The following is a 144,179-nucleotide window of genomic DNA, read 5'->3' on the forward strand; positions in this document are numbered from 1 at the left end:
AGCTATCAAATTATCTGAGTAATCAATGTCATCTCTTTCTAAAATCAGTTGTAGAGCCCTAATCTTGTCCTCTGGTTTGTCTGGTGTGGCACCCTCACAGGAAAGATGAAACAACTCACTCAGACTTTTCTCAGAAACACGAACTCGTACTTCTTGGACCTCAGACACCAGCCCTTCCGGATTGACCCGTAGAAAAACATAGAACTCACGAACTAAACCCAGGTAGGTCTTTAAATCTAGGGACCAAAGATACTCCCATCCTTGCCGTCGAATCCAACCACTCAATCGGATCCCTTCTTGATCCAAAAATTTAGAATGAATCCTTCTACCCATGGTAACCGGTCTTCCTGCATACTTAGCAAGTTGGACTGAAGGGAAAGGAGGTGGAGGAGGCTCTGCACGTGTCTCACCTTGTAAAGGCACTGTCGAAGACTCTGTAGGACACCCTTTGATAACAGTTGGGTGTGATACTCTCCCGGATCTCTTAGCTACGGGTCGCTTGGGTCCCTTTTTCACCAAATTCTTTCTTAGATCTTGATCTAACGGCTTGGAGGAGCAATCTACCACTGTGTGGAAGTGATTGAAAGGTATTGGAAAGCAAGAAATTTGGTTTGAGAGAGGGTACAATGAACAGTGATGCCCTAAAGATGATTTCGGCCGTCCTTTAAAAAGAGGGTCCCGCCATTGGGTCGACCCCAAGTTTTGCTTGGGTCGACTCAAGGAGGGGTCGACCCCACTCTAGGCTCGGGTCAGCCTCGGTTTAGGCTTCCATTTTTTTTTTTTAAATTCTTCCTTCTTTTTGATCCTTACCAAATCTTTATGAGACATTGATATATGTGTAAGAAATCTATAAATGAATAACTTTACCAATATTTCATGGGATTTACAAAATGGAGGAGCGTATCATGAATCAACTTTTTTCTTTTTTTTATTCAAAGGGATCACATATGCCTAATTCTTTCCTAAGTATGCAAAATCTATCTTCACTTAAAGGTTTTGTAAATATATCAGCTAATTATTTCTCGGTACACACATGCTCAATATATACATTTCCATTTTGCACATGATCTCTAATGAAGTGATACCTAATTTCAATGTGTTTTGCCTTAGAGTGCTGAACCGAATTTTTAGTGAGATTGATGGCACTAGTGTTATCACATTTTATAAAATTTTTGTCAAGTTTGATTACATAGTCCTCTAGTTGTTGCTTGAGCCATAGTACTTAGGCACAACAACTTCCGACAGCGATATATTCGCCCTCAGCCGTTGACAATGCTACTTAATTTTGCTTTTTACTAAACCATGATACTAAGTTATTTTCTAAGAATTGATATGTTCCACTAGTGCTTTTCCTATCTAACTTGCATCCAACAAAATCCGCATCAGAGTAAGCAAGCAAATCAAGACAAGAATCTTTAGAATACCATAACCCTATATTTGTGGTTCCTCTTAGATATCTAAGAATTCTTTTGACAACACTTAGATGTGATTCCTTAGGGTCTGATTGGTATCTAGCACATATTCCTACACTAAACACTATGTCAGGCCTACTAGCAGTGAGGTAAAGCAAAGATCTAATTAAGCCTCTATAATATTTCATATATATACTTTTTTCTTTTTCATCTTTGTCTAGCTTACTGGTGGGGTTCATTGGAGTGCCCATTTTCTTGTGATTTTTATTCTCAAACTTGTTTAGTATTTCCTTTGTATACTTAGTTTGATGAATGAAGATCCCTTTCTTAGTTTGCTTGATTTGTAATCCGAGAAAGAAATTAAGTTCTCCCATTATACTCATCTCGAACTCTCCTTACATTAATTCAGCAAACTTTTTACAAAGACTGTCATTAGTGGCACCGAATATGATATCATCTACATATATTTGTACCACTAGCAGATTTTTGTCTTTTCTCTTAAGAAAAAATATTTTATCTATATTTTTTCTACTAAAATTATTATTTAACAGAAATTTGCTTAGTCGGTCATACCAAGCCATAGGTGCTTATTTTAATCCGTATAGCGCCTTGTGTAATCTAAACACATGATTAGAAAATTCATGACTTTCAAAACCAGGGAGTTGCTCTACATACACTTTCTCTTCTATATAACCATTTAAGTAGACACTTTTTATATCCATTTGATATAGTTTGAAATTCATAAAGTATGCAAATGCTAGAAGTAGTCTAATAGCTTCTAATCTAGCTACGAGAGCAAATGTTTCTTCAAAATCTATCCCTTCTTCTTGATTGTATCCCTTGACTATAAGTCTAGCTTTATTTCTTATAACTACTCCATTTTCATCTAACTTATTTCTAAAGATCCATTTTGTTCCAATTACAGAATTATATTTTGGTCTTTCAGTTAATGTCCATATATTACTCCTTTTAAATTGATTTAATTCTTCTTGCATAGTATTAATCCAATTTATGTCATGCTCAGCTTCTTTATAAGTTTTAGGTTCTATTTGTGAAACAAAAGCAAAATAATCATTCAAATTTCTAAGAGAGGATTGAGTTCTTACCCCTTGTGATGGATCACCAATAATTAAATCTTTGGGATGTCCATGTACGTATCTCCATTCCTTTGGCAAGTTTGAGATTGTGGTGGAACTTGATCATCTTTCTTTTCTTTTTCATCTTTCTTTTCTTGATTTGGCACGTCATTAAGATTCAGCTTTTCAAACTCAATAATTCTTGCATCATTATCAAGAATACTTTCTCTCCTAGGGGACTCACTATCAGACTCATCAAAAATAACATTTATTGACTCTTCAACTACAAGAGTTCTCTTGTTGAAGACTCTGTATGCCCTGCTAAAAGTTGAGTATCCTAAGAAGATACCCTTATCTGACTTGGCATCAAATTTGCTTAAATCCTCCTTGCCATTGTTCAAAATAAAACATTGACATCCAAATACTTTAAAATATTTAGCAGTTGGTTTCTTATTCTTCCAAAGTTCATAGGGAGTTTTTTTTATAATCAGACAATTTAAAATGCAATTTAAAATATGTCAAGCAGTATTTATAGCTTCAGGCCAAAAGTACTTTGGGATATTTGATTCACATAATATAGTGCGAGCCAATTCTGCCAAAGTCCTATTTTTTCTTTCAACAACCCTATTTTGTTGAGGCGTTCTAGGTGCTGAAAATTAATGAGAAATACCATGTTCATTACAGAATTCTTCAAAATATTGATTTACAAATTTCGTTCCATGATCACTTCGAATAGCAATTAAGGTAAAATTCTTTTCAGTTATAACATTTTTATAATATTTCAAAAATACTGAAAATGCTTCATTCTTATGTGCAAAGAACGAAACTCATGTATATCTTGAGAAATCATCCACTATTACTAGTCCATACTTTTTCTCTCCTAGACTTGTAATTCTAGTAGGTCCAAATAGATCCATGTGAATGAGTTCAAACAGCCTAGTGGTTGACACTACATTCTTTGATTTGAAAGATGATCTTGTTTGTTTTCCTAATTGACATGGTCCATAGATTTTGTCTTTCTCAAAAATTAATTTTGGCACATCTCTTATCAAATCCTTTTTGACTAGTTTTGATATTAAGTCCATACTAGCATGTCCTAATCTACGATGCCATAGCCAACTTGTTTCATTTTTCTTTTCTTCATTAGTGATTAAGCATAACCCATTTTTCTTGGCTAAGTCATGAAGATCTACCATATAAATGTTTCCATGCCTATGTCCCATAAGTACAATGTTATTATCTTTAGAATTTGTAATTATGCATACTGAAGCTTCAAATGAAACTTTAAGACCTTTATCACAAAATTGACTTATGCTAAGTAAGTTATGTTTCAAACCATTAACCAATAAAATATTTTTTATAAAAGTAGATGGAGTGATACGAATTTTACCCTTTCCAATGATATGTCCTTTTTCATTGTCTCCATAGGTTACCACTCCACCATCCTTAGATTCCAAGGTGACGAATTGCTTTATGTCACCTGTCATGTGTCTTGAACAGCCGCTATCTAGATACCAACGTCTATTCTTGTCATTGACTGTGAGACATACCTGCAATCAAAATCAAGGATGTACTTTAGGTACCCAAACTATGTTGGATCTTTTAGAGTTAGTGTTTGATGTTTCTTTTGAAATCCAAATTTTCTTGTATTTTAACTTGCTATTTTCACTCAATTTGTTCTAGCTGAATTTTCTAAAATTATATTCGTATGCTTTGTGTTCTACTTTATTGCAGCAATAACAAGTTGTATTTTCATTTTTGGCTTTCACAAATATATTCTTTAAGTATTTTTTGCTTCCTATTTGTTTTATATCCTAATCCTGCTTTATCATATACAGCTTTTTGACTACCAAGAATCATATTTAATTTAGTCGAGCTAAGTGTAAACTTGTCCACTGAGAATTTATATTTTTCTGCATCTTCTTTTAGTTTAACATTTTCAGTAATTAGATTTTTAGTTCCATTAGTAAACTTCCTACTTAATGTTTCATAGTCATTAGATAGTTTCAGCTTTTCTTTCATAAGAGATTGAATTTCATCTTTTAGAACTTTATTTTTATTAATTAGCTTCTTGTTCTCTTCCATAAGATCTAAGAATGCATCATGTAATTCTTCTACTATAAAATCACACTCAAGTTCAGAATCTACCTTATCTTCATTCGCCATGTAGTAAATTTGAGTCGTCTCTTACTGATCTTTCTCTTCCGAACTTGACTCCTCACTTTCACTCTATTCAACCATGAGAATCTTCTTTTTGAGTTTTCTTACCATCCATTTTAATTTAGGGCAATCTATCTTGAAATGCCCGGACTTGTTGCACTCATAGCAAATTGGCATTTCTTTTTCTTTCTCTTTGTCCTTTCATTTTTCTTTGCTTGAGCTGCCTTTAAGGAAGGACTTCCTTTTATAAAATTTCTTCTTTCCTCTCATGAATTTTCTGAATTTTCTTGCAAGCATAGCTATTCCTTCTTCGTCATATTCCTCCTCTTCATCAGACTCCTCTGATTCAATGTCTTGTTTCTGAGTCGTGGACTTGAGGGCAATGGTTTTCTTTTTCTTGACCTCTTCTTCTGAATTTTGCTTCATAGTCAACTCATAGATCATGAGTGATCCTAGAAGTTCTTCTAATTATAGTGTGTTGAGGTCCTTTGCCTCTTGAATTGCGGTTACCTTGGCCTCCCAAACTCTTGGTAGAGATCTGAAAATTTTTTGCACCAATTCAGAGTTAGTATAAAATTTGCCTAAGCTCTTTAGTCCATTTATGATATTCGTGAATCTAGTGAACATTTCAGTTATGGACTCAGTGGACTCCATTTTAAACAATTCATATCTATGTACCAACATATTTATTTTTGACTCTTTAACTTAATTAGTTCCTTCATGTGTGACTTCTAGTCTATCCCAAATTTCTTTGGCGGAGGTACATATAGATATTCTATTGAATTCACTTACATCTAGAGAGCAGTAAAGTACATTAATGGCTTTAGCATTTAGTTGCGCTGGTCTCTTATCACTGTCATCCCAATCTATTTCAGGTTTATAAATAATTATGCCCTCTATGCAAATTGTGGGTGTGTGTGGTCCTTTAGTTATGATATTTCACAAATCATAATCTAGAGCTTGAATAAATATCCTCATCCTAGTTATCCAATATGTGTAGTTAGTGCCATTAAACAAGGAAGGTCTATTTATGGATTGTCCCTCGCTAATAGAACATCCTACTTGGTTTGCCATGATCTTTGGCTCTTGATCGTGAGATCAACAAATACTATGAGAGCACCTGCTTTGATATCACTTGTTGCCCTAGGTGACAAGCCAAGAGGGGGGATGAATTGGGTTTTCTAAATTTTTAATCCCTTAATCAAATTGATAGATGAATGGATAATTTAGCTAATATTAATTAAGTGTGTATAGTGAAATTAAAAAGGCACACAATACAAACATCCAAGAAATATAGTGGTTCGGTGCTCTCCTATGCACCTACGTCCACTTTTCAAGCATCCCCAGAGAAATTCACTATAATCCCGCGGATTACAGTTGGATTGTTTTTCGGGCTCACAATCCAAAAACCTTTATACTTTGATTTTTTGGGATCACCAATAACTTACGTTGGTTTTGCGGGCTCACCAACAACCTACACCGTTGGTTTTACGGGCTTACTAACCAACCTTACAATGAATTTAAGAGGAAGAAGTTTGTAGCTCCTAAATGAGCAGATATAACAATTATACACCAAAAGAAGAGATGAGAAATAGTTATCGCTTTGAGGAAGCTCTTCTCTTTTTTGCTCAGGTTACTTCACTTCACAAGAGGTTGATGGAGCTGTTGAATGCACTTTCAGATTCCTCAACCATTTTTTTTTGGGATTTGAATGAAGCAACTTGAATAAGAACACTTAGGCTTGCTTTCTCTTGAATACTCAATTGATTTTTTGCAAAAGATTCTTTCCTCTGATGAATAGTGTCTCTTAAATACTTTCCAACCTCTATTGGTCACTCTCCAACTATTTGATTTGAAAAACTAGCCGTTTCTAGCCGTTAGAAGCTCAAAAAGTACTTCTGCAGAACTGGCCATTATGCTACAATGGGGTCGGCCTTTTCAGGAACTACAAAATCTTTGTTTTTCTGACTTTTTTACTGGGGTCGACTCATGCTTTCTTAGGGTCAACCCGTGCTCCATTGGGGTCGGCCCTCTCAGGGATTCTAGAGACATGATTTTTGAACACTCATCCTAGGATCGGCTCATGTTCTCTTGGGGTCGGCTCCACTGAGGTCGGCTCAAGTCTTTCTGGGGTCGGCTTAAGAAAACTTGGGATCGACCCTCTCAGTAAATTTTAGAGAGTTGTTTTCTTTGAGGTTGCAAGTTGGGATCGGCTCATAGTTTCTTTGGGGTCGGCTCCTCTCCTAGGGTCGGCTCAAGGATACTTGGGGTCTGCCCCAGTTACTGTTTATTTGTGCCATTTTTACAAGAAAGTGCCAGAACGTGCCAACGTGTGCTAGGGTCGACTCTACCTCTTCTGGGGTTGACTCCTACTCTGTGCCAGGTGTGTCATTTCGTGCCAGTGCGTGCCATATGTATTAGGGTCGACTCCAAATTTTTTTGGGGTTGACTCAACTCACAATTTTCTGCATCTTAAGGTTAGACTAGTTTATAGAGTCAATAGAGTATATTTCAAATAATTTTGAGTGTATGGCACGATAGAGCTTCATACCCTTAACAATGAAAATTACAGTTTTGCCCTTAAGAGTATACTTGACTTGAAACTTTGCCGAATTAGATTTAAAAGCTCTCTATCATTTTCTACTACATATTTTATCTCGTTGTTAATCATTTAGAGTCATCTTGATCTCATTTTCTTAATGTATCGTGAATATATCGAGGGTGTGATATTCATTAGTGATGTATAAAGTTAAACTGCATTATTAATTTGATATTCTCTCAATTGTTGTGTTAATCATCGAAATAATACTATCATTCTCATATATATATATATATATATATATATATATATATATATATATATATATATATGGGGATTGATAACCTACCAGACTAGGTTATCAATCTACCCATTTTTTATTGGACCAAAAATATTCTTACTTTTTATAACTCTTAAGGGTATTTATGTCTTTTTAGAATCTTACATTAACTCACCCTCTCAACCTTCTAATTAATACTCTCTCCCTCTCTCTCTCTCTCTCCGGTATACATATATGTATATATATGTATACATATATGTATACATATATGTATACGTATGCGCGCGCGCGCACACACATATGTATATGTATACATGTGCATATATGTGTGTATATATATATATATATGCATATATGTGCGTATATAACATACATATATCTATCTATATATATACATACATCTATATATATACATGTATATATATATATATTTGTACGTATGTTTTTAGATATATATATATATATATATATATATATATATATATATATATATATATATATATATATATATATATATATATATATATATATATATATATATATATATATATATATATATATAAGAGAGAGGGAGAGAGTATTAATTAGGGGGTTGAGAGGGTGAGTTAATGTAGGACTATAAAAAGACATAAAATATTCTTAAGAGTTATAAAATGTAAGGATATTTTTTGTCTGCGGAAAAATCAGTAGATTGATAATAGAGAGTAGGTTATCAATCCCCTATATATATATATATATATATATATATATATATATATATATATATATATATATATATATATATATATATGCTCATGTTTGTTTATATGCTCCAATAATTTTTGTATTATATAATAAAAATTGTCGTATGTAAGATTTAGTATATGGCTCTTGCTTATCTAATATTCACTTGATATCTCCCGCTATATTTAATAAGAACTTCGAGCACTTATTGCTGGTTTAATAGCACATGAGAAAAGGTAAGGATTAACTTCATATAAGGTTCCATGATCATAGCCATCCATGTGTTATAGGATAATCCATGATGCATTGGGCTCATACTATATATGCACAATTCCCTATGACACATCTGAGAACCAATTTCTGCTAATGGGGGAAAGCTCGTCACCTAATTGTAGGCTGATCATTAAAGTTTGCCACATGGCCGACCTAAAATGCACATAAAGAGTCCTCTGCATTTTAAGTTCTTCCTCCAACTAGCAACAACTCGGTGGTGATCACTAACGTTTTCTAACAAATATGACACCCTAGCAAACTCCTACAACCGAGAAGCACGGATGTGATTCATAAGTAAGATACACGATTTGTTATCTTGTCAACCAAAGTATAGCTACGAACTACCTGGCGGCAGATTCCAGCCCTCACCTATATATTGCATTCCTAGGGGCCCTTTAGGTAAGTTTTCTTTTGATTTTCTTATGCTGCCTCTCTGCTCCTCTTAGGCCTCCTCTTGCTCCTTGAGAGCTGTATTTGACTCAGGCATCGGAGGGTCTCCAACCGGACATACTTCGGTGGGTGGACTTCTTTATTTTTGTTATTTTAGGTTGGGGTGCCGACTGAAGCCGTTCCTCCAACATCTAACACCAACTCATAGGTGCTCAGTGTTGGGATTATCATCGATTGAATGGAGCGGCCACCAGACCATCGCTATGGAGTCGTGCGATGATCCCATCCGATCTTTCTAATCTAGATAACGGACAAGTTGAGATCTTTAACAACCATATTAATTTGGCATCTGGGCTTAGCAGATTTATAGCGGCAACACCCTATGATATATAAGTCCTAATATATCATGGCCCATCCTGCAGTATATGGTCAAACATGATTATGAAGGGGGCCGATCTGAACTCGCTACATGAATGGTTAAAGAGTTTCGAAGGAAAAGTTGCCCAAGTATCATAATTATATGAGAGTTTCAATAAAATTAAAGAGACTCATCAGAGTTCTGAAGAAAAAAAATCACTAATAGAAATTTAACTTAAATAAATTTCCACACTAGTTATATAATTATTTTGACATTCTCGCAATTTTGCCACCAAACTACATGCTCAAGCGAAAAAACCAATGCACTAGGACTCATCTTTGGAAGTTGCTATTCTTTTATCTTTAGAGCATTTCATGAATTTGAATCTTATTATGGTGCTATGTGATTTTAGAATGACAATAAGATCAAATGTTGATGGAAGTACTTATCAGTAAAATAAGAATAAAAAGAGTTTGGGTTTATGGTTTTTAGGGTTTAGGGTGTTTGTTAAACCAATCATAAGGGTTCTATCCAAAACCAAAAATAGGAGAGAGTAGACCTCCACACGATATCCTTTGAAAGTACCGATAGCAAAAAATAACCATCGCATTGATCACACTTTATATTAAATTAAGAAAGTTCACATACTTTTACACGTGATTTCGTAAGGGGAAATAAGCCCTTTCAAAATTAAATAAAAAAAGCATTGTGGGACAATTGTGGGGGCTAATTTTCCTCCAATATTGTACACTTCATTAGGTTTGAGTTCGATGAATATATTTTAGATTTGAATATTGCATGTTGCATCTCTCAATATTTATCCTAGATACTTTAATTATTGGTAAAGATTTGAATATTGCATCTGCATCTCTAAATATTTATCCTAGATACTCTAATTATTGGTGATCATCTACCCAATTCATTTTATTGCATGCTCAAACTAAAATTCTTTGCAATCCCACATCACACACACACACACACACACACACACACACACACACAGAGAGAGAGAGAGAGAGAGAGAGAGAGAGAGAGAGAGAGAGAGAGAGAGAGAGAGAGAGAGATTTGAATGCTAACGTGTGGAGGGTACCAATGTAAAAGTTCAAAGTGTGAAATGTGCTAACTATTCATCCCATGAAACCCATGCAGCCTCTTAAAAAACCTGGCTAATGTCTCTCTCTTTATCTTTCTTATAAAGTGAAAGAAAAAGAGAGAGAAATATTTTAATGCAAAAATATATGTGAAGACTATAATGCAAAAGTCTTCTTGTGAAGGGTACAAACTGCTCATCCCATGAAATCTATGCAGCCTCTGAAGAAACCCAGCTAATCTCTCTCTCTCACGCCGAGCCAACTCTTAACCACTAGGGGAACAAATGAATTGGGTTGACCATGATCCGATCCAACCTGATTAAACCTGATCCAACCCATTTTAAAGAATCCATAGGGCAGGGTTAGATTCTAATATTGGACCCATATCATTTTTAGAGCTAAGTCTGGATTTTCTGAATTCTGGCTCGACTCACCCCGACCCGATTTATTTAAAATTTGGATAATTTTATATTTCCAATCCTACGACCCACCCTGATCCGACCTAACTTGAACCTGAAAAATTATTTAGGCCCGTGGGCTGCATGGGGTGCAAGCCAAACAAGTCAGCTGGTTTTTAACGTCCGACCCAAAGCTTTGTGACTCATTAGAGTTAAGAGTTAAGTCTTAACTCTTAAGTCTTCGGTCTCTACTCTCTACCATTTTGATTTCCACTGAGCTTCATCTCTTCCCCTCTTCCGTCTGGCCATCCCGAGTCCCGACCCATCCGGTCTATTGACCATTGCTCTCTCTCCTAGACAGTAGGCCACAATCGCAATAGATTCACCTGTTCTTTATGCCCATCGCGAATCACAATCGATCTCTTCGGCAAAACCCTAGATCCTGCATCTCTTTAGCGTCTGGTGACTTCGGCGTCCGGCAACTTTGGCGTACTTCATTCCGACTCTCAAAGTATCTCCCTCCTCCAAAACCTTGGAACTGCATTTTCACTATTTAGGGAGTGTTGGGAGAGAGAGAGAAGCGATCGGCTCAATTTTTCTATCATATCTCCAGGTGGCTTCAACAAGTCTCTGATTGTCACTTTCTTCTTTATTTTCTCAATTTCTATTATCGATTTAATTTTTGGGGTTTTAATCGGGAGAAGATTCGGGTTGAGAGTGGGAATTTAGGTTATTTTTTTAAAATTTGTTGGTTGTTTTCTGGTGAACGACAGAATCAGGGAGGGTTTAAATCTTGGTTCCGGTGACTAGTTCCGAAGTCAAAACTCCTTCACCTAAAAAGGCCTTATTGATTTCAGAGGGGCAGGCTCTGAAGTCAAGTTACAAGTGATGCTCCTCCACTTGCTCTCTCCTCACAAATGAGTCATTTGAGCAATATTTAGGTGTTAATTATTGTTGAAAATAATTCAATGATGATTTTAACACCTAAAAATTTCACTTCATTTCTTCAACTTCCTGCAAAACAATAACCTATATGGAAACAAACACTTCTGTTAAAACTCAGTTCTGAGAATTTCAGTTCTCATAGCCAATGCTTATGTGGAAACAAACAATCCCTTAATGTACTGCTTCTGTGACCCTGTAGTTGTTGCATTACACCATGGTGCTTGTGTTTAGTTTTGTCATCATACTGTATGTGCAAAGATTATTTTTGTTTCAGCTTCTAAGTGCTGCCTCCAAGGTATTTGGTTTTATTGTAGCCTGCTTTCTTCTTGATTGAAACAATGGATAGGAATGCAACAACTTGACTGTCCATTTCTGAGGAAGTTCTCGAGGTTAAGCCTCAGAACTATGCTAATCTTACTTTCAAGCTCTCTTTGTTGATCAGCTAAATCTGAACCTTACAATGTTTCGATCTAAGGTCCATTAGTCTTCCTATCAGGACTAAAGAAAAAGAAGCATACTTTTTTCCCCTTTATAGTTAAGTGTGAGATTTTGTTTAATAGTTTGGATTAAAACTTCTGACTTTTGTTTTCACTTCTATGGTTTTAGTATATAAAAACTTTGAGTATATCAAGTGGACTTGTTTCTTCCTTATATGTCTACGTGGCATGATTCTTATCCTCTATCATTTATAAGTCTCAAGTCTGTTTATAATCAGTCTTCTCCTCTAAAAGTTTCTATTGTTGGAAATTGGACCCGAAGGTGACCGCGAACCAAGGAGGAGCTCCGGCTGGTGGTGCGGTAGCGGACGACTATCTCCCACAGACTTGCAAGAAGCCTGTGGCTGGAGGTTCCAGCATAGGCCCTCCGATGCTTAAGTCAGAGAGGGACTTTGAATGGAGAGAAATAATGGAGAGAAATGATCTAGGAAAGTGTTTTTTGGCCGGGGAGGAAAAAGAGGTCCCCCGCCTAGAGCTTCTCCCCCACTTTTTATAGGAGGGGGTGCAGCAGTTACCTGTGATCGGACGTGATTGCACAAATCAATGAGTTATCGTAAACGGCCCGAGATTTCGGGCTAGCTGGCGATCCGTTGAGATCGTGTGGATTCAAATGTTGACAGCCGTTGAGGCGGAGATTGTGGGATTTGATCCTGCATGTGGAGGACTTGATTTTTGGTGGAGTGGGGAGGTCTGCTTCTCTCTTTGACTGGGTCTTTGTTGGCCTTGAGGTCGATCCGGCTGAACTCAGCCGAGACCATGCCTGTCAAGGTCATGCCGAGATTGAGGTCGTGAGCTCTGGGGTCGTCGATGCCGAGATCGAGCGCTCTGAGGTCGGGCGCTCTGAGATCGTGACTGCTGAGAGTATGCTTGATGTCGTCACGTTCGTCGTCAAATGTTGGCGATTTGACTATGTGCTTTGAACAATCCATTTTTTCCCCAACACTATCCCCCGACTTTCGAGTTTGAGCCGTTTCTGAGCTCGGACGAAGGAAGTAGCTATCTTTATAATACTGATGAGATTAGGCGGTTTTGAATTGTTTTGTCATTTTGAAAGGAGGGAAAAGGGCGCTTTTGGGGGTCTTCAATGAGAGCATGAGGCGGTGGCTTTTTGCTTTTCGAGGCAATTTCGAACTGCAGGTTCATGATGAGGCTCCAGTGTTCGACGAGACGCCGCGTCGATTCTGCTTTTAAAGCGATGATCCAGGTTGATACGCTGGTTCGGTTTCTGAGGTCGGCATGTGGCGTGATATGGACGGAAGGCGCGGTCAGCTCTTGTCAATTTGGTCCGTCGGAGGAGTCTATATAAGGTCTAAACCAGCCCTAAAAATCTTTATTTGGCCGCCGTAGCTCTTGTCTTCTTCCTTTTTTGCTTTCTTCTTCTTCTGATCGTTATTTAGCCTTCTCCGGAGGTGCTTCAAGGTGTTTTTTGGCAATTTCTCTTGGTTCTTCGCTTTTGACCGCTAGCCTTTCCAACGAGGACTACGGTAGGTTATTCTTCTCGCGTCCGCTCGGAGGATTGTCAGTTTTTCTTCTTTGCTCCTCCATTTTTCTTCTTCTTTTCTTCTTCTTAATACTATGAGTGAGACAATGTCAGACGACACTTCTCCCTCTGCTGGGGCTTCTTCCTCTCACGAGACAAAGGTGAGCTGTGGTCCGAATGGGGTAGGGTCGACCCTGACCAGAGAATAATTGGGCGCAACTCGAACCTAGTTCTTTTTTTTCACGCGAGTTCGAGCTTGAGTTCGCGGGGCCGCGGGACCGAGTTACTAGGCCCCCTCCAGGTTGGATCGGAGTGTATGTGGAGACACTTCGGGCCGGCCTGAGATGCCCCCTGCACGGGTTCGTGAACGAGCTCATGGAGAGGTATCGCTTCATCCCAGCGCAGCTTGCTCCGAACTCGTGGAGGATAATCATCGGATTTCTGTCTCTTTGCATTGCACACGGGATACCGACCTCAGTAAATATTTTTTTGCGGGTGTTATACATTGAAGTCTAATCCCGCGGATAGAGGGTGGCTGTACTTTGCCCTTCGGGGAGGTAGGCCGTTGTTCTGAGGTGCTCCTACCTCCATCCGTGGATGGAAGGAGAAATTCTTCTTTCTTTCCTTCGATCATCCGTGGGGGTTTAACCCGTCATGGGGCCTGCCGATAGTCATGGCCAACAATAAGGTCCCCGAGCTTACTGTGAGCAAGCAGAAGATCCTCGCAGCTCTTCGCGGTCTGAAGGGGGATATCCTTCTAAACGACCTCCTGAGTGAGGAGACTTTGATAAAAGTCGGCTTGAGCTCGGCGCGTCCTGGAGGTAAGGGCGGTTGTACTGCTCCTCCCTTATTTCGTCATCCTTTGTTTTATTTATGCTTTCTTGTTCTTTTCTCTTTTCCTCCCTTTCTTTTGGGGGGTTGGTCTGACACTTGAGTTCTTTTTCCTTTTCAGACATTGCGAGGATGGTGACCAGTAATGAGGCCCTCCTCGCCAGATATCAAAAGAGGGCAACCGAAGTCGGCGGAGCCTGGACCATGCCCAAGAAGAGGGCTAGACCGATCTCGACCTCTGCTCCTATAGAGGTTGAGGATCTTGAAGTTGAGGCTTCCGAGCTCGTTTGGAAGAACAGTAAGAAGAAGACCGGGGAGCGTAGACCGGAGGAAGCTCCTCTCATCGAGTGCGTGACTTTTTCTGGGGCCACTAAAGAACCAGCGGCCCAAGCGTGCCCAACTCCGATTTTCCAGCGATCCCGCCAGGTCATCCGTTTGTGGCGCTCGGGTCCCGAGCCGGGCAGCAGCCTCAGGGTCCCGAGCTCCTCTCGTGTTTCTTTGCCAAGCTCTTCAAGACCCAACTTCCCGAGCTCTTCAGGGGTCGACATCTCGAGCTCGTCGGGGGCTGGGGGCCATCCCAAAAGGAGGCCCTTTTGCCCTGAGTGGTCGGTCTTCGAGGATGACTCGGCCCTCCACAACAGTGATGTCGCTCGCGAAGTCGTTCGCTGTGCATTGCTCCAGGTTGACCGAGTCGAGCTCAAAGCTGGTGGTGTCGGCAGTTTTGTCGACCGGGCCTACCGCTCCACCATCCGAGTAAGTCATCTTCCCGCTTTTCCATATCCTTCTACATTTTCGATGTTGGCTCACTTTTATTTTTCTTCCCCACAGCACCTCCACGAAATCGATATGCTGGTTGTCGTGGGGCCCGAGTGTCATAACCAGGCTCAGAAGAGCCAGAGGGGGCAGGAGGATGCCAAGAAGAAGCTCGGCGAGGCTGAGGCCAAGTAGTGGGAGGCCACCACGAGGATGGAGGCTGCCGAGGCCAAGCTTCGATCCAAGGCCGAGCGCCTTGATAAGGAAGAGGCCTCACAAGCTCTGACCAAGTCAGAGCTCCGTGCCTCTGAGGCACATTTGGCTGACACCCGCTCTGAGCTCGCCGACCAAAAATATGAGGCAGGGGTCTTTCGATTGAAAATCGAGCAGCTTGAGGCTTGAGAGAAGAAGGCGTGGAGCATGCCCGGAATGCAGTGCAGATCTTCCGCGAGTCGGTCGAGTTCTGGGATCTAATGGAGGAAGAGGCGGTCGACGGGCTCATCCGTGGCTTCGAAGATTTTCGGGCCTAGGCTCGGAGGCTTTGCCCCAAGCTCGACTTCAGCGGCCTTCAACCTCGTCTGTTCGGGGCTGCCGAGGATGACACCGTACCCGAGGCCGCCGAGGATGACAGCGCGCTCGACAGTACCCCTGAGAGCCCTGAAATCGAGGCTGGGCATGCAGTCGTTGAGGCCGAGACCGGGGGGCTGAGTAGGTTGCTCGCGAGGCCCCATATGAAGGAGCCACTAAGGGTGCTCCTGAAGAAGCTTCTGAGGCTGCTTCCGAGGCCGCTTGTGAAGTTCCACCTGAGGCCGCTATGGACGCTCGCGAGGATGGGCCAGCAAAGGATCCCGGGGTTGCTCCTGCAAGGGATCCCGAGGTGGTTCTTATGGAAGACTCTGAGGTCGGCACCGAGACCATCGCCACCCCGAAGATATCTTAGGACTTAGCTTTTCTTTCCTTTTTTTATAAACGAGGTCGGCCGCTGTAGCCATTATGCAGCCAAGTGGGTCAGCCACGGAGCCAAAATCTTGTAAGTAGCCTTACGGCCTTTTATCAATGAAACTTCAGTTTTCTTCACTTGTCGCGACTATCACTTTGGACTTGCCTCTGTATTGCTTAGGATTTAACTTCCCTTCTTCTGTTCTTTTTGTAAACGAGGTCGACAGCTGAAGCCATTATGCGGCTAAGTGGGTCGGCCTCGGAACCAACATCTTGTACTTAGCCCTATGGCTTTTTATCAATGAAATATATGCTTTTCTCCACCTTGTTATGTCTTTGGACTCATTTTCGTTCGCACTTTCAACGAGCTTTTATTTTTGACTGTTTGAGTAGGACTTCGTGCATCATTTGCTTTCGCATGCGATTTCAACATTTTTTGAAGAATTCCGCTAAGTCTTCGAGCTCAGCTTTGTTGTAGTGGGAGTCGGGGCTGGGTTGCTGTTCGGCCGTTGGAACTTGAGTGCTTTTTGACCCGTAGTTTCTGCCTCAGGCATCTAGGACCGTAGTTGAATCTTCATTAGATAGTTTCCGAGATCGGAGGAGCCTTTAGCTCGCAGTAGGCTTGGCGGGGCATCTCGAACTTGGTCGGGACGCCTTTAGGTTGTGTTCGAGGTTGTTGCAACAGATCATCTCGAACTTGGTCGAGGCATCCCGAGCCTGGTTGAGGCATCCGAACTTGGTAGGGCATCGTTGGGTTGGACCCGAGGTCGAGGGAGTCTTGGCTCACGGTCGATGCAACTGGGTGTTCCAAACTTGGTCGAAACATCGTTAGACAAGACCCGAGGTCGAGGAAGACTGAGCTCGCGGTTGACGTAGCGGGGCGTCTCGAGCTTGGTCGGGATGTCATTAGATAGGACTCAAGGTCGAGGAAGACTGAGCTCGCGGTCGACGCAGCGGGGCGTCTCGAGCTTGGTCAGGACATCATTAGATAGGATCCGAGGTCAAGGGAGACTGAGCTCGCGGTCGACCCGAGCTTGGTCGGGACGTCGTTAGATAGGATCCGAGGTCGTCACAGCGGGTCATCTCGAACTTGGTCGAGGCATCCTGGGCTTGGTCAGGGCATTTCGAACTTGGTCAAGGCATTTCGAGCTTGGTCGAGGCATCTCGAACTTGGTCGGGGCGTCGCTAGATTTTTTTCTAAGGACTCGAGTCATCTTAGGGACATCCTGGAGTTCACAAGCAGATTATCATTAGAAGAAGCGTTGAATAATTTAGAGAAAATTTTGAGAAATGCCTTATTGGCTCTGTTTTCAAACACTGGAGACCCTTAGGAGGGCTTCACTGATAATACATCCGGAGATTTTTGGAGTGCCAACTTCGGAAAATGGGGGTCCCATCAAGGGACTCCAACTTGTATGCTCTAGGCCATTGGACTCGAGCAACTCGATACGGTCCTTCCTAGTTTGGGGCAAGCTTTTCTTGCTCCGTAGGTCGAGAGGCTTCAGCTTTTCTCAAAACGAGGTCTCCTTCTTTGAAGAGCTTAACTTTCACCCTAGCATTGTAGTATTGTGCCGCTTTTCGTTGGTACCTAGCCATGCGGATTCGAGCGGCTTCCCTCATCTTTTCAAGGAGATCTAGGTTACCTCTGAGCTGTGGTGAGTTGGAGGCTGCATCATAGTTCTCCACCCTTGGCAACGTGAGCCCGATTTCCAAGGAGATGACTGCTTCCATTCCATAAGCCAGGTTGAAGGGGGTTTCATCAGTAGGGATTCAGAATGTAGTTTTGTAGGCCCAGAGCACATTGTAGAGATCTTCAATCCATTATTCTTTGGACTTGTCGAGTCTAGCTTTTAGCTCTTGAAAGATAGTCCGATTTGTCACCTCCGTCTCTCCGTTGGTCTGGAGATGGGCGACCGAGGTGAAGCGATGGTCGATGCCGAGTTCGGAGCAGAATTTTTTGAAGCGAGCATTGTCAAAATGTTGGCCGTTGTCGGATATGAGGATGCGGGGGAGTCCAAACCTGCAGATTATTGATTTCCAGATGAAGTCTCGCATCTTAGGCTCGATGATTTGGGCCACTGGTTCAACCTCGATCCACTTGGTGAAGTAATCGATGGAGACGATGAGAAATTTTTTTTGTCCGGTGGCTTGGGGTAAAGGTCCCAAGATGTTGATTCCCCATTGGGTAAATGGCCAAGGGGCACTGATTGAGGTCAGCGGAGCTGAGGGTCGACGCTGAATGTTGGCGTTCCGCTGGCATCGATCACACTTTTGGATGAAGTCTACTGCATCTTTCTGAAGTGTAGGCCAATAATATCCCTAGTGTAGAATCTTATGGGGTCTTACCTCCTAAGTGGATCCCGCATATCCCCTCATGTACCTCTCGCATGGCATAGTCCGCTTCCGAGGGACAGAGGCATCTGAGGAGTGGAGATGTCAAGGATCTGCGGGAGAGTTTGCCTTCGTATATGAGGTATCGAAAAGCCTGGCGTTTAATTCGGCGTGCTTCGAGCTCATCGTTAGGGAGGATCTCATTCTGCTGGTAATTGACGAATGCATCTATCCAGCTTAGCTCAATTTCAACGCAGAGGACTAGTTCAAGCTCCTCGGTGCTTGGTGCTTGGAGGTACTCGAGCATTGTAGTCTTCAGGAGCTCGCTTATGCGGAAAGTTGTCAGCTTTGATAGTTGGTCAGCCTTTGTATTCTCTGCTTTGGGGATGTGCTGGATGTCGAAGGTGTTTAATGTGGAAGTGATATCTCGCACCTTTTGGAGATATTTTTGAATTGACGGCTCCCTTGCCTCAAAATCTTTCAAGATTTGGCTCACGACTAGTTGGAAGTCATTGAAGACCTTTAGGCTTTTGACCTCGATCTCCTTTGCCAGTTTGAGCCCGGCAATGAGCGCCTCATATTCTTCCTCGTTGTTAGAGGCAGAAAACTCGAAGCGTAGGGCTTGTTCCACGACCACCCCATTCGGGCTAGTAAGAATGAGGCCTGCACTGCTACCCACCGAGGTTGAGGAACCGTCCATGTGTAGATTCTATGGTTGCTCCAGGGTATCCTCTTTTGGTGTAAGCTCGGTCTCGGGGCCATTTGGTAAAGTGTACTCTACTATGAGGTCAGCGAGCACTTGTGCCTTGATTGCCGGCCTCGGGCGGTACTCGAGGTCAAATTCTTCAAGCTCGATTGCCCACTTTACGATTCTTCCTACACGATCCGACCATTGCAGAACTTGTTTTATGGGTTGGTCGGTTAATACGGCCACAATATGAGCCTGAAAGTACAATCAGAGCCCTCGAGCTGAGATGAGCAGCGCATAGACCGTCTTCTCTAGCTTGGAACACCGGGTCTCTGCATCCCGTAGAACTCAGCTGGTGTAGTATATGAACTTTTGATATTTGTCTTCCTCTCGTACTAGGACCAAGCTCATTGCTACCGGGGAGACAACGAGGTACAGGTAAAGAAGCTCGTCCTGCTGGGATTTCGTGAGCAACGGAGGGGAGGCGAGATAGCGTTTGAGCTCTTCAAAGGCTTGTTGGCATTCTTCGGTCCATATGAAGTCCTTCGGTCGTTTGAGAATCTTGAAGAGCGGAAGGCATCGTTCTGCTGACTTTGAGACAAACCTTCCTAAGGCCGCAATTCGCCCGATGAGCTGCTGTACTTTTTTGACCGTCCTCGGTAGCATCATCCCTTGCAGTGCTCGGATCTTTTTTGGATTTACTTCAATTCCATGTTGAGTCACCATGAAACCAAGAAATTTGCCCGAGGTGACTCCGAAGGCACACTTCGTGGGGTTGAGCTTCATCTGGTACCTTCTGAGGGTGGAGAATGCCTCGTCGAGGTCGGTTATGTGGTGCTCGACCATCTGGCTTTTTACCAACATGTCGTCTCCGTAGACCTTTATGTTCCAACCTATCTGGTTCTTGAAGATTTTGCTGACCAGCCTCTGATAGATAGCCCCGACATTCTTCAACCCGAATGGAATCACCTTGTAATAGTAGAGGCCTTTGTCAGTGATGAAGGTCGTCTTCTCTTCATCTTCGGGCGCCATCCGGATCTGATTATATTCCGAGAAGGCGTCCATGAAGGTTAGCAGCTGGGGTCCCGAGGTAGAATCGACGAGTTGGTCGATCCTAGGAAGGGAAAAGCTGTCTTTCGGACAAGCTTTGTTTAGGTCGGTGTAGTCTACGCACATACACCATTTGCCATTAGCTTTTTTTATGAGGACCACGTTGGCGAGCCAGTTCGCGTAGGAAACTTCTTGGATGAAGCCGGTCTCGAGAAGTTTGTCGACCTCCTCGGCCGCTGCCTGCTGTCGTTCCGACACGAAGCTCCGTTTCTTCTGCCTCACGGGCTTATAGTTTGGCTTGACCAGAAGCCGATGAACCATGACCTCGGAATTTATCCCAGGCATATCAGTGGGCGACCAGGCAAATACATCTATGTTGGACTGGAGAAATTCAATCAAGCGATCTCGGTCGTGAGGGCTTAGATTGGAGCCGATCCGGACGGTCTGCACCGGACGATCTTTTCTCAAAGGGATTTGAAGGAGAAGCTCGCCAGGCTCTGCCCGTTGTTTTTCAAGCTCGTCGCGTACTTCCAGGGTTTTGATGGGCAATGCCTGGGCCGAGACTTGGGCTGATGCTTCAGCTGGTTGTTCTACTCGGCTCGACGTTTCAATCGGTTGCTTTGCTTAAGTCGAGACTACCGCTCGGAGGGCATTGAGTCCTGGTCGGCTGAGGATAGCATTGTAGACTGAAGTCACGTGGACCACCAGGAAGTCCATCCTCACAGTGCTTTCTCTAGGGGCGAGCCCGGCCGTGATAAGTAAGGTAATTATACCTTCGACCGGGACCGAATCCCCGGTGAAACCGACCAGCGGTACGTTCATTTTTTGGAGTTGGCCCTCTGTCATTCCCATTTTTTGGAAAGCATCATAGAATAACACATTTTTTGAGCTTCCATTATCAACCAAAATGCGCTTTACATCAAAATTATTTACAATCATAGAGATGACCACATCATCATCATGGAGAGGTTCAACTCCTTTCAGATCTTCATCTGAGAACGAGATGGCCTCGGTCATGCATTGATGCTTCAGGGGGGCTTCTTTTCTAGCTGGTTCTTCAGTTGAGCTTCCTTCAGCAAGGCCTCCTCCTATGGCATTGATGGTGCCCGACAATAGGTCTGTTGTCATTTTGAGTTTTAGGTGGCGCGACATTCTCTGTTGCTGCTCTTTTCTCTCGCTTGTTCCACACGAACTGGTTGAGTATTCCGCAACGGATGAGCACTTCGATCTCGTCTCGAAGCCAGAAGCATTCCTCGGTGTCATGGCCGTCGTCTCGATGGAAGCGACCATACTTCTTAGAGCGCTGCCGAGCTTCCGACTCTCGTATTGGTGGTGGAGCTTGGAGATAGCCTCAGCTTTCTATCTCTATGAGTATCTCAGACTGAGTAGCAGTAAGGGAAGTATAGTTCCCCTACCTCCCTGGTGGTGTTCTCTACTGAGGTGGTGATCTCGGTCGGGGCCGTGGTCTCTGGCGAGGTGGACTCTTCAATCGAGGTAGGTTCTTCTCGCGGCGAGGTGATCGACTCCTTGGGCGGCCACGCTCCTTGCGATGCCTTTTCTATCCTTTTAAGAGCTGCTCGGCGGCGTCTCGCCGAGAAGCCATGGCTTGTTCAGCCTTGCATATTTTCGAGCTCGGGCCAGCATTTCCGTGAAGTCGGTCGGAAAATTCTTCTCGATGGAGAAGAAAAAACTGTAGGACCGAGCTCCTGTTTTTAAAGCTGACATGGCCATCGATTGATCGAGCTCACGGACCTCCCAAGTGGCGACAGTGAAGCTGTTGATGTAGTCTTTCAGGAATTCTCCTTTCTTCTAATTGATGTCGAAAAGAGAATCCGACGTTCATTGCTGGCGCCTACTAATGGCAAAATTGGCCGCGAACTACCTACCGAGCTGCTCGAAGGAGAGCACAGTGCTCGACTTTAGCCCGGAGAAGAGAACCAGAGCCGGACCGTTCCTCGGAGGGTTGTAGGAAAAGCCTTGCACAGCAAAGCCTCCAAAGATGCTTGCAGCGCCATGAGGGCTTTGTAACTCTCCAGATGATCCAGAGGATCTGTGGTCCTATTGTAGGGTTCTATCTGAGGCATTTTGAATCTTGGTGGGATCACTCATCCTCGATTAGGGGGAAGAAGGGTGACTTGGTAGTGAAGTCAGGGTTGCCCTCACGCCTGATTCTTTGATACCGAAGCGCCTCGACTCGCCACTCTAGTTCTTCAGCCTTCTTGTCGAGTTTTCCGCCTTAGGAAGTCGCCATGGTGGTCTGTTTTGGTACTGACTGATCGGGGGTTGATTTGGCTTTCGAAGGTTGTGGCCTTTTATCCTGGTTCTTCCTTAGCGGCTCTCTCCGAGGAGATGCTCGGGTTGAACCCTGGTGATAGCGCCGTTCTCCATTGTTGACCCTCGAAGAATCATGGGGATCTCGGCCTTGGGACACAGGTCCATTTGGAAGGAGCGTCGATTGAACATGAACCCGCGGAGGCGGCATAAGAGGGGCCTCCATGCGTTGTAGGCCTTGGACTGCTGCTATTAGTGTTTGGACTTGCTGCACCAGCATATTGAATTGCTCAGGCTGGATCTGCGGAACTTAATCTACCGGAGGCCTTAGCGGTGGATTTTGGACCGAGCGGCCAGGACTCGGTGCATGATGCCGAGAGGCATTAGAGGCTCCTTTGCTTCTCAGTCTCATGATCACGACTCGATCCCTTTCTCTAGCACCAACTGTTGCTAGAAATTGAACCCGAGGGTGACCATGGACCGAGGAGGAGGAGCTCCGGCTGGTGGTGCGGTGGCAGACGGCTGTCTCCAGCGGACTTGCAAGAAGCCTGTGGCCGTGGGTTCCGGTGCAGGTAGGGCTGCAAATGGGTCGGGTCGACCCGGGACTCGACCCGACCCGACCCGCTTTAGACCCGGCCCCGCGGGCGACCCGATCTGACCTGCTTTAGACCCACCCGACCTGAATTTTAGGACCCATCGGGCCGGGTCGGGTCCTAAATTTAGACCCGATCTATTTTTTGGGTTGGGTCGGGTCCACCCAATCTTGACTCGGGACCCGACCCAACCCGTTACTATATAAAGCTCCTGCCTTCCTGGCCTTCGACCTTCCTCTCTTTTTCGATCCCGTGCGGCCGTGCCCTAGATCTTGATCGCCTTCCAGCCTTCCTCTCTTTTTCGATCCCGTGCGGCCGTGCCCAGCAGCCCAGGTGCCCTAGATCTTGAGCGCCTTCCTCTCTTTTTCGATCCCGTGCAACCGTGCCCAGGTGCCCCGTGCCCTAGATCTTGAGTTGTGGCGGCGGAGAAGAGTAGACCGCTTCCGTGTGGCCGTGCTCGACTTCCGGCTCCCCATTCTGCGGATCTCCCTCTCAGCCTCTCCCCATTCTTCGGCGTCCCAAGGACCTTGCGTATGCCTGTACCAGGTGCTAGTCGCCTTTGTCTGGGCCTCTTTACTCTCTATATTTTTCATCCTGATATCTTGCAGATCGTTCCTAGAATATTTTGCTAATGCTATTCTTGTTCTATTATGATAATGGATAAGTAGATCTTGAGCTGCGGCGGCGGAGAAGAGAAGACAACTTTTGTGCCCGGTGCGGCGGTGCCCTAGATCTCCTGACTTCCAGCTCCCCATTCTGCAGATCTCCCTCTCCCCATTCTTCGGCGTCCCAAGGTATGTCCCTCCTTTGTAGTTTTTTTTAGCATAGGCTTGGAGGAGGTTCCGACGAGTGGGGCTTGTCTTGTAACAGGGCAACGAGGCCAGACTTAAGGTTGGGACCGAACTAGTGCAGCAGTGCTGAATATGGGATTATCTCAAGGAAACAGTACGAGTATCTTTGAGGGAAGATAATGATTTACTGATTTAATTGAAAGAATCAGGGTGACTTTTACTGCATGGGCTGGCCGAGTATCATTTTGGTTCTCACCTGGTCTTCATTTTTATGTGCACTATATTTTAAGTTTCTTAGTACTTTAGTAATCATATTTACCTCCACTTTATAACTATTTAAAAGATGCTTTAGTTATATGAATTACGCTTTAGTTATATGAAGTCTGTAGTGTCAATAATTTTGAACAGTTAAGTACATGACATGGCATTTATTTCAGCTTTCAGGAATGCTGAAATGTTGTTCATAGCTTAAATTTTGTAGATAAACTGATCATGATTTTTTTATGCGTGCAGTAACATGACAAACATTATAAAGCTTAGATTATATGCATCTATAAAGTTGCATTTTATGCTCATACATTTTTATTGAATTCTATGCAAAATATGTTAATGTCTACGATGGATAGCAATGAAAACATGGTTGAAGTTTCAAGTGTACTTCGTTGTGGTAGTTCTCAAGCTATAGAGCCTTCTAATACAGATACCTCTAAAATGAACAAAAAAAAGAGATCAGAGATATGGAATCACTATTGTGAGGTACAAAACCAAAAAGACAAGGCTAGATGCAATTATTGTAATTTTATTTGTTTAGCTGATCCAAAAAAGGGACAAGTCATCTTCACAAGCATACAAATATTTGTAAGGCAAAAAAATTTCATAATAAGAAACAGAAAATATTAATAGGCACTGTGACTTCAAAAGATGGTGTTCCGTTGAACAAATTAGTTTCCTATTCATTTGATCAGGAAAGAAGTCGTGAGGACCTTGCAAGGATGGTAATTCTACAAGAGATGCCATTTACAACAGTTGAACATCCAGCCTTTTAGATATTTATTAGGAACCTTAGACCAGAATTTCATATTGTTTCAAGGACAACATTGTCTTCTGATTGCTTTAAAACTTATGAAAAGGAAAAACGAAGACTTGAAGATTTGTTCAAGATGAACTGTGGAAGAATCAACTTAACATCAGACATGTAGATATCAAATCAAACATTGGGATATATGTGTCTCACTGCACATTACATCACTAATGATTGGAAACTGAAAAAGCATATTATCAATTTTAAGTTGGTTCCTTTACCACATATGGGCTTAGTCATTAGTGATGCTATAGCTAACTGTATTTTATCTTGGAATATTGAGAAAGATTGGGTTCAATCACTCTTGATAATTTGTCAGCAAATACAGTTGTAGCAACAGAACTTCAAAAATAATTTAGAAAAGATTTACTTTTGGATAGTAAATTCTTTCATGTGCGTTGCTGTGCACATATTCTTAATTTGATTGTGAAGGATGGGTTGAAGGTAGTGGAGAGTGCTATTCATAGGATCCGCGAAGCTGTTAAATATATAAAATCATCTCAAGGAAGGTTGGAATTATTTATGGGAATTGTGAAACCGTTCAAGATGCATGGTAAGAAAAGGATATGCATTGATGTACCTGCACGTTGGTATTCTACATATCTCATGTTAAATGACGCTATAGAATTCAAGGATGTATTTATGCGACTTGTGGCCCGAGATTCTAATTTTGAAAATGCGCCAACTAAGAAAGATTGGTCTCAAGGCATTATTATTTGTAACTTCTTAAAGGTTTTTCATCTTATAACTGAAGTTTTTTCACAAACAAAAAATCCACCTGCAAATTTGTATTTCTATGAAATTTGGAGAATCAATATGCTCTTGATTGAAGAATCTAGAAGTTCAAATGCAGTTGTGATGATGATGGCTTTAAAGATGCAAGAAAAATTTGACAAGTATTGGAAGGAATGCTCTCGCATTCTTGCTGTAGGGGTTGTTCTTGATCCAAGACATAAGATGAATCTTATTATTTATTGCTTTCAGACAATCCATGGTAATGGTGATCGTGCTTCATTTGAGATCAACAAAATGCATGATGTTCTTCAAACTTTTTATGATAATTATGCAATTTTATATGGCACAAATGTCTCTCTTGTTCAAGTGGATGAGAGGGTGTCTACATTCCAAGGTAGAAGAGATGAGAATCATTTTATGCATGGCTATAAAGAATTCATCCACAGAGTATAAGTTACCCAACTATCGAAGTCAGAATTAGAGACCTATTTGAAAGAGAAGGTATTTTACGATCTCTAATTTGGATGCTTACATTAAAATATTAGTCAATAATTCTAATAAAAATGACTTGCCATTTAATTTTTTGGAGCAGGTTCATCCATTAGAAGATCAAAATTTTGACATTCTACAGTATTGAAAATTCAATGAATCAAAATATCCAATATTGTTTAGGATGGTACATGATATCTTGGCAATTTCCGTTTCTACCGTTGCATCTGAGTCTGCCTTTAGCACTGCTGGTAAGATTTTGGATGATTTTTGTAGCAGTCTATCTTCGAATACAGTTGAGGTATTGATATGCGCACAAGATTGGCTTCAAGATAGCTTGCCTCATCTTGTAGATTCAATTTCTACAACATTCATAAAGTTTATCATGTACCAATTGTACTAGTGTTTAAAAACTTTGAGATTTTTAATTCATATTTTTTTCATTTGCAGATGTTCCACCTCCTCATACAAAATACAAGGTTGGAGATTATGAAACTGTTATTGATATTAATACCGATGATTAGCTTATGCTGGTAAGTAGTAACAATCATCTTCATTATTATGTTGACATTTGAATTCTCTCATTGGCATCATCTCATGTTGCTTCTTTGAGTTATGCAAGATGGTGGTAATCTATCTTAACTGATGTTCTTGATTGTTTCTACCGTGCAGGTGATCCTTTAACTGTAGTCGAATGGATGAAGAAAATTGTGGTTCATTATGCATGTTCTTAGTTATGTAATTCTAAAATTCACTGAATATGATGCTGATGCTATGATGCATCCTTTTGGATTGTCATGTGGGATTGAATTTTACTTTGAAAAATCCTATGAAAAATTGGTTCAACTTTTGAGCTTCATCCTTCTACATGAATATCTTCTCCTTTCCATTTTTGTACTATGTCAGCTCTTCCTCAGCTCTTTTAAATATTGTTTCTTTTTGAGCACTCTCCTTCTTAGCTATTCTTCATGCAGGTCTAGTTTTTAATGAACCCTAGTTTTTTTATTTTACTGGGATGATTGATGACATATTGACACCACTAACACATTGTCTCAGTCACCAGATTTTTTCCCCCTATATTTCCAGGTTTTGGATCCCTTGGTCTAATGACATCAGTACTGGTATGTTGGAATCTGGTATAGTGGTATTCATATTCTAAAGCAAATCTGGTTTCTTGTCTGTGGAAATTATTTGTCTTTATATTTCTGTATTGAACTTTGGTTTTATTAGAATCCATTCATGGTAGGAATTGCATGCCTGGTAGTTTTAGAATATGAATTGGCAAGATAGCATTGCACATGGCACAGTAACCTGTCATTACAGGGTTCGCCAAAAAGGAGGTGAAACCAGTACAAATAGCATTGCTTCAATCTTTGCCTGGTCACGAGGGCTTGCACACAGGTATCTTCGGCTTTCTTTTGGATTATTGTACTGGTTCTAACTGCAAGCACTAATTGGAAATATTTCTTTTTATTTGTTTTTCCAAAAATGTATTTCAAGAATTTGTTTATTTGTTTTCACAGTTTGTATTTCAAGAATTTATAACGTCTTCTTGTTTCTTTTGTTTGCTCTGGAGAAACTCGATCTGTATATCCATAATTTTAGCAGTCACCCAATTAAATAACCGTGTTCTACTTCATTAGCACTGTAGTTGATGAGAGCACAAAAGTGCAATCTACACGCTGCTTAAATTAGTATTACTGCTAACATATAACGATAAAATTACTAAGTTAATATTATATTTTTGTTTGGCACAGGTTAGTATAAATTAAAGTTTAAATGCGCATTTGGTAGGGTTTAGAGGGATGCATCATGGCCCCAAACCGCGCGGGCCCAATCTTGCCATGATTTGATCGAGCACATTTGCATCCAAACATCCGAGCCCGCGTGCGATCTCCCAATGATCCTCGCGTTCCCTTCTTTCCGGATTAGTACCCACACTTTTCCGGAATAGAGATTCCCACTCTCACTCATCATAAAGAAAAATAACTTTTTAACCTCCAATTCCATGAAGAATAGCTGAAAATATTATTCATTCCTGAAGTTACTATTCATGCTGAAATCACTGTTCATATGAACAGTATTCCGAGATGACACTATTCATATGAACAGTGTTTCGTGAAAATACTGTTCATATGAATAGTATTTGAGATGACACTGTTCATATGAACAGTGTCACGAAAAATACACTCTATTCACTGTTCTTCTTCTTCCTCCTACAGTGCATCACAGCCGTCCATCTTCTACGGATCACCTTGCAGATCAGATCCTGCGCTCGTCCGCCTCATCCGCGTCAAAGCAGGCTCCAGCCTCCTCCGTGATCCATCCCAGCATCCGTGCAACTTCTTCCATTTCCAGCACCCGTTCCACAACGCGTCTCAGCTTCTGGATTAGCAGCCATTCACGTGCAATCCTACCAACGATCTCACGGTGTCCTCTCCGGATTAGCGTCCGCATCACAGCCGTCCTCTTCATTCGGAAAGCGTCCCAGCTGGGATGCGCATCATCGCCTCCCCCACGTCCGCCGTTGTCCCCCATTTCAAAAATCTTCCCACGATGCTTGCAGCCCCGCGTCCGGATACTTCCGTTTCTCGCCATCAAGGAGCCGCTCCAGCCGCGTCTCAGCTCCCTTCTACATCCTGCGACCCCCTCTCCGTGATCGCTGCATCTGCGCCGGATCTTCATCCACGATCAGCTCCCAGCGATCACGCATCCTCTCCACGTGCTCGCTGGCTGATGGGACCTATATAAGGAGGCCATCGGCAGGGGACGAGGGGAGGAGAGGTGCTCGGCTGGTTCAAAAGAGGAGAGGCGTTCGGCTGGTTCAAAAGAGGAGAGTGCTCGGTTGGGCTAAAGAACAGGTGAGGAGAGGAGTGCTCGATTGGTTCAAAAGAAAAGGAGGAAGAATAGAGGATGCTCTGTTCTTGAAAAAAGAAAAAAAAAAGAAGAGAGAGTTCCACCATGAGAGAGAAAGGGAGAGAAAATGCAATTTTTTTATTTTTATTTTATTTTTATTTGCAGAAGAGAAGAAGCATTAGGCTTCCAATCTCCATTTTTATTTTTGTAATCAATTGTCTTTTTATGAAATCCGTCAATGCTCTTTCTTGCAATCCTTGTTCTAGGTGCAGTTTAATTTTTATTTTTTTAGGTAATCTTTTAATTTTTCTTTCATGCAATATATGAAATTTTCTCTCATGCAATCTATGTTCCAGGCTTCAATCTTCTTAAGCACTATTTTCATCCATGCCAAAATTTTTCTTTGAATAGTTAAATATTTCATTAAATTTATAAATGCTCTTTGATTCCAAGTATCTGTCTTTTCGTTATTTTCAAATATAAAACATTCTCTGGTAGACTAGAGAATCATTCAACATCCCCGAAGTAATATTTTTCTTTTGTTATTCAAAAATCGATTTTGAATCCGAGTGAACGTTTTGATTTTTATGCAACTCCAACCGCCTCCCCGTGGATCGACCTCATACAACCACTATTCTTCGAGTAAAAAAGGTAAGAGTGTAATTAATTTAAACTTTGTTTGTCGGTTCTAACAACGATCTGTTTAGCGTATTTTTAAGTAAACAGAAATTCGACAACAAAATTTTGGCACCGTTGCCGGGGAGGCAAATCGAGAAGTAAGAATGATCACGAAGATCAAATCAAATTTTGGATGCCTAAAGTGAACGCCCTCCAGTAGTAAGTTTTTTTTTATTAATTTTTTTTATTTTGATTATTTTTAGTTAATAATTTCGCCGTTATTAAATTCTAAAATTTGAAATTCAAAATTTAAAATTTTGATTTTTTTAAAATTAAAAAAATTAAAAAATTAAAAAAATTTCAAAATTCTAAAATTTAAAAATTTAAATTCAAAATTTGAATTCTGAAAAAAAATTTGCTTGCTCATTTAATCAGTACAACCTAATGACATTCTATAAACTTAAAAAAAAATCATTGAATATTTGCTGCATTTAGTATTAAGCATTTGCATAAAATAATTTAAGGGCAAAACCCATTAAAAAGATAAGGTCGAGAAGTCATTACCTGTCCTTAGTCCAAAAATCACCACCTTGCATACATATCCTAAGCCAAATTAAATTAAAATCAATTAGACGTTGGCCTTAGGATTTTCGAGCTCAATTAGGCTCTTGGAAAGAAGCGGCTGAAAGCCACTCCAGTGAGAATTTAGTAATTGGTGATGTCTAGAAAAGTTTTACAACAGTGAGAACTGTTACGGGTATTATGGTACTGGCGTATCCCATCTGGCACCACCACACATCCCAGAACTTTACTGGTCACTGGTTACTGGATCGTTTAACTGATAAGCTCAAGCTTAATCTGGAAGGAAGATTAGGAGCTGTCTAATCTAGGAGAAAATTTCAGAAACTTTTTAACCTGAAAAATCTTTGTGCAACTAGATTAAAAGCTACTAAACCTTCTTTAATCTCAAGTTAAAGAGCCAATCCGTTGTGTGGTGTTGATTGTGGTCATCTTGGTCTAGCCCTTCTTCTTCTCTTTTAGAATTTCGTTTAGGAGTCGAGTCTAATTAGTTGTGGATAATGTATGCATGGTAGAAGATCATTAAGGGGTAAGTTAACACCATTTAACCCAGAGGTTGGAAAAAAATATCGTCACATCCAACAAATTATTGATCAACCACCAATCTCTACAATGGGTGATCATATTAGAACCCTGAATGAATTATTCGCTCCTACATCCGCTAGTCCACCTACATGTATAGTGTTGTCAATAAATAACGCAGCCCAATTTGAAATTCGGGCTGCAATAATAAATATGCTACCCAAATTCCATGGGTTTAAAAGTGAACAACCCTACATTCATCTACATAAATTCATGACAATTTGTCAAACTTCCAAGAATCAAAATTTAGATGAAGAAAGTGTAAAATTGAAATTGTTCCCAATGACCTTAGAGAATCGAGCCACGGCATGGCTATATTTTCTGGCCCCAAATTCCATCACAACATGTGAACAACTATCTAGGAAATTTATGGCAAAATTTTACCCCATGATTAAAACAGAAAAAATTAAGGATGCCATAAGAACTTTCAGAGAAAAATCTGAAGAGAAATTTTTTCAAACTTAGGAACGATTCCATGACTTGTTGATCAAATGCCCACACCATGGGCTTGATAAGGCTGACCTGGTCCACTTCTTTTATAAAGGACTACTTTCGGCACATAGAAACATGATCGAGTCCATGCACAAGGGTAGGTTCATGAACCAAATCCCGGATCAAGCCTATGAATTTCTTGTTGACTTAGCCGAGATCGCCCAAAATTGGAATAGCTATGGTGAGGACGTAAATAGAGATGAGTTCGGATCTAGAAAACTAGATAATTATGAAATAAAAGCAGATCCAGATCTCAAAAATGATATGTCCAATCTGGTGACTGGAGTGAACAATTTAAGTAAAAAGTTTGATGCTTTCACTGTTTCCACTAGTTCGAGTTTATACAAAGAGTCAAATCCCATCATGAAAGTGGAACACGAGCCACATAGTTTGTGTATCTTGTGTAACAGTCCGAGCATCTAGTGGAGTGCTGCCCTAATCTGCCCATCATAAAGGCCGAACAAGCAAATGCTCTAAATTCATATAGTGCCTTTAAGAAGCCCACTCCCAATTCATTCAGCCCAGTCTACCATCCTGATAATAGGTTCTACCTAAATTTCTCATACAAGTAGAACGAACCTATTTAGCATCAAGGTGGTCCACCAGATTTTCAGAAGAACTTTCCCAAAATAGGTCCATCACAAATGAACCAACCTTAAGTTCCATCTTTACCTCCTTATAATGCTCCTATCCCATAGCAACCTTCACTATTAGAAACCATGATGGCTAATATGATGAAACAACAACAAGATTGTATCCAACAGCAACAACAAACCAACATGACCCAAATCCAGACTAACCAATTCCATGCACAAGCAATTGTAAAACTTGAAGTTAGTCTGAGCCAAATAGCAAACTCTCTAGGGGATAGGAAGAAAGATGAACTACCTAGTCAACCGGTGCCCAACCCTAGTAGACAACAAGGTCATAGAGGTCAGTATCAAATCAATTCTAATGAAAATCTGACCCATGAAGTCCAGACAATTACCACTTTAAGGTCTGGCAAGCAAGTGGACAATGAAGTCCAACTTTCTGAACACGTAAAAGAAAATAAACATGAACCCCATAAGAACCCTATTCAAAAGAGGGGTCAAGAACAGAACAAACCAGAAAAAAAGGAAGAACCTATAGAAACATACAAACCTAAGGTTTTCTTTTCCAGTAGACTTCAGGACTCCAAAAAATAATCTAACTTTGATGAAATAATGGAAGTCCTTAAAAATGTTCAAATAAATATACCTTTCCTCGATGCCATACGACAAATTTCCTCCTATACAAAATTTTTAAAAGACCTCACCATGGTCAAAAGAAAAACCAGCATTTCTAGGCAAGCGGTTATAGCTGCACAGACTTCATCTCTCATTCAACAACATATTACCCCAAAATACAAAGATCCTGGTTGCCCTACCATTAAAATAAAAATAGGAGAAACAATCATCCAGAGAGCCCTATTAGACTTAGGAGCAAGTGTAAACCTGTTACCCTATTCTATCTACACCGAACTAGGTTTGGGAGAATTAAGGCCCACAAATATTACTTTGTCATTAACAGATAGGACTGTGAAGTATCCTAAGAAAATTGTCGAGGATGTAATTGTAAAGGTGAATGAGTTTTACTACCCTATGGATTTTGTAGTCCTTACAACTGAACTAGTGAAAAATTTAGGTAGTCATATCCCGGTAATCCTTGGCAGACCATTTTTGGCCACTTCAAATGCTGTGATCAGTTGCCGAAATGGGATAATGATCTTAACATTTGGAAATTTGACTGTCCAGCTTAATGTCTTTTACATTAGTAATTAACCATCTGAGATGGATGATTTAGAAGAAATTCACATGATTGAGAACATAATCAGCAAGAGTCCTTCGAGGAATCAAGTTATTCTGATCCACTAGAAAGATGTTTGGCCCAATTTAGTCAAGATTGTGAGGAAGGAGAGTCGAATCAGGAGGTTAATGCATTGTTAGATTCTATTTTCCTGTAATGGATATTAGCAGATGGGCTACTAAATTTGAATCATTATCTATACCCGAATCCCAACTAGTACCTTCAAGTATCAAACCTTCCCAGCTTGAACTTAAAGATCTACTTGAAAACTTAAAATATGAATTTCTCAGGGACAACAACACCTTACCTGTTATTATTGCATCAAATTTAACTGAAGAATAGGAAGAGAAGTTGTTAAATATCTTTCAGAAAAATCAAGAAGCGATCGGCTGGTCTATAGCGGATATCAAGGGGATTAGCCCTTCTGTGGTCCAACATAAAATTTATCTAGAAAAGATGCAAAAATCTCTAGAGAACCACAAAGGCGACTTAACCCAGTCATGAAGGATGTGGTTCGAGCTGAAATCATTAAACTCTTAGATGCAAGGATTATATATCCTATTTCTGATAGCCAGTGGGTGAGCCTAGTTCAAGCCGTACCAAAGAAATCTAGAATTATTGTAATCAAGAATGACCACAATAAGTTAGTCCTAACTCGAATCCAAACTGGATGGTGAGTATGCATCGACTACAGAAAGCTGAACGCCATGACTAGAAAAGACCACTTCCCACTACTCTTCATTGACCAAATGTTAGAACGTCTAGCTGGCCACTCTTATTACTGTTTCCTTGATGGTTATTCTCTATATAACCAAGTTCCAATTGCACGTGAGGATCAAGAGAAAACCACATTCACCTATCCTTATGGCACTTTTGCCTATCGTCGCATGCCTTTTGGGTTATGCAATGCACCGGCTACATTCCAGCGGTGTATGATGAGCATTTTCTTTGACATGGGGGAGAAATTTTTAGAAGTTTTTATGAATGACTTTTCTGTATTCGGATCTAATTTTAATGAATGTCTGCATCACTTGACCCTTGTTGTAGAACGATGTAAAGAGAAAAATTTAGTTCTTAACTGAAAAAAATATCATTTTATGGTTCAATCAAGTATTGTTTAATTTGGGACCCATTGTGTCACAAAGGGAAATTGAGGTGGATAAAGCCAAAGTAGAATTAATTGCTAAGTTACCACCCCCCAAAACTGTTAGGGAAGTTAGATCCTTTTTAGGGCATGCGGATTTTTACTGCCGCTTTATCAAGGATTTCAGTAAATTGTCGAAACCATTATGCGATCTTTTGGCGAAAGATGCTATTTTTAATTTTTTGCCAATTTCTATAACTGCTTTCGAAAGACTGAAGTCTGAACTAACCTCAGCACCCATCATAAGATCCTCTGATTGGAATCTGCCATTTGAAATTATGTGTGATGCATCTGATTATGCAATAGGTGCCGTCCTAGGTCAGCGAGTTGGGAAGCTTCCCTATGTGATTCATTATGCGAGCAAAACTCTGAAGGACGCCCAATTCAACTATTCTACCACTAAAAAAGAGTTGGTGGCTGTTGTCTTTGCTCTTGACAAATTTTGTCCCTATCTGATAGGATCCAAGGTCCTTATTTATTCTGATCATGCTGCCCTTAAGTACCTTCTCACAAAGAAGGATGTCAAGGCAAGACTCATTCGTTGGATTCTGTTGCTCTAGGAATTTAATCTTGAAATACGAGATAAAAAGGGATCTGAAAATGTTGTAGCTGACCACTTGTCCAGATTAATTATTGAATCATCTGGAGAATCCATGCCTGTATTCGAGACCTTCTCTGATGAACAATTAATGATGATTTTCCATAACAATGTTCCATGGTATGCTGATGTAGTCAACTATCTAGTTACTGAACAAATGCCCAATTTATGGACCAAACAAGAGAAATTTTGCTTCCTAGCTCGTGTAAAATGGTATTTTTGGGATGATTCCATACTTGTTCAAATACTGTCCTGATCAAATCATCAGACGATGCATCCCTGAACATGATCAAAGGAATGTCCTTTTCTTTTGTCATGACCATGCTTGTGGTGGTCATTTTAGTGGGAAGAAAATTGTTGCAAAAGTTTTGCAGTGAAGATTTTATTGGCCCACACTTTTTCGAGATGCGCATGACTATTGTAAATCTTGCGATCGATATCAAGGATTAAGAAAACTTTCGAGAAAGAATGAGATGCCTCTGAACCCTATCTTAATTATAGAAATCTTCGATGTTTGGGGTATTGATTTTATGGGTCTTTTTCCTATGTTGTTTGGGCACCAGTACATTCTTGTGGCAGTTGACTATGTATCAAAATGGATTGAGGCTATCGCGTATAAGACCAATGATCATAAAGTGGTGATCAAGTTCCTTAAAGAATCTATCTTTGCTCGTTTTGGCACCCCTCGTGCTATCATTAGTGATGGGGGAAACATTTTTGTAATAAAATCTTTAAAGCCCTTATGAGAAAGTACAAATTTAATCACAAGGTCAGTACACCATATCATCCATAAACAAGTGGACAAGTCAAAATTTCCAATCGAAAAATCAAGACCATCCTTGAAAAAAACTGTTAATACATCTCAGAAGGATTGGTCTCTTAGGCTAACAGATGCACTGTGGGCATATTGGACGGCTTACAAAACACCAATTGGAATGTCTCCATATAGAACTATCTATGGCAAGGCCTGCCACTTACCTGTCGAGTTAGAGCACAAGGCCTATTGGGCGATTAAACATTTAAATTTCGATCTTGACAAAGCGGGAGAACATAGGAAGCTTCAGCTCGATGAGCTTGAAAAAATTAGAAATGATGCTTACGAGTGTGCCAAGAAGTACAAAGATCGCACGAAGATCATGCATGATAAAATGATCATTCGTAAGAAATTTTATCCAGAACAGAAAATTCTTTTATACGACTCTCGATTACATCTGTTTTCTGGGAAACTTAAATCCCGCTGGACTGGCCCATACATTGTGGAGAAAGTGCATCCGCATATGCGATAATTATAGGCAGTACCAAGGATGGCAGATCTTTTCAAGTTAATGGACATCGCCTCAAACCATACCTAGATTATCTGAGTCCAGAAGTTGAAGAAACACTTCTGGTAGATCCTGTTTATACTAATTAAGTTAGGATTGTCTGGCTGAAGACATAAAACTTAGCGCTCTTGGGAGGCAACCGAACATGTAAATATTATAAAAAAATAAATAAAAAAAATTCAATAAATTACTAACATGCAGGTTTGGAGGTTTTTGCCCCAATTTTTAATTTACCTACCCATATCAGGTAACTTCTCCTCTGTCCTATTACTGCTTTAAATTTTTTTTAACATTGAGGACAACGTCAGATTTAGGTATGGGGGTGAGAATATTTTTGATTTTTTTGCCTAAAAGATTTAAAAAAAAGAAAAAAAAAGAGGGGATTTCAAATTTCTAACTCCAATTCTAATCTTTTTAGCTGTATAAACTAAGAATTGCTTTGACAATAGCTTTGAGTTAAGAAATATAATAGCAGTTATAGCTTGAGTTTTCGTCCCACCTGTCTTCTGCTAACATGATAGAAGATGATTTAGCACCTACACGTAAACACATGAATAGTGGGGTATGTAAACTTACAACTAATATGAATACTTTTAATCTTCTAGATAATTTAAAGTTATATATGTGATGAACATCCTAATCAAAAAAAAAATATTGATAAAAAAATAATAAAATAACATAAAAAATAAATTAAATAAAATGAGTTTTTATCGTAAGTCTTCTCACTGAGTAACCGGGCCTCTTGCTTGGCAAGCAGCGAGTGTTCGTGTAAAAAGACAAGGATGGCTGAGATTAAACGCTGAGTGAGTAATTTAGCCTTGGAGCCTAGTTGACTTGAGTTATTAAGCCTGTTAGGGTGTCTTTACACCTAGTGCCCTGAGCCATCTAGATCGGAAGTCATTGGCCTAACACTCGCTACATGGGTTAGCTAGAAAGCTTAATAAGGTAGATATTGCACAAGTTATTCTTCTTAGCATTCAGTCTGATTAAAAATAAATAAATAAATAAATAAATAAATCTGGGGTGTTCATTACCATTTAACTCTAGAAAGTCTTGAAAATTGGAGTGATCATGTTGGAAGTAAGTGAAAGCCACTCATTTATGTGATACTATCATGCACCTCACTACATTCTTGACTTGTTAGCAGATAGATGGGGTGTAATGAAACTTGAGTTAGAGTATGCTTAAATATGATAGCAACAAGTTTCTATTGTCCTTGCAATTCTAGTTTCATACTATAATACTTGTTCAAATTTTAGTTAAAAATTGAAAATTCCTGACTGATGAAGTTTGTGGGTAACTTCACTGCAAACCCTCACGAGACAACACTCGTCCACTAGGGTAACCTCGGGGTTTAAAGGCTTGTTGCACATACTAAGTGAAATCGTGATGCTCTACGAAAGTGGGTATGTATCTCAGTTTTATGTACTTAGCTTCAATAAAAAGTTATGGATTAGACTACATCTTTTGTGCCCTCATTTTATCTTTTGCTCGTTAATTGCTAGAGACTAGCAATAAGCTAGTTGGGAGGTGTGATGAGAGCACAAAAGTGCGATCTAAACGCTGCTTAAATTAGTATTACTGCTAACATATAATGATAAAATCACAAAGTTAATATTATATTTTTGTTTGGCATAGGTTAGTATAAATTAAAATTTAAATGCGCATTTGGTAGGGTTTAGAGGAATGCATCATGACCCCAAACCACGCAGGCCTAATCCTGCCATGATCTGATCGAGCACATTTGCATCCAAACATCCGAGCCTGCGTGCAATCTCCCAGTGATCCTCGCATTTCCTCCTTCTGGTTAGCACCCGCACTCTTCCGAAATAGAGATTCTCACTCTCACTCATCACAAAGAAAAAGAACTTTTTAACCTCCAATCCCATGAAGCATAGCTGAAAATACGATTCATTCCTGAAGTTACTATTCATGCTGAAATCACTGTTCATATGAACAGTATTCTGAGATGACACTGTTCATATGAACAGTATTCCATGAAAATACTGTTCATATAAATAGTGTTTGAGATGACACTGTTTATATGAACAGTGTTACGTGAAAATATTGTTCATATGAACGGTATTACGAAAAATATACTCTATTCACTATTCTTCTTCTTCCTCCCGCAGTGCATCACGGCCGTCCATCTTCCACGGATCACCTTCCAGATCAGATCCCGCGCCCGTCCGCCTCATCCGCGTCAAAGCAGGCTCCAGTCTCCTTCGCGATCCATCCCAGCATTCGTGCAACTTCTTCCATTTCTAGCACCCGTTCCACAGCGCGTCTCAGCTTTCGGATTAGCAACCATTCACGTGCAATCCTCCCAACGATCCCACGGTGTCCTCTCCGAATTAGCATCCGCATCATGGCCGTCCTCTTCATCCGAAAAGCTTCCCAACCGGGATGCACATCATCGCCTCCCCCGCGTCCACCATTGTCCCCCATTTCAAAAATCTTCCCACGATGCTTGCAGCCCCGCGTCCGGATACTTCCGTTTCTCGCCATCAAGGAGCCGCTCCAGCTGCGTCTCAGCTCCCTTCCGCATCCCACGACCCCCTCTCCGTGATCGTTGCATCTGCGCCGGATCTTCACCCACGATCAGCTCTCAGCGATCACGCATCCTCTCCACGTGCTTGCTGGCTGATGGGACCTATATAAGGAGGCCATCGGCAGGGGATGAGGGGAGGAGAGGTGCTTGGCTGGTTCAAAAGAGGAGAGGTGCTCGGCTGGTTCGAAAGAGGAGAGGTGCTCGGCTGGTTCAAAAGAGGAGAGTGCTCGGTTGGGCCAAAGAACAGGGGAGTAGAGGAGTGCTCGGCTGGTTCAAAAGAAAAGGAGGAAGAACAGAGGATGCTCTGTTCTTGAGAAAAAAAAAATAAAAAAAAGAAGAGAGAGTTCCACTGTGGGAGAGAAAGGGAGAGAAAATCCATCAATAAAAAATTTTCTTATTTTTATTTTATTTTTATTTGCAGAAGAGAAGAAGCATTAAGCTTCTAATCTCCATTTTTATTTTTGTAATCAGTTATCTTTTTATGAAATCCATCAATGCTCTTTCATGCAATCCTTGTTCTAGGTGCAGTTTAATTTCTGTTTTTTTTATGCAATCTTTTAATTTTTCTTTCATGCAATATATGAAATTTTCTCTCATGCAATCTATGTTCCAGGCTTCAATCTTCTTAAGCACTATTTTCATCCATGCCAAAATTTTTCTTTGAATAGTTAAATATTTCATTAAATTTATAAATGCTCTTCGATTCCAAGTATCTATCTTTTCTTATCTTAAAATAGAAAACATTCTCTGGTAGACTAGAGAATCATTCAACATTCCCAAAGTAATGTTTTTCTTTTGTTATTCAAAAATCGATTTTGAATCCGAGTGAACGTTTTGATTTTTATGCAACTCCAACCGCCTTCCCGTGGATCGATCTCTTACGAGCACTATTCTTCGAGTAGAAAATGTAAGAGTGTAATTAAATTAAACTTTGTTTGTCGGTTCTAACAACGATATGTTTAGCATATTTTTAGGTAAACAAGAATTCGACAATAGTAGTCGCTTAGGTTTCAGTCCCTACATCATTTAGATGAAAATTCTGAATCCCAAAATGTTTGTTTTTCAATAGAGCAAAGCTAGATGACCATGATAGACTACTTGATTTTACCGAGAAACTGGAAGCTGCTAGCATTGGAACTGTGGAGTCCGGAAAGATGGCCAAAGATCTTGCTCTGCTTAGTCATGGACCAAAGTACCATCTGACTCTCATGTCACTATTATCGTTTCTGAAATGGTAGCTTTCGTCTGTTATAAACCATCAAACAACAGATGATTTTATGCGAGCCTTTTCGTCTCTTGCAGGGTGACTCGAGACCAGTGGTTGAACACTGAGGAGTTCATTGATGCAGTGGCAGCGGAGCTGAGAGCAAGACTCCTGGGCAAAAGAAATTTGTAAATCCTACTAAAGAAATTTGTAAATCATTTGTTGCCAAAATCATTTGTAAATGAACACTGAAGAGTTGCTTCTGATGTTTGTTTGAGTGTGCCTTGGATTTTTGTCACTTTTGCATGCTATTTTTTCATTTATCACCAAAATGATTGTTGCTTCTGATGTCATTTTGAGTGTGCCTTCATGCTACCCCCATCTAATGTTTGCTTTTTTCTGCTGCTCCGTATTGGTTGCATGTGTGAATAGGTTCGACATGCAGAAAACAATTCTTCCATTGTGTGATTAAGAGCTTTTGATAATTAATAAGAATAGCATTTGTCAGTCTTCATTATTTATGGAGCTGAACTATTAAAAATATCAACATACGATTGTTCTCAACAGATCCGTAGTCTGATTAACTTTGCTTGCCTTGGGCGCCTGGGGCTAAAACTTGTTCATCTCATGGACCCGACCCGGCCCGACCCAATCCAAACCCGGACCCGACCCGACCCGAATGAACCATCGGGGTCTGCATCGACCCAACCCGACCCGATCCGGTTGAAATTTCAACCGGATCGGGTCTGGGTCCAAAATTAGGACCCGAACAAAAAATGGATCGGATCGGGGTCACTCAGGACCCGACCCGACCCATTTGCAGCCCTAGGAGCAGGCCCTCTGATGCTTAAGTCAGAGAAGGACTTTGAATGGAGAGAAATAATGGAGAGAAATGATCTAGGAAAGTGTTTTTTGGTCGGGGAGGAAGAAGAGGTCCCTCGCTTGGATCTTCCCCCCCTCTTTTTATGGGAGGTGCAATGGTTATCTGTGATCGGGCGTGATTGCGCGAATCAATGAGTTACCATAAACGGCCCGAGATTTCAGGCTAGCTGGTGATCCGTTGAGATCGTGTGGATTCAAATATTGATAGCCGTTGAGGCGAAGATTTTGAAATTTGATCCCAGATATGGAGGACTTGATTTCGGTGGAGTAGGGAGGTCTGCTTCTTCCTTTGACTAGGTCTTTCTTGGCCTTGAGGTCGATCGGGTTTAACTCAGCCGAGACCATGCCTACCAAGGTCATGCCGAGATCGAGATCGTGAGCTCTAGGGTCGTCGATGCCGAGACCGAGCGCTCTGAGGTCGGGCGCTCTGAAGTCGTGACTGCTGAGAGTATGCTTGTTGTCGTCACTCATTAAGTGTCGGCGATTTAACCATGTGCTTTGAACGATCCATTTTTTCCCCAACAGTTTCCATGTAGTCCTCTTTGAGATTGGGATTTTCAAGGCTACGCTATTGAAATATTAGGAGCTAACTATAGTGCTAGTAGTTCACCAGCATGAGCACAACGCATGATAGTTTGCTATATCCCATAATGATAAATGTAGTTTAGTAATTTCTTGTAATACAAATGTAAAATAAGCTCTCAATCATTTATTTGCTTTTCATGTTTATACAGTTTTATTGAATTATGAGGAAAATAGGTTAATGCCTATGATGAGTAGCAATGAAAATGCAGTTGCAGTTTTAAATAATGTTTGTTATAGTAGTTATCAAGCTATGAAGTCCTCTAATACAAATAGCTCCCATGCTAGCAAAAAAAGGAAGTCGGAGATATAAAATCATTATAGTGAAGTAGAAAACCAAAAAAAAGGCTAAATGTAATTATTGATATTTTATTTTTTCAGCCGATCCTAAAAATGAAACAAGCCATCTTCACAAACATGTAAAGAAAAAAGGCAGAAACAATTAATAGGTAATGTGACTTCAAAGATGGTGTTACATTGAATGATTTGACTCCCTATTCATTTGATCAAGATAGAAGCCATGAGGATCTTGCAGAAATGGCAATTCTACAAGAGTTGCCATTTACAATAGTTGAGCACCCAACTTTTCGAAAATTTGTTAGGAACCTTAGACCTGAATTTCATATTGTTTCAAGGACAACATTGGCATCTAATTGCTTTAAAGCAAATGGAAAACGAAAAAGAAGACTTGATGATTTATTGGAGGTAAACTATAGAAGAATCAACTTAACATCGAAATCAAATCAAACATTGAGATACATGTGTCTCACTACACATTACATTACTAATGATTGGAACCTTAAAAGGTATATTATCAATTTAAGATAGTTCCTTCACCACATATGAGGTTAGTCAGTGACTGTATAACTAGCTGCATTTTATCTTGGAATATTGAGAAAAGGTTGGGTTCAATCAACCTTGATAATTTGTCAACAAATATAATTGTGGCTATGAAACTTCAAAGATAATTTAGAAGAGATTTACTTTTGGATGGTAAGTTCTTTCATGTGTGTTGTTGTGCACATATTCTTAATTTAATTATGAAGGATGGGTTGAAGGTAGTGGAGGGTGCTATTCATAGGATCCGCAAGGTTGTTAAATATGTAAAATCATCTCAAGCAAGATTGAAAATGTTTAGAAAAATTGTGAAATAATTAAAGATGAATAGTAAGAAAAGAATATGTATAGATGTACCTATTCGTTGAAATTCTACGTATCTCATGTTAAATGATGCTATATAATTCAAGAATGTGTTTATGCGACTTGAGGCATAGGATCCTAATTTGAAGATGCGCCAACTGAGGATGATTGGTTTCAAGTCACTATTATTTGTAATTTCTTAAAGATTTTCCATCATATAACTAATTTTTTTCACAAACAAAAGTCCAACTACAAATTTATATTTTTATAAAATTTGGAGAATACAAATGCTATTGATTCAAAAATCTAGGAGTTCAAATGCAGTTGTGGCAATGATGGGAAAATTTAACAAATTTTGGAAAGAATGCTCTCATATTCTTGTGGCAGGGGTTGGTCTGGATCCAAGACATATGCTTATTAAGTATTGCTTTCAAAAAATCTATAGTAATGGTGATTGTGCTTCATTTTGAGATCAAGAAAGTGGATGATGCTCTTCAAAATCTTTATGGTAATTATACAATTTTATACGGCACAAATGTCTCTCATGTTCAAGTGGAGGAGATGGTGTCTACATCTCATGGTAGAAAAGATAAGAGTCTTTTTTTGCAAGACAATGAAGAATTTATCCAAGAAGAAGTTCCTAGCCATTCAAGTTAGAAATAGAGATGTATTTAGAAGAGAAGATATATTATGATCTCTAGTTTGGATGCTTGCATTAAAATATAAGTCAATATTACTAATAAAAATGACTTGCAATGTACTTTTTTTAAGCAGCTTCATCCATTAGGGGATTAAAATTTTGACATTCTAGACTATTAGAGATTCAATGAATCGAAATATCGAATATTGTCTAGAATGGTACGTGATATCATAGCAATTTATTTTTCTACCGTTGTATCTGAGTATGCATTTAGCGCTGCTGGCAGAGTTTTGGATGATTTTTGTAATAGTCTATCCCCAGATACAGTTAAGACATTGACATGCACATAAGATTGGCTTCAAGACACCTTGCCTCATCTTGTTGGTTCAATTTCTAGAACATCCCTAACTTTATCATATACGAGTGCTTTAAATTTTTTTAATTTTTAATTTTATATTTTTTTCATTTGCAGATGACCACCTCCTCATACTAATTACAAGGTTGAAGATACGCAGCGGAATAATAAATTTCTATCATACAAAACTTAGTTATTTAAATAACACAACCTTGCAATGTCCCACAATCATAACAATTGTCTAAGGTAACAGTTCAATTTAAATAAACCCTAATCTAAGATAGCATGCGCCACAATCCTTCTAGTCACTCTCCCATATTGACAACCCCGATAGGCCAGTTCTCAAAATCTGTAAAACAATAAAAATTTGTAGAATGAGCTAAATAGCCTAGTAAGCAATGAACACTCTAGCTAGATAAATCAGATAATAATATGTAGAAAATAAGTATATATGCAGTACTAAGATACAAATCAAATCTTTCTTAAATTCTTAAAATTCTTTTCATGGATTCGAATTCTTTCACATATTCAGTTCATCTTATCGATCCTAGGCTATGACCATATATTTCATGTGGTAGGATCATAATACCGACTAATCTTCTTGCGGGTGAGTCCTTCAGAACGGTCAATTGCCAACGTATCTGCCCTCATTGGTGGAGTCCTCAACATAGTTAGGTCGAAGTTCAATTTGTTCTCTGTTTCATATTTCAGTTATGAAATCATGCAGTGTCAAAACCCAAATATCGTTCATAACTTAATATCTTTTAGTTATCAGATTCAACTTAACAACCAAGAACTATGACCACATCATCCTGTGGTAAGGTCATATTACCGACTAATCATCTTGCGGTACCAACGTGTTAGCCTCCATTGGTAGGGTCCTCAACATAGCCCGACTGCGAGTCTGAATCTATTTTGAGTGATTATCTTTTCTCACATTATGTTCAATGTTCTAGACCGAAAGATGCGATATCGAATCAATCAAACACAATTCATATCAAAAGTAATATGTTCAATCAGAATCATACAATATTCTGAAAAATAGATATATAACACTATGCATCAAATTCGTAAATCAAGAATAATTCGACTCAGAAATTATTTATAATTTATCGATAAATCTAGAAAAAGGTTACATTACTTACCTTGAACGCAATCCAACTAGCAGATCCAATAAATCTCAAAAATCTTTCTCAGATCCTGATATTTAAAAATTATATTTTTAATAAGAATTTATCATGATTATTCTAAGAATCTTGAATCCTAATTCTAATATCCTCATAGGGTTGACCAGATGGGAGTGCCCGAGATTTTGGTCGGTCTGATCAAAATAAAATTCATCGAATAATGCTCGGACTAGGGCACAGATGGTTCAACAAAGATCGGGACGATCAAATCTAATATTATTTGGCAGGAGCCAGAATTGGGCCGACACGCCACCCAACAGTTCTAAATCAGAATCCTTCATCCGAGTTAATTCAAAATCACTGTAAAAAGTCCTTACTGGATCCAACTACCCCTAGAGAGAGTAGAGAGAGAAAGTCCAGTAGAGAGAGAGAGTCCTATAGGGAGAATCTAGAGGGAGAAAAGATGGAGAATTGAGAGAATCTCCATCTGGTTTAATCAGGGGTCTAGATTTGGTTGTCAACAACACGGTCAACCTCGATCAATCAATATGTCTAGCCATGAATCAAGAGAGAGAAAGTAAAGAGACAAAGCATGAAGAAGTGAGAGAAGAGAGAGAGGAAGAGAGAACAAGCTACCTCTAGCCAAAGGAAGAAGAAGGAAGAGGGAGAGGGTGGCTGCAGGTGGTGCTTGGAGTCAGAGACCCACGACCAGCACTATGGACGGCAGCCGACGGCAACCAGCCATCGGCAATGAGAAAAAGCCCTCCTAAACAGGAGTTCAGTCCCCTTAACCCATGGAACAGAGGCATCGCAATGACAAGGACTCGGGCCATGGGTTCCAACTACTGTGAGGAACTAGAGGAAGATGCCGACGACAAGCGCCGGCGGCAGAGGCAGCCGAAATCGAAAGAAACATGGCCGGTTTTTTGAAAATAGAGGAAATAGGGCATCATCCTTTTTTGGCAAAAATCTGACGATCACCATCCTAATCGGGGCTCTCAACAACCTCGGAAGAAAGAGAGAAAGAGGAGCTCAAGGGAGGTTGGGTCCTTATCTGGTTTCCGGCGATGATTAGCAGCGGCGGCAGCGCGAATGGCATTGACACAATCAACGGCCGCGAAGGATGTTGAAGAGGAATCTGGTGACAGTTAGATCTGGGATCAAACATTTTGGTGTGTGGCAGAAGGGGGATGAGGGGGGAGCTCTAAATAGTGGTGGAGGAAAGTTTGAATCTAGCCCTTGGTCAGATTCCTTTGGATGAGGTTGGGAGGAAGGAGTCTTTTTCTCCAGTTGCACGTGCTGAGCACATGCGGCCCCCCTTTTTTTTTAATTTTTGGGCCGAAGCAACTGGTTCAAAGCAGATTTCCAGTCCGGTCAAATGGACCTGGCCTAGTTCGGTTCCGGGCTTTAAAATGCTTGGGTATTATAATATTGTTAAGAATATTGTAATTTTTATGCATAGTTAACTATATATCTATTACCTAAGTAATTTTTTTTTTTATAGCTATTTTCTATCAAGTTCAAACAGCATTGGGGTGTGACTTTGAGAATTGAAGGGTATGAGACTCCTATGTGATGAATGTTTTAATTTGTATGTCTCTCCATGTGGGTGCTTTGGCTATTGATATTAATCAAGATATATTTGTAGATTGTAGTTAGAACCAAGTGGTTTCATATTCTGTAAGTAGATCATAAGGAGTTGTCATCTTGAATTATGACCCACCTGCCATTCTATCTGTAAACAACATTGCAACCATGAAGGAATGGCTGGCCTGTGCTTTAGATAGTATCATGTCCAAGATTTGATAACGGTGCCCGCATGCAACCACAGCATCATATTCATAAAAGGAACAAGTGTTCTAACATTGGAAAGTAGCATTTTGTGGTTTACAGTGTATGAGACATGAAATGTTGTATATAGTGTATCAGAATATATAGGTGGGGAATGGATCTCTATTTGGAGTCGGTTGCCTATTTCTCCCCAGTCAGCATTAAGTGGTCAGAAATACAGCAAACAATGATGCCAAGTTCCTAATGTTATATAATACTGCCTGTATTTCTTTTTTGAAAAATATCAAAAGGATTAAGGATTTGATAGAATTAAGATGAGGTTTAACCATGGAGTAATTTGAATGCAATTACAGCCTGTTTGCTTTAGGGGTTTGTAACTGAAAATCCAATTGTACATATTCACTTTATTTTGTGTTTTAAGTCTATCATGACAAGTTGAACTCTTTTGAGTTTTTACTTTACAAGAAAAGTATTTTCAACAGAGTTAGAATCTGAGAACATTTTTTTTAAAATTTTTAAGGGACTGAGAAAATCTTACATGGGATCATGGCAATCGTTATGCTTTATTAATTTATTAATTAATTTATTTATTGGGTTAGGGGGAGAAAATTTGCAAAAGTGGAAGTCCAAAGAAGGGAAGTAGACTTGCATGGTGGTAAACTGAATTTGATGTTAGAGAAACTTAATTTCATATTTTATCCCGTCTTTAGAGTAGGCACATCTAGATTCAATTGGCAATACTAAATTCATTATTGCATGACAAATATAATAACACAAAATATGCCAACTGGACACTGCCATTTAAACGGCATATTGTAGCCATCCAAGGTTACAATCAAGCTACGACTGACTTTAGTTAAACAAGCTTTAATGGATCGATTGATGCTACAATGCTACTAAAATCAGTTATTTGGTAAATTCGTTGTACTTTAACAGTCTTTTAATGAATTGGACCTCAACAAATATCTCCGATCCGAATCTAAACCGAATCCGATTTTTTTGAATTGGGAGAAGTTATACATGAACTCGATCCAATTCAAATGACCCATTGGATCAAAAATTGTAGCCGTAAATCCGATACGACTCGACCTAATTTTTTATTGAGTTATCCATGCCTAAAATTAGAAAGAGTCAACTTGACCCATTTGCACTTTTACCGACCATGCATAACGCATTCTGCATAAGCCCAAGTGGAATACTATATAAAATTATTTTTTTACCTTGACAGCTCATTAATATTTTGGTGCAATGTTCAATTGCCGCTCTAAGAACATGGATGGTTATTAACGAAGACACGTGTATGTAACTAATTATTTTTTTAATAATAATTATCGGATGCTGTACAGTATTTGATGAAAACTGTATACAGTAGACAAGCTGTACCTGCAAAACGAAGATGCGCATATAGAAGGTAGGCATTCCGAAAGTCAAACCACTCGCTTCACGTCCCGTCAACGTGCGAATCTCCTGACGTCGCCCAAATCCCCCCGCCCAAGCCGAGCCGTTCTTCCTCGCGCCGCACCGCGCCAGCTGGCAGCCGAGCCCTCACTCCGAAAGGGGGCAAGGGACCAATGAGCGCCACAGGGAATCCCAAAACGGGACCAAACCGACGAAAAGAAAACCTCGCCCACTTAAATCCACCCATTCCCATTACAGCCCACACTGCACCCACTCCCCTCAACGCATAATTAGTAAACTACCACGCCTGTGGGCCCCAGTCGTGTAGACGAGGGTGGGTTTCTGGTCGGCGTACGGGACATGGGAGAGAGAAGCAAAGTGCACCGTATCCGAATCGTTGACGTGGCTCTCTCTTCGCCGTCCTTTTTTTCCCCTCTGGGCCCCACCCTTCCCCGGGGCACCGCACGCGCGGTTCCGGCGCCTTAAATGCCAAATCCGGCAACCCCCACCCGCTTCTCTCGCCCACGCCTCCCATCTTCCGCTCCCCCCATTTTCGCGGCCCAGTCCAACTTAACCCACTCCGTCTCATCGTACCGTCCATTCCATCAATTCGCACGATTGTTAATGCGATAAAGCGAGCGTTATGCTGGCTCGCGAGACAGGGGAGAGGGGGCGGGTTTAGGAAACCGTTTCCGGTTTCAGTGGGGTGGGGAATTAATATTTTAACCGATTTCTTTTCGTCATTAAAGGCTACAAGTTTTAAATAGTAATTTTATTAATATTATTACTACTAGTTTTTTAGCTCGGTTTCGCTCGCGCGGGTGGAAAAAGAGGGGAGAAAACGACTGGTTGTCGGGGCGGATGGCTGGTTTTTATTCCTCTCCTCGTTTGTGGAGTGGAGAGCGCTTCCCCTCCTCGCCCTCTTCCTCGTCTCTTTTCTTCTCGCCCTCTTCCTCGTCTCTTTTCTTCTCCTCTCAATTCCTTGTTCTCTCTTTTGGCTGCTGCTGTTGCTGTTCCTCCTCCTCGTCCTCTTGTTTCGCGATCGAAGACGCCGGAATCTGACGCGCGCGGTGGAGGGGAATGGGGGGTGCGGCGGGGATTTGGTGATGGGTGGTGGTGGATGGAGTACGAGGGAACCAGAGTCCAGATGCACGGCGCCAGGCCGCCGCCGGCCGTGACGGAGGGATCTTCCTCGCTCGACGAAGGTCAGGGCTAGGGTTTCTTGCGTTCCTTCCGTCCACTGTAGTAATGGTAATGCTGATGGTGTTGGATTTGTTGCCTTGTTCCTCGTTTTGGGAGTTCGGCATGAATGGATCGAAAGTGGGCCTCTTTTTGTTCAATTTAGTACGGTCATTGGTGGAATTCTCGGTCGTTGCTCCGGTTTATGAAAATTTTTTTGAGAAAGCTTCGGGCTTGGTTTGGATTGATGGAATTACCGCTGGTTTAACCTTGAAATTTGGAATCTTGATCTTTTCTTTCCCCCTTACTGAAACGAGGCTTTTTAATTTATTTTGGTAAATTTCGTGTTTTCAACAGTTATTGCTTTTCTTCCTGTAATTTTTGTATTCTCTTTCTGTTTGCTTGGCTTATTGACCTCGGAAGTTGAAAATTGTTATCTCGCATTCATGTGATCGCAGCTTTCAAACTATTATTTGACTTTTAAAGCAGTGCTACTCTGTTCATGTTGTTATGTTGTATTTTGGTTTGTAAATGGTTCCGTATTTTCCTACAAGTTGCCTTTTACGTTACAGATCCTGTTTTTTTCCTCAGAAGTTTTCTCAGAATTGTATTTGCTTAATTGACGAAGGGTCAGCTGGGTCATCCCTGGATGCTTTTTTTTTTTGTTGAAGAAAGAAGCAAATTTATTCAACATGGTCATTTTGTTCTTAAAAAAAATCTATCAATCTGGTGCTGTTGCAGAGGCAATGTGGCAAATGAATTTGAGAGGGAGTGAGTCAATGGAATCTGGACCCTATCCCGAGAGGCCAGGAGAGCCAGACTGTGCTTATTACATCAGGACTGGCCTCTGTAGATTTGGAATGACTTGTAAATTTAACCACCCACCCAATAGAAAGCTGGTAAATTCAAATACTTGCTCGATTGTCTCTGTTGTATTTGACAGTTTGAAATGTCAACAATGTGGTTATTCCTTCTTATTTCCCTTTGATGTCTTTTTTTACTATGACATTTGTTTGTATAATCAGCATATCTATAACTGCAAAGTCAGTTGGCCTAATGTCTTGAAGTTTTCTTGTCTCCTCTCTCCTCTTCCTATTTAGCACTGAGTATTTACATAGCATCATTTACATGCCATTCTGTTCAATTGCCTGCAAATGTGTGCAATTGGGTTGCTGAATCACTGTGATTATGCAGACTTTACCCTCCAAATTGGAATCAGTTTCTTCAACAAGATGGCTTTTTCATTCTTTTGTTCTTTTTTTTTTGGGGAAGCATGATTTGGTTGACAGTTTTTGAACTGACTGAACAAACTCTTGTTAGTTTTTAGTATGATTCTTGGGTGGACAACTGGATAATGTTGGGGCATGGTCCATTCTTCTCATTGTAACACCATTTGTCATTTTGATACTGGTGATCCTTGATGTGATATCATCATTTTGCCCCATTTCCATTAAATCACCTTTGATAAACAAAAAAGAAGGCATAAATCTACAAATGGGGGTTAGATGATCACATGGAGCAGAAAGTATGGTGCAAAAGCATATAAATACTTGATTTCATAGTTTGAACAAGTATCAGATTTATGTACCATCATTACAATTCATGGATATAATATACAATGTGCATCTTGGCAATTGATGGCATTTTGCCTTCTTCCTGTTTCTTGAATATGTTGTTGTAAACTAAGAAGTATAACTTATTGGTTTCTCATTTGTATCTCCATGTAAAAGGCATATCTTTTGTGAGGCAATGTAGAACCTAAACTATGTTTGCTTGTTTGTCCATCATCTTAGGTCTATATTATGCATACAAAGATGAGTCACTTTTCTTAGTTGTTCACTGTTTATTCTTCCTATTGGTAAATTCCTTTCGTGAATGGTTTAACTATTAGACCGGAGAGTAAGTGTGGGAGTGAACTACTTATCTAATTGGCATGCTTACGTGCATTTATAATACCCGCATAGACTAGCATGCTATGTATGTCCAAATTCCTTCTTATGCAAGAATAGATTCATAAAAAGAACAAAGAATGCTGGTGGAAACATAAGGTAGATGAGTATAGTTGAACATATGCATGCTATGTAAACAACCAACTGCCACCCCACCTCCCCCAAAAATTGCGAGGTTGGTTACTATGAGAGAATATATTTATAGATTTTTTTCACTAAAATTAGGATAAACTTAACTCCTACAATCATGGAGTGCATTGTTAGGTTGACCTGCCTGTGGATAGTATAGATACTTTGGCTTGCATTAGAGACTAAAACTTGCTACTCTATACTTACTGTTTTACATTACACTTTGATTTTCAGAGCATCCACATCTATTCGCATCAATGTTTTGCTGATTTAGGTTAGCAGAAGAAGAAGGAGAGGAAGACAAATTGATAGAGAAGTAGGAAAACAAATAGTCTCTTTGATTAACTCATGGAAATCATAGAAAATAGCATTATGGGATCTAGGAGCCTAAACTTGTGCTTAGTTTCTCTTGATGCCTACAACTTTAAAATTATATATTCATTAGAAACATTTTTTAAAGAGTTGCACATTTTTGAGCAAAATCCTAGCTCTGCCAATGTAAACAACCATGCTAATTTTTGTAGTGACCCCCTTGGACTCAAAGTTGATGATACGCCAAGAGTTTTGACACTAGATCAATGAATCAATGGATTCAGCATGCTAGATGTAGTCAAATTGTTGATGTGAAAGGACTGGTAAGAAGGTATATGTGCGCACACATGTGGGATCACAAGCATATATTTGTCTTGGTAATTAATGCAAAAGTTTGAGGGAGAGAATAGTATGGATGATGATTCAAGTCGGTTGGTGAGCTGATTTTGCACTGAATAAGAAGGAATGCTGAATACACAAGACAGCAGCTGGTCAAAACCTCTATAAGTAGTGTCATGCATACACTCTTTAGAATATTTGGTGTTATAACCTAAAATTGAGATCTCTTTATTTTGTCAAACATTGTGTGCCTTTTCCTTAGAAATAAGGTTTGTTGTATAGGTATTGGTCACCGCACTAGTACTGTATTGGTACGGTACAAGTTAGTATTGTAACTCCCATACCGATACATGGTACATTGCTGGACATGAGATGGTAACTGTACCACGCATTGGTGCAGTTACTGCAGTACTATATCAAGCCCCCTTATTGTACTGTTATCTTACCGGTATGGTACAGTTTGCCCGGTACTGGGCAATACAAGTTGGTACAGCAAACCATGCGTTCAATGTATGACAACCTTTTGTTCCTAATTAATTAATGTAGCTTGATTAAAGAAGCAACTTAGGTCTTGATTGTTTCAGTAGTTTAAGTTTTGGCATGGAGGGTTAGGGCCAAGAAAAGTTTAAGAAAGTGAAAGACAAGTTCTTTTGCCATTCTTAGTTTGTATTATATGCATCACAAAATTAACCACTTTTACTTCTGAAAAATGTTCTTAACCCGGGAATTGGCTTTAAAGGATTCTGATATTCTTTAATAACCAGATATTGAAAAAGTTATTTGGATGCAGTTTCATATTTTTAACTAGTCCTTTATAAATGAAGACAAACTGTGAGATTTTGAATCAAATCTTCTGAAAGTTCCCATGTCTATTCTCCGATACATTGTCAAAGCGATATGTGCCTTTGCCTGCTGTTTATATTGAGGAACAATCTTTCTTTTATATTCTTCCTTTTTTTTAAAAAAAATATGTCAGTATAAATAAAGAACAATGGATTTGCTTGTTCTTAGTCCCAAGCTAGTTAGCGCTATACTGCCTATTACTTATTTCTTGCCTTGCATGTTCAGAGTATCTCCATCTTTGTGATGTGGCTAGCTGCACTAAGTGTTTTGCATGTCTCTACCAATAAGGCCCTGTTTGGATAGTTAGGATTTCTATTTCATAAGATAGAAAAAGGGAAAACTATGGGATCTAGTTCTTTTTTTTTTCATTACATTGGTTGATGCCTGTTATTCAATGGGAGAATAATGCAACCTTTTTTTTCAAAAATTTATGTTTGGATGCTTAAAGAATAGATAAACCTCTGAATTAAAACATAATGTTATAAGCTAGACACAAAACTTGGGATCTACTGGCAACACTAATAAACGAGCTTTTAACAACAAATATTCAGAGATCCAAATAAAGCAAGCAAATGAAAATGCTCAACAGAATCATGGTAATTGTTTTCTGTTTAGCAGAACCAAATCAACATCTGAAAATGAAAAAAAATACAAAAACAATACTTATTAGAAGACCTCCAGTTCCTTAGTTTGTAGGATGACAAACTTGTATCAATCTGAACACATGACAACATTGTGAAATAATATTGGTGAATGGGGCTGGAGTGGGAGATGGAGGATGATGAATGATAGAGATGCTGGTGCACCTTAGGTGGCCGCTGAGGTGTAAGATATAAAGGATCAGGGGACAGGATGTTGTGTGTGTGAGAGAGAGAGAGAGACTGAGAGACCTAATTTCCTAGGTTGAAGTCCGTTTTTTTTTTTTTTTTTGGGGTTGGGGGGTGGGGGGGGTGGGGGCATGATGGTCGAAGGCAATGTGATTTCTGAGAACATGATGTGCTCTACCTATAGGAAGTATCAGAAAGAGGCAAGCTTGATAATGAAGGCAAAAAAGAAAGATTCAAATCTACTTTTCTATGGTGGGATCTACACCACCTATCTTCTGAACTTGAGGTTTCACCAACTAAACATGAATACTGGTTCTTTAGTGGCTTTATACCCGAAGAATATGAAACCGTATTGGATTGGCTAGAAAATCCAAAACCTTTATATGGAGACCCTATGAGAGAAGTTCTCTTTACTTATATTTAGCCCGATAATTTAAAATAGAAAACCACTCATTATATTATATCATTATCATCAGGTTACAATTCACTTTCCTATTAGTTCTTTTCATGAAGCTAAAAAAGGGGAATTTAACCTAGAAGTATAAGGACTACTGAAACTTTGCAACACCCTCAGAAAGGGTTTATACAAAGAATAATTTATAGTTTATGTGTTGGATCAGAACACATGCATAAGTTTGTTTGTTGCATCAGCTCTGGAGTCCAAGCTCATGGCCTTGTTCTTGTAGTGGTCGAAATTGAAAACATGAGAGATTTCATGAAAATCCATCGCGAACCACAGTTCAAGTTTTCTTTACTTTGATAGAACACAAAGTAATTCATAATTGCCAATCATCAATTCAAGATGATCTTTAGACAAATTCTATACATATTTTACATATAAATATTAATGCCAATGCCTCTGGGGTATCTCTGTTCTGGTTGGAATAGAAATTACTAAACATTTAGCATCCCTCATCCTTGATGCTATATTAAATATGAACAGAGAGTTTTTAAAGCATGGCTTTTTGAGTTTAATAGGGACAAACTATTGGTCTTTTTTTCATAACATGAGATTTTTAAATGGATAGAAGGATGAAATAAAGGTCATGTCAGATATAATCTACTGTGTGATCTATTTTGGAGCCACAAAGGTGCAAATAATTTTTTTCTTCAGCAGAAGTCTCTTTCTGTAGTTTATGTTATAAAAGAAAGAGAATGTAAATGAAAAAGAAAGTTTATATTTTCCTTTTTTGGTTATATAACAAAGGAAATTTGGGATAGCTAAAACACAAACAAGATAAATATATAGAGCAATAGAACTGTCTGTTTTTTCTTTCTGCTCCTATAAATGGAAGATCATTTAACAATCTGGATCAGATGGATGTTATTCTTTCTTTAGTACAATAGAGGAAAAATTAATTTCCATCAAAGAGCCATATGTGATGATAAAGGAGAGGTATATTGAATAGTGATGCACTGATGTTGTTAATGTCTTGTAGTGCCAAAAATGCAATTCTGGTGACATTGTAACTCTGCAGATAGATTGGGATGGCACCAGATAGAGGCAAAAAGATGCTAATAACCATGGTAATGAGATATAGTGGGTCCAATTAGTTTGCATGAAGCTTCTAATTATAATGCTAAGCACCAAAAGGATTGTTGAGATGATGGCCTTAGCAATGAAGACAATTAAAGGGGTTGAAGATGTGAATTGGGATGGTTAAATTGAGCTATAATTTATATAAAAAGATGGATTCCAACAATAAAGTGAGTCATATTTGTGCTTTGGTTTCTATGTAAAACAATTAATATTTCATTGATGGTTAAGGAACAAAGGAAGCTTTGCTATAGAACTAATTCAAATCCTTCTTCACTTTTGTTGCAAATTTTATATCAAGGGAGAAAAATTAGGAGCAGCTCAGGCTCCTGAATAATTGACAAATATCAGAATGGATCATTAAGGACATATCGGTCCTCGTGCAACAGATAGGACCTTTATATTGCATGACTGTCCAAGTCATTCTCACCGATTCTTCTATTATTAGTTGCATACAGAGGAGCTGATTTTGTTCCTAGAGTTTATAGCTAAATTATATATTATAGAAAAGAATTGCTTCATGCATCTGGATGATATTGTTATATCGATTTTTTTACTGATAATGATTTTAAATCACCTTGTATGGTTATTCTAGTACTTATTTTCAGTGACCTTTTTTATATGTATTATTTTTTGTTTGATTTTATACCTATAAGTCCACTTCCACATGATTGATGGTCTTGATGAGGTCCTGCTCAATGTCAGGCTATTGCTGCTGCAAGAATTAAGGGGGGTTATCCCGAAAGAGTAGGGCAACCAGAGTGTCAGGTAAAGCTTTTATCTTTGTTAATCCTTTTGGGAATTGAACAACTTGTTTTCCCATCTTTTTCTTCATTTCTTAGGCATGTAGTATGATCTGTAGTGAATACCAGGGATCTCTTACCAAAACTACTTCTCTATAAATGTTGATCGGTAGTGTGGAAGGTGGTAGCTTGCTGCTCTATAGCTTTTATGTTATTCTAAATTGCTAGTGATTATTTTATGTGTATGTTCAGATGGATCCAGGTTGCTACATCATCATATATTAATAATCCTGAAACCTGGCTAGTTGCATGTTTTAGTTATGTTATGTTCTTTAAGCTGTTCAAGTCAAAATAAACAGAATAAATGCTTCTTTAAGCTTTTCAATTGATTTTATGTGTGCGGGACCATGGAATTATCTTATGATACCATAGGCATCCATAGAGAGGTAAATAGGCTGCCATATATTGAGAAACTTGGGAGCTACATGTGTAGCAGCATATTCTCACAACATGACACACAGATGTTAATGAATGGAACAATTATATTCTTGACAAGGTTGTCTACAAATTATAAAGTTTTATTATACATTTATATGGTTTGCCTTTTGGATGTTGTTGAGGATATCCATCAGAGAACTTTTTTTTGATTTGTCTATTAATAAATTTAATATGTTCTTTAGGGATTCTAATACAATTTTCTGACTGCATGAGATTAAACTGTGTATAAATGAGAAAAAAAGACTCCTGGCCTGCCAACTATCCTCTGGTTTCCCGGCCAGCCCTTTAATTGTGCTAAGTTGCCTTAGCTATGAACACTCTTGAACTATGAAAAATCATTGTTGATACATAAAGTCAGCCCTGGAATGGGACAAGGCTTGTTGGTCAAGATTTAAGATAAATCTTAGTTTGTAATGATGACTAAGTTGCTTAAAGATGGTTAGCTGTCAATATATAAATCAAAATTCTAGGTACATTATGTCATACCTATGCTACTTAATAATCAGCATGGTACGGGCGTTATGTCTTGTCAAGCTGACATTTGGTTCATAACTTCATATTGCTAAGTGTGGTAATAAATTGAGCTGGGTTTGTGACCACTATCGGAGGCCAAGTGGCTTGACCTGAACCAAAACTGACCTGTTTGTAGGGCAGGAATTCTCAGTCTAAATCTGCTGACTTTGACCTGACAGGCTTTCCACTAGGGCTGGGGAACTGGTGGGAAGACAGGGAATAAGGCAATATTGCAATGAGCCTCCTGGATGATCATGTTGGATGATGATGTGGTGATGGGAAATGGGCCTTCATGTGGGATCCTTGGATTGGATATGAGAGGAGAAAAAGGAGGGGAATGATCTGATTGGGGAGAAGGAAGAATTTTTTTTCGATTTGCTTAGATCAAATCTCCTGAATGAAATAATAAATAATGAGAATTTTAGAAAGTGGGGTTTTAATCCCTTTACTTACATTGACTTTTCATGATCCACAAATTTGCTACATATGCATCATAGGTGGAAAGTAGAGTTTATGTGCTTTGCTTTCACTATCTATGTTGGGGCTCTACTAGAGGGAAAGTAGAGTTTATGGTCTTTCTTTTTCTCCATTGATTCCCCTTCTCTAAAACAATGGCATAAATCCTCTATTTATACTAGAGAGATCCTCCTTATTTGAGTTGGATTCTTCTTCTAGTTAAAAAACGGAGTAGGTACAAGTTCTGTATTATTCCATAGATGTCCACTCTTTTTATTTGAATCGGATTCCTCTTCTAGTTAGAAGAAGATGAAAACTTCTTCCTTTTTATGTTAGTGAAGTCCAACTCAAATTGGGTTGGACTCCCTCCTAATTAAAAGAGGATATGGATAATAAAAAACAGTGAAAATATTTTAAAAATTTCAAATTTGGACAAAAACTAGATCTTGACATCTATATAACTTCGTCTCAGTCGCATCATTAAATTCTTCTTGAATTATGGCTTCTTGAAGTTTTGGTACTTGATTGAGCTCTTGATGGTGAATCTTGCTCTCCAACCCTACCTAAAGTGGTCAAATTAGTCCACTGTTAGACTATCCTCCGGATTGAGGAAGGAGGAAGACAAGGTGGAGAGGGTAAGGGGGAAGAGGATGAGGCGGACATGGAAGAGGATAGGGTAAAATAGGAGATGGAAGAGGAAAATGAGGTAAAGGAGGAAAGGGTGAACCGTGAGGGGTAGTTGAGAGAAGATTTCTGCATGTTGGAGGGGGAATTGTTTAAATTGGAATGAGATTGGGAATTTAGCATTAGAGCAACAAATGAATGGTTGTGATTAGTCATTTGACCATAGACTTTTTGATGATCTACAGACTTGATTAGTAATCTCCTATCTTCTAATTTTATCAGTCTCTTGTTTATCAACATGAGCTGATAATTGATGGAGTATAATCATCAAAGGTGGCATATCTATGTATATTCAAAATTACACATGTTACAAGGTTTCTAACCTATCATGTTAGAACTCGTTGTTCTGGATGCCAAAAACAAAAGGTGCCTCAAGGTGATACAACCTCCATAGGCCCAGGTGCTAGGCACCAAAAAGATGCATGTCTAAATAAAGCAAAGTATCGATCTAGGAAAAATTCTACAAATGCATTATAAATAAATACTATTTGTATCCGAAAGAGCGCAATTGTTATAAGATTAATCATTCAAGTTTTAACATCCTAAATCTAATCATTTAGATTTTAGAACATTAAACATCATATTCTACAACTCTACATCATTCAAGGCATCACATTGAAATGCCACTTTTCATATATAATTTAAGGCAACAAAGGTTAAACACCTTACAACCTAAAGTAGCTTCAAAATTTAAACATGGGATCATCAAAATATGACTCTTTAAAATATGTTTCTAAACAAAACATAGCAACAAAGGGAAATCACTAGACATCCTAGATTAGCTTCAATCCTTCAAGCATCATCCTAATAATCATCACTCGAACTCTGATCACTTCCATCTCCACTAGATTTATAATCAGCATTCTCCTTGTCTCTTTTCTAAACCAGCCTCCTCCATTAGTCCTTGATTTGTATGGGCTTCACTAGACCAGAGTACCCTTCAAAATAAAGCTAACACAACTTTCAAAAGAAAGGGTGTAAAAGGGAGACAAGGTATAGTGTTGGGTGAGGTGCTCAATTGAATGCCTCCCTCTTTGGCCTAGGCGCATGCTTGGTGTTACTTCACAATTTGTCTCACCTACACTTCACAATTTGTCTCACCTAGGGATTATTAACTTTGCCTTGTTCAAGTGCCTAGCCAAGCGCTCGGAGTGCTGCTGAAAATAATTTTTTCTGCCCCAAAGTTGACCCAACCTGCTAGCATGTTAGACTTGCTGGACATTAAGGAGCCTAGTGAACCTAATGGATTAGGTTGGGTGGCTCATGTGCAAATTGGGTGGCGTTGTGTAAACAGTTTTGCAAGCTGGTATAGAATGAAAGATAATTTTCTAAAGAATTCATCTATTTCAATCTAAACCATATTATACATTTATATAATTGTTAGACATGTCTTGAACTTGGGTTTTGTTACATTGCTTTTGTATAATTTTTTTATAAAATTTGCTTGATAAATCCTAGATTTACTTTTATGGAGGTAATAAACAAGCAAGTGGTTGATAGCCAATCACCCTTTTATCTTTTTTTATTGTTATTTGTACGGTTGCTATTGCCTCGTTTTTGTTTCCAATTTATTCCACTGATTATGCACTTCTACCTCTACTCCATCTCCACCTCGTTCCCTTTCCTTGGCCACCCTGATGAGCTCTCGTTGCCTTCATTCAATCCAGGTCATAGACAATGTGCTTTATTGCTTTATAACCTCCCTTTCTAAACATCCACTCCCCTTTCCTGCCTCCGGCAATGGAAGGGTATTATTTCGCCTCCCTCGTTGTGTAATATTCCTCCACACTACCCCAACCCTCACTACCTCCTCTTAAGCCCCTCTACCTTTTGCTCCATCAATGCCACATGTCCCTCCACACAATCAATTAGGTTCTACACCACTATAATGCAAGACTTTTTGCAGTAAAGGTTCATTAGACCGTACCAAGGTTGTATCGACTAGTGACCCATTCGATATGGTACCTATACATACTGTATTGATCCGAGGCGTACTGAACCAAGTAAAGGGAGAGGAAGAGGGGGGAGAGGGAGAAGGAGAGGAAGAGAGAGTAGAGGGAGGGAGGGAGGGAGGGGCGCACGGAGAGGGGGAGCAGGAGAGAGTGGGAGGAAGGAAGGGAGAGAAAGAGAGAGAGAGATAGAAGGGCTTATGGATAGGGGGAGAGGGAGAAGGAGAGGGAGGAAGAGAGGGAGAGAGTGGGAGGGAGGGAGGGAGGGGGAGAGAGAGAAGGGATTATGGATAAGGGGGGAGAGGGAGAAGGAGAGGGAGGGAGGGGCTTACCTCGGCGGTGGCGACAGCTGAAAGCCAAGAACCCTAACCCTTATTGAGGGTCTTTATGACATCTATGGAGGGCAATAGTGTCATCTTTTACATTGATTGATGGGTGATGGTGTCAATTCGATGTCGTTCGAGGACAACAATATTATCTTCGTCATCATTCAAGGGTGACATCATTGGTAGGCATTGGTGTCGGTGTAGAAGAGAGGGGGGGGGGGGGGGGAGGGAGCGAGAGCAGTTGAAGCCTTTGGTCGAAGGGTTTTTATAAGCCGAATTAACCTGAATGATCAAATCATCCAGATTTCGTGTTAGTTTGGTTCGGTATGGGCCAAACCACTGGGCTTGGGTCGATTTGGCAAATGTTGCATACAACGGTGTTGTTGTCTTCTCTACCATGACTGCTGCCAATGCTCTTTTTGCCCTCGATGTCCAAGCAATCTCGTGCCAAGTTGTCCATGCAAGGAAGAGATGGTAGAATGCCATCATGGCATCTCGGTGAGCATGGCAGTCACTGACAAGCGGGAGAAGATGTGGAGCAGTTGGAGACTAGCCCCATGTACCAAGATGGCCTTCCATCACCTCTCCTATGAAATCTAAAACGGGGGATCAGTAGAGATTTCTTAATGATTCATCTAAAATAGCCTTTCCATTTTGCTTAAATTATTGTGGTTGTCAACAGTAGTAGCTTTTGGCCTATGGGTCTAACTTTGATCCATATTGGCTGTCTATAATGAAATGGTCAGACATTATTTGTTAGGGAAAAAATTGTCATTTGATAACTTTGGAGCACCATAGCAAATTCCTTTAAACTTTTGGATTGCACTTTGTATTTTTATAAAGATATCATGTTGTATGGATCCTCTCTACTGGGTGCTTTCATAAGCATCTTTGGCAAACCACATATGTCATCATTTTAAAATAATACAAATTGCGGTGAATCTCGTGAATATTTTTAATGAAAGTGAATTTTTTGAACAAAAGGTTGGCTGAAAGCTTGGAAAAAAGATTCATGCATAGTGCTTAGATAGTGAGGCAACACCTCCCATGCTCTCCAGATAGATGATTTTCTGGTGTTTGTTTTTTTTTGCAAAAGTAGAGGGTTCCAATTGCATAACCTTACTTGAGATAGTATTGTTTTCTTCACTACACGTAGAATACTTTGAACCATGGAAATTGATGCAAGCAGGCAATTATTTGGATTTTGGATTGAATATCACTTTTCTGCGGCCCACACCAAGCATATACGTGAATTGTATTATGTGTTGGTGAAAGTGGCTAATACTGTTGTTTACTTATTTCTACAATTCTATCATAAAAATGAATCACCACGTATGTTGGAAGCAAGGTTCACCATCTCGGTACTGAAGCCCGTACTAGTACCATCCTATTATAGTGTCGGTACATGGTATGGTACAGTAAGGTTCAGTGTATCGAGTGTTGGTACGGTATGGTGCCGTGCATTGGTTTGGTATCGGTATAGTATGGTACCGAAACGGTACAACAAACCTTGGTTGGAATATTATCAGATTAATTAAAGTCATAAAATTTATAATAAATTGTATGAATTGTTGAATTTGTTCAAAGTTTAATGAAAATTTATTCTGAAAATTGTTAGTTCAAGCATCTGCAAGGAAATTAAGTTATAAATTTAAACCAAAACTAATTAATAATATACTTTTGAATCTAATAATGATGATAACCTTTGCATTAGATGCAAGCCTTTCATATTTACATGGCATATTATGTTATCAAACACAACCAAAGTTGGTATTATGCCATTAGCAAAATACAACCCAATTTTGTGTTTACCTCACGTAAACCTATATATATATAGATATATGTATATATCTATATATATGTATATATCTATCTATCTATCTATCTATATATATATATATATATATATATATATATATATATATATATATATATATATATATATATATATATATGTATGTATGTATGTATATATGCTAAAACTTGGTGACCCTTGGTTGATTTTATCTCTAGTAAATTAAATATTTTATAAGTAATGCGTAGTAATTATCATTAGGTAAATTCTAACATTATGTTCTGAATGGTCTGAATTGCAAGCTTGGAATATATAGATCTGAATTGCGAGCTTTATATAAATATAAGTAGATTATTTATTTTGCTAATTTATTTTAATGGCAAATGTTGCAATAGGATCTTGATTATTTTGAATTGGCTATTTTTTGTTACTATGGAGTATCGATGCTGATCCAAATAAGTTCGACTTTGGTGCATGTTAGTTGTATCTCTTTTACATCATGGGCTGGCTTTGTTTGTGTTTTTTTTTTTTTCCATATTGAGCAGGAAATATAACTTCCCTCTATCCACTCTTTTCCAGTATTACTTGAAGACTGGTACATGCAAATTTGGAGCTACATGCAAATTTCACCACCCCAAAGATAAAGCTGGAATTGCTGGGCGAGTTCAATTAAACATTTTAGGCTATCCCCTTCGGCCGGTTTGTGTGCATCATTTGATTTATCTTTTATGCTTCTGCTTTCCTCTTTTCCTATCATTTAAGTGTATTAGTTCTTAAGTGGCAGTGATGATTATCGTATATCTACGCTATTTTACCTTGTATGTTTTATATTTCTTTGTCATGATTGGCTGTTGTTGACCATTTGTTTCTAATTTTCCTATCATTTAAGTGTATTAGTTCTTAAGTGGCAGTGATGATTATCGTATATCTACGCTATTTTACCTTGTATGTTTTATATTTCTTTGTCATGATTGGCTGTTGTTGACCGTTTGTTTCTAATTTTCCTGTTGTAGAATGAGAAGGAATGTGCTTATTATCTAAGAACTGGACAGTGTAAGTTTGGGAACACTTGTAAATTTCACCATCCACAACCATCTAATGCGATGGTTGATTTACGTGGCTCTCCTGTTTATCCTCCTGTACATTCTCCCACAACCCCTGGGCAGCAATCTTATCCTGGGGGATTGACAAACTGGTCCTTGTCAAGAACTTCTTTCATTCCAAGCCCTCGATGGCAAGATCCTTCAAGTTATGCTCAATTGATTCTTCCTCAGGGGTTGGTTCAAGTTCCTGGGTGGAATCCATATCCTGTAAGTCTTGCTCGGCCTTTTCTTCTGCCTGTTTAAAAATGCGTGATTCATGGAGAGAGATATGATATATTATCTAATTTCTTCTTTGTTTTGCTTTTATATTATCTCTTCCCTTCAAACTTCATGGCAGCTATATTGGCAAGTGGTTTTAAGTATGTCATGTAGCTATTTTGTATAGGAGAATATGTATTCTAGAAGAACCTAGATGTCAAGGATTATGCAACAACAAAATTATTCAACACCATTTAGTTGTCTTTGGTATGAACTGGATGTGTAAAATTCCAAGAAGATTGCTCATCTGCGTGTTTTTCTTGTGCTGAATCTGTTTATGCTTGCAGCTTCTCCAACCTTTATGCTCACTGAAATATAAATAATAGTGCAAAAGCCACAAAAATAATTGATTATATGGATTCAATAAAGCTTGAAAGATTTGAATGAGGGATGCTAGACTTAAGATCATTTTTTGTCTCAAATTGTGTGATTGCAATTCTAGTCAACATTAATGCTTTAAGGTTAAGAGCAAGGTTTGCCGAACCAGGGCAAACCACCCAATTCACCCTTTTCCCACTGGTTCGGTTCGACCCTAAATTTTGAACCCTCCCTTAAACCGCCCTGAACCACTCCGATTTGCTACAAACTGGGCGGCTCGGAGTTGGACCGGTTAGGGCCCCCCACCTTTTTAAAAAAACTTGAATCATGGTCTATTGAACGGTTCAGCCCGTACCGAACCAACACCGTACCAAACTGGTAGCTGACTGGCACGGGCGTCGGTACCAGTTCAGCTAACCTTGGTTAAGAGAACTCTTTTCCTTTGGTGCCCTTTCACTAAATGGCATGGGGAAGATTAGAACATGTCTTAAGTTTTTCCTCTTTCCTTTTTCATGTAATTAAACTAGAAAAGGATACAAATGATTGTCAACATATGTGCATTATTTGTCATTGTTTATTCTATCCTATCTTAATTTTTTCATTGGTATCAAATCATTCCTTTTCGTTGTTTCTTTGCCTCTCTCTCTCTCTCTCTCTCTCTCTCTCTCTCTCTCTCTGTGTGTGTGTGTGTGTGTGTGTGTGTGTGTGTGTGGTGTGTGTGTGTGTGTGTCTTCTCCCTGCTTTGGTGGATTTTATATTTATTTCTTTATCATCTTTATGAATGCAGCTTACACGCCATTCCATATCTCCAAATTTTGAACCTGTAACCATTATAGTTTCTGCCTGGAATTGGTTTATTCTACATTTGTCAGATTATTTCTCTTTATTTAATCTACTTATAAACTGTATGCCTTGTTTAAAAACTAACTAGCCATACTTCCCCATCTCCAACGCTCCCCTTACCCAAACTCTCTATCTCAAACACACAGAGGCTGTGTTTGGTTAGCAGTTACATGGTAAATAAGGGGAGGTTATCACCTTAACGAGCCAAAACATTAGCAAAAAGTGGCGGATCAAGTTATTCAGTTAAAGGGTGAAAAAATCCATTTAACCTACGTATCTTTATTTCATGGGAGAGAATTAAATGAAGTTAACCTCCAAGATCTCTCTTTTCTTTCTTTACTTTTTCATTATTTTTTCACAGAGAGAGTACGAATATGAATAAGAACGAGAAATTAAAAAAAAAATAGATGACAACCAGACGAAAAGGGAAAAGAAAGGTGATAGGAAGTGTCCCACTAAGGGTTAGCTATCCTTGTACTTTCCAGTATGTGCTTATCATGTTCCTACATACAATTTTCTTGCTTTGATTCTCTATTTTCTTTTGTTTTGTTGGCATATTTATATTTGGTTTCTTAAAGTCTAGCAGAATTTTTTTGTCAGACATTTTACTGGGAGCTAGAAAAATAAGTATAAGCATAAGAATAATACATAATGTGAAATTTAAAGTATCAACTAGTTCTTGCATAATAGATCTTCACGTCACCTTGAGGACTTCATATTATAGTGTTATATCATCTGTTCTGTTCTAAGAAAGACTTTTGTATTCTTTGTTGATGTTTGACTTTGATTTGATTGCTCAAATAGCTGAATATTAATGTGGACATCAACTTGGCCTTGGTAAGCTTCTTGTGCTTTTTTTATTGCTCCTGTCATGTGCAGTGCTAGACTTAATGATAACACTCATAGACCTAACTAGGAAGCTAATATTTTATTTTATGATCATCAAGTCATCTTGAAAACTCTCATATATAGTGTTATATCATCTGTTCTGTTCTACATGAAACTGTCATATTTTTTTGTTGATGTTTGACTTTGATTTGATTGCTCAAATAGTTGAATATTGATGTGGACATCAACTTGGACTTGGTAAGGTTCTTATGCTTTTCTTTTTTTTTATTGCTCCTGTCGTGTAGAGTCCTAGACTTAACCTAACTAGAGTGCTCATATTATATTTTATTTTATTTTTCATATATATAATATATAAATGATCCCACACTCACAAAAGTCTTATCATAAATTCTTTTAACTGCATTATTCCAATGTTTGCCCACAACACAATTGTCACCAAACTGAACCCAACCATGATCTGTGCTAAATTTTTGCACATCATGTAAGTTTTTGTATACTAATAATTGGTCGTCATATCCTTATCACATGAAGATAGATGCATTTTAAACTTAAACTAGCATGCTAATTCAATCCCCTAATTGAAGTTTCATTGTGAGGAGTGAGGACTATTGTCATACACCTGGATCTATGCCTTCCATCAGCTGAACCTTTTTGATTTTTCCTTCTTTGATCAACTTGAGGACTTTCAAGATCAAGGGCTTTAGTACCTTCATCCTTAGCCGGTCTCTAGCTTCAACTAAAGAGGAAGAAAAATGAAGAAGAAAATTGCAGTCTTACCTCATTCAATTGCATCAATATCTCCTAGTACATTATAGGTGTATGATCTAATTAAAGAATGCAATTTATTATGTTTCTACTTTAACTATAGGTTTGCTTCTGCTCTATTTTGGCAAGCAACCTATCGGATTTATACAACTTGAAATAGTTTTATGGGCTTCCATCCAATTTAAAATGTCAACACATTAAGTTCTTTGATGAAGTTCACTACAACTATTATAGTTAAGGTTTGCATACCGACCCATATCATCCTGCACCAACCGTTCCATGCTATATCAGTATGGTTCTTCTTCTGAGGTTTGATTTGGTATATGAGCCGACACGGTCCATATATCCGAACCGAATGGAACTGTCTTGTACCGCCCAGTACTAATCTGTATTGCTCAGTTTCGGACTGTATGGTGGCTAGGTGTGAGCAAAAGCGCTGGAAACCTGTCTTAATGCCTGATGTGTACTGTACTGTACCGAACCGGTAATATATTAGTACGGTTCTCAATACTAGTTTTGTGGACCTTGATTTAGATTTTTAAACTTATTTAGTAATGGTTCTTCTCACTGCTGTTTTTTAATAGCTTAATTAAGAACTTTGTCAAATGGATTTTGGGGATTCATAGATTGATGGTTTGACTTCTGGTTGGAGGATTGATGTTGATTAAACCTCAAATGGAGTGGTTTTATTATGTTGCAAGTCACTGCTGCTGGTCTGCAACCAATTGTTATATTTTATTGACATCCTTTTAATCATTATCACCCAGACATTCCATAGTGGATTGGTCAATGGTCAGTGGGTGATAGGGAATTCCAGTCTCATCTGATCTCCAAGTAAGCTGTGTTACTTGGGGAAGAAGAGTTGGGAAGCAAGTGATCCTTTAGGGCAACAGCTTGAATTGGAGCCAATGCTTTATGGTGTGGCACCATACTGGTACAAAATGAAGGGTGAGTATTATACAGACAATCAAATTGTATGGAAAAGTTTTAAAAAGTCAGCCATTTGTCATATTGTACAGTCAAGTTACGGACACATTTACAAGACCTTTGGAAAGAGAGAGAACTATTAATTGAATCCTATTGTTTCAGCTAGAGGGAGAGATTGCAACATGAGTCTGGTTTGTGTCTCATTGCTGGTTTATTGTGTTTTGGCAGGTTACTAGGCTAAGTTATAAGGATTTTGCGTAATTTGGATCCAAATTGATGGCCTATGCATATCTATGGCTGATCTCTTATAGGTGTATTCAGGTCAGTTCTCTCCATGACGGCTGCATATTTGAAAGATATGAGGATTTAAACTGCAGGACTTGTTACTTGAGTCTGTGGGGTGTTTTCTAACCTGTGAGAGAATTTTTGTTTTTCTTCTCTTCTACACTTTCCTGATGTAGGACAGCCTATGGTGGGGGTCTATAGGGGCTAGGAAGCAAGGCTTGAACCGATAGGTTGCTGAAAATTCCAGTTTAATAATAGGTTTGGTATTCTAAATACAGCAGAGCAATCAGCCATTTTTTTTGTTTTGGCTGGAAAGAGGGGTCTCTTGGTGGCTTATAAGCATAAATTCAAGTAGTAACAAAGATAACGACAGATTTTTTCCGACAGTACTACAGATCTGAGATGCAACTGGTATTAGGGCTGCAGGGATCAGCAACAGGTTGTAATGGATGTCAGGTTCGCAACAATATCAGAATATGATTTGCCGTGTCAATAGCCCTGATGGGACCTGAAAATAGACCCTGACAAGTGGCTGTTTGCCTTCGACAGATGGCTAGCGGTGGTACAATGGCAAGGAAATAGCTTTCTGTATTATTAGGTCTGCAGGCTACGAGGGTCTAGTATGGTTCTGCAGCAGATTAGTTCCAAGCAGCAACTAAAATGAAGGTAGAAAGTCGTAAAATTGAATATAATGAACAGAAGAAAAACTGAAGGCAGTTGCAAGTAGTAAAAGAAGAGGCAGGATATTTCCGGACTCACTCCATGACCTAGGAATCACACCTAGGGTTTGAAGGTCTCGCACCTCCATTACAAAATCATGCCACAAGAAGGGGAAAAAAGAAACCAAAGATGCATTCTTTTATTCATATGTTGCATAAATCTGATTGTGCGACATCCTATATTTAAAGAAAGCACAAACGCTAACCAGTCTTTTGGACTTCCTACAATATCCTTCATAATGCAGGTTACTATTCATGGTTACCTGTAGTCTGAACGGTGCTGCGAACAGTACTTTCTAGTTTCTACATTGTTTTGTTTTGTACTATTGTTTAATTTTTTACTAACCTCTTGATGGCTGATGTGGCTTCTATTATTACATCATGCCATGCTATTGCCTCATCTAGTATGGCTTCAGGATCATGTAACTTAGGCTTAGCCTTACACTCATAAGGCCCATTAAAGCTAAATTAAAGAAAACAAAAGCAAGATCCTGCAAATCAAACTAAAACTAAATTTCAAGTGAAATCCCAAGTTATGTCCCTCTCCGATCTTGGTCTTGATCACTTCCCCTCTTGAAATTCTATTAATCTAACTCTCTTATGCTTGACTATTTTTGTCTTATTATCTGCTGAAGGGGCTGCTTATTGCTGTACCAAGGGATATGTTTTGTTTATTAATGGCATGTTGAATTATTTTCTCCTTCTCGAATGCCTGAGGGATATAAATCGACACCATGTTACTTTACCTGCTTTTATTTTCTTCATTAGTTGGTAAGAGCATGAGACTAAATATCACTAACCCCATGAATATGGTTGATTCATTAATGCTTTGAAGCATTAACTAACACAAATTTTGACATCTTATATCATGCCGTATTGCCATTTTACGATCTGAATTAAATAGCTCTGTTGCTGTAATCTTAGGATCCCTTTTACTTCCTTTAGAGTCTATTTAGATCACAATGCCATATCCATGTGATACCTCCCATGCTGGAGGGAATGAAGAGAGAGTGAAGGACAAGATACGTTGGAAGTACCAAAGATGGCCATTGCTCCCCTCAATCTTGGATTTTCTGGATTGTAAAATCCATCTGGAAATTTACATTCTTGCCTCCTTATCTCTCTGACTTCTATACCTTATGATTTCTTCTTTCATGAATATTTTCAGGTTCGCCGTACCGACGTACCAGTGGGCACCGGTATCGGTACCGTACCGAATCGAACCGGTACAGTACCGGTTTGGCTGGTTCGTCCGGGTTTTGGCCTCGGTGTTATTTTTTTTGGGGAGTTCTCTCTCTTTTGGATCTTTTTTTGATGTTTCTATGTTTAAGTTTTAGGTTTAAACTAGATGATGCATCTTGTTACTTCCAAATGATTCAAATCATGAGATGAATAATATAAAATATCTTCAAATTAAGATACAATCAGCTAAACCGACCGGTTCCGGTCAGTTCAGCATACCTTGATTTCCATTCATGGGATATATTGCACAAATAAGGTGGTCAAGGGTCTCTCTAGGTGGGTGCATCATGTATTGCTATTCATGTTAGCTTTTGGGGGTTTGCTAGTAATTATCAATTTTACTATTTAACTATTCAATTTTATTTTTTATGTTTTCTGTTTAGCATAATATTCAAAAGATTGCATAAGTGATTTGCTAGCAATGCCATCATGATTAGTATTAATCGATCTCTGCAGGGGCAGATGGGGTCTTCATCTCCAGACAGCCAACAACAAACACCAGGTGCTGGTCAGTATTACGGTACATCACGCCAAAGTGAAACAGGTGCAGGAGCTCAAGGAACATTTTCTTCCTACCGACCAGGCTCCATCCCTATGGGTGTTTATGCCTTGCAGAGGGAGAACATATTCCCTGAGAGGCCTGACCAACCAGAATGCCAGTTCTATATGAAGACCGGAGATTGTAAGTTTGGTGCAGTTTGTAAGTTTCATCATCCCAGGGAGAGATTGGTTCCTGTTCCAAATTGTTCATTGAGTCCATTGGGCCTTCCTCTGCGTCCAGTAAGTCTCATCAGTCATCACTAACCTCCACAATTTACTACTGCTTTAATGAAGGATCCATGCATGTCAAGGACCACGCCTAGTTGCTTTTGCATTTATGACATTGCTGGAGGATGCCTTGTCCTATATCTGTTTGGCCTATGAAAGATGCCATGACATGATCTAGCGGACCTCCATAATCTAGGTTTCGATTAAAGATTTGTGCATGTCTAGGACCATATCTAGTTACTTCTACATTTATGACGTCGCTGGGTGTTGTCTTTGTCCTGTGTCTATATAGCTTTTGATAGGTGAAATGACATTATCTAGTACCATTTTCTGTACATGAAGAAACTTCTTTGACCATTTTCATTGATTTTCTATGAAATGACGCTGTGTATGGATGTCTTTCTACTGTATTATATTTGATTGTACATTTACAACATACTCCATATTCCATGTGCATGCAAGTTGTTTTTCCATTCTATATGGATTTACTTGTTCTAAAATATAGATGGATACATTTAAATAGTGAAATATTCATTAGTTTCTATTCTATTATAACTGAAACTCCAACCTCCATCTGCAGCATGATTAGTGTCTTCACTGTTACTCCACAAACCCTTTGGCTAATTATAGTATAAGTTGGAAAGTTCTTTTAGTGTTCAAGTGGGTAATCACATCGAACCTTTAATATAAGCACCCTAAATTTTAAAAATTAACCTGTTTGTTAATACCCTATCTTCATGATATCCCCTTGTAAATAATAACACATAAGCAAAGTATTCATGCTTTAGAGTATGGTCAAAAATAGCGTCTTCTATGCTACTATATAACTAAAGTCTATTCTCTAAGGGAGTGTTTGGTTGTGGAAGAAGTAGGGGGATATCCCCTCCAATGGGGGGATATCCTTGCCAAACACCAAAAGGGGCCATGGAGTCGGGGCTTATACCACATGGGGGTACTTTTCCACAAAAATGGTGGAATAGACATATTGCAGAATAGGCTTGCCCCTATTCGCTTCAATTACCATTTTACCCTTATTCACTTTATAAGCACATAAAAACGTGGGAGGGCAATTTCATCTTTGTGATAAAATCCAAGGCATCTTGAAATTCAATATTCATTAAATTTCATCTGATTCCCTCCACTTATTCTCTGCACTTATTCCTTGGACCAAATGCTAAAATGCATATATTCGACAGAGTAGGCCAATCTCTTCAACAGTACAAGGGATATCCCTTCCAAAATTTATTTCCAACCAAACACCCTCGAAATGCTGCACTCTTGGTTTGTCTCCAATCTTCCTGCATGAAATCCCCTAATGAATTGTATTACTAGAAAAAAGTTACCAAGTTTTGACAGGGGATAATCATATGAAGCTCATAGAATTCAAGTTACATGTAAGCCTCTCAATTTTAACATTAAGAAATATATTAATGTCGGTATCTTGTTGCATAAGCCCCCTCGATAATAATGGCATATGAATAAGCCTGCATAATTTAGAGGATATTTACATACAACATAAAATTCAACGAGTGTGTGTTGTGTGTGCATGCCACTCTTCATGTTTAGAGCAGATCTTACATAATAAAAAAATTGATATGTACTAATTTATGAATAAACTCATTTTATACAATTAGTTTTAATTTCATCTCTATAATGTTAATACTGAAATTGCATATTAAAAGCACTTTAGCCTACAACCTGTAATTTAAGTTTGTATCTGTATCACAAGTCTCAATTTATCTCCTCCTATTGTTTCTCCATGAACTGCTCTTGTTATTTTTAAACTTATCAGCTTATTTCTTCTATGAAGCTCGTGACACAAGCAGTCTTGTTGATCATATATTTCAACGAGTCAGATCTTTAATATGGTGTCTTGTTGTTGAGTTTGCATCCATACACATTCTTAATGGTTTGATGAGAAGTTTGAGTCCACTGGTCATCATTATCTTGAATCTTGATATCCTGCATCCATGATAGGTTTAACTGGTTACGTTGCAGTTACCTAGCATGTTATTCTTTTCTTGCATTATTTTGTCATGATAACTGAAAAGGCTGCGTTTTAATGTTGAGGGTGTCTTTTTCTTGCTTTGGTACAAGCCAAATAGTTATAGATAATCAACTTTGAGTTATACTAGCCATGCAGTTGCTTTGTATCTCGATCAAGTTTTGTTTGAATCTAACTTTTTTATATGAAATTGCTTTCAAACTGACATGTAATGGGATAATGGTTGAAATAAAATCAAGGAATGCAAAGGCTTCTAGTGACTTTTATTACAAATGTTGTTTATGTGCATGTATCATATATCTAGTCTGATCGAAAACACATTTAGTTCTTTGTATTTATTTGGTTTTCAAGGGTTTTGAGTTTTTTTGTGTATACTATATGATGACTTAGATCTGATGTTCATGATTTTTTTATGCTGGGAAGTTTCTTTCCGCACTTATTTTTTTTATCTGGGAAGGGCATTGTAAGTTATTACCGAATTTCTGCTTCCAACAGGGGGAACCCTTGTGCGTCTTTTATGCTCGATATGGTATCTGCAAATTTGGTCCTAATTGTAAATTTGACCATCCCATGGGAACTTTCACGTATGGTATTTCAACATCCTCTACAGCTGATGCCCCGAGGCGTCTAATAGGATCATCATCAGGACCTCCTGCATTAACCTCATCATCGGAAGGGCCTGCTGATGCTGGCATTTCGTCCAGAGACTCCAGACGACTTTCACTGTCAGAATCTCGGCAGATAGGTTCTGGTGATGAAACTATGGAGGCAGAGGCATCTCATACCAGTTCAAGTATGGGGCAAGTTTCTTCTTTTTCTTAGTCTACAGGATTATGACAATTTCTCTGTAAAATGAGTTCCAGTGCTGGAGATGTACATTCTTTCCACGAAGAGCTGGGTTTCTCACTTGCCGGCAAATTCAAGGCTTTCTCAATTTCCTAAATTTCCAACGCTTCACCTTTTAAATCTGCATCATATCATTTTCAGTAAAAAATAGGAAATGTCTCCTTGGCATTGCAAGCCCATGTGCCTTTTAGCAGGGAGTCTCTTTCCTTGTTTGTCCTTCGTGTAGAATACTTGCTCCAATTGTACCAATTCCCCTCTCCATCCCCTTCCCAGTAATGGCTTCCTGTAATATTTTGGTCTAAATGCTTCTTGTCTTTCTTTGCTTGTATCTTCTTGTGATCATCTGTTAATCATGTCGGTAGCTATTCCTAGGTACAATTGATCGTGTCAAGCTTTGTTTCTCCAATATCTGTAGGGGTGTAGGAAATTTTTCCTTATTTCCTAGCCCACACTCTCTCTCTCATATTGTAGATTGTGCTCTGCTGCAAAATTTCACATGGGCAGTTCAACATGTTAAATTTATATGGTAAAGACAGCGGAAAGACTGAAGGATCTGACTTGTACCTGAGTAATGGAACCAAAGACTGAGTCTGCTGATTATCAAAGGAGACATACTTTATCTTATTTAAAGAACATCTTCAATGTTTCGGTGCTTCCCCGGATGATCTTTGAAAATACTTGTGCTGTTGCCTCTAGGCTTGCTTGTTGTTACATGACAAGAGATAGAAACTCTAGTTTTCAGTCCTTCCAACAGGTTATTTGAAATTTTGCAGAATCAGTCGTAAGACTGATAGAAATTTCTATTGCTAGCGGAAACATTCATTTGCAACTTTTTTATTCAGGAAGCCATTGTAAGAGTCAACACCAACATGAGATACTTTTGGTACTCATTGCTGTTTGATGAATAAAGTGTATCTGATTAATATTGGTTGTGATGTGATTATTTTTATTATTTTCTGGCATCACTTTCTGAATGTCATTAAGCTCATTGAATTTATAAAGCATTTTTCACTCTTAAAACAGGAGAGATATAGTCGCACATGTTGAGTCAGGGCATGCACCTGCAATACTGATTTAGATCTTTAATGCAAGTGAATATAAATTCTGGTAACTTTGCAAACATTCTTCAGTGCTTTCAGAAAATCCAACCACATCTATTTTAAATACTTTTAGTATCTGGATATCCAGTAAAAAATTCAGAAAAATGATTCTGAAATATGAATTGTATAATCTAGGATTGTTTGAATGGCAAGTCCTCAGCCACCAAGCTACCACCAAGCTACAACATTCTTTCCTATGTTATATGAGGAGCTATTTTACTTAATTCAAATATATTCAGGCTATTCAATTAATTTTTTTTTGAAAAATTAACTTCTATTTATTCTTATATTCACATATAATTTTTCTTACAAGCTCGCCTAGATTAGATAATTCATGATTATTTTTATTTATGCTATAATTAAAAAGTAATAATGATATTTGCTGCAAAAAATATTAATATTTTTATATTATGTTTTTGTCTTAAATATTTTTAATTTTTAATATTTTAATATAAATCTAGTTGAATTAGTGATCCGATTCTGGAATAGGTCGGTATTCGTGTTGGCTTAATAACCATACTTTAAATACTTACCTGTGTGTCATGTTCAATCTGCATTGTAAATTTTATTTTGTTCTTTATGATTATATAATGAATGTATTATAGGAACGTAGAAAAAACTGCTTCCAAGGGATGGAAGCAGTTTGGATTTGTTATTTGCAATAAAAATCTCAAGTTTGCAGTGATATTTTGACTGGTTCAATGTGGGCGTTTTTTGCTGTGCTCATATGGTCATGGTCGGTATGATCGATTCTATGAAAAAGGTGATAACTTGAGAATTTCACCATCAATTTGAATGAATTTGATATGAAATAGTTTGAATTACCCCATACATCTCCAGATCATGTTTCCCTTGATGTCTATGATGCAAGCTTAGATTCGTATGCATAATCCAAGATACTAGCAAGAGTAGAGAGAGAGAGAGTGCTGACTAACACACTGTTTTTTTTTTTTTTTTAAAAAAAAGAAAAGCAAATATTGCAGTATATTTTGTATGCTAACTTCTCATGAAAAATTTACAGGCTTTTCTCACGTATCAACTAAATTATATTTTGTACTGTCGTATAAAGCGAACTCTTTAAGACCATCTTCCATTCAAGATGGATGCTCACATCCTTTTAGACATATGGAATGAAGTAAATTTGAGAAACAAAGATGGAGCTAAATTGACTCCGGAAAGATCAAACTAGAAGTAGACCCTCATGGCAAATATGAAATAAGAAAACCAAAATCTTCAATTACTATTACGTTGCTGTTCTCCATTGAAGATGCTAGCCATCTCAAAACCTTGTTATAAACTACTTATCTTCTAGGGCTTGTTTGACAACATCCTGCCAGATTTGGTGGGACATGCAAAGGAAGACCATCAAAGCAAAATTGGAAGAAAAGAGAGCATTGGGGTTCACGGAAAGAGATCTTTTTTCACTTCCCACAGTCGGATCAGGCATGATTTACCTAAACAGGCCCTTGATAAATATATATTCCTCATATGTACTCTCAAGTGGGGGTGCAAATGATACCCAAAAAGTTAATAATCCGACCGGATTATTTTATAATAATCAAGTATAATCTAAATTAAGTTTTTGATTATCTTATTGCATCGAAGCTGGATTCTATGTCTAGGATCCAATTTCTTATTGGATGAAACTCAGATGTAGCCTTATTTGAATTCGAGAACTTGATGCCTATGTATAAGTAGTATATATAAATATAGGAATATGAAGAAAATTATTTGCATGCATTAACTTCTTTTCTTCATTTTTAGATCTGCATCTTTTTCTCATTCATCCTCTCTTTATCTCCCGCCTATTGTAACTTTAGTTCCAAAATCTAGCCGATACTTAACTTTAATTATGCTTCAATAAATTTAAATGTATTTCGAAAGCGATTGGATTTTTTCAAAATCATCCGTTTGTTGCCTAGTTCATGCTCTTTCTCGTGCCTCAATCGACCACTAATTTATTCTATATGGATCACTATCATGATAAGTGTGCTTTAGGTTTTGGAAATAGGTAAAACTTTGGTTCGTTGGCTACAGAACTCATGTACAAAATTTCACCTCAAAAGAACTTGAATCTAAACTCAAAGCTGATTACCTAATTGAGCTTGGATGTTGATTAAAAGCTTACTCATTTTGATAGATTCGAATCTAAATTCAAACTCAATTTTTCTTATTGAGTTTGGATGTACTCATAGCCCTACTCTCGAGTAAAGTGTATAATAAAATATAAATATGCCCATCTCAACTATTAGGTACAATTAAAAATGTCATGACTCTGTCCGGGAGCATGGATTGGCTTTCAAGGTTTGTGTTGAATTAAATTAAATATTTTAAAATTTTGAAAACTAAATTAGTCAACGGCCAAGTGGCAAGCATCCAGCGCAAGAGCAAATATGGAAAAATTTCTAAAGAAAGCAAACCATGACAAGTGTCATGCATCCAGCGCAAGAGCAAGCATGGAAAGGCCCCTCGAAGAAGGAAGAAAACGTGGACGACCAAGATGCAATAAGCCGAAGGATCAAAGGAGCACAAGAAGACACGTCATAAATCCGCGGGAGAGGAATCTTCTTCTTTTGACGCGCCTGAGCCTATATAAAGGGCTCTAGGGATCATTTCAAAGAACAATCAAAATTTTTTCTTCTCCCTATTCCAAGAGTCTAGATAAAAAGGGCTCTAGGGATCATTGGAGAGAAAAGAAATAAAGAAAATTTTTCTTCTCCTCCTAATTTTTCTAAGTTTCTTTTGAGGTATCTGCAAGTGTGAACGTGCTCTTCTTTCTTCCCTGGAGGCGCACTGACGGAGAAGACGTGGTTCTGTATTGGGTTGTCGTATCTCTAGGAGATCTGTGCCAGCAGACCCGTGCGTGGGGGGCATAAACTTTCTTGGGACAACGCATCAGCGTACTTCGATCCACAGGCCATCTTCTCTCTTTCTTCATTTTATTATTATATTGTCAAACTAATTATTTGCTAGTTTATTCTTCTTAATTATTGTTTTTGAATATTAAAAATATTTAATTTATCAATTATATTTGTGCATCTAGGCTAACAATTCAGGAAAATTTATATGCTGTTAGCACTAGATTTTAAATTGCGACATTTATTATATATTTTGTTGCATAATTATAAATTGTTCTATTTTAGCTGTTAAAGCTTTACTTTAGTACTTAATTTTTCAAGCAAAATATTAGATTGCTTAACCTCCAAGAGGTTTATTAATACCTCCATTTGGACTCCTACGGAGTAATTTTCAGATTCCATTCAAACAGAAATTCGAAAATTGGTTAATTCATAAGAGCTAACTTAATATTGCACTTAGGATAAAATTGAACGATATCAAGTGAAATTATCTATTGAATAACGGTGTCTAAGAAAAGCTTGTCAAAAAGGCATACGTGCCTAAGAAAGGCTGGTACTTAAGTGAGCCAAGTGCTCCACCACCGATCTGGAGCTGATCTGGCTGTTATTTTTTGGATTTTTCAATTAGACATCTAAAGTTCAAATTAGATATCAGTGCAATAATTTGATATAAACCTTCTCATTTCCACAAGTGTCAAAACTGTGTTAAGCTACAAATTAATGGCTTCCCACACATCTGAAAATCTTAGTGCTAAATCTGAAAAGTTTGATGGTCAAAACTTTAGGAGGTGGCGGAATCAAATGCGGTTCTAGTTCACCACCCTAGGCTTGATTTCAGCCATTGGTGAGAGTACTACTAAAGTCAATAATAGGTCTAACCCATTTGCTCACCTTCCCCATTTAATTTCAGCATGTGCCCTGCATGGGAGAAGTTTGAATTTGAATTTGAATTTCTCCCCCATGTGGCTGATTAGGAAGTAGTTCAATTATCCTGCCAATAAGCTATGTATGGCACATGAGTCTTAAGTCTACATAAGGGAGTCATAGCCTTTTGTGAGGATACATCTTTGGTCATTGTATTTGCTTTTTAATGCACTTGAACTTAATCCCAAAATTAGAATTTAAGAATAATAACAAATGTGAGATATGTGTAGAGGCCAAATTACTAAAAAACCCTTCCACTTTGTAAGTAGAGATTCTGATCTTCTTAAACTCATACATAGTGATATATGTGACTCAAGAAAAACCTCAAGGGGTAGAAACAAATATTTTATAACTTTCATAGATGATCTTTCTAAATACTGTCACCTTTATCTTATCAAAGCTAAAAATGAGGTCTTAAATAAATTCAAAGTCTATAAAGCAGAAGCTAAAAACCAACTAGATAAAAAGATTAAAATCTTAAGGTCTGATAGAGGAGGTGAATATACCTCATTTGAGCTGACCCAGTTCTGTAAAGAACATGGGATAATTCATGAAGTAACAACTCCTTATTCACCCCAATCTAATGGAGTAGCTGAGAGAAAGAACAAAACCTTAATGGATATGGTTAACTCTATGTTAATTAGTTCAGGAGCACCAGAAAATCTTTGGGGGGAAGCACTAGTAACTACATCTTATATCTTGAATAGAATTCCATTCAAACATAATGATAAAACTCCATATGAAATTTGGAAATATAGAAAACCTAACTTAAAATACTTAAAAGTGTCGGGGTGCTTAGCTAAAGTAAAAATTCCAGAAAATAAAAGAAAGAAAATTGAACCCACAACTGTAGATGCAATATTTATAGGATATGCAATTGAGAGTAATGCTAATAGATTTTTAGTATTTAACTCTCAAATAAATGAAATTAATAACAACACCATAATGGAAGCAAGAGATGCAATATACTTTGAAAGTATATTTTCTTTTAAAATAAGGATAAATGATCAAATAAATACCAATAATAATTTAGGAACTAGTTCTAGCAGAACCAGATTTAGAGAAGAAGAAGAAGAAACTGAACCTAGAAGAAGTAAAAGAACTAGAATTGAAAAGAACTTTGGAGAAGACTACTACACATTCCTAATAGAAGACTCTCCTACTTCTTTAGAGGATACCTTGAAATCTCTAGATGCCCCCTTCTAGAAAGAAGAAATAGATAATGAAATGCAATCCATAATCCAAAACCACACTTGGGAATTTGCAGATCTACCCCCAGGAAGTAAACCTATAGGGTGTAAATGGATCTTTAAGAAGAAACTTAGGCCAGATGGAACTGTAGACAAATATAAGGCTAGGTTAGTAGCCAAAGGTTTTACTCAAAAATCTGGGATAGACTTCTTTGATGTTTATGCCCCTGTAGCTAGAATCACTACCATTAGAATTCTTGTTGCCTTGGCTTCCATTCATAAGCTGGTTATACATCAAATGGATGTTAAAACCAATTTCTTGAATGGGGACCTAGATGAAGAGATCTACATGAACCAACCCAAAGGTTTCATTGTCTCAGGTCAAGAGAAAAAGGTATGTAGGTTGATTAGATCTCTTTATGATCTAAAATAAGCCCCCAAACAATGGCACCTTAAATTTGATGAAATAATCCTAACTAATGGATTTAAAATTAATAACATAGATGGATGCGTATATTATAAAAAGAAGAATAACAAAATTATAATCTTATGTTTATATGTAGATGATATCCTAATTTTTGGAACAGACTTAGAAATTATTAATGAAGTAAAACAATTTTTATCTCTAAAATTTGACATGAAAGATTTAGGAGAAGCAGACCTAATCCTTAATACTAAAATCATGAGGAATGAAAATGGAATAACTTTGTCCCAAAGCCACTATGTGGAGAAAATTCTTACAAAGTTTCACTACTCTGATTGTCATCCTGTATCTACTTCTTATAATCCAACTCTTCATCTAAAGAAGAACTTAGGTGATCCAGTCAATCAAAGCTTGTATGCCCAGATCATTGGTTCTTTAGGATTTTTTGCGAATTATACTAGACCCGATATTACATACTCTGTGAACCGACTGAGTAGATATACTCACAATCCTAATACTGATCATTGGACTGCTCTAGAAAGAATTCTCAGGTACCTTAAGGGTACCATATCTCTAGGATTACACTATTGTGGTTATCCTGCTGTTCTGGAAGGTTATAGTGATGCCAACTGGATCAGTGATACATTTGACACCAAATCCACCACTGGTTTTGTCTTCCTTTTAGGAGGTGCAGCTGTATCATGGAAGTCTACTAAACAAACTGTAGTGGCTAGGAGCACCATGGAATCTGAAATGATTGCCCTAGATACAACTAGCATTGAGGCCGAGTGGCTTAGAGATCTACTGATAGATTTACCTCTTTAGACTTCACCATTACCTTCTATATCTATTCATTGTGACTGCAGATCTGCTATAGATAAATGCAATCAAGAAAATGCAAATGTGAAAATGAATAGGCACTTGAAAGTGCGCCATAAATCATTGAGATATAAATTAAAGAATAACTTGATTGCACTAAATTTTGTAAGATCCGAAAGAAATCTAGCTGATCAGCTTACCAAAGGATTGTCTAGAACAGTGGCTCTAGAGTTGTCGAGGGGGATGGGGCTAAGCCCATAAGTCACCACGGTGGCGGAACACGGAATTCTGAAATTCCGTGTTCTAGAGGAGTGAAAGAGGTAACGGAGTTACCACTTTCACTAACCCAACTTGAAAAGGTTCAATGGGTAGAAACAAGCTAAATAGGTGACTAATGAGGAGCACTATTTATTTTTCCCATTCTTAGGGCAACAGTGCTCATAAAAAGCAAGAGTTAGGTTGAGTTTTTACTCTTAATGAATCCGAGACCTATGAGGCAGGGTACCTACTTGCTCGTATCCTTTTTAGGATTCACCTATATGCGTGTAGTCGTGAGGCCGCGACTGTGGGAAGTGGGCTGTTCCCTAATAACACACATGAAGAGATATCTGGGCATGGCCGTGAAGCGCAAACCCGCTTCGAGCATGTTCACGTTATATTATGTGTGCTGTTGATGAAATGTGAGCCATGGACCAAGGTTCAAGGCATAGTCCACCTTGGCTCCACAGAGGTAATCAATTGTCACTAAGTGAAGGTTCAAACCGAAAGGTACCTACACCTAGTACATAATATAAGATACTCAGCATTTTATTTTATTTTTATTTATTTATTTATTTATTTTATTTTGATTTTAAATTTTTTTAAATATTTAATTTATGTGGGGGATTGTTGAATTAAATTAAATATTTTAAAATTTTGAAAACTAAATTAGTCAACGGCCAAGTAGCAAGCATCTAGCGCAAGAGCAAATATGGAAAAATTTCCAAAGAAAGCAAACCATGACAAGTGTCATGCATCCAGCGCAAGAGCAAGCATGGAAAGGCCCCTCGAAGAAGGAAGGAAACGTGGACGGCCAAGATGCAATAAGCCGAAGGATCAAAGGAGTACAAGAAGACACGTCATCAATCCGCGGAAGAGGAATCTTCTTCTTTTAACGCGCCTGAGCCTATATAAAGGGCTCTAGGGATCATTTCAAAGAACAATCAAAATTTTTTCTTCTCCCTATTCCAAGAGTCTAGATAAAAAGGGCTCTAGGGATCATTGGAGAGAAAAGAAATAAAGAAAATTTTTCTTCTCCTAATTTTTCTAAGTTTCTTTTGAGGTATATGCAAGCGTGAACGTGCTCTTTTTTCTTCTTTGGAGGCGCACTGATGGGGAAGACGTGGTTCTGTATTGGGTCATCGTATCTCTAGGAGATCTGTGCCAGTAGACCCATGCGTGGGGGGCATAAACTTTCCTGAGACAACGCATCAGCGTGCTTCGATCCACAGGCCATCTTCTCTCTCTTTCTTCATTTTATTATTATATTGTTAAGCTAATTATTTGCTAGTTTATTCTTCTTAATTATTGTTTTTGAATATTAGAAATATTTAATTTACAATTATATTTGTGCATCTAGGCTAACAGTTTGCAATCTTGGATGCACATTGAGGTTGTTTTTGGTTCCTAGATAACTAATCAGGTGGTGACAAAAATAAAGAAACAATAACCATCACTTAACTAGTTAACCATGGAAAGTATTGTTTGCCTGCGGTCTATAGTTAACTGCACACCTTTGCTGGGATGGTAGAAATGGTGTTTGGTTGCAAAAAGCATGGTTAAGGCTCACTTTTGTGCTATATGGACCTCAATATCCTTGTGTAAAATCTCTACTTGTATGAAAATGACTAAGGACTTCATCCATTATATGCATTTCAGTTATATAGTCGTCCAATATAGTTGGAAATAGCTGTTATGAGGATCCGTGCGGGTATGTGTTTAGTCCCACATCGATTATTCGCTGAAAAGATCTTGGGGTATTTATACAGGACTAAAGAACTCAAAAATAATACCTTCTGGGTTGCTGTTTTGAGTGACATCCTGAGTTGTGACAAATGGTATTAGAGTGAATTCGGCCCATAGCCTATGTAGACTAGAAGACACTGTAGCATGGGTTCATAGAGGCTGACTATGGGTCGATTGTGGTGTTTGTGATTAGATTTGAATGAATTTGAATCCTTAGCTTAATAAAGACGTCAGAGCTCGAACGAGGAAAGTATGTGAGGACCTATAGAGGCATTCTAAACATTGCTCCCTACTAACCATTCAAGCATCATTGCTACTCTGTAAATATATGAATAGGAAGCATAACCTAAGCAAGGGCGCTTAGAATCAAACCCGTGGTTGCAACGGTTGCCTAAAGGATGTCTAAGTTGCAACACGACCCTCGGTAGTATTAAAAAAATTCTATATGCCCATACTAATTAACATAAATTTCATGTGTCTAAACCATGTCTCAACTGATGCTTGGAATCTTCAGATATATTATGAAAATGGCATGTGGCAATATCATAGACCACTCCAAAACAATCATGCAAGCACTATGTGGGCGTTGTCATAAGTAGGTCAATTGACCTAGATGGAGAAGGGGGTCAGCCATTAAGGGATTCCAGCTAAGGGCAGTAGGCTGAATCAAGAGGATTCAAAGGATAAACTGAAGCTGACCACTTGGATAAATTAGGTTGAAAATGCACAAGAAGGGTATGGGTGCCTATGAGTTAGGCAATGGTACTAGTCCAAGTAGTTTAAATATGATCACTAAAACTATTACTAGCAACCAACAGAGAAGAAAATGGAGAGAGTAGCGGTAACAAACAGGGACTCATGTTAAAATGAGAGAAACACTTATTCTAGAAGTCGGTAAAGAGAATGTAGTATATAAATATGAAATTGTAAAAAGATAAGGGATCCACAGTAACTATCTTTCAATAGCAGCAATAATAGCGGTTGAATAGTTAGACTAGTTCATCTTTTATCTTTTATCTCTTTCCTTCTACCTATCTTTTATCTCTAATAACATAGAATTTAGTTATCGCCCTCTCCAAGTGGGCAACATTTCAATAGTTAAATTCCTTGAAATTCAAGATGATTAAACCTATTTACCTGACCCGGTCATTAACCTATTCTCTTTTCCATAACATCTTGAGAAGGGAAATAGTATTCTAGCTTGCAATTAACACTATAACATTAACAAAAAGATTCAATGCATTCATCAAAATCACTATGGCACGAAGCTGATCACCATAACAAATTGCGCAAACACTAAATGAGATTCATGGATGCTCACTTGGATTCATAAGATCGTGGCATTAAGTAAACCACTAGATAAAAGAGAAGATTGGGGCCGAGGAGTCGGAGTTGAAATCGAGCGATATCGGTGACCATGGCATCAAGCAAACCACTACATGAAAGAGGATGGGTGTGGAAGAAGGTAGAATAGGTCACCGACAACTGCCAACAATGGCCAATTTAGAGACCACGATGACCTATAGCTACCTATCGAGTCACACGCTACAACCTAAGAGAACCCTAGCTGAGTAAACGGTAGGAAAAGTTCGAGGATTTTAATTACCAAGGATGGTTTGGACATAAAATTTGGGAGCTAGGGAGCTTAACCAACTAGTTAAAGTTACTCCTACATGCTCTTGAAATAAGTTTAACCATGATTTGGTGGTTAAAATGCTTTGATTGACTAAAGTTAATCATGCAAAAAGTGTGTTGTTTGGCTGGTTAAGTGGATAAGTGGGGCTTAAATAGGTTTTATCTAGAAACCAAATGTAACTTGAGTCTCGTAATGAAAGAGTTTTTTAACAGTATTAATGGTCAAAGAGCTATCCATATTTTTCTTCAAAGATTTGTGACCTTTGTTATTAATAAATATGTGGTCGAAGCCAGATACGAGAGCCCATGTTGGCTACTTGTTATCCTTCACTTGACACCCCTTCTAACTTTTAGGCTGGAAGCATGGTCATATTCATTGAATTTAGACTTAAGGGTAATGTGGGTTGGACTTATATGCGATAAAATAGCTAGGAGCAACCTTGATTTGGATGGTAGGAGAATAGAAGGTAGATATTAATATAAACTTGGTGAATGGACTTGGATTATTTTGGTAACGTTAATGGTCCATTTTGGTTGGAGGTAATCTAAAAATAATTATGTCAGATTAATATGTTTGGAATGAAATAAGAATAAGACAGATAGTTGAATAAATGATGGATTCGATGCCTATTTTATTGAGAAATAAGGTAAACTAAATGCTACTAGACAGGTGGTAGTTTTTCTACACCAGATATTATCATTATTTGACGAAAATATGCCCACGTATATTATATTAGTAATATTATATTAATATATTATAAATATATTGAAATATTATATTAATGTACTATAATTAGTAATATTTATTAAATAAATATTAGTATTTTTTTATAATAACTTTTTAGATAAATAATTACTATTAATCTTACATACCCCAACCACACAAAGCCCACGAGCCTATGAATTCTCCAATTCCCACATCCGAAGGGGCATCTCGGTTCCTCGATGGCTGTGCCATGTGGCCTTTCCAGGCGTGAAGTCCCAATTGGCCACCTAGGTGGGCTCCATTTGCTCCTAGTGTTTTTTTTATTTTTTTTTTGCTTAGGAAAAGGAGAAGGGTGGGAGGAAGGGACAAGCCCACCTCCGTGTAACAGTTCTCACCCCACCAGAAGAATATTCGATGTGGTCAGAAATGACCGTGTGTTAGGCACGCCAGCCGGTTTAACTCATACCCTCCCCACTCGTGGGCCTGGCTCGTTACCCCTCTGGGCTCCGGCACGGTTACCCTCCGTGTGAGTATGTCACATCTAGCACCACCAAGGCTACCAGCGGACCAATAAACCTTCCTAAACTACGCGTCCGAGCAGGGAGCATCCATCTGGTCTCCACAACTTAATCATGTCCGTATGTTTCGAACTCGGAACCGCTTGGTTGGAAGTAAAGCCCAGTTCTACTGATCTACCACCTCGTCCTCTGATCGCACTATTTTTCTCTCTTTCTTTCTCCACATTTTTACTACTTTAGGAAACGTATTGTCCCAAACTCCAACCAGCCTTGTTTTGGTCGTAAGAATCCTAACTTTATCTTTCTCTTTTTTTTTACTCATTTTCACGCTCCTTTCATTGATTTTTGCAAGGGTTAGCCAAGCCTTGGCCTCGTTGGATTGCGTGAAGGCGCGCTACTCACGAATATCTTGCAAGCAAGATTTTTGATATTTTTCTCATTTTTCACATTTCAACGGGTTATTTGTAATTGCTCGTCGTGATATTTACGCCAAAATCTCTTCGATTGTGCTCTTTCGAGTTTCTCCGTTCTAGAGTTTATTTGAAACTCGAAACTATATCAATGTCTGATGTTGCTGTAAGAATATATAAAATATATAAATAAATCTACCTCATCTTATGAGTGTAAATTTTTGAAATAATTGATGATTTTAACATGGTATCAGAGCGGCACTCTTTAACATCATTATTAAAAATTCTACATATTGGGCTTACCCATTAAAAAAAAATCTAGCTCACATGTGAGGAGGGGTGTAAGAAAATATAAAATATATAAATAAATCGATCTCATTCAATGAGCTTAAACTTTAAAAAAAAATGGTGATTTCATCCCTTTCTTTTGAAAAGAAAACAAATTCAATCGGAAAAGTAGGCAAGTCATCTGGCTTCTGATTTTGTTGTTTTTTTATGGGTTTTATTTTGCTCTAATTTGTTACATTATTCAAACTTATAGAATTTCTTGGTTGGGGGTTGTTAAGGGGGGCATTGGTATTTGCTGGTAGATAATAATGAATGCAGCATTTGCCTTTTGTAATTTTTCACACAATTAGTGCTGGAAGCACAAAAACGTTCCAAACAAAGATTTCGTCCCATGTTCAGGCATGTCAACGTACGTATCCATACCTCGATATCTAAATCTTTGGTTTCCAAACAAAGAATGTTCGATGCAGACTGCAAATTTTTGCGTATCTTTTCCGACCCATCGGTTCTCCTTATTAGGTTCATTACCTACGTGTAAGTAGATCACCCCAGCGCCACCTTGGTATCGGCGGATCAGACGGCAACTCTACCGGGCAAATCATGTGGAGGACATCCGGTCTCCATATTTAATTGACGTCCATGCATTTCAAACCTGGGTCACTCCGGTGAAATCTTAACCCGGTTCCATCCGTGCTACCACCTTGGTGGCTCTTTTTTTTTCTTATGAAGAATCCAAACATTTTGAATTTGTCTATACTTGTTCGTGGTATAATCAAGAATTATTGATCATAAATATTAAATGTTATTTTTTTAGTGAGTGACTGAGTGGTGGTACTGTTACCTCGCTTGTGCTTGTGTTTGCATGCATTAGTATATAATTGTATGGGTTCGTTTTCTCGTGGATATTTAAATTTTTTGAATCCCTTATGGGTTACAGTTGAAGTTCTGCAAATTTTCTTGGGCTTGGACTAAGGTTAAGTGGGGAAAGGGCTGCATACATGTTTCCGCAGAAACTTTGGGAGACCTGATTATACAATGATTGAGATATTTTCTGGGATTCAACTGATTAATACTTTTACTTTGGGTTTTGTTTTGTGTCTTTTGTTTTCTTTTTTTCCTTTTTTTGGTGTAATGGCGTCTCACTACATAAGGCCGTGAGCATGTCCTGAATAGTCACAGTGCAAAATACACTCTAATGCCAATGATACATGCTTCAATGCCCCTCATATGAAGACGCCCGTGTGGTGTGCTACGAAGGAGGCGACCCAGTTTGTCATACTATTCGCCTCCCGAAATACATGCAAGGCACTGAAAGAATCGAACTCCTCCAGCAGACGACAAATGTCATAGACCAGAGGATGCAAATCTGTCTTGACTCCTCCGCTCTGAATCCAATCGATCACTATGGTCTAGAAAAAGCCTTATTGAAAGAGCCTAAAAGTTGTTATGCTAATTAACTCGAAGTCATCTATAATGTGTTGATTCTAGTTGTTCCTTTAGTGGGGAGTAGCATGTAGTTTCTTCCATAAATAACTAATCTTGGCGGTTAACTCTAGTCATAGCTTACTTGGATGGTTGTTGCTATCCATAATACTCCTTTGATAATTTCGTTGATGCTTATTGTTATGGGATGGGGTTCCGAACTTTAGTCCCACATCGGCTAATCAGTGGAAAGATCTGTGCCTTAAATGGGGGCTCAATAACCTCTTCTCACTGAGGCGCCTTTTGGGACAAAACCGTGAGGGACGCCCAAGCCCCCTGTACGAGCTCCGTGCCTGCAGGTGGGTGTGCACCTCGTGCGAGCTCCGCACCCGCGGGGTCCAGAGCGGACAATACCTCGTTGGGGATGCAGTCGCTTTTCCTGCTCGGCCGGTGTGCGGGCTGTTGCCAGGGTGAAAATCCCGCAACACTTATGTCTTCGATTATTATTTCCAAATTTAACTTCCATGGATGATTTTCTTGATAAGTAATTTTCCTCATATGGCTTTCTCAATGCCTTAACAATTGGTTGAGGTATGTGGCATAGTGCGTATGTGGTATGTAGATGCATATGTGGGTGTTATTTTAGAAATATTTAGCAACAAAAGTTATTCATAAAATTTAAAAAAGTAGAAAATGGAAATAAACAAGTAATATTTTAGAAAATAAGAAAAACAACTAATTTGATAGTTTCATACTTATTTGGGAGCATATGCTCATATTTCAGGTAGTCTGACATAGCACATAAATTTTGGAATCATCGAATGATGAAAAGCGAAAAAGGAGCAACAGGGACACATGAATTATGAGTAAGCTTAAAGTATCTTCTGATGGAGGACCGTCCAATAGAAAATCTAGGCACGCTTCTATTATGTGCAAATATAGAAATTAGAAATTTATTTATTTAGAAAATAAGATTTTATTTTTATGTGGACTCTAGGACTACGATTTTGTAGACTATAGAATTAGAATTTTATAAGGACTCTAGTATTTTATTTTTATGCAAACTTTTATTAAAATTTTGAGTTGTCTATATAAATCTATTGTTAGATTAATTGATAATACAATTCACATTATTGAGTTTTGGGAATACAAAATATTGAGTTGCCCTCTCTCTCTGCCTTCTTCTTTCTTTTTCTTCTTCTTTTGTCCTATATCAATTTGGTATCAGAGGTTATTTCGTTCTGCATCACCTTGTTAATAAATAAGACATATACTTAAGCTACTAATTTGCCAAAAAGGAAACTCAAAAATCAGTCTTCTACTACTGGAGTCATTCATCTTGTCACAAACTCACAATGCATATTCAAACTACGTGGCCTATTTTAGAGCTTGGAGGCTTGCTATGCGGTGCAACCATGATCAGCATGCGCACCGAACCACTTTAGCATATTCAGGTCCATATGCTATCAAACTTTAAGGATGCCATTTATTGTTTCCAGATCATTCAGTCACTTGATCAAAACACTAATGACTGGCAAATAACCTTATGGTGTAAAATGTAAGCATTTGCCTGCCACTACTCAATGCTAATGTGAGACCTTCATGGAGCTGTTAATCAAATAAAATCATGATAAATAGGCTAAGGTTTCAATTAGTTATCATATTTTTGAGTGATCGATTGTAATCCATAGTTTTCAATCAATCAATCACTCAGTTAAATCAATCAACCAGTCAATCGATCAATCAATCCATCATAGCTTTCAAAATTCTGACATAATCTTATTTTGTCATAGAGATTATATGAATTAAACAAAATAAAATTAATTTTCCAAATATCTGACAGGTAGATGCATTTGAAATGGGTAGTACTTAGATGAACCTGGGCGTGCAAACTCTGCTTATATGTGCCATCAACCATATTAGATGGGTCCCACCTATATTTGATGTGTGGTTCACACCAACAAGGCTATCATGTCACCTACCCAGATGTGCACATGCAGTAAGGTGTCACACCCCGAACCCAACATCCGAATCGGCTATGTGACACGGCCGCATACTCCTTAGAGCAAAATTCTAGAGAATATGCAAGGCCTAAATATATATTACAGCCTCAGTATCATTGAACAACAATGATCTTAATTTATAACAATTAACAAAATTAGTACAATTACAAAATTTAATCATCCAACTAGTATCAGTGATGGTCTATCTATTCATCTTTTTACTCATGATCCCAACTATAGCCAAGTATCAAGTGATCTGCAACTCTGAAAGGAAAAAAAAGAGAATGTGGTTTGAGCTTTACAGCTCCATAAGAATCCCCACATATCCACACTAACACAATAATAATGTAAGTTTGAAAATCGCAAAAAACCGTTGCACACATCATGAAATCACAAACTAACTATCAATAATGTTCAAATAATCAATATAAATATGTAAATCAAATATTAATAGAAATCTAGACGCTCAAGAGTGATATATCATACGATATCTTATAAATCTTCAATAGTATTTTTAATGCTTTTCATTTCATACCTTTCTAACTTGATCTGAATCAATTATCTTTTCGACTTTGGACCAAATCTCGATCATGTTTTCTGCCCATGACAGGGCCATCAATAGGTGTCACATTTTCAGTCTATGATGGGGTAACTGATAGTATCACATTTTCAGCCTGCGATGGGGTCTTTGATAGCATCATATTTTCAACCCGTGACGGGCCTTTGATAGTATCATATTTCTGGCCCGTGATGGGCCTTCAATAATATCATATTTCCAGCCTGTGATGGGACAACCGATAATAACGAGATCAACATAAAGTCCTTGTTCATTTAATCAAGTTCACATCCACATATCATTTTTTTTTTTTGGGCTTTAGACTAACCACGACTATATTTTTCATTTGTGACAGGGCAACGAATATAATATGATTAGTCCAGAGCACCATGTCCATTAGTCCGATCATGTAAGTATAAGTTATACTCATATATGCATCCATCATACTATCAATCACAAGCATACATGATCAAAATATGATTTAATATAGAAACTATCATAAAACTATTCTTGTTTCTTACTTATCTTGATTATTAGTATATCATACATATATATATATATACATATATAATATATATATCATGCAGGTCAGTGTACAGGAATTCATATCTCTTTGCAATCCAACGCAGCTACAATGCTATCAATCCACACCTAACAAGGCCAGTTAATTTAATATCGTTATAACGCCAACTTATCCCTTATCAATCACTCGCCATATTAATGAATCAATTATTCAGTAATTACTTAATTTTAGAGTTCTAATAATTGAATTTTTCATATTCTCTATTGTTCTTTAATTAAAAATTAAATATAAATAAAAGGTCAGGGTCATAGCTCGATTTACAAACTAGAGTATAAGATTCCGCTGGGCTTCTTCCGATTTGGATGACTATAGCCTCATACTAAATCGGCTGACCATAAAAAAAATAGATTCGTATAGGAAGATATAAGAGACCAGCTAGATGACAACACTCAATTGTTTAATATTGTTAGTTCTTTAAGATATTAAAATTGAATTCTAGTTATTTAAATTGAAGTTTGAATATTGCTTATTTAAATTTATTCTGCTGCTTGTTTTTAATATCATGATAAGATGTTTGCATACTTGTGGAGAAAGTTCTCTATAAGTATGTGGCGGTTGCCACAATCCCTAATTTGCGATCTCAGGCCAGAGGCATGACAAGTTAACCTGCATATTTTTCAAAATACATATAGCCACCACCACAGTGGTCCATGGAAACATGGCGGCCAACCACATTTTGTCCTTCTTCCTAGTCAAGAGTAAGTATTACACCAAGACATGAATGTATGATCTAGTACCAAACAAAGTTGAACCCAACCAGATTCAAGACATGAAGCCTGTCTCTCCTCCAGAAGGTCCTCTTCTGGTCTGTTGCTTGCAGGGTGTTACTCGGCATCTTGGTCTTGGAGGAATGAAACATGGGTTGATCCTCCACTACTCTCCCTCCTAGGGGTAGGAATCAGGTCAGGTCGGGTCGGATATAGACTAGATTGGATATAGGATGAAAAAGTCATTAACTCGAATCCAACCTGTTTATTAAACAAATCAAAAATTTAGATATGAACCCAACCTATTTATTAAATAGGTAATCTAGCCTGACCCATATAAACTGTTTATTAAACAGAATAAATAGGTCAAGTCAAGTTAAACAGATTAAATATGTTAAAAAAGTTAAGTAGGTTTCTAACATATTAAATATATTTAAACAGATTAAATAGATTAAGTAGGTTGGGTTAAACAAGACAAAAACAGGTTAAGCAGGTTTTAAACAGGTTAAACATATCTTAAGTGAGTTACATAGATGGGTTCATAATAGGTCAAAATAGATCAAAGATCTAAATCGGAACCAAATCTATTTAATAAACAAGTTTAGGTAAGTTGACCCATTTATGACCCAAACCTGAATGTACTTGAGTCAGGGGCATAGGTTCGGTTGCAAATTACCATCCCGACCCCCTCCTTCCACAACTCCTAGGCCTGCAATATAAAAAATAAAATATTCAAATAATAAGTGTTAAGGTTGAGTGAAGATATGCAGGAAGGTATTGAAGCAATTAGTAAATATATCATCTACTAAGATGGCAGAGTCTATAACTTTGTTCTTTTTTCTTTTTTTTTCGCTAATACGGGTGTATCATACCTGACGGGAACGGATACACCCAATAAAGTCAAAAAATAGGATACCTCGAAGTGCCAAGGGCAACTTCCCATCATCACTCCACAAGGTGCCTCCGGAGTGACAAGCTACATATGCAGCTACCCAATCCGCGGCACCATTACCTTCACGATAAATATGCTTGGCCTGAAAGGCCCATCCATCTCTCGCCATAGCCCAAATGTCATGGAGCAAATGATGATCACTACCGCCACCCCTTGGACTCCCTGGATCCAACTGATGACGGTGGCTGAATCACCCTCCAGGATGATGGACCTAGCCTGTAAGACACACCGGACATGGCGAAGGCCCGCCCAGGCTGCTCTCAGCTCCGCACTCGGAACCGAAGTGTCAAATAATTGACTACCACCAGCAGCCACAACCTTGGCAGACGGGTCCCGAATAACAAAACCCGTGCCTCCCCGAGTGCCACCATCCAGGACAGGCCCATCAAAGTTGACCTCGAGGAAACTCGGAGCTGGGGGCTCCCAGGTAAAAAATACCGTACGGAAAACTGCCGAAGCAGAATGGGAACCTCAGATGTCCCAAGCTATCAAGGTCCCTCCATGTGGAGTGATTGATTAAAACCCCATTTGATTTTGATGAGCTCAAAGCATTTGAGTATATCTATTGATTACTAATGAATTCAATTGAGTGTTTCAGTGAAAATCCTGTCTAAGTGTCCCAAGACTTGGTTCATAATTTTTGGATAAGTTAAGGAGTCTGTTTGAACCAATGTCTGAGACTCGAGTCGACTCCCGAGTATCACGAGTCGACTCCAAGCGTATCAAGTTCACTGGGACGAGCTTGAGTCGACTCCAGATAAGTACGAGTCGACTCCGACTGAGAACAGACAGAAGGACAGAAAGCTTCAACTCAGAACCTGTCAGCGAGTCGACTCCCGAAGTGCGCGAGTCGACTCTGATGTTCACCGAGTCGACTCCAAGGAAGTAAGAGTCAACTCCAAGCAGTCACAGGCAGAAAAGTCAGAGAACAGTTTTTGGGTCTGAGATTCGAGTCGACTCCAGTGGAATGCGAGTCGACTCCGATAGGTGGCAAGTCGACTCCAGAGAAAGCAAGAGTCGACTCTCAGCGGTACACAAAGAAAAAGTCAGAGAGCATTTTATGGACTCTGAGATTCGAGTCGACTCCCGCAATACGCGAGTCGACTCCAAGACACCGCGACCCCAAGGCAGACAGAAAACCAAGTTACTGCCTCTGAGATTCGAGTCGACTCCCAGACAGCTCGAGTCGACTCCAAGACAGCTTCACGTCAAAAGGCAGAAGACCATCTTTCGGAAACTGAGAGCCGAGTCGACTCCAAGAAAGTTCGAGTCGACTCCAAGACTGGACGAGCCAAAAGACAGAGGATCGGGAGTTCGGGCTCTGAGATTCGAGTCGACTCCCAGGACAGTCGAGTCGACTCGAGTGGACAAAATTCAAAATTGGATCCACGGACTTCAGTGGATGAGCCGACTCCAAAATTGCCAAGTCAGCTCCAGAAGTTGACGAGTCGACTCCAGGTCAAGACGAGTCGACTCCCAGTCGTGAAGGCAACTTTAATTCAAATTTGGAACAGTTGCCGAGTCGACTCCGGAAAAGCTTGGGTCGACTCCCGCTACAGCCGAGTCGACTCCTGATCGCGCGAGTCGACTCCAACCCACCAACGGTCATATTGTCAGGCTGCGCAAAGTGTTCAGAACGGGCAGAAAAAGCACTCTAACGGCTAGTTTCCGTGGGGGTTGGCTTAAATAGCCACAGAGGACTGTAGCAAGGCAGAGAACAACCATTCCACTCCAACTAATCAAGCATTCAAGCTCTGCAACGTGCTCTTCAACGAAAAAGAGGAAGATCTGCATTTACTGCTTCCAACTACATCTTCCCAGCAATTAAAGCCTCCTTCTCCTGCATTCAAGTCGACTACTCTTTCAAGAGGAGACCAGAAGTTTAAGAAGCCATTCCTCATCTCCAATCTAAAAGTGTTTGAGGCTTCTTAACTTCATTTATTGTTCATATTGTTTTCATCTGCTTTTTGAGAAGCTCATTTTCTGTTTCTTTCTACATCTTGTATTTACTTGGTTCAATCGGGGATTGAATCAAGGGGATTGAGGTTGGCTGGTGAGCCGAGTTAAAACCAACGTGTGTAAGGGTTTGATTGTGATCCCGGAAAAACAATCGGGGCGGTTCTAGTCGGTGAGCCTGGGAAAACCGACCGAGTTCGTTGTGAGCTCGTAAAACAACAAGTTTGGTTGTGAGCTTGGAAAACAACCGGCTGTAATCCAAGAGGGTTATAGTGAATTCCCAAGTGAGACTTGGGGAGTGGACGTAGGAGCAAGGGTTAACTCCGAACCACTATAAAACTTTGTGTTTGTGTTGGATTGTCTCTCTTCTTCTTCCCCTCACATCACTCACAGCACTTAGCATTAATTAAATAACTTGCAATAGTTTTTAATTAGTCAACCACATCGTTTTAATTATTTAAATTATTTTAAAACCCAATTCACCCCCCCCTCTTGGGTTGTCTATCTGGGCAACAAGTGGTATCAGAGCCTAAACTCTTCCACCCAAGAGTTAAAAGATCAAAATGACAACCCCATTTGGATCTTCCCACATTGAGGGTCAGTCCACCCAAAGACCCCCTTTCTTTAATGGATCCTGTTGCCCAGATAGACAACCCAAGAGGGGGGGTGAATTGGGTTTTAAAAATAACTTAGATATTTAAAACGTTATGGATGATTAATTAAAAACTATTGCAAGTTATTTAATTAATCCTAAGTGCTGTGAGTGATGTGAGAGTAAGAAGAAAAGAGCCAATCAATCACAAACACAAGGTTTTATAGTGGTTCGGAGCTAACCCTTGCTCCTACGTCCACTCTCCAAGTCTCACTTGGGAATTTCACTATAACCCCCTTGGATTACAGCCGGTTGTTTTGCAAGCTTACAACCAAACTTGTTGTTTTACGAGCTCATAACGAACTCGGTCGGTTTTCCCAGGCTCACCGACTAGAACCAACCCCGATTGTTTTCCCGGCCTCACAATCAAACCCTTACACACGTTGGTTTTAAACCGGCTCACCAACCAACCTCAATCCCCTTGATTCAATCCCCCGATTGAACCAAGTAAATACAAGTGTGTAGAAAGAAAACAGAAAATAAGCTTCTCAAAAGCAGATGTAAAACAATATAATCAAAAGAGGAGTTTAGAAGCCCTCAAACGCTTTTAGAGGAATGGCTTCTTGAACTCCGGTCTCCTCTCGAATGAGTAGTCGACTTGAATGCAGGAGGAGGAAACTTTGATTGTTGGGAAGAAGTAGTTGGATGCAGTTATTGCAGATCTTCCCCTTTTTTCGTTGAAGAGCACTTGCAGAGCTTGAAAGCTTGAATGCTTGGAGTGGAATGTTTGTTCTCTGCCTTGCTACAGTCTTCTGTGGCTATTTAAGCCAACCCCCACGGAAACTAGCCGTTACACTGCTTTTTCTGTCCGTTCTGTACACTCTGCGCAGCCTGACAATATGACCGTTGGTGGGTTGGAGTCGACTCGCGCGATCAGGAGTCGACTCGGCTGTAGCGGGAGTCGACTCACGCTTTTCCGGAGTCGACTCGGCAACTGTTCCAAATTTGAATTAAAGTTGCCGTCACGACTGGGAGTCGACTCGTCTTGACCCGGAGTCGACTCGCCAACTTCTGGAGCTGACCTGGCAATTTTGGAGTCGGCTCATCCACAGAAGTCCGTGGATCCAATTTTGAATTTTGTCCACTCGAGTCGACTCGACTGTCCTTGGAGTCGACTCGAATCTCAGAGCCCGAACTCCCGATCCTCTGTCTTTTGGCTCATCCAGTCTTGGAGTCGACTCGAACTTCCTTGGAGTCGACTCGGCTCTCAGTTTCCGAAAGTTGGTCTTCTGCCTTTTGACGTGAAGCTCGTCTTGGAGTCGACTCGAGCTGTCTGGGAGTCGACTCGAATCTCAGAGGCAGTAACATGGTTTTCTGTCTGTCGATGGTCGCGGAGTCTCGGAGTCGACTCGTGCAATGCGGGAGTCGACTCGAATCTCAGAGTCCCAAAAATGCTCTCTGACTTTTTCCTTGTGTTCCGCTGAGAGTCGACTCATGCTTTCTTTGGAGTCGACCTGCCAACCATCGGAGTCGACTCGCGTTCCACTGGAGTCGACTCGAATCTCAGACCCGAAAAACTGCTCTCTGATTTTTCTTTGTGTACCTCTTGGAGTCGACTCTTACTACCTTGGAGTCGACTCGTTGAACATTGGAGTCGACTCGCGCACTTCAAGAGTCGACTCGTTGACAGGTTCTGAGATGAGGCTTTCTGTTCTTCTTTCTGTTCTCAGTCGGAGTCGACTCGTACTAGTCTGGAGTCGACTCGAGCTCGTGCCAGTGAACTTGATACGCTTGGAGTCGACTCGTGATACTCGGGAGTCGACTCGAGTCTCAGACTTTGGTTCAGCAGACTTCTTAACTTATCCAAAATACTATGAACCAAATCTAGAGACACTTGGACAGGATTTTCACTGAAACACTCAATTGAATTCATTAGTAATCACAAGATATACTCAAATGCTTTGAGCTCATCAAAATCAAATGGGGTTTTAATCAATCACTCCACAATCTCCCCCTTTTTGATGATGACAAAACTTTGAGTATATGTAAAAGGACTTGCTCAATAAATAATGAAATAAAATCCATAAATGAATTCAAATGTCTGATACTTTAATTTATCCAAGTTTGAAAGGAGTGAAACAACAAATTTCGGAGTTAAAGCTCCCCCTTTCATTTGGAATTATATAAGCCTTCATATTATGCAATCAATTGTTTGGCTTATATGTCATTAATGATTTAGTTTGATTAAAATTCAGATTCTTCCCCTCAACATATGCATTCAACTATGTTTTGATTCTCTGAATTTTCTTTTAATGCTTTGAAGTTTTTGAACTGAATTTTTTGTTTTTAGAGGGAAAATCTGTCAATTTGTTCTTGAGTAGGATTCAGCTAATCTCCGAATATCCCTTGAATAGATTCTGGAGATTACTCCATTAGGAGCCCCAAAAGAGAGATAATGAGCCTCGAGGTACCGAATCCACTTAGAACAAATTTGTGTGTGTTTTTAAGAGTTTATCTTTTTTTTTATTTCCATTGATTTCTTTTCATATTTCTCCCCTTTTACACATTTTATACATATTTCTCCCCCTTTTTGTCATCATACCAAAAAGGAGGTAATCACACACAATCAATGGCACAAATGGCACAACCAATCATCAAATGGCACAGAAGTGAAGATAAGATGTCTACTCATTGTATTGATATGAATGTGAATACATTTGAGCATACAATAAGTAAAGTAAAACAATACAAAACAAAACTCAAACACATCTATGTCCTCCTCGAGGATGAAGCTCCCCCTCTCGAGGATGCATCTCCTCCTCTGGAGGATGTGGCTCCTCCTCTCGAGGATGTGGCTCCTCCTCTCGAGGATGGTGCTCCTCCTCTCAATCGGCTCTGCTCCATGAGGAGGGTGACTGCATCTGTGACATGGCCAAGCTGTGTGATGATAGACGTGGTGGCTCTGCTATGTGTAGTGGAGAGCTCTGTCACCGACGCCTGAAGCCCAGTCTCCGATGTCTGAAGTGCGTCCAGCTTGTCGATGAGTACATTCGACAAGCGCTCGGCCCCCTCGGTGGTGGTGTGCATGTCACGACCTATCTCCTCTCGCATCTGTCGAGTGGAGCTCGTGACCTCACTCATGCTGTGGAACTGGGCCTGGACCAAACTCCGGACATTGTAGATCTCTTCCCGTACATGAGCCGTCATGTCAGTCACGGCTGTCAAGGAAGGGACCAACTGAGAAGATACGGGTGCAGGAGTGGGAGCAGGCACCGCACCTCGGAGCTCTCGAAGCAGCTCATCCCGCACCTCTCTGACTATCTCCTGTCGCAGCTCCCGGAGCTGCTCAGGATCAATCCGGACCGCCATAGAGGGTGGTGCCGAGAAGGAAGGTCCGGCGGAGGTGGTAGGAGCAGGAGGAGTGGATGGAAGGTCTGGATGGTCTGGAAGGTCTGGGTAGTCTGAATCGGGCTCAGGACTGGGTGATGGTCTGGTGGTCTGAGCGGTGAGGGTAGACTTCCTAACCCATACCCCCTCTCTCTTCTGAAACCCCATCCTGTGCATGGTCCCCGTACACAAGCGATCTGTCCATCGCAATGCACGAGAGGGTTCCCTCTCAGGAATGGGAATCTCGTACTCCCTAAAGAGAAGAGTAAAAATCATGCCGTATGGGAGGTTGAGCCTAGGTCTATCTAGGGGCTCACACATATACCTATAGATGAGTTTGGGGAAGTTGACCGGGGTGTCCTGAAGAATGTAAGACATAATAGCTAGGTCCCTCTCATTTACAAAATCAAATCTTCCTGTCTTAGGGAAGATGGACCTGGACAGAATACTCAAAAGGATTCTCACTTCAATAGGAAGTGAGCTAGCAGATACCTCGTCTAGGGGGGACTGAGGTGGATGCCCTAAGACGACCGTAAGGGCCTCAACTCTATCCTCAGGGTGTGCGGGAGCCACCCCTACTAATGGAAGGTGGAGGATGTGGGCAATGAGATCCTCCGTGACACGCACAGGGACACCTACTACTGTGCCCTCGATACCTCCATCTCCCCGATGGACGGTACTATAGAACTCCTGAACAAGGCCAGGGCAAGTGGGAAGGTCCAACGTGAGGAAGTAATCTAGGCCCTGGGCTCTAAGCCTATCACCTATGGTGAACCCTTCCCGGGAGAGATAGTCAAAGTCGACATACCTCCCGGTGGTGACGGCCTTCCCGGCCAACGGCCTTGCGGGAACCGCCCTAGGCGGGGAACGAGCCGGAGGTGGTTCCCTCGCGGGATCGTGCCGCGCCTTGGAGCGCCGCTCGGGACCGGCCTCGGGACGGGACCTCTTCCTAACCACGGTCTTACGAGGCATCTTGGCCTAAACGGGAAGAAACACCTAAAGGACGGAGAAAGGTCGACGGAGGAGACTCGGGACGGACAGGAGACGACCTAGGAACGGACGAAAACCCTAAGAACCGGTGAAAAATCGACCGAACAGAGGTTGGAGACGATCGGGGACGACCTAGGAGTCGGCTCTAGGGCTTTTTGAACAGTGGCGGCTTGAAAGAAAAGTGTTTGCGAAACGACAAACCTAGGGTTAAAAAGTCGGATCCCGACTGCGAGTCGACTCCCCTGAGTCGCGAGTCGACTCGACCTCGAGTCGACTCCAGAATATGCGCGAGTCGACTCTCCTTATGCGCCTGTAGACTTCGAGTCGACTCCCGACAATGTGCGAGTCGACCCCCCCTCAGCTGCCATCTTTGCGAGTCGACTCCCGCAAATGCGCGAGTCGACTCTCCCTTAGGAGCTGGCTCTGAAACTTACTCGAGTCGTCTCTAACTTTGGCACGCACCTAAAACTCATGCTATAATCGTGCCAAATGAGGGAAAATCACCTAATTGGGATCTGATTTGATGATCATTGAATAGAAACTCTATTTTAACCACATTCTAATCATCAAAATCAATTAATCTAGTGGAAACTCCCACTAGGATGGATCAATCACTCCTAATCCCCTCCTAAGCACACTAAACCTCTCTTCACTTAGGGGTTTTGTAAAAATATCTGCTAATTGATTATCAGTACAAACAAATTGGAGTGACACATCACCATTCAATACATGATCTCTTATGAAGTGATGTCTTATCTCAATGTGTTTAGTTCTTGAATGTTGAATTGGATTTTTAGTTAGATTTATGGCACTTGTATTATCACAATTAATGGGAATTTTATCTTGTTTAATGCCATAATCTTCTAATTGTTGTTTAATCCACAAGATTTGAGCACAACAACTCCCGGCTGCCACATATTCAGCTTCTGCAGTGGATAATGCAACCGAGTTTTGTTTCTTGCTAAACCATGAGATTAGGTGTTCTCCTAGAAACTGACACGACCCGCTGGTACTTTTTCTATCAAGCTTACATCCAGCGAAGTCTGAATCTGTGTACCCTATTAAGTTTAGGCTAGATTCTTTAGAGTACCATAGCCCTATGTTCTTAGTTCCTATTAAGTATTTAAATATTCTCTTAACTGCAGCTAGGTGTGATTCTTTAGGATTAGCCTGATATCTAGCACACATGCATACACTAAACATAATATCAGGTCTACTTGCAGTAAGATATAGTAAAGATCCTATCATACCTCTATAAAGTTTTTGATCTACAGATTTACCTGATTCATCTTGATCTAATTTGCATGATGAGCTCATGGGGGTGCTGATTGATTTGTTTCCTTCCATATCAAACTTCTTGAGCATCTCCTTGACATATTTTGCTTGATTGATGAAGATGCCTCCTTCAGATTGTTTGATTTGAAGCCCGAGGAAGTAGTTCAGCTCTCCCATCATGCTCATCTCAAACTCACTCTGCATCAAATCAGCAAACTTTTCGCAGAGGCGATTGTTAGTAGCACCGAAAATGATATCATCAACATAAATCTGTACTAATAACATATCTTTATTTTGCTTTTTCAAAAATAATGTTGTGTCTACATTTCCCCTAGAGAATTCATGTTCTAATAGGAATTTACTAAGTCTCTCATACCATGCTCTAGGTGCTTGTTTTAATCCATAAAGTGCTTTGTTCAGTTTATACACATGATTAGGGTATTGATGATTTTCAAAACCAGGAGGTTGTTCTACATACACTTCCTCATTTATATACCCATTTAAAAATGCACTTTTTACATCCATTTGAAATAGTTTGAAATCCTTAGAGCATGCATATGCTAATAATAGTCTAATAGCCTCAAGTCTAGCTACGGGAGCAAAGGTTTCATCAAAATCTATGCCTTCTTCTTGATTATAACCCTTTGCTACTAGTCTAGCCTTATTCCTTATAACAATTCCATTTTCATCTAGCTTATTTTTATATATCCATTTTGTACCTATTATTGGATATTCAGAAGGTCTCTCTACTAGATCCCACACTTTGTTCCTAGTAAATTGGTTTAGTTCTTCTTGCATTGCATTTATCCAATTTACATCATTCTCGGCTTCTTCTATATGTTTGGGCTCAAAGTGTGAAACAAAAGCTAGATGGTTATTCAAATTCCTAAGGGATGCTCTAGTCCTAACCGGTTGAGATGGATCATCTAGAATGAGTTCCTTAGGATGCCCGTGAGCATACCTCCAAGCTTTTGTTAACCCATGATCCACAATAGGCTCTTGGCTTGATGATGCTTCTTCAATCAATTTTTGATTATCATCTTGTAATCCCATCTCATCTATCTTTTCTTCAAGTATTTCAATATCATCATCACAATTAACCTTCTTACTAGATGAGATGTCATTAGAGTCATCAAAAACAACATGTATAGATTCTTCTATAACTAGGGTTCTTTTATTAAAGACTCTATAGGCTTTACTAGTTGTAGAATAACCTAAGAATATTCCTTCATCAGATTTAGGATCAAATTTCCCTAGATTATCTTTCCCATTATTATGTACAAAACACCTACATCCAAAGGCATGAAAGTAATTAACTTTTGGTTTTCTGTTTTTCCAAAGTTCATAAGGTGTTTTCTTTATAATAGGTCTTAATAAAACTCTATTTAATATGTGACAAGAGGTATTAATGGCTTCTCCCCAAAAGTACTTAGGGAGGTTACTTTCACATAACATAGTCCTAGCCATTTCCTCTAGTGTTCTATTCTTCCTTTCCACAACTCCATTTTGTTGTGGTGTCCTAGGTGCAGAAAAATTATGGATTATCCCCTTTTTACTACAAAATTCGTCAAATAATTGATTTTCGAATTCGGTACCATGGTCACTTCTAATGGCTATGACTGAAGACTCTCTAGCATTTGTTACTTCCTTATGGAACTTCTTAAACATAGAAAATGCTTGATCCTTATGCGCTAGAAACATGACCCATGTGTACCTAGAGTAATCATCTACTATAACTAGACCATATTTATTTCCACCTAGGCTTGTTGTTCTAGTTGGACCAAATAGGTCCATGTGTAGTAATTCTAGAGGCCTAGAAGTAGAGACACATTTTATGGATTTAAAAGAGTTCCTAGATTGTTTGCCAAATTGACATGCTTCACATATTTTGTTCTTTTCAAATTTTAATTTTGGCAAACCTATCACGGAGTCTCTTTTAACTAGTTTAGTTATTGTGTCCATGCTTGCATGACCTAACTTACGGTGCCATAACCAACTAGCATCATTATCTTTAGTTTCATTTACAACTAGACATTGGTTATGTTTTGCAAGATCTTTTAGGTCTACAACATATACATTTCCACGTCTAATTCCTTTAAAAACTAAACTATTATCATTAGGATTTGTTATAATGCATAGTGATGGTTTAAACATAACATCATATCCTTTATCACATAATTGACTAATGCTTAACAAGTTATGCTTAAGACCATCAACATATCTAACATTATCTATAAAAGTAGAAGGGGTGATTTGAACTTTACCAATACCAATGATGTGACCTTGGTTGTTGTCTCCAAACGTCACAGCACCTCCCTTCTTAGCTTCAAGGGTGAAAAATTGATGTTTATCACCCGTCATGTGCCTTGAGCAGCCACTATCCAAATACCAGCAGTTTTTGTTGACTTTGGCTGCAAGACACTCCTACACAAGCAAATTATGTCATCTTAGGTACCCAAGTTTTCTTGGGTCCTTCATGGTTAGTCAAGTTGGTTCCTTTTGGAACCCATACCTTTTTAATTTTTCTTTTAGTTTTACTTTTCCTAAAATTACACACATTTGCTTTATGACCTACTGTACCACAACAAAAGCAAGTTATTTTCTTAATTTTAGTTTCCCCAGCTTTAACAAAGAAGTTACTGAGAAGTTTTTGTTTATTTCTTGGTTTATATCCTAAACCCGCTTTATTAAATACGGCTCGTTGATTATTAAGTATCATATTTAACTTTTCAGAACTATATGTAAACCTTTCAACTAAAGGTTTGTATCTTCCAAGTTCTTTAGTTAATGTTTGATTTTCTGCTTTTAAATCATTTAGTTCTTTTGTGAGATCCTTGTTTAAGATTTGTTTATGGTTTTTAAGTTCTGAAAGTTCCTTAGTTAGTTTTTCATTATCTTTCGTTAAGTTGTTAGTCTTCTTAATTAAGAGTTGGTTGCTTATCTTAAGTTCTAGATTTTCTTTGGTAAGATTATCTTTATCCTTAATTAATGAATCATGCTTATGAATGTAAGTTTGGTTAGTTACTTTTAGTTCTCTGTTTTTAACATTTATATTCTTATATTCAATCATTAATTCATTAAACGCATCATAAAGTTCATCAAATGTAAAATCAAAATGCGTATCGGAAGTTACCTCGTTTTCGTTGGCCATGAAGCAGAAATTGGCCTTCTCTTCTTGTTCTTCATCCGATGATGAAGATGATGCGTCGGAGTCCGATAGGGTGGTGACAAGGGCTTTCTTCTTCTTCTTGTACTTGCTGCCCTTCTTTAGTAAGGGACACTCAGCTCTGATGTGTCCCGTCTTTTTGCACTCATAGCACCCAATCCCCTCATTTTCTCTTTCCTTACCTTTGTCCTTGCGGTAGGAATTTGAGGGGCCTCTCCTTTGATGATAGGACTTCTTGTGGTTGATGAATTTCTTGAACTTGCGCACAAGAAGTGCCTCACCACCATCTTCCTCATCTTCTTCTTCTTCACTACTGCTACTGCAAGATAAGTCTTTGTTAGATGAAGTAGATTTTAAGGCTATTATCTTTTTCTTATGGGAGGACTCTTCCTCGTTGTGTTGTTTCATGGTGAGCTCGTGCGTCATAAGGGATCCAAGAAGCTCCTCAAGTGGTAGCTTGTTCAAGTCCTTGGCTTCTTGGATTGCCGTCACTTTAGCTTCCCACGACCTTGGTAGACACCGAAGGATTTTCCTGACAAGCTCACTGTTAGTATAGTTCTTGCCAAGGCTTTTTAGGCCATTGACAATATCAGTAAACCTAGTGAACATGCATGTGATTGTTTCATTTGAATCCATTTTAAATAGTTCATATTTATGAACCAAGATGTTTATTTTGGATTCCTTGACTTGATTCGTGCCCTCATGGGTCACTTCAAGTCTGTCCCAAATTTCTTTTGCAGAATTGCAAGTTGAAACCCTATTGAATTCATTTCTATCTAAGGCACAATAGAGTACATTCATAGCTTTGGAATTAAGTTGTGCCTTCCTCATGTCATGTTCATCCCAATCCGTTTCTAGTTTGGGTACCTTGACACCCTCTACATATATGGATGGGATGTATGGCCCATTTACTACAATAGTCCACATCTCATAGTCTTGGGCTTGGATGAATATTCTCATCCTAGCCTTCCAATATGAGTAGTCAGACCCATTAAAGAATGGGGGTCTTTGGGTGGACTGACCCTCAATGTGGGAAGATCCAAATGGGGTTGTCATTTCGATCTTTTACTCTTGGGTGGAAGAGTTTAGGCTCTGATACCACTTGTTGCCCAGATAGACAACCCAAGAGGGGGGTGAATTGGGTTTTAAAAATAACTTAGATATTTAAAACGTTATGGATGATTAATTAAAAACTATTGCAAGTTATTTAATTAATCCTAAGTGCTGTGAGTGATGTGAGAGTAAGAAGAAAAGAGCCAATCAATCACAAACACAAGGTTTTATAGTGGTTCGGAGCTAACCCTTGCTCCTACGTCCACTCCCCAAGTCTCACTTGGGAATTTCACTATAACTTCCTTGGATTACAGCCGGTTGTTTTGCAAGCTCACAACCAAACTTGTTGTTTTACGAGCTCACAACGAACTCGGTCGGTTTTCCCAGGCTCACCGACTAGAACCAACCCCGATTATTTTTCCGGGCTCACAATCAAACCCTTACACACGTTGGTTTTAAACCGGCTCACCAACCAACCTCAATCCCCTTGATTCAATCCCCCGATTGAACCAAGTAAATACAAGTGTGTAGAAAGAAAACAGAAAATAAACTTCTCAAAAGCAGATGTAAAACAATATAATCAAAAGAGGAGTTTAGAAGCCCTCAAACGCTTTTAGAGGAATGGCTTCTTGAACTCCGGTCTCCTCTCGAATGAGTAGTCGACTTGAATGCAGGAGGAGGAAACTTTGATTGTTGGGAAGAAGTAGTTGGATGCAGTTATTGCAGATCTTCCCCTTTATTCGTTGAAGAGCACTTGCAGAGCTTGAAAGCTTGAATGCTTGGAGTGGAATGTTTGTTCTCTGCCTTGCTACAGTCTTCTGTGGCTATTTAAGCCAACCCCCACGGAAACTAGCCGTTACACTGCTTTTTCTGTCCGTTCTGCACACTCTGCGCAGCCTGACAATATGACCGTTGGTGGGTTGGAGTCGACACGCGCGATCAGGAGTCGACTCGGCTGTAGCGGGAGTCGACTCACGCTTTTCCGGAGTCGACTCGGCAACTGTTCCAAATTTGAATTAAAGTTGCCGTCACGACTGGGAGTCGACTCGTCTTGACCCGGAGTCGACTCGCCAACTTCTGGAGCTGACCTGGCAATTTTGGAGTCGGCTCATCCACAGAAGTCCGTGGATCCAATTTTGAATTTTGTCCACTCGAGTCGACTCGACTGTCCTTGGAGTCGACTCGAATCTCAGAGCCCGAACTCCCGATCCTCTGTCTTTTGGCTCATCCAGTCTTGGAGTCGACTCGAACTTCCTTGGAGTCGACTCGGCTCTCAGTTTCCGAAAGTTGGTCTTCTGCCTTTTGACGTGAAGCTCGTCTTGGAGTCGACTCGAGCTGTCTGGGAGTCGACTCGAATCTCAGAGGCAGTAACATGGTTTTCTGTCTGTCGATGGTCGCGGAGTCTCGGAGTCGACTCGTGCAATGCGGGAGTCGACTCGAATCTCAGAGTCCCAAAAATGCTCTCTGACTTTTTTCTTGTGTTCCGCTGAGAGTCGACTCATGCTTTCTTTGGAGTCGACCTGCCAACCATCGGAGTCGACTCGCGTTCCACTGGAGTCGACTCGAATCTCAGAGCGAGTCGACTCGAATCTCAGACCCGAAAAACTGCTCTCTGATTTTTCTCTGTGTACCTCTTGGAGTCGACTCTTACTACCTTGGAGTCGACTCGTTGAACATTGGAGTCGACTCGCGCACTTCAGGAGTCGACTCGTTGACAGGTTCTGAGATGAGGCTTTCTGTTCTCAGTCGGAGTCGACTCGTACTAGTCTGGAGTCGACTCGAGCTCGTGCCAGTGAACTTGATACGCTTGGAGTCGACTCGTGATACTCGGGAGTCGACTCGAGTCTCAGACTTTGGTTCAGCAGACTTCTTAACTTATCCAAAATACTATGAACCAAATCTAGAGACACTTGGACAGAATTTTCACTGAAACACTCAATTGAATTCATTAGTAATCACAAGATATACTCAAATGCTTTGAGCTCATCAAAATCAAATGGGGTTTTAATCAATCACTCCACAGATCCGACTACTCATACTGGAAGGCTAGGATGAGAATATTCATCCAAGCCCAAGACTATGAGATGTGGACCATTGTAGTAAATGGCCCATACATCCCATCCATATATGTAGAGGGTGTCAAGGTACCCAAACTAGAAAAGGATTGGGATGAACATGACATGAGGAAGGCACAACTAAACTCTAAAGCTATGAATGTATTTTATTGTGCCTTGGATAGAAATGAATTCAATAGGGTCTCTACTTGCAACTCTGCAAAAGAGATTTGGGATAGACTTGAAGTGACCCATGAGGGCACGAATCAAGTTAAAGAATCCAAAATTAATATATTGGTTCATAAGTATGAACTATTTAAAATGGATTCTAATGAGACAATCACTAGCATGTTCACTAGGTTTACTGACATTGTCAATGGCCTAAAAAGCCTTGGCAAGAGCTATACTAACAGTGATCTTGTCAGGAAAATACTTCGCTGCCTACCAAGGTCATGGGAAGCCAAGGTGACGGCAATCCAAGAAGCTAAAGACTTGAACAAGCTTCCACTTGAAGAGCTCCTTGGATCCCTAATGACTCACGAGCTAACCATGAAGCAACACAGCGAAGAGGAGTCCTCCCACAAGAAAAAGGTAATAGCTCTTAAGTCTACTTCATCTAACAAGGACTTGTCTTGCAGTAGCAGCAGTGACGAAGAAGAGAATGAGGAAGATGATGGTGAGGCACTTCTTGTGCGCAAGTTCAAGAAATTTATCAACCACAAGAAGGCGCATCATCAAAGGAGAGGCCCCTCAAATTCCTACCGCAAGGACAAAGGTAAGGAAAGGGAAAATGAGGGGATTGGGTGTTACGAGTGCAAGAAGCCGGGTCACATAAGAGCAGAGTGCCCCCTACTGAAGAAGGGGAGTAAGTACAAGAAGAAGAAGGCTCTTGTCACTACACTATCCGACTCCGACTCATCATCCTCCTCATCAGATGATGAACAAGAAGAGAAGGCCAATTTCTGCTTCATGGCCAACGAAAACGAGGTAACTTCCGATACGCATCTTGATTTTTCTTTTGATGAACTTTATGATGCATTTAATGAATTAATGGTAGAATATAAGGCCATAAATCTTAAGAATAAAGAACTAAAAATAGCTAATCAATCATACCTACATAAATACGATAAATTAGTTAAGGATAAGGATTTAATCATCAAAGAAAATATAGAACTTAAGACAAGCAACCAACTTCTAACTCAAAAGAATAGTACCTTAACTAAAGATAATGAAAAACTAACTAAGGAACTTTCAGAACTTAAAAATCATAAACAAATCTTAAATAAGGATCTCACAAAAGAACTTAATGACCTAAAAGCAGAAAATCAAACTCTAACTAAAGAACTTAACAAATACAAACCCTTAGTTGAAAAATTTACATATAGTTCTGAAAAATTAAACATGATACTTAATAGTCAACGAGCCGTATTTAATAAAGCGGGTTTGGGGTATAAACCAAGAAATAAACAAAAACTTCTTAGTAACTTCTTTGTTAAAGCTGGGGAAACTAAAACTAAGAAAATAACTTGCTTTTGCTGTGGTACTATAGGTCATAAAGCAAATGTGTATAATTTTAGAAAAAATAAAACAAAAAGAAAAATTAAAAGGGTATGGGTTCCAAAAGGAACCAACTTGACTAACCATGAAGGACCCAAGAAAACTTGGGTACCTAAGATGACATGATTTGCTTGTGTAGGAGTGTCTTGCAGCCAAGGTCAACAAAAACTGCTGGTACTTGGATAGTGGCTGCTCAAGGCACATGACGGGTGACAAAGATCAATTTTTCACCCTTGAAGCTAAGAAGGGAGGTGCTGTGACTTTTGGAGACAACAACCAAGGTCACATCATTGGTATTGGTAAAGTTCAAATCACCCCTTCTACTTTTATTGATAATGTTAGATATGTTGATGGTCTTAAGCATAACTTATTAAGCATTAGTCAATTATGTGATAAAGGGTATGATGTTATGTTTAAGCCATCACTATTCATTATAACAAACCCTAATGATAATAGTTTAGTTTTTAAAGGGATTAGACGTGGAAATGTATATGTTGTAGACCTAGAAGATCTTGCAAAACATAACCAATGTTTAGTTGTAAATGAAACTAAAGATAATGATGCTAGTTGGTTATGGCACCGTAAGTTAGGTCATGCAAGCATGGACACAATAACTAAACTAGTTAAAAGAGACTCCGTGATAGGTTTGCCAAAATTAAAATTTGAAAAGAACAAAATATGTGAAGCATGTCAATTTGGCAAATAATCTAGGAACTCTTTTAAATCCATAAAATGTGTCTCTACCTCTAGGCCTCTAGAATTATTACATATGGACCTATTTGGTCCAACTAGAACAACAAGTCTAGGTGGAAATAAATATGGTCTAGTTATAGTAGATGATTACTCTAGGTACACATGGGTCATGTTCCTAATGCATAAGGATCAAGCATTTTCTATATTTAAGAAGTTCCATAAGGAAGTAACAAATACTAGAGAGTCTTCAGTCATAGCCATTAGAAGTGACCATGGTACCGAATTCGAAAATCAGTCATTTAATGAATTTTATAGTAAGAAAGGGATAACCCATAATTTCTCAGCACCTAGGACACCACAACAAAATGGAGTGGTGGAAAGGAAGAATAGAACACTAGAGGAAATGGCTAGAACTATGTTATGTGAAAGTAACCTCCCTAAGTACTTTTGGGGAGAAGCCATTAATACCTCTTGTCACATACTAAATAGAGTTCTATTGAGACCCATTATAAAGAAAACACCTTATGAACTGTGAAAAAACAGAAAATCAAAGGTTAATTATTTTCATATTTTTGGATGTAGGTGTTTTGTGCATAATAATGGGAAAGATAATCTAGGGAAATTTGACCCTAAATCTGATGAAGGAATATTCTTAGGTTATTCTACAACTAGTAAAGCCTATAGAGTCTTTAATAAAAGAACCTTAGTTATAGAAGAATCTATACATGTTGTTTTTGATGACTCTAGTGACATCTCGTCTAGTAAGAAGGTTAATTTTGATGATGATGTTGAAATACTTGAAGAAAAGATAGATGAGATGGGATTAGAAGATGATAATCAAAAGTTGATTGAAGGAGAATCATCAAGCCAAGAGGCTATTATGGATCATGGGCTAACTAAAGCTTGGAGGTATGCTCATGGGCATCCTAAGGAACTAATCCTAGATGATCCATCTCAACCCGTTAGGACTAGAGCATCCCTTAGGAATTTGAATAACCATCTAGCTTTTGTTTCACACTTTGAGCCCAAACATATAGAAGAAGCCGAAAATGATGTAAATTGGATAAATGCAATGCAAGAAGAACTAAACCAATTTACTAGAAACAAAGTGTGGAATCTAGTAGAGAGACCTTCTGAATATCCAATTATTGGTACTAAATGGATTTATAAAAATAAACTTGATGAAAATGGAATTGTTATAAGGAATAAGGCTAGACTAGTAGCAAAGGGGTATAATCAAGAAGAAGGTATAAATTTTGATGAAACCTTTGCTCCCATAGCTAGACTTGAGGCGATTAGACTACTATTAGCATATGCATGCTCTAAGGACTTCAAACTATTTCAAATGGATGTAAAAAGTGTATTTTTAAATGGGTATATTAATGAGGAGGTATATGTAGAACAACCTCCTGGTTTTGAAAATCATCAATACCCTAATCATGTATATAAACTGAACAAAGCACTTTATGGCTTAAAACAAGCACCTAGAGCATGGTATGAGAGGCTTAGCAAATTTCTATTAGAACATGAATTCTCTAGGGGAAATGTAGACACAACATTATTTCTGAAAAAGCAAAATAAAGATATGTTATTAGTACAGATTTATGTTGATGATATCATTTTCGGTGCTACTAACAATCGCCTCTGCGAAGAGTTTGCTGATTTGATGCAGAGTGAGTTTGAGATGAGCATGATGGGAGAGCTGAACTACTTCCTCGGGCTACAAATCAAACAGTCAGAAGGAGGCATCTTCATCAATCAAGCCAAATATATCAAGGAGATGCTCAAGAAGTTTGATATGGAGGGAAACAAATCAATCAGCACCCCCATGAGCTCATCATGCAAGTTAGACCAAGATGAATCAGGTAAATCTGTAGATCAAAAACTTTATAGAGGTATGATAGGATCTTTACTGTATCTTACTGCAAGTAGACCTGATATTATGTTTAGTGTGTGCATGTGTGCTAGATATCAGGCTAATCCTAAAGAATCACACCTAGCTGCAGTTAAGAGAATTTTTAAATACCTAATAGGAACTAAGAACATAGGGCTATGGTACTCTAAAGAATCTAGCCTAAACTTAATAGGATACACAGATTCAGACTTCGCTGGATGTAAGCTTGATAGAAAAAGTACCAGCGGGTCGTGTCAATTTCTAGGAGAAAATCTTATCTCTTGGTTTAGCAAGAAACAAAACTCGGTTGCATTGTCTACTGCTAAAGCTGAATATGTTGCAGCCGGGAGTTGCTGTGCTCAAATCTTATGGATTAAACAACAATTAGAAGATTATGGCATTAAACAAGATAAAATTCCCATTAATTGTGATAATACAAGTGCCATAAATCTAACTAAAAATCCAATTCAACATTCAAGAACTAAACACATTGAGATAAGACATCACTTCATAAGAGATCATATATTGAATGGTGATGTGACACTCCAATTTGTTTGTACTGATAATCAATTAGCAGATATTTTTACAAAACCCCTAAGTGAAGAGAGGTTTAGTGTGCTTAGGAGGGGATTAGGAGTGATTGATCCATCCTAGTGGTTCCACTAGATACATTGATTTTGATGATTACAATGTGGTTAAAAATAGAGTTTCTTTCCAATGATCATCAAATCAGATCTTAATTAAGTGATTTTCCGTCATTCGGCACGATTATAGCATGAGTTTTAGGTGCGTGCCAAAGTTAGAGACGACTCGAGTAAGTTTCAGAGCCGGCTCCTAAGGGGGAGTCGACTCGCGCATTGGCGGGAGTCGACTCGCAAAGATGGCAGCAGAGGGGGAGTCGACTCGCATACTGTCGGGAGTCGACTCGAGGTCCACAGGCGCATAAGGAGAGTCGACTCGCGCATATTCTGGAGTCGACTCGAGGTCGAGTCGACTCGCGACTCAGTGGAGTCGACTCGCAGTCGGGATCCGACTTTTTAACCCTAGATTTGTCGTTTCGAAAACACTTTTCTTTCAAGCCGCCACTGTTCAAAAAGCCCTAGAGCCGACTCCTAGGTCGTCCCCGATCGTCTCCAAGCCATTTTCCCGTCGATTCTTCGCCGGACATTGAGTTCTCCTCCCTTCCTAGGTCATTCCCAGTCGGTTCCGAGTCTTTTCCGTCGGTCCTTCACCGTCCTCTAGGTTTTTCCTCTCAGTTTAGGTCAAAATGCCGCGTAAGACCGTAGTTAGGAAGAGGTCCCGACCCGAGGCCGGTCCCGAGCGGCGCTCCAAGGCGCGGCACGATCCCGCGAGGCAACCACCTCCGGCTCGTTCCCCGCCTAGGGCGGTTCCCGCGAGGCCATTGGCCGGGAAGGTCGTCTCCACCGGGAGGTATGTCGATTTCGACTTCCTCTCCCGGGAAGGGTTCACCATAGGTGATAGACTTAGGGCCCAGGGCCTAGAGTACTTCCTTACACTGGACCTCCCCACATACCCGGGCCTTATTAGAGAGTTCTATGGTACCGTCCATCGGGGAGATGGAGGTATCGAGGGCACAGTAGCCGGTGTCCCTTTGCGTGTCACGGAGGATCTTATTGCCCACATCCTCCACCTTCCATTAGCAGGGGTGGCTCCCGCACACCCTGAGGATAGGGTTGAGGCCCTTACGGCCGTTCTAGGACATCCACCCCAGTCACCTCTAGACGAGGTATCCGCGAGCTCACTACCGATTGAGGTGCGGATCCTCTTGAGTATTTTATCTAGGTCCATCTTCCCTAAGACAGGGAGATTTGATTTTGTAAATGAGAGAGACCTAGCTCTTATGTTCTATATCCTTCAGGACACCCCAATCAACTTCCCTAAGCTCATCTATAGGTATATGTGTGAGCCCCTAGATAGACCTAGGCTCACCCTCCCATACGGCATGATTTTCACCCTTCTTTTTAGGGAGTACGAGGTTCCCATTCCTGAGGGGGAGCCCTTTTGCGCTTTGCGATGGACTGATCGCACACGTGCGGGGACCCTACACAGGATGGGGTTTCGGAAGAAAGAGGGGGTATGGGTTAGGAAGTCTACCCTCACCGCTCAGACCACCAGACCTTCACCCAGTCCTGAGCCCGATTCAGACTACCTAGACCTTCCAGACCATCCAGACCATCCAGACCTTCCATCCACTCCTCCTGCTCCTACCACCTCCGCCGGACCTTCCTCCTCGGCTCCACCATCCATGGAAGTCCGGATTGATCCTGAGCAGCTCCGGGAGCTGCGACAGGAGATAGACAGAGATGTGAGGGATGAGCTACTTCGGGAGCTCCGAGGTGCGGTGCCTGCTCCCACTCCTGCACCCGTATCTTCTCAGTTGGTCCCTTCTTTGACAGCCGTGACTGACATGACGGCTCATGTACGGGAAGAGATCTACAATGTCCGGAGTTTGGTCCAGGCCCAGTTCCACAGCATGAGTGAGGTCACGAGCACCACTCGACAGATGCGAGAGGACATAGGTCGTGACATGCACACCACCACCGAGGGGGCCGAGCGCTTGTCGAATGTACTCATCGACAAGCTGGACGCACTTCAGACGTCGGTGACTGGGCTTCAGACGTCGGTGACTGAGCTCTCCACTACACATAGCAGAGCCACTACGTCTATTATCACGCAGCTTGGCCATGTTACAGATGCAGTCACCCTCCTCATGGAGCAGAGCCGATTGAGAGGAGGAGCCACATCCACGAGAGGAGGACCCACATCCTCGAGAGGAGGTGCCTCATCCTCGAGGAGGCCATAGATGTTTTTGTGTTTTGTCTTGTTTTACTTTACTTATTGTATTCTCACATGTATTCACATTCATATCAATACAATGAGTAGACATTTTATCTTCAATTGTGTGCCATTTGATGATTGGTTGTGCCATTGATTGTGTGTGATTACCTCCTTTTTGATATGATGACAAAAAGGGGGAGAAATAAAATATGTAAAAAAAAAGGGGAGAAATATGTATAAAGTATGTAAAAGGGGCATAATATGTAAAAGAAATCAATGGAAATCAATAAAAACATAAAACTCTTAAAAACACACAAATTTGTTCTAAGTGGATTCGGTACCTCGAGGCTCATTATCTCTCTTTTGGGGCTCCTAATGGAGTAATCTCCAGAATCTATTCAAGGGATATTCGGAGATTAGCTGAATCCTACACAAGAACAAATTGACAGATTTTTCCTCTAAATACAAAAAAAATTCAGTTCAAAAACTTCAAAGCATTAAAAGAAAATTCAGAGAATCAAAACATAGTTGAATGCATATGTTGAGGGGGAGAATCTGAATTTTAATCAAACTAAATCATTAATGACATATAAGCCAAACAATTGATTGCATAATATGAAGGCTTATATAATTCCAAATGAAAGGGAGAGCTTTAACTCCGAAATTTATTGTTTCACTCCTTTCAAGCTTGGATAAATTGAATTACCAGACATTTGAATTCATTTATGGATTTTATTTCATTATTTATTGAGCAATTCATTTTACATATACTCAAAGTTTTGTCATCATCAAAAATGGGGAGATTGTGGAGTGATTGATTAAAACCCCATTTGATTTTGATGAGCTCAAAGCATTTGAGTATATCTTTTGATTACTAATGAATTCAATTGAGTGTTTCAGTGAAAATCCTGTCTAAGTGTCCCAAGACTTGGTTCATAATTTTTGGATAAGTTAAGGAGTCTGTTTGAACCAATGTCTGAGACTCGAGTCGACTCCCGAGTATCACGAGTCGACTCCAAGCGTATCAAGTTCACTGGGACGAGCTCGAGTCGACTCCAGATAAGTACAAGTCGACTCCGACTGAGAACAGACAGAAGGACAGAAAGCTTCAACTCAGAACCTGTCAGCGAGTCGACTCCCGAAGTGCGCGAGTCGACTCCGATGTTCACCGAGTCGACTCCAAGGAAGTAAGAGTCGACTCCAAGCAGTCACAGGCAGAAAAGTCAGAGAACAGTTTTCGGGTCTGAGATTCGAGTCGACTCTAGTGGAACGCGAGTCGACTCCGATAGGTGGCAAGTCGACTCCAGAGAAAGCAAGAGTCGACTCTCAGCGGTACACAAAGAAAAAGTCAGAGAGCATTTTATGGACTCTGAGATTCGAGTCGACTCCCGCAATACGCGAGTCGACTCCAAGACACCGCGACCCCAAGGCAGACAGAAAACCAAGTTACTGCCTCTGAGATTCGAGTCGACTCCCAGACAGCTCGAGTCGACTCCAAGACAGCTTCACGTCAAAAGGCAGAAGACCATCTTTCGGAAACTGAGAGCCGAGTCGACTCCAAGGAAGTTCGAGTCGACTCCAAGACTGGACGAGCCAAAAGACAGAGGATCGGGAGTTCGGGCTCTGAGATTCGAGTCGACTCCCAAGACAGTCGAGTCGACTCGAGTGGACAAAATTCAAAATTGGATCCACGGACTTCAGTGGATGAGCCGACTCCAAAATTGCCAAGTCAGCTCCAGAAGTTGACGAGTCGACTCCAGGTCAAGACGAGTCGACTTCCAGTCGTGAAGGCAACTTTAATTCAAATTTGGAACAGTTGCCGAGTCGACTCCGGAAAAGCTTGGGTCGACTCCCGCTACAGCCGAGTCGACTCCTGATCGCGCGAGTCGACTCCAACCCACCAACGGTCATATTGTCAGGCTGCGCAGAGTGTTCAGAACGGGCAGAAAAAGCACTCTAACGGCTAGTTTCCGTGGGGGTTGGCTTAAATAGCCACAGAGGACTGTAGCAAGGCAGAGAACAACCATTCCACTCCAACTAATCAAGCATTCAAGCTCTGCAACGTGCTCTTCAACGAAAAAGAGGAAGATCTGCATTTACTGCTTCCAACTACATCTTCCCAGCAATTAAAGCCTCCTTCTCCTGCATTCAAGTCGACTACTCTTTCAAGAGGAGACCAGAAGTTTAAGAAGCCATTCCTCATCTCCAATCTAAAAGCGTTTGAGGCTTCTTAACTTCATTTATTGTTCATATTATTTTCATCTGCTTTTTGAGAAGCTCATTTTCTGTTTCTTTCTACATCTTGTATTTACTTGGTTCAATCGGGGATTGAATCAAGGGGATTGAGGTTGGTTGGTGAGCCGAGTTAAAACCAACGTGTGTAAGGGTTTGATTGTGATCCCGGAAAAACAATCGGGGCGGTTCTAGTCGGTGAGCCTGGGAAAACCGACCGAGTTCGTTGTGAGCTCGTAAAACAACAAGTTTGGTTGTGAGCTTGGAAAACAACCGGCTGTAATCCAAGGGGGTTATAGTGAATTCCCAAGTGAGACTTGGGGAGTGGACGTAGGAGCAAGGATTAGCTCCGAACCACTATAAAACCTTGTGTTTGTGTTGGATTGTCTCTCTTCTTCTTCCCCTCACATCACTCACAGCACTTAGCATTAATTAAATAACTTGCAATAGTTTTTAATTAGTCAACCACATCGTTTTAATTATTCAAATTATTTTAAAACCCAATTCACCCCCCCCTCTTGGGTTGTCTATCTGGGCAACACTCCAACATGGATGGTGTAACACAGCTCTGCCGCCTGAATGCGGGCACTCTCGACCACAAATCACGGCGACATACGTCGTTCGCCGAAAGTGCGAGTATTCCTAGCCAGCCAGATCTGGTAGGCAGTGCAGCTCACTCGAACGGCCTCCTGACGAAGCTCCGGGGACTCCGAGCCCTGACGCATGGCCTGTAAGAATAGGTCCCTACAGCGCCATACCTCATGTGGGACCCCTGCCAGACGCCAAGTACTCCTAGCCCATGTGCACCGAAACAGGGCATGGTCCACCGTCTCGGCCACACGACAATCCCCATACACCAATGGGATCCTCATACCTCGACCTCCAAGTACAGCTCTCGTAGGAAGACGGTCCCAAACCACCTTCCAAAGGAACAACGCTATCCTCGGGTGGAGCTCCAGTCGCCAGATCCAGGCACAATCTGGGCCAGGCTCGTACTCCCGCCTAAGGATGCGGGAGAGATCGCCCATCCTGACCTTGGATCTGGACGAGGACCTCCACGCACATACATCAGGTCCACCACTCTGTGGGAAAGAGAGTGAGCGGACCCGCTCCGCCAAATACTGCCCGAAGTAACGGGCCAACCGAATCTCATCCCAGCCAGCCGCCCCGGGAGTCATGAGATCACAGACCTGTAGACCCTCCCCAGTCTCGACACTAACCATAGTCGGCCAAAGCCACAGAGGAAGGCCATCGACCCATGGGTCCCCGGCCACGTCGATGCTACGCCCGTCGCCTATTAGCCATTGGGTGTGACTCGACACCAATGGCAAGTACCTCGCTATCTCATGCCATAGAAAAGAGCATCTCCGCCCTCCCCGGGCCCAGCCCTCTAGGCCTGCCCCCCCATAACGGATAGTCATGATCCGGCTCCAAAACCTCTGCGGCTCCAGGATGAAGCGGGAAGCATGCCGGGCAAGGAGTAGCTCTCGTCTCTCCAGGAGAGACCCCACCCCAAGACCACCCTCCCTGAGGGGGAGGCAGATACTCTCCCATGCCATCAAGTGCACCCCACGACCCCCACCATGTGAGCCCCATAAGAAGCCCCGAAGGAGTCGCTCAATCCTCTGTAGAACAGACCTTGGCACCACCGTATTTGCCATAAGATAGATGGGCATGGAGCCCAATACATATCGAATCAGCGTGACTCTACCCATCATAGACAGGGACGCTGCCCGCCAACCCTCTAGGCTGCTCTGGACCCGTTGCACCAGCCCGGTGCACTCGAAAACTCGCAATCTCCTATCCGAGATCGGAACACCCAGATAGGTCCAGGTTCCGTCCTGCTCGGGCATCTCCAGAATCCTCCGAATCCTCCGTCGAACCCTGAGTGACGTACTTGGGCTGAAGGAGATGGAGGATTTCTGGGCATTCACTCTTTGACCGGATTCAGTGCAGTAGGCAGCCAAAACCCTCCTGATAGCTTGAGCGTCCACTACGCGAGCCCAGGTCAGGAGGAGGCAGTCATCGGCAAAGAGTAAATGTGATATCGGCTAGGCCCCTGGAGCTGGGACATAAGCCTCCAGCTCTCCGGCGGCGCACGCCGCCCACAGCGACCGAGACAAGACATCAGTACAAATAATAAACAAGTATGGAGATAGCGGGCATCCCTGCCGAAGCCCCATAGTAGAACTGAAAAAAGGAGATGGAGAGCCGTTGACCAAGATAGAAAACCTTGGTCCCCGAACACACCCCAGAACCCACCCAATCCATATCTCATGGAACCCTAGACTCTCCAAAGCTAGCCTAAGAAAGCTCCACCTGATTCTATTATAAGCTCGTTCCATATCCAGCTTGACAGCCATCAGGCATCACCGCTTCGAGGCCCGTCGAAGATCCCACATCATCTCTTGGGCCACCATGACATTATCGGAAATACTCCTACCTCTTACAAAAGCACCCTGCTCCTGACAAATGATGCCAGAGAGGAAGGGCTTCATACGTTCCATCAGTATCCTTGCCACAACTTTGCATAAAGTTGTGCACAAACTGATCGGCCTAAAGTGGCTCGGCTCGGCCGCGTCCTGACGCTTAGGTATAAGCGTGACAAATGTAGCCTTCCAGTTGTCAGGCATCCCTGCTCGACTGAAAAAACACATGACTGCTTCCACCACTGCAGTCCGGACGATACCCAGTATCTCCAGAAGAAGAAAGGTGGGAAGCCATCCGGACCAGGAGCCCTATCCTCGCCCAGAGCCCAGATAGCCTCACGCACCTCCCCCTCCGTCACTGGTCGAACCAACATAGCATTCTCGGTCATATCAATTTGGGAATCAGCCCTCGGGAGCTGGCCAGCTGCATCAGACCCTTATCCTCCGTCCAGCGAGATCAAAAGAAATCGAGCAGGATATGACTGATGGCCAAATCACCCTCCACCCGGTGGCCCTGCTCATCCCGCAAGGATCGAATCATATAACTTTGCTCTTCTACCATCCAAAAAAAAGAGAGTACTTAATATGGATTCCATTGTCAGCTCTTTGTATGACACCTGCACTTGTTAGTCATTTTTATCGTACTACTAGGGAGTTGTGTACGTCCTGAGAGATGAATCACCTGCTGGAAACAGAAGCTAAAGAAATATTAGCATAAATTTTAATAGAGATTAGCTGATATCATAATATTTGGATGCACAAAATAGATATAGTAAGCAACAGTGTCATCTACTTACTACTAACATCAAATACTTAGCAACAAGGAAAGCATAACATAACTAGCTACAATGATTAATGACTAATAATGGCTAAGTAACAATGAACAACAATAACTAACAAAAGTATAAATCTATGATATCACTTGAGAGACTAATATATTATGGTTTTTGATGGGGACCAAATCCTAGCATGCTGGAGCCGGAATTGAATCTGCACTTGGCTCTCATAAACTAAGATTTCATGCTGTAAATTTTTTCGTATCCATTACCAATTTTGAAAAAAGAAAATGTCACACACACAATTATTTATGAATGAAAATGGGGAGCATCAGCACTTTCTTAATCCTAAAATTATAGGTTGGATAGTATCTATTTGAAGTTTTTCTTTAGTGCCAATGCATTCCATACAATTAAACACATGACCACTGTTGTCATTGTTCCAACTAAATACATAACCATTACTAACAAACATTAAAGTTAAATTTGCCCTTATTAACAAATTTGTTCTTAAAACAAGCAAATCTCTTTCCTCGGACTAGCAAATTTGTTCCTATGAGATACATGACCACTAATATAAACTATTCCGATTCAATATATGACCATTACCAACTACAAACACCTGACAGCAAGAAATAGACCAAGGATGGCTTAAAAAATGCAAGGAGGATTATCTTTAGATCCTCTTAGAGTAGCCATGTTGAGCAAGGATACTCATATGGCCCTTTGAGTCCAACCAATGCTTCGATCGAGCCAAGAATACTCTTCAAAAGCAAAAATAGTTAAAACCTATATGATCTAACAATCATATAATGAGGTAAAGAATGAACAAAAACTTCAAGAAACCGAAAAAACCGTATCCCAGATGATTCACTGCCTCCCTCTTGCTAAAATGGTTAATAGTTTAGGCCATTGCATAGCTACATCCAATCATCCAGCTTTTACTACAACAGCAGAAAATAGACCGATGCCTTCAAAACCCAAATGGAAACCAGAAACAAATCCTCCATAAATGGGCTAAAAGAGAGGTGTCAGTAGGAAAATAGACATCAAGAAAAAACTCTTTCCATGCATTTCAAGTAGGAAGAAATAATGAGTATCATGGATGGCTCACCATAATAATTTAGCTAAAAGAGTTGGTAAGTAGGATTGTTGATTGATCTAAGCATTTCAAGTTAACTCAAGCTCACCATATTATGCGTCCTATCATGGATGGCTCGATATAACTTTTTTTCCCCAAAAGGAATGTTAGGCTCATAACAAATTACATATATATAATCTCTGATTGATAGCCTAGTTCTTTATAAAGGCATTGATTAATATGTTAACTAAATTATTAGAAGCGCAATAAACTTTAATTCAAGCTCGAATAAATTTTGGTTTGATTTGAAATTTTCAAAATAACTTGCGCTCGAGTTATGCCCAATCAAGCTGAATTTGATGAAGGGCCAAGCATGCTCGTAAACTTTAAGTTCGAAATTAATTTGAAGCTAAGTTTGATCGTACTCAAGCTCAATCCAGCTCATGTGCACCCCTACCATTGGAAAGGTCATCTAACGCATGTGATCCATTCAAATTTTGACCTACATTAAATCCCAACCATTTCAAATTCAAATTGGCTAGGGTGCATCCTGCTTGGGAGCCTTGCCCTCTCCCCAAGCCTGCTCTCAAGGACACATATGGGAATTTTCCCCACCCCCAAGGAGAAAGCAGAGGGAAGCCCATCATTGTTATTACCATTCTACCCATCTGTGGCAAACCCCTTGGGATGGTGGCCCTGCCCCATTCACCATCCACTAGTTGGAATTTGGAAGTGGGAAGGAAATAGCAAAACCCTTCCCCTTCTTCTCAAAACCTCTGGCCCCATTTTCCCAAAACCCTCTCCTTCCTCCTCCAACCAACCCTTTCAATCCCCCTTCACCCCTTTACTCTCTTCTCATCTCCCCAACACCTCCACCCCCCCCCCCCCCCCCCCCCCTAACTTCCTCAGACCCAGCATTAAATACTCCAAACACCACCAAAACCCCTTCCCCTTACCTTTAAACTGCAAAGAAAACTAGAAACAAGAGAAAATCCCTCATCCTTTCCTTCTTGTTAAAACCACCCCATAAGATATGGCTTCTACCTCTGGAGCCTCCTCTCACACCCATCTCCTCCTCCTCCTCCTCCTGCTGCTGCTGCTCCTCTCTATGTCTTCCATGTCCACCAAAGTAGCCATGCCTCATGTGGGTTCCTCCTTCTCTTCACCTCTCGCTGTTCTTTTACTAACAATCTCTCCAAATTGAGCACCTGTTCTTCTTCATTCTGTTTGTAATGGGAATGGGAATGTTGGATTCTTGTAGGAGGCAGCGAACGAGCGGATGCTGGTGATGAAGCCTGTGTCGGGGATGCAATCGGTGCTGCTCGATGGACCGCCACGGCGGCGGCTGAATAGCTTCCGGATATGTGCCCTCTGCACTTGCTGTGGGGGCTCCAGGGGCCTCTGCCTGCCTTCGCCTTGCTGCTATGCCATCAACTGCAACATTCCCAACAGGCCTTTCGGCTTCTGCTCCTTCACTCCCCAGACTTGTAACTGCTTTGGATGCCATCTCTAAGCCTCCATGCCCTCCTCCTAAATTATATTATCTATCTGCTCTTTTTAGTCATTAGTCATTGCGTTGGAAGTCTCAATTGTGAAGAAAAGATATCTGTTTTAATCTCTCTGTTTATTGGTATTGGTTTTATTATATGTGAATGTGCTGCACTGCATAGGGTTTTGTTTACAAGATTTATAGTAAGTGGACCTTTTTATATTGGTCTGCAAATTATATTGCATTAATCACCCTTCTAAATTTTGGATTAGGGGTTTGTGTTGAACATAGTCTTCTTATCCAAAATGTGATCATAATAAAAAGTTAATGCACTGCATAGGGTTTTGTTTACAAGATTTATAGTAAATGGACCTTTTTATATTGGTCTGCAAATTATATTACATTAATTACCCTTCTAAATATTGGATTAGGGGTTTGGTGTTCAACATATAGTGTTCTTATCCAAAATGTGATCATGATAAAAAGTTAATGCACTGCATAGGGTTTTGTTTACGAGATTTATAGTAAATGGACCTTTTTATATTGGTCTGCAAATTATATTACATTAATCACCCTTCTAAATATTGGATTAGGGGTTTGGTGTTCAACATATAGTGTTCTTATCCAAAATGTGATCATGATAAAAAGTTAATGCACTGCATAGGGTTTTGTTTACGAGATTTATAGTAAATGGACCTTTTTATATTGGTCTGCAAATTATATTACATTAATCACCCTTCTAAATATTGGATTAGGGGTTTGGTGCTGAACATATAGTGTTCTTATCCAAAATGTGATCATAATAAAAAGTTAATGCACTGCATAGGGTTTTGTTTACGAGATTTATAGTAAATGGACCTTTTTATATTGGTCTGCAAATTATATTGCATTAATCACCCTTCTACATTTTGGATTAGGGGTTTGGTGTTAACATATAGTGTTCTTATCCAAAATGTGATCATAATAAAAAGTTAATAATAATACAGATTGTGTTGGCGAGTGCACAGCGCTGAATGGGTAGTAAGGAAAAGGGTGTTGCAAGTTGTCAATGTGCAATGGTACATCTTCTGGCCAACAAAAAATGCTAAGGTGGGTGGCAGTTGGGTAGAGGCATTAAAACTTGCTATAATGTGGTAGGATTGTATTGTGTGGTTCTTGTGAGTATTTATGTGACTATTTACTAAGGTGGGCTATTAATGTGATAATTTGTTTACCTTTCTTCTCTGGGTGTGATGTACTTGTGATGATGTCACTGCATAAAATAATTTGATAGAAGGTGATAGCAGGTCTTATGTTAAAAGGTTCTTCATGTTTTCTCAAATCTGATCCAGGGGCCATTTGTAAATGAGTGAATGTTGGAGGAAACCCAAAACATCATTGAGATTTTTTCTGTCTTTTATGTCAGGGTCAATGAAGAAAATGTTTCTCTTATTGAATCTTCTCTGCAAATATATCTTTACAAAGTAGGTTTTCCTGCAGCTTTCTTCATTAGGAAAGGGATAGAAGATATTTTATGAGAACTATTCAGGAAATTGCTATATTTTAATTTTTAAGATCAAATGGTTGAAGTTGCTGCTGTCCCCATGCATGTGAACTATCTTGAACATGGTTGGCCTGATTACCCCACAACCTTTATTGCAGTTTGTTGCTGCTTTGCATGTCATGGAAGTTTTTTTTTTTCTTTTTTTTGGGTGTTGGGCTGGGGGGGTGGGGGGTTAGGAATCTCATTGACTACCATGTGCACTGTGCACAAGAGCCAAGATTATGTGGTGGCTGTACACATTATAATGAGGATACAGTAGAACTCTTTTCGGGCAATTGTGGTCGGATGCTGCTCCTTCCAAGAGCTTGTAACATCATTGCGCTCAGACAAATGGATTTGCACAAGCTTGTCTTTGCAGGTCCTTATTCTGTAGCTCTGCCATTTTCTTGATGAGTCCACAACCTATTCATACTTCTATCATTTGGGGTGCTGGGAATAGGAGGGAAATGTTCTAACATGAGTGCAAATTTACTCATAGCTTTCCTGTCAGTCACTCAGAGCTTTGCATGCCTTGCTGAAGAATTTTGCATCTGATGTCCTTGGTCATGGTCACGAAAAATGGGGGAAGATAAGTACACTTTAAGATGCCTAGAGAATATTTGATGTCCAACATCATGAAGCACCAATGCGGGCACATTCCATTGAGCTCAATGAGGGATCTTTCTTGCAGATGTGTCTAGTTATTTCTAGGAAACACATTTCGAGATCATGTTAGTTTGGTTTCCAGAACTTAATGTTGCTCTGGAAAATGTTTGAGGACAATGGAGAGAAGGATGGCCCTTGATGCAGCGGGAGGACTGGAGATTTGCAAATGATTTTATTGATCTATAGAGTATTCCAACTTTACTTTTTGTTTTCTTAATCCAGTCATGATATTTAGATGCTCTTTGTCAGTTGTTTTTCTTTGTGTGCATCTCTCATGAAAGTTTAATCTTAGAGTACCAACTTAGTTTGTGTGTTCCACTCTGCTTTCAATCTCTTTGGGCCTGTAAACAAGAAAATGTCTTCTAGACAAGATACTCTTCTCTCTGGTCGTAGTGTTTCCTTTTTGTTAAGAAAGAAATATTAAAAGTGCCTTGAACAATTTATCTTGTCATCTCTAACCTTTTTATTCGAATCATTTAGGTCCAGAATCAACTCCAATTAAACACCAGAAAGTCATAACAATGCAGAAACAACAACAATATCCATTTCCTAATTCTTTAGAGAGAATTCCAATTGATCATGCTTGAATTATTCATGAAAAGGTTTGAATCTGGGAAAGCATATGAGAATTTATCAGAAGTTCAGAAAAAAATTTAAACAACCTTTTTTATTTCCTCGAGGAAATAGAAAGAACTTAGATAACTCAAAATTACAAAGAAAATGTATGGGGAGAATCTGAAATTATTGGTGTTTGTTTTCCTTTCATGTAAGAAAAACACATACAGAGATGATGAAGAAAAAAATGGTAGCATCTAGCATTTGCAACCCACATGGTTTTATCAAAGGGAACAGAGCATTTGATGGTGATATGATCCTGCCAATCAGATTTTTTTATCAATAGCTGGTCCAGATTGGTTCCATCATAATCCATTTCATCTTCATTATCAGCAGCAAAACTCAAGCAACTCATTGGTGCATTCCTCCATTCCCTCGGCGAAAACAGTGAGTGGCTTGGAAGGATATCCAATAACATTCAGAGTTGAGACCATTCAATCTGGACATCACAGTGAGAGAATCATCTTCTAGCCAAGTAAGGGGCACATAGAACCTACTCTTTAGCAATAGCATCCCCCTCTCAGGCTGCTAACAGTTCTGCACAGGGAACAGTGAATGGTTGGAGCTCTCTGCAGCTGGTACACAAAATATGATCATCTTCATTTTCTAGTCTTAGGATGAAGCTTGCACTGATGGATGGCTTACCTCTGGTACTACACTGTCAAAGTTGGGTTTGACTGCGCCAATTATGGGGTTCTGCAAATAGACAAGTGCTTGTGTGGAAGAAACAGGATTTTGTTTAGCTTCTTTTGCTTGCACTGTGAAACTCTGCAGGCCAAATAAGCAGTTGGCTTAAGGTTGAGTGTATGAAAACCTTATTTTTCCTGAAAATTTTACTTTTTTATTTGTTTGTTTCACTAGATTTGAAAAGGCTTATAACTAGTTTTCTGTTAAAAAAATTTATTTCCACAAACAAATCCTATTTTTCTTTTCCATTGATTACTTTGCCATCAGAGTATATAAGAGTTCAGATCTTCTGCGGTGCATATTTTGCATCGTAAATGGTTGTACAATTCTAGATTGTCACCATGCCATCCATCTCAAAGGCGGACAATTGTTTCTAATTATGGAACAGAGACAGTTGTGTTGGAATCGCTGGAATGTGTGGTAGCCTTTTATCGATACATCTCTTTGTTGCGCTAGAGGATCATGACATGAATACCAAATGTATATTAGACCATCCACATGGGTAATTTTTATTTTCATTTTTTTTTATTTTTTTGCAGGCCATCAACAGCAACCATATCGCAATATGCAGAAAAGCTAACATAGTTTTTATGGATCTAATTTTCCTCTTTGGGAATACGAGTTCATCCTTTCGAGCAAATCTCATTGCGCGTAGACTTTCAGTTTCAGTATTTCAGTAGCAGTAACTCGTGAATTGGAACCCATGGTTATAGACCAGAATATGGTAACTTACCAAAAGTTCTACAAGCATTTCCGATGGATTAAAAGCCCATGGTAGCTGCATTCAAAACTGAGCTGGTCATCCACATCTCTTGTTCAAAGGCACATTGGACCAAAATATGGTCAATATTTTTCAGCCTATACTCACATTTGTCACGGCCTGCACCTTAAAGTAACAGCAGGCCTCTGTTCATCAACAATGACCTGCAGTGGAGTCCCTGGGGACACTAACCTGAACCACAAAACTGCTTCCAGTGGTCATAATGAGACTCAATAATGGAGCATTACCCTAGGCTGCTCTTCCAAAAAAATAGTGCTATGGGGCCCAAATATGTTACCAAAAGTATCTCCTCGTAATTGGCATTCCCTGCGTCAAGAAAGCACTGATGCAATTCGCAATGTTTCCCGAATAATATTAAGCGCCAATTCCCTTATCATCACATGAAAAGACAGCTTTACAAAGAGAACTTTGGTAATTGATTTGCATGAACAAAAACCATATAGGGCAGCTACAATAGAATATCATGTTTTCTCTAACACCCATAGTAAAGAAAAAACCAAAAAGTTATACTCCGGCCACTAACGAAGTCCGTCAATCTTGTAACTTTAAAAAAAAAAATGTAAAATGATTAATTGCTTGTTGTGTATTATGTGGTCATATAGTGGGTGCTGATAAAAATACGTTCTGAAAACTGTGTATTGATTTATCTGAAAATGTATATTAAATCACTGCTAGATATGTATCAGATAAGCTTACATTATGCATCAGAAAGTCGACGAATGTGTATCACTAGCCATATAGTGTATATTAGTAAATATGATATTCTAGAACTTATGCATTAATTAGAGGTGAAAGTGGATCAAATAATATCTGTCCAAATCTATTTTCATATCTGAAACTATGCAAATATGGATAAAAATTTAAATATCCAACTAATATCCGTATTCGTATCCATATCTATTAAAAAAAATGGATACTAATATATGATTCTATTTGTAACCTTATTTAATTTATATAGTACTCATAAACTTTTAATGAAAATAAATCACCATATTAATATGCTATTAATTTGAGTTATTATCCACTTTATATTATATTTGATTCTATGGTCATAATGTTTAATTATCTGATTTATATCCGTATTTATATCCATACTTTTGATATCTTATTTGTATCCATATCTGTATCCATTTAAAACAAATATAGATATAATTTTTTTGCATCTGACTAACATCCGTATCCATATCTGTATTCGTCAAACAAAATAAACATGGATATAAATATACTACTATCTAATCTGATTTCAGGCATAGAATTAATTTGCTTGGAAGTGTGTATTGGGTTGCTAAAGGACTAATTTGCTAAGTGTATATTATCTGACTGTATAATGTATATTGGTATGCACCATGTTCTAAAAATTGTGTATCAATTTACCTAAATATGTATATTAACTTGCTAGATAATTAATTTACTTGTGATGTATTATTTGGCCATTTAGTATGTAGTATAATTTTTTTTATTTTAAAACTGACGATTCTGTTAGTAGAAGATACACAAATATGGGGTAAAATAAAAAGCCTGTCCTATTCTATAGTTCCCGCCCCATATGGTTTTTGTTCGATTTGCACCTTCTTGGAAAAAGTTTGTCTGTGTGTACGTGAGAGAGAGAGAGAGAGAGAGAGAGAGAGAGAGAGAGAGAGAGTTGCATGTGCCTATAAGAAAAAAACTTTCATTTTGTTGATATGAAGACTCACATTCATACAGATTGGGCCTGCACATCATGTGAAGAATCGGTATATTTCATGAAATATGTAGGTGATATGATATGTTATAGTAGATTTGATATTGTTTTAACCTTAAATTTGATATGATATGTTATAGAATACAAACAATATACCCATAACTTTGTCCTCCATGATTCATTACTGGCGTCACAAATATTAAAAATATGCTTTCAGTTTGCCTATGCATTTTATGAGCGCTAATAGACTGTCTTATTGAATCATGAAAAGGGGGGAAAAAACAAGATCGGCACAAAATAAAGCTTGGTAACTTTTGTGTTTTGTTATTGATTTCTCAAATACTTCTAGCCTTGTTCTGAAGTTTGTGTGATTTACGACAAGCATTACATGGATTGGATGAATGCACTTCTCGATCTAAAAGATATCCCAATCAAAAAGAAAAAGAAAAGAAAAGAAAAATTTAAAGTACCCCATGGAACTCTCATCCTTATTTTATGGACATATTTATAAACTGTTAGAATAAGCAGCCTCTCTATTTCATTATAGTTTTTGCCAGTTCTATGACTCAAAAAATCATCTAAACTGAGTGTTTTGGGAATAAGATGATAAGATGATTTGTTTAGTTAGGAGTCTATTCCAATCATACTACACCTCTATGAAATCTGTAACAACCCAAGACCTCACTCAAAATGGCTGCCGGAAGGTATTATTTGGGTTTCTTGATCCTGTATAAGTACCCAAGATCTACCCAGCGAATAATCGATGTGGGACTAAACATACGCCCGCATAAGTCCTCACATACTCCCCCGTTTAAGCCCTAATGTCCTCATGAGGCTAAGGGTTTAAATATATCCAAATCTAATCACAAATACCACGATCGGCCCGTGGTCAGCCCCAATGGATCCGTGCTGCAGTGTCTCCTAGTCCACATAGGCCATGGGCCGGGTCCGCTCTGATACCATTTGTAACAACCCAAGATCTCACTCAAAATGGCTAGCCGTAACGTATTATTTGGGTTCTTTAATCTTGTATAAGTACCCAAGATCTACCCAGTGAATAATCGATGTGGGACTAAACACATGCCCGCACGGATCTTTACAAAATCCATTGAACATATTTATAAGGTCGGTTTTTGTAATTTGTCTGCATTTCTAGAAAAAATGTTTGCATGAAGCAAAGAGCCGTTGATATTGCTAGCTGATCATTGTAGTAACGAGGTGCCATTCATATATTTCCTTAGGCTTCAACCTATCGTATTATAAATAAATAAATAAATAAATACTCATTCCAATATTTATTTTGATCCAAAATAATGAAAAAATAAGCTAAATAATAAGCATTATTTAAGAGAAATAATTGTTAGTTTATTTAATTTGTTATATTCATGAACTCAATACTACCCCCTAGCAACAAAAGTCCATTGCTTGAAAATAAAATTTATTTATCAAATTATATAAATTAAATGTAGTGCAAAGATAAATTAGATGACATATGCCAAACATGACTGATCTTAAATTGGTAGTGAATAATCATGGTTTTTCTTGCATGTATACTCTCTTAAATATATGAAATTGTATAAATACCCTCGTAAAATTATTATTTGCATGTATATTCTTTTTTTTTGCATATATATCCGTACCATCTAACGTCAAAAAATAAACAGCTTAAAACTAAATAACTGAAATACCCCTATGGATAGATATGCAAAAAAAAAGTTATAGGGGTATACACGCAAATAGCAACTTTACGAGGATATTCATGTAATTTCTTATATTTAGAAGAATATGTATTCAAAAAATTTATTAAAAAAATTGATCAAAATTCGGCTGGAACTTGCTAAGTATTTTATGATTCAGTAGGATCGACAAGTTTAAAAAGGATTGAGCTATATTATCAATTTTCCTTTTTAAGATTATAACTCAGTCAAGTTAGAATATTAGATAATCATTTTGGTAATGATATTCTCCATTTGATTTTGATATAATTATCATTATTGAATCTATAACATCTATATATTCTTTATTATTTTTTAAAAATTAAAGTATATAAAATTTAAATTAATTATAGATGCTTAGATTAGTAAAATATTTTTTAGTAATTTATAAACGTTGAGTTGTTGTTTATTTTTGAGACAAAAATTTTGTAAAAGCAACATAATTTGTTCTATAAGTATTGATGTTAATATGAGATCATGTGACATGATAATATTAATATTTTTTGCCACTTTTTTTATTAAGAACAACTGAATTATCTTTGATCATTTTTTATTAGATTTTTTAGCGTATACATTTCTAAATATACATAATTACATGAATACCCTTGTAAAGTTGTTATTTGCATGTGTATTTTTATAAAGTTTTTTTTTTGCACGTCTATGTATAAGGGTATTTTAGTCATTTTAAATTTAATTTTTTAACGGTGTTAGATGGTATGGGTACATTATAAAGAAAATGAAGGGTATACATGTAAAATAAATATTTTGTGAGAGTATACATGCAAATAGCAATTTTACGAGAGTATTCATGCACTTTCGTATATTTTGGAGAGTATACGTGAAAAAAAACCCAATAATCATTTCTATCAAATTGCCACACTATGTCCATCAGTACCATCCAAATCACTACCACGAAAGCATTCTTCTCTAAAATGCTATTTCAAAAACATATTTCTTGAAGTTGAAATTTCTTTATTTGTTTAAAAAAATATATTTTAACCCTTTCAAAGTTTGAATGATTCTCACGCACTCTCTCATCTATAAAAAAAATTAAAGTAGTCTTTCAAGTTGGCCAAGTTATCCAAAATAGTCCTATCGTGCATCTCCGTTAATTGAGAGATAGCACGCGATCATCATATGATAGCATAAAATTATTATAGAACTAAATGCCCTTGAAATCTTTTTGTTTGGGGTAAAAATCTTAACTTTTTCATGGGAGCCTTGGAGGAGAAAGGATGGTGGAGCTGAGGATGGGGGAGGAAAGGGAGGATGCCTAGGAATATGCGATGGTCACCATCGATGGTATTGAAATCGAAGGCGTAGAGATTGGAGGGGGGCGAGGGGAAGGCAGAGGCCGTGAGAAATAGGTAGGGGTGATAGTGAGGAGATGGGCAAAGTTGGGGATCAAGTTGCAATGAAAGGGTGAGGAGGCAGGTGGAATGGTGGCGGCGAGACAAGAGAGATTGGAGAGAGGCCTACGATGGAGGGGAGAGGAGGTGGGTCGAAGAAGATGGGGAGGGGGTTGCAGTAGAGGGGAGAGGAGACGAATGGGATGGCGATAGGGAGATAATAAAGGATAGGGAGGGAGGAAGGGAGTGTCTCTATCTCCACCATCATCAAACACAACCCAAGTTATTATTCAATAATTTTTGAGTTTTGATTTTTTTTAAACAAATTGATTTTATTTTTTATGAAAACTGAAAAATGATATTTATCCGTGGCTTATTCAAAATGTTAATAAATATTTTGGTCATTTGAGATGGTGGGCTATTGATGTTAGCTGGTTGGCAAGTCGAAGACCACTCGGAAAAATTTGGATAGGGATGGCAGTCGGATAGATTTTTTCGCATAATCTACCCGTCGCAAATCCTAATAGGATTTGGTTAGCAAAATTCTATAAGGTATAGGAAGAGTTTGTAATTTAAAATTAAAATCTGTCAAGATTTGGAATAAGTTTAGAATTCGACCATCGGATACTTGCTACCCGAACCCAATTATATATATATATATATATATATATATATATATATATATATATATATATATATATATATATATATATATATAGTATTATAACAATTTATAATATGCAAGAGAGGGGTGAAGGGACTTGAACTCCAAACCTAAAAAACATCTAAACTATGCCATATATTATTGAATTTAGTTAAATGTATTATTAGTTATATTCTTGATTTAAACTTGATATTGTTATATTCAGGTTATTATGCAAAAGTTTTCTCTCTATCTCTCCCCTCTTCCTTTTTATTTTTTTCTTGTAACTTCGAGTTAGATATTCGATCCAGCTCGAATAATCCGATCTGGATAAAAGTTAATCAGGAGGTTCGGAGATCGACAGATTTATCATTTTTTGATGGAATGGGTTTAAAATTTTTTGGCAAATTTTTAATTGAATTTGGGATATGCTTAGGTAATAAAATTTTAAAATGGGTTCAAAAATATGGAGGATAAATTTTACATTCCTGTCCGTCGTTTTCTCTTCCTAGTTCGCACACCTGTTAAGATTGCCTTCCTCCATATCCTTTCGAGTAGGAATGGCCCAATTCTTAGGCGATTGAGGCGGTCGCCTAAGGTCCCGGCTCAAAGAAAGTCCACCGTAAAAAAAGCCTCAAAGATAAAATTAAAAAAAGAAAGAAAAATTACAGCATCAAAATAAAACGGCCAATCTCTAGATACATTGGGTCGCTCCTGTTTCGAACAGTGCAGCCACCTCCTCCCTTTCCCCCTTCCCTCGCCTCTAGGGCTGGAAGAGGGCTCGGGCTGGGCTATGGGCGAGGCCCAATGCATTGCAGGCTGGCTCAGACTGAATAATTAAGCCCATTTCTATTTCGGGCCAGGCTCGGGCATCTCATTGGCCCGGCCCGGGCTCAGCCCAAGCTCGAGCCCACTTCCAGCCCGAATGAGTTTTATTTTTTAAACCCAGTTGTTGCCCGAGGGCCGATGCTGGTTGGGATTTGCAGAGGCGCGGAGCGGTGGAGGCATGGAGCTAGGATTTCTCCGCTTCTCCTTGTCGGCTCATCACTGGTTGCCAGTCGTTGTTGTCGACCATCCAAGCTTAGCGAAGTGGTGAAGAGGAGTCCCGACCACCCTATCGTCGTGAAGCGGAGCACTCGGTGAAGTTGTGAAGAGCAGAAAAGGTTTTGAGGTACGAATGATCTTTTCCTCCTCACCTTTCTTCCCTTTTCTTGTAGGAATCTTCTTTCCACTTCTTGTCTGGTTGTTCCCGAACGAAAGAGACCATTCCATTTGGTCCATTTCTCCGATGCCCCAACGAAAGAGACCTTTCTGTTTGGTCCATTTCTCTGATGCCCCAATGAAAGGTACCTTTCTGTTCAGTCCATTTTTCCGATGCCCCAAAGAGACCTTTCTGTTTGAGGGCCAAAATCTTCTTAGTAGTACCCCCACAAGTCACAATCGGGATCATGTTTTTGGTTTGGGAAAACAAGAAGAATAGAGCACCGCTGCACCAAACACATGAAAACAGAGCACTGTTGCACCAAACAAAAATATGGCAGAGGTGTTTTTTTTTTTTTGACAATTTTATATGCAGGTTGTTGTGAAAAGGCTGGAACAGTGGAATCCAAAAATTGAAATTGTACCTGCAATTGCATGGGAATATATCATTCCTTTGTTTTATATTTTTTACAAGTATCTTAAATGAAAATCCTCTGTAAAATGAAACTTTTGTAAGTGCTTCCATATCATCTCATAGTTATGAAAAGGTTTGGAATAACTTTCATGCTGATGCTATAGGTTAAATTTGTGATATTTATGTGGTTATTTGAGTAGATTATTTTTACTAATGTCTCATTCTAAAATGGGTGAAAATGAGATTGTTGAAGATTTAAGGAATGAGGATGATAGAAATGAAGATACTGGTGAAAATGATTGTGACAAATCTTCTAGAAAAAGATCTTGGATATGGAATCACTTTATCGAGGAAAAAAATTCTGAAGGATCAATAGCTAAGTACAAATATTGTAAAAAAGTTTTAAGTGAGAGCACTAAAGGAGGAACGAGTTATCTAAAACGCCATCTTGAAAATATTTGCAAGAAGTATCAAAAGAATCCGACAAATCAGTTGTTCTTAGTACCAAGTTCAAAAGATCCGATAAAGTCTTTCAAATTCAATCAAGAAGAGAGTAGAAAAATTCTTGCAAAATTTATCATATGTGCTGAGCTTCCATTTCGTATTGTTGAGCACACTGTTTTTTTGGATTTTATGAGATCTCTTCAGCCATTATTCAAAATTATGGGTCGTAAGACTGTAAAAATGATTGTATGGCTTTGTATCAAGAAGAGAGAAAAAAATTGCATGATGTATTCAAGAACCTAAGTTCTTGGGTTAGTTTCACTACTGATATTTGGATATCAAATCAGAAAACTGGTTACATTTCTTTCATAGCACATTATATTGATTCTGATTTTATTCTACATAAGAAGATTATTAGTTTTAAGAAACTTCCATACCCTCACACCAGCTTTGCAATTGAAAATGCTATAAGAAAATGTCTTGTTGAATGGGAATTGGATTGTAAAATATGTGCTGTTACTTTGGATAATTGCACTACAAATGATGCTGTAATGAGAATGCTCCAAGATCACTTTTGTTATGCAATGTTGTTTAGTGGGGAGTACAGGTATATTAGATGTTGTGCACATATATTAAATATTATGGTTCAGGATGGAATGAAAATCATTCATGAAATTATTGAATGTATAAGAGAAATTGTTAGATATGTCTCTGCATCCCCATCTCGAATGCAAGCATTTAATGAAATTGTACAACATATGAGACTTCCTGCTAGAAAAGGACTCACTTTGGATGTTCCTACAAGGTGGAATTCTACTTATGAAATGTTGCATGATGCACTTGGTTATAAAGATGCTCTTATTAGATATGCAACTGAACATTCATGTGTATGCCCCACCAATGATGAATGGAAAAAGGCTTCTATAATTCTTAAATTCTTAGAAGCCTTTCTTGATGCCACTAAAGTATTTTCTAGTTGTAAGTATCCCACATCCAATTTATACCTAAAAGAAGTATGGGGAATTAGGGCTTTGTTGATGGATGAAAGTATCGATACTGATAAAATAGTGAAGCAATTAACAAATGAGATGCTAAAGAAGTTTAACAAATATTGGTCTCAGTGCAATAATTTTTTGGTAATTGCTTCTATTTTGGATCTCAAATCAAAGTTGATATTTGTAGAGTTTTGTTATCAAAAGGCATTTGAGTTGGAGGAGTGCAAGAAAAAGATTGATGATATTTGTGCTTGTCTTTTTAAATTGTATAATGAGTATGTAGATGCAACAAGAATGCAGCCCTCTATGAGTTCAAGTGAGCGAACATCTAATTTTGGTGGACAAGGTGACACAAGTTCAGTTTCTTCCAAAAAAAAATTTGGTGTGAATTTTGCTCAATTTAGAAGTCAGAGTTCTTCAAAACGCCCAAAGAGATCCGAGCTAGATAATTATTTGGATGATGATGTGCTTCCTGATTTGGAGAATAAGGAGTTTGACATCTTGTCTTGGTGGAAGAGCAATGCAGCAGTCTATCCTATACTATCAAGAATGGCTCGAGATGTTTTAGCTATTCCAGTCTCCACTGTTTCATCTGAGTCGGCATTCAGCACTGGTGGTAGAGTTGTGGATCAGTATCGAAGCTCTTTGAACCCATCTATTATAGAAGTCTTAGTTTGTACCCAAGATTGGCTTCGTGAACAATATGATGAAGGTATATAAATCTTTTAAATTATCTAATACTTTTTATTTGCTTATTGTACTTATAATTTAAACATTTATGATTGATTTGTGTGTTAACAGTTACAAATTGCTCGAGTTCTGTAACGTTGAATGTAGATGACGACACCTTGGAGTGGGCAAACCAGCAAAGCAATGAATATGGAACATGGGTATTTAGTAATAATCTTTATTATTTTTTTATCTATATCAAGTTACAAGTTTTCATATTTAATGTTGTTCATGTTCTAATTATTACTTTATTTAAAATATAGGTATTCACGACAATGGATGAATGAAGATGGAAGAAACTATTTGCTGAAAATATTTTGTTTAGTTATTGCATTTCTACTAGCTTATAGTATTTCCAATGTTTGTTGTGAATAAAAATGTTATTATATTCTTGAAAAATCTATGCCATCTTAACATGGCTCCGTGCTTAATTAGGCTAAATCGATATGAAGAAGCCATCAGACAATGTAGTATTGTATGTTTATTGATTAAGTTGATTTATATTTGCTTGCTTGCTACTTATTTTCTTATATTGATCATTGCTTGATAATGTAATAGAGACCCTGATAAATAGATGATTCTTATATGCACGTCATATTGGAAGCTTCATGTCATATTTGAAGCTATTTTTTCTTTTTTTCCTTTTAGATAACATCATGTAGTTTGTCTTTCCTTTTCAAGCTATTAAAATCCACTCGCTATCTCTTTCCTAAAACAAGAGTTCTTCTCTACTCCCAGTCTCCCATGGAGCAGTGGCATAAGGTAATTTTATTTTCAAGCATTTTGTACAAATTATAGAGGGTTGACAGCATGTTGGAAGCTTGTTGTAAATTGTTCCCAAAATTCAAAAAAGTATGCCATGAACCAATAGGTTGACCGCATGTAAATGAGACAAAATTTATTTTTTGATGTTAAACTAAATGCTTTATGGGAACCAAATGAGCTCGGGCCGGGCTCGTGATCGGGCCGGGCTGGCCCAATTGGGCTCGGGCCGGGCTCGGGCTGAATTTCTGTAAAACTATTCAGCCCGGCCCGTCCCGGCCCACTTCCAGCCCTACTCGCCTCCCCAAAACCGCTTCAAAACCCGAATCTTTGGAGGACTTCGCTGGATCCGGAACCATCGACGTTTCTTCGGTTTGTTGGTAGAATTCGCGCCAGAGGCACGTCGATTGGAGAGGCGGAAGCTTTGATACGGCCTCTGACGAAGCTCCAATCGGCAAGGATTCTGCGGTCAGAACTATTGTGAGTTGCCTCATTGCTCTTATTTTATTTTCATAATCATGTGAACTACTGGAGTTGCTTGTTTTAAGAAAAAAGAAACACTTTACCTGGGATCCCTCTCTAGATTTGTCAATTCTATTAACCTTTGTTGTTTCTGATTTATAACCAAGGATAGTTGTCTTTTAGGTTTACTTCATCATTCACCGATATGATGGTACTCAGCTGTGGCAGGTCCAGAACATCTCTGGAACCCATGAGCTTGTGTGGGCTTCATCCTTCATATCCTTCTTTCTCTATCCTTCCACCTTTAATCTGTTAGAAGTTGCAGTTGTTGATAAGCCAATGCATCTATGTGAAACTGGAATCCGGAGAATCACCAGTCTGTTTATCGAAGATTTGTTATATAGACATGATACAGAGAAAATCTTTCATTAGTTTGACATAAATTAGATGGCACAAGCCTTGTTGGTTGCTTGCTGTAATATAGATACTTTCCACCAAGGATGCTAATGTAAGCCTTGTTCCTTCGCATGCTCCTTCGCCCAGTCTGCGACCCCGTTGGCCTCTATAGTAGAATCCTTTTTCAGCAATCCTTGATGGATGTCAAAATTGCCCAAAGATTATTACAAGGAATTTATTCGATTACCCTATTTAACAATTACAGCCTTGATGTTTGGTGCATACTTTGCACATCCACTAATGCAGTCATCCAGCTTTCAACTTCAGTGATAGCATGTCTTCTGCTGATATTGTATGCAGACTACATTTCTCTATTCAACAATTATGTGATATCAAGATATCAATGATAAAAAATTTTGCAGGAGGGCGTTGTTTCACACTTCTGAGGTTCTTAAATTGTTGATAAATAAAAGAGAAGAAACAACAAAATATACAGATCCAGATGTAATTTGTGAGTCCTTGATCCAGAGAAGGCTGCTGATGGGGTCAGAGCATGATCTTGTGATGGTAGCTGAGCTGGTGATGGTGGCTGAGCTGGTGATGGTGCCTGTTCAAAGCCATTTTCATCCTCATCATATGGAGAATCATGATTGCGGAGCCATACTTCTGAAGCTGCATTAATTATCAGGTCAGTACCCAAATAGAGAAGAAAATGTAAGGAATCTCTTCTTGGTAGGAGTTAAATTAATACTCACCTTGTTTGGATACTGTATAATTTGAATCATCAAAACTGATTGGCCAGAGGAAATAGCCAAGCAACCTTTTCTGCAGGGCAAACTCTATCTTCACCTCCACCACTTCTATACTGTCAAAGCTGACCCACAGATCTCCAGAATGGAAATATGCAGATACTGTCTGATTGTCATATACAAAGACAATGTTGGGATCCTTCAAGATCTCTTTGATCTCGGAGTAGGCCATCAGCCCGGTCTGGTTGCTCATCTTTTGCCTAGGTCCCATGGCCACGACTGGTGCACCTAGCTCGTTCTTCATTTTGTTCTTGAGAATCCAAGATCTTCCATATAAAGGGACACCCATTACCAGCTTGCATGCAGGGATTCCTGCAACCAGCCATGAAGTAATGCCATAACTTGTAGAGAAGTGGGAGGCCTTGTCATAGAGTGGAGCATCAAGAGCTGTGAGATCACTGTTCTTGTGGTAACCAAAGCAGAGAACATTGGCCCAATCGAGATTGTCTGAGATGGAATCTATCGGGTAGTCAAGGTTGTCCACAGGCCCATCGAACAGGTGGTTTGAGAAGTACGCTGTGGCCGTCAGCAGGAGAGTGGAAGATGAATTCTTTGCTTCCTCATTTATGCGGGCTCTCCATTCAGCAAGCAATATCCCAAGGCTGGTCATGTCAGAAGATGAGGATGGAAACTGCCATGCCAAGTCCAACCCATCAAATGCATGGTTCCTGGCTAATTCTATGGCGGAATTGATGAACGACATTCGGAGAGTTTGATTTCCTACCATGGAGGAGAAAGCAGCACTGGAGACATTGGTTTGGTGGCGATCGTCTGTGGAAATGGACAAAATCGTCTTGAGGGATGGGTTTTGAGCCTTAAGGGTGGCGGAGAAAGTGGCTAAGAGGGGAAGTTGGTCATTGGGTGGGAGTGCAACCTGAGAATGGACGTCATCAAGAGAAAGGGAGTAGTAGTAGAGGTGAGTGTAGAAGGAGGTGTTAATGTTGTAAACCGGTGAGTAGCGGTTGGTGTGGGAGAACCAGTAGCCAGCTCTGACCTGGTGAGGAACTGTGTTAAGGTTTGAGCATTCTTGATGTGCTGTTGTATGATAGACGGGAAGTGTTACAAGCAGGGAGATGAGGATCAAGGAGAAAGGTATTTGGCCCATTTTTCGGAAGCTTGGGGGTGAGAGAGAGGATGGTGGGCATACTGTGAGTTGAAAGATGAGGAGGAAACACAGAGGTGGAGAGAATCTCAAAAGAATGCAAGGGTGGCTGTGACTTTGAACACTGAGGCCATGTAGAAAGGGGAAGGTGTTTGGTTATGATCTGCCAGTGGTGGCCTCCTAAAAGGTAATTGTCAAATGAATTCACCTTCAAGGAAAATCTTCCCATTAGCTGGCCCTGCAGGTCTCTGGATCTGAAAATATTATAGGAAGCCTGGATTAGGTATTCTGATACTGAGATTTTCTTCTGAGTCTTTCTAAATAAATTCCTGGCTGTCTACAAATGGTGCATGTTCTGACTAACTGTCTGCAAGTATGTCTAAAAACCATTATGATATGTCTGCTTGACATGTCAGTGAGTGGTTGTGAAAGAGCTCAGCCTGAACTGTTAAAGAACTAATATGTGGTTTCAGGCCCAGTTATATTAGATTTAGAAGGCCATTTCTTTCTGGTGGTATCAGTGACTTTGATCATTTCACTGATGTGGGTGGCGACTTGTTTGATACTGTTTATAATTAAATAACAATTACTGCCTCCTTATGGTTTCTTTTGACTGCGAGTGACCCACATCCCATGCGCTCCTAGCTATAACTTGATGGCAAAATTTAAATGGATAGGGGTCTTCTGTGGAGAGAACTGTTTGGTAAAGCACCTCTGATACCAGACAATGAAGCTGTAAAGATGCTGAGTGAAAGATGCATTGCTTTTGATATCTTTCATGGCTTTTTCCCTATGATTTGCATGCATTTGTTAGTTTCTTCAGCTGGAGGGAAAGCTCCTATTGCTGGACTTGGTGAAGTTTAGATGTCCTATGACTGTGAACTTTAAGCTACTCATGTCATTGGCAGGAGATGTGGAAAGAGGAAGAATGTTAGGATGTTTCTATGTGAATAAAGATGTCAGTCAGATGAATGAGGTAACAGAGAATAGGTAATCACTGTCTAGGCTAGAAATTCAAAAAATTAAAAAGAAATCAAGCCTAAGGCTGAGAATTTGTTTTTGATGAAAATCCAACCCTTCGCCTTGATATAAGTGCACATTCCCTAGAACACTTTCAGATCCTTGAACCAATTAATCTCCTAATCTTTCCAAATGGTATGGCTTCTCTCCTTCACATGTTGGAATGAGTCCTTTTGTTAAGATCCTTTCTAGAAAAACTTGGGCATTTAGATGGATAGCTTAAGAATTTATAAGCACTACAAGAGTCTCTAATACTTTCTGATCTTTATTAGGTAGATAAATGGTATAGAATGTTGTGACCCTCAACTCTTAGCTGAAGATTTTGATTCTCAGGACTAGTTTAATAAATACACCAACCAGTAAAAGGTGTAATCCTTTTTATTTATACTGAGGAAGGAACTTGACCAAACAAAAAATATATACTATAGGCAGCAATTGTTGCAGCACTGCAGTGGGGAATATCACTGTAGATAATTGACTGAAAACTCATAAATGGACAGCTACTTGAAAAATCGGGTTTAATATTAGAATATATATAGGCATCGTATGTTTCCAGCTAACTGATATTATCCGGTTAGCATCAGATGTTTCTCAGTAATATTATTTAGCTATTATTTTATGATAACAACTGTCACATAATGTCAAAAAAAAAATCTTGGAAGTTGATCAGTTTCTTGGAAATCTAAGTTTCTTGGTATTCTAAGTTAACAGATGGCCAACTTCAATCGATCAGTTTCTTGGAGAAATAATCTGGGTCAAGCTGGAGACCGACAGCGACAAAAATGTCAAACTTTCCTTTGAGCAATCATTTATCAACCTCTAATTCATAGAACACAAAAGTATGGTGTAATTCTGACAGCTATATGACACGGTATCCAATGCCTCGCATCCAGGGGCACCGCTCGAACTCGCCGTGGAGAGATCCCGTCCGCTTCGGCGGCTCCGGGGAGAAGTCCCGGGCGTCGAAGAAGCTCCTCCGCTGGAGTGGCGGAAGGGGAGTTCTCGGCGGCGCGTCGAGCTTCGCCTCTCGAGGCCAAAACTCCTTGAAATCCGGCCGGAAGAACTCCTTGCCGGAGATCGCGGAGTCCGGTGGCCCTCTTGGGAGATCGCCCCAACTCCGACACCCCGCCGCCGCCTCCGGCGTCCGGAAGCACCTCTAGCCCCATTAGTCGGGCGACGATTCTCGGGGAACGGCACTGCCTCTCGTCGGATCTCTCCGAAGGCGACGTTGATCAGGTAACCTTTCTTCATTCACCAATGCACATATTACTCTTTTCCTCTCCGTTTTTATTCCTTCTATCTCCTCCCCTACTGAACTTAGAATGAGATAACATTCCTGACAAAAATTAAAACTTCAAATTATAAGAAGGAAAAGGAAGGATGGAGACCATGAAGCTGGGCTCCATGGCTGAAATCTTCTTCCATATCCAGCCCTTAATAGAATTTCTGATTCATGCAATAGAGTTGCAACATTCTTCTCTGCTTAGTATTAGGAATGTACGTTTTACTCCTTGAATACAATACTCTTTTTTTTTTTTTTGGAGAAAGGAATTAGGGCAAGCGTAACCCAGTTCTTGAATACAGTCCTTCATTTGTGCATTTCTTTTACAGCAAGATACTTGCAATTCTAAGGATTTTTTGATGATGGTCACATCTCTAAATGAATGCATTACTACATTATGAGGTTAGAAGGGCATTCTCCTAGCAGCATTTTTGCCACAGGGAAAATTTAGGGTGTTTTTGAACTAATGTTTAAGGTCATCTGACAGAAGGCTAGAGAATTAGGGGAATGGAGAGTCCGCTATAAATTTCCAAGGAGGATTAGAGGATAAACAGAGATAGAGCAAATATTCTTGCACAGTTTTGACAAACATTCAATTGGATCAGTCTCAAGTTAAAGGACAAGCATTCAATTGGGTCTTCTTAAATAAATTCACGGGAATTGAGGTTGCACTTTAATTCGGGAATTATTCTAGGTATATAATCGTACTCAAAATAAGACTCGACAATAAGAAAATATGTTGGAGTTATGGAAACCTAGCTAAAATTCAATATTGTCCGCAATGAAAATTCATAAGAAAATCTATTCCGTTTGCTCATATGATCCACTCATGGAATAGAAATAAATCAAATATTTGCTTATTGAGGTTTTTGCCTATGAATCCACTGGTTCGTGTGATGCTTGATATAATCGAGTTGGTCATAGTACCTATTGGCTATACCCTAATGTTGTGTCAGTTTTAGTGATGACATAATATATCGTCATTAAAGACAAATTTTTAATGATCACTCAATAAACTCGTTATTACTGGTATATATCCATCATAACAATTTTAAAATGTCGCCACTAAACATATACTTTCGAGTGGTGAATCATAAAATCATCATTAGTGTACTAGCCAACATCAATTTTGGTGCAAAAAATTATGACAATATACTATATTGTTGCTAAAGATAGATTTTAATGACTACTTTATCAGCTTGTCATTAAGAGTTATATACCTATGGTGATCATTTTAAAATATTATCACTAAAAACATAATTTTTTTTAAAATGAAGCATAAAATCATCGATAGTACGTTGACCAACATTGATTTTGGAACCAAAATTGTGAAAATATAATGTATCGTTACTAGAGACAGATTTTTAATAACCACTTTATAAGTTTTCCATTAAAAGATAGAGACCATTTTAAAATATCATTACTAAAAATATAAGTTTTAATGATGAAGTATAAAATCATTGTTAGTGAGTTGACTAAAATCATTTTAGCGCCAAGATTATAATTCCATCTGGTGACAATTTCTTTGTAACAAATTGGAAAATAGTCACAAGTGATCAACATTTTGTGACGATATCTCATTTCATCATTAACGATATTGACCAAAATGATTTAGCATGACTACTCATTTTCATTGCTAAATATGAAGCTTCTAGTGATCAGACTTACATTTCGTCACTAAAAGTTTGCCACTAAAAATCTGAATTTCTATAATATGTTTATAAGTGAGGTAATCTAACACAACACATTGCCAACTCAATTTTATATACGGGTGTATATGGCCCAGGTCGGACCGAGCTATGAGTGACACCGACCCAATTCGGTTCCTTATTCGGGTTCTAATGTTGGACTTAAACCCAAACAAATAAAAGATCGGGTCGAATTGGGTCTGGTTCACGACTAAAATTTCTAACCTAGCGGATCGTTCAGGTCAGGTCGGGTCTATGTATAACCCGATCCTAACCCAAAAATTTTAAATCTAGGTCGAGTCCGAGTTAGGTCTGGGTTTGGGTCGGATCCCTGTATTTATCATTCCCTATCCTTAGTTTTTTTTAAAAGTCAGTGAACCACAGAAAACAGGTTATGCAAGGCCATACAAGTGAAAGTACCTAAGCATCAAGGATTGATGCCATTAAAAACTAACCTAAAAATGATAAGCCCAACCTTATTAGCTACAAAAAAAAATTCTGCTCATGTATGCAATACTTTGTTTTTGAGTAGAAAAGAATTGCATCTATACTAATCCTTTTTACTTAGCAGTGATATCTCCTAAATTTGTTGGAATATATTTACTAGTATTTTTTCTAAATATACTATTAGAAAAGCATGCATGGGCCAAGATGAGGAATATAGTTTTGATGATGATACATGACAAGGTTTAACAGCTACAAAGGACTCATCATGAACCCATCTTCTTCTATATGAAAAATTTATACTCTATTTTGCCTTCATTAGTCTAAACTTTCTTCTTAGAGAAACATTGTTCTTATTTAATATAACCAACCTAAGTCTTAATATAAAATCTATGCCATTCGGCAGCAGTCTCTTCCATTCCTCTCATCCTCAAACACAAAAAAAGATTAGAGGAATAGAGAATTAGAATCCTTAAGCACCCCTGCGGGCCCTAATTGTGTATCGGGTTTGGGTCGAGTTGTAGGGTAGATAATTCAAAATTGCTCAAAAAATCAAACGGGTCGGGTCGGGTCGGGTCAGAATTTAGTAAATCCAGATCCGATCTGAAAAATGGAATGGATTTAATTTTAGAACCCGACCCGGCCCTGTGGGTCATTTAAATCAGGTCGGATTGGGTCTAAAGAGTTAGGTCGGAATGCGTAACGGATCAATTAGACCCATTTGCAATCTTAATTTTATAGTTTGTTGGAAAGTATAATTTCTGTCAAGTTGGAGATTGATGGGTCCACTAAAAATGTTGGCCTTTGATTGAATAACTGTTGGTCAATCTCTAATTTCAGAATGGAAAAGCAAGATATATATAGAAGAAAGTAAAGTTATGCCTCAACGTTTCTTTATTTTTATGTGTAACAGCATCTCCACCTAAGATATATATAAAAGAAAGTTATGCCCAACTTTTTTTTTTTTAGATGTGGAACGGCATCTCTCCGCCTTTACGATTCCCAACAGTCGCCATTATTGATTAGTTATGCTTGAAGCCCCTTCTATGGAAGGAGAATCAGCCTTGGTGTCCGGCAAATCTGCCACCGCCGGAGAAGTATCACCCTACCCCGTTCCCCGAGTTCTCTCGGAGACAAACTCCACCTCCCCTCCTCTAGGCTTCGAAGGCTACCACCTTGCCATCGCCCTGAGCCTCGCCGCTGCCCACCGGTGGACTCCTTACGACTCCTTCAGGACTAGAGTTGATCATGGATTTTGCTTCGGGCCTAGACTCTATTCATTTTTAATCGGGCTGCGGGCTGGGCTTATATAAAATTTGATATTTTTTATACCCAAGCCCGATCCATGATCAGCTATGTTTGGGACCTCATGCATTTCAAC

At 39.3% G+C, this 144,179-nt stretch overlaps 2 protein-coding genes, 2 long non-coding RNA genes and 1 pseudogene across 6 annotated transcripts; 4 read left to right on the plus strand and 1 right to left on the minus strand.

The window, feature by feature from the left end:
• The first annotated feature begins 11,196 nt into the window (after window positions 1–11,196).
• On the plus strand, window positions 11,197–27,030 carry LOC148703665 (uncharacterized). Its single transcript, XR_016400152.1, has 3 exons — window positions 11,197–11,313; window positions 26,625–26,707; window positions 26,847–27,030. It is a non-coding gene; the product is annotated as an uncharacterized LOC148703665 (long non-coding RNA).
• A 21,611-nt stretch (window positions 27,031–48,641) lies between these two features.
• Window positions 48,642–73,792, plus strand: ZFN1 (zinc finger protein 1). Of its 2 annotated transcripts, none has more exons than XM_008814092.6 (7): window positions 48,642–49,067; window positions 49,783–49,940; window positions 55,683–55,745; window positions 62,521–62,640; window positions 62,955–63,251; window positions 69,707–70,030; window positions 72,519–73,792. In XM_008814092.6, exons 1-7 carry the CDS (start codon window positions 48,983–48,985, stop codon window positions 72,843–72,845), a joined length of 1,374 nt encoding a protein of 457 aa, XP_008812314.1. In that variant the 5' UTR covers window positions 48,642–48,982; the 3' UTR covers window positions 72,846–73,792. The 2 variants fall into 2 exon arrangements, with proteins under 2 accessions (XP_008812314.1, XP_038973175.1); XM_039117247.3 differs by having other exon boundaries at window positions 48,683–49,113.
• Window positions 73,793–121,251: 47,459 nt separating this feature from the next.
• Window positions 121,252–125,196, plus strand: LOC103723236 (uncharacterized). 2 transcript variants are annotated; one of them, XR_015977034.2, is made up of 3 exons: window positions 121,252–121,389; window positions 124,531–124,669; window positions 124,740–125,196. It is a non-coding gene; the product is annotated as an uncharacterized LOC103723236 (long non-coding RNA). The 2 variants fall into 2 exon arrangements; XR_015977035.2 differs by having other exon boundaries at window positions 121,257–121,389; window positions 124,528–124,669.
• A 7,697-nt stretch (window positions 125,197–132,893) lies between these two features.
• Window positions 132,894–135,120, plus strand: LOC149753612 (zinc finger BED domain-containing protein RICESLEEPER 2-like; annotated as a pseudogene).
• A 759-nt stretch (window positions 135,121–135,879) lies between these two features.
• On the minus strand, window positions 135,880–139,473 carry LOC103697692 (class V chitinase-like). Its single transcript, XM_039117253.3, has 2 exons — window positions 137,209–139,473; window positions 135,880–137,125 (listed from the first exon to the last, which is right to left on the minus strand). The coding sequence occupies exons 1-2, from the start codon at window positions 138,365–138,367 to the stop codon at window positions 136,905–136,907; spliced, it is 1,380 nt and encodes a 459-aa protein (XP_038973181.3). The 5' UTR covers window positions 138,368–139,473; the 3' UTR covers window positions 135,880–136,904.
• Window positions 139,474–144,179: the final 4,706 nt, after the last annotated feature.

This window comes from Phoenix dactylifera, chromosome 4 (assembly GCF_051530095.1).
Source record: "Phoenix dactylifera cultivar Ajwa chromosome 4, Ajwa_hap1_PhDact_Kaust_v1.1, whole genome shotgun sequence".
NCBI classification, from domain to species: Eukaryota; Viridiplantae; Streptophyta; class Magnoliopsida; order Arecales; family Arecaceae; genus Phoenix; species Phoenix dactylifera.

Bases quoted from the DNA above. Each gene is read 5' to 3' on its own strand.
- ZFN1 (XM_008814092.6), top strand. From the start codon at position 48,983: ATGGAGTACGAGGGAACCAGAGTCCAGATGCACGGCGCCAGGCCGCCG. The intron at 49,068-49,782 runs GTCAGGGCTAGG...GTGCTGTTGCAG, and splicing joins ATCTTCCTCGCTCGACGAAG to AGGCAATGTGGCAAATGAAT. The intron at 55,746-62,520 runs GTAAAGCTTTTA...ACTCTTTTCCAG, and splicing joins TAGGGCAACCAGAGTGTCAG to TATTACTTGAAGACTGGTAC.
- LOC103697692 (XM_039117253.3), bottom strand. From the start codon at position 138,367: ATGGGCCAAATACCTTTCTCCTTGATCCTCATCTCCCTGCTTGTAACA. The intron at 137,126-137,208 runs GTGAGTATTAAT...TAATTAATGCAG, and splicing joins TTATACAGTATCCAAACAAG to CTTCAGAAGTATGGCTCCGC.